Genomic DNA, 144,179 nt, shown 5'->3' with positions numbered 1-144,179 from the left:
CAGCCCCATCGTCAGAAATCTATCACTAATCATATACAACTCTCCTAGTGTTAACACAACATAAGACATTTTATTTGTTCAAGCAAGTAAATACCACCAAGTAAGTGACCACCAGAGAGAAATTCCTTGTTTTGAAGAATCACTAACACTCAGAAATACTTAATTTTTCTTGAAAAGGTGAATCAATAATACTTCTTGAACATCCTAAAATGGAAATTGACATGGACATGACAGAACAGACATCTATGATCCATGTGGAATTAAGACAATATTAATTAAGCCTATTTTAACTAATTAATGGCTTAATATATTTTTAAAAACTAGAAGTATAATTTATTATAGGGCAACCAGCTCTGAATCTGAAATTTCTGTTCAAAATTGTTTTGAAACTGTATGATCTATTTTTAAGAGGCAAGCTTTCCAGAAATCCAGTCTTTAGTTGGCAATCACAAACCCTCTATCTATGTTTCTTTGTTGAAAAATAACCCTTCCCAGAAGGCAAAGATACAAAGGTCAAGTTTAGCAGGTATAATGACTCACGTCACGTTCTAAATATCTCTTTTATTTTATTATATGCTATATAAATACTTAATACAAGAACATATTTTGTGTTCAAGATAATTGTGCAGGAAAAGCTCAGATAGCTTCTTGCATGGAGTGACTCATGGTTACAGGGCTGGTGGGGGGTTGGAGGGGTATGAGAAACCTCTGGAGCCACCTCTCGGATGTATCCGGCAGCTTACGCTCATAGGTTAGAGAGGTGTGCCTATGCATTAGTCCTCTATCTGGCAGCCTTTCAGGGGGCTCAGCTTTGTGTTCAGCTCATTCATGCAATGCCAGCCCCATGGCTTAGTAGGTACGTGACACTGAGAAATCACTTCTTTGAACTTCAGTAATAAGTATTAAATACGAAATGTATTAAATACACTTGGCTCATTGTCTGGTCCGTGGTAGGCAATCATTTTGTTAGTAGTAGTACTATTGGTATTATTTTTGTTAACCCCCATCTCAAGGGGAGGATTATTGCTTAATAGGGCCTTATCAGAGTGCACAGGCTCAAGTATAAGCATTGTCAACCAACAAACTCAGACATTTTCAGTCATGTTGAAAGTACAGAAGAAAGAAACACACTCCTACAAGCTAATTAAGATTAAGGGTCACATTTTCCCTTAAGAAACACAAAAATAAATTGGACGTTTCTGCCTATCCCAGTTTAAAGACTATTAGCCTTATTAAAAACACAGTAAATAATGGCTTTTCATTAATTTGATTTATTCAGATGTAAAGAAACTGGGGAAATGCACATCCTGAACATATTAAATATCCCAAACTCCTGAACTACAGAAAGAATGGAGTAAGTAAGTATATAGTCCATAGTTCAGAAGCAGAAATCAATGTTTTAAAGGTTGAAACTATTTCACTTAAACTAACACATGGGAAGGATTTTTTCCAGATACACTGCAAATACTTAAAAATAAAGACTAATAATAGAAATGCAATACAACCCTAAGGTGAACTTGGTAGGTAAGCCAAGATTCGAGGGCAGAGAGTAATTTCCTTATGAGCAGTTCCTCACCCACCTCAGTCCCTTCAGTATCTGCAGGGCTTGTGGTAGGCAGGTAGTGGCAGCTGGCTTGGTTAACAAAGACTCTAGCTGGATAAACATCCATTGAGTCTCTATTATATAGCCAGATGTTATGCCAGACTGTAGAGATACAAAGATGGCTAAGATGCTTCTGCTGCAGCCACCACTGAATTCTGCAGCTTTCAGTGGCCCTACAAACATACAAATGACGAGTTACTGTACCGCATGGGAACAAGATTTCTCAAAGAGCTATTGAAATGCAAGATGCCATGTATACCTACAGGAAGGGGCACTCCAGTCTACCCAAGGGACAGAAAATATTTCACTGAGGTTTTAGCACTCGAACCAGTGGATTTGGAATAACTGTCTATGAGAGTCTTAGGGGCAGCAATTTGGTCACAAGAGGCTGGCTTGGAGTTTTATTGCATAGCACTTTATAGACTGATAAAATGTTAGGTGTTCATAAGAGGGAAAATATGGAGGGGACATGACCAACACTGGGGAGTGTGCCAAAGTAACTCCATCGCTTTCTCCCCTCAACTAATTTCAGCTGAGTACTTACAGATGAACAGAGATTTCCAGGATTGAATGATAAGCAAGGGCATCCCTGGCAGAAAGGCAAGACAGAAAAAGAGAATTCAGGGAATTACAGTAGTTTAATTTGGCAAGAAGTGGGTCTCATTCTGGCAATACATTAGACTCCTTTGATGGGTTTTTTAAAAATACCAATGTCTAGGTTTCACTCAAACTCTTAGGCTCTGGGCATGGGGTCTCGGCATTGGTCTTTGTTAATAGCTCCCAAGGTGATTCTAATGTATAGTCAGACCCCAAAACTGTTGCTCTAGCATAGTGCACGTGGGGTGGAGAAAGGGGTGCAGAGGCAGCTGAGAGTGATGCTGGAGGTGGGCATTCCACGTTCAGATTTTCAGATGAAAATTAGGTCTCATCATATAAGCAAAGTAGAGAACACATCAGGAATTTTTAATGGGGGGTGTGATAGAATGCCCATCTTCTGTCATTTTGGAGGTAATGTGAAAGTTGAATTAAATGGGAATTGGATAGGAAAGGGTGACCAGGGTTTATTGATTCCAGCCAAGGGAGGATACATACTGCAGTGGGGGTGCAAAGAAGGAATAGATTTTAGAGATATTTGGGAGCTCAGAACCCATGTGCCTTGGAGTGTGAAGGAAAGAAAAATCAAGAAAAGAAACTCATTTCAGGTTTGGGCAATCTGATAGATGAGTGTTTTTGTTTTTGTTTTGTTTTTAATTGCCAGGTCACTGCGTAAAGAACAAAATCAGAGGAACTGGTCTGGAGATAAAGAGGGCGAGTGAGGCACTGGACAATTTGAGTTCCAGGTACATAAGGAATAACCAGATGGCATTTTTCAGGGCATGTGTGGATGTCTGGGTGGTGCTGAGAAGAAAAATCTGGGTTGGAGACCTAAACGTACGGAGATCTCAAAATCAGCAGGATAGCAGTGAAAAACGAGTCTCAGGTGAGGATGACAGCCCCTGGGGTGAAGGTGCGGTGAGGAGAAAAGAGGGCAGAGAATAAGCCATGCAGAAACATGGCTTTAAATTTCTTGTTCAATTAAAGAATGGCTCAGGGCCATATAATACTTCAATTTAAGAGCCTTATTATATAAAATATCATAGTACATAAAATGTTATCGGTTAAAGACTGGACATTGAAGCACTGCAAATTAGAATCAGCTCCCTTTTTAATCTATGTGACTAACCATCACCACCTCTCCTTTTAAATCTGAACTGCAAATATTTTTCTCTGATAGCACATCCTTATTTACAACTGATAGACTTGGTAAAACAATTCTAGACAGCATCTTAGAGGAATGAATCAAGAATCTAAAAATACAACATTATTTCTTTTTCTCTCTCTCTTAAGAGATGATTGACATACAGCACTGTATAAGTTTAAGGGGTAGAGCATAATGATTTGACTTGCATACGTCATAAAATGATTACCACAATAAATTTAGTGAACATCCATCACCTCATATAGATACAAAATAAAAGAAACAAATGTTTTTCCTTGTGGTGAGAACTCTCGGGATTTACTCTCTTAACTTTCATATGTAACATACAGCAGTGTTAATTATATTTATCACGTTGTACGTTATATCCCTAGTACTTATTTATTTTATAACTGGAAGTTTGTACATTTTGACTGCCTTCATCCAGTTCTCCCTCCTCACCCCCCACCTCTGGTGACCACAAATCTTATCTCTTTTTCTACGAATTGGTTGGTTGGTTGGTTGGTTGGTAGATTGATTTTTGAAGTAAATTGATTTACAACATTATGTTAGTTCCTGGTATACAACATAGAGATTTGATATTTCTATAAGTTTCAAAATGATCAGCATGAAAACACGACTCATTTATTTTGTAACTGGAAGTTTGCAGCTCTTAATCTCCCTCATGTATTTCTCTCATCCGCCATTCCCTCCCCTCATTACAGGTAATCTAGCCTGAGGAACAATTATGAAAACACACAAAGGCCTTTATTAAAAGGATATTTAATTCACAGTAACATTTACTGTATGCAAGATATTATTTATAATAGTGAAAAAATCAGAAACAGAAGTATCTGTCATTTGTGCATTAATTAAAGATGCTGAAAATGGCATACTTTATATTTTAGTAATCAAGAGAACAGGTTCTGAAATAAGTCTTGGCTGCCTGTTGGCTGTGTGACTGTGGGAAAGGTTTAACTTCCCTAATCCTTCTTTACATTATCTATAAAAAGAAGAAAAGTAATACCTATTGCATAGACTTGATGTGAAAATTAACTGGGGAAAAAATAAAAAGTAAAATTGCTGACATTTATTGAGTGTTTACAACAATCCAGGCATTCGTCCAAGTATTAATATTTTACACATATTTTAAAATTTATTCAGTCCTTTTGAAACCATAGTAAAATCCTTGTTTTTAAAGATGAGGAATCTTATGTGCAGAGGGTTGAACAAGCTCACACAGCTGATAAGTGTAGGCGTATGGATACTTACCAGGCAGATTCCAAAAGCCTTGTCTTTAACTGCTGGGCATCTGGCATCTGGAAGGACTCAATGAATACAGATGATTATTACTATTATTAATTTAAAAGATCATAAACACATGAGAATATAAAGAGTGCTTGCCTTTGGGTAGTGAGCCTATATTTGCTCTTCTACTATTCTGTATTTTTTTTTTTTGTTTCTAATTATTAACTCTTGACTTTGTAGTACAATAAAATAAACTTGAAATAAGATAAAACACAACAAGAATCTGAGTTCTATTTCTGCTTCCACCACTGTCAAAGAAATTTTACTGAGTTGTTCATTTGAGTGGTTCTTCAGTATTCTTAAACATAAAGTAGAAATGATATTTAACAATGACTTTCAGTATTTTTAAGAAAATCTGTTTTAGAAATCCAATCTGGTATACAAAGCAGCATATAGTTTCTCCAACTATAGTAAAAGAGATAGGAGGTTTAAAAAAGGGAAACATAGATTATGGAGGCCTGAGCTACCTACTCCCATGACACGCACACACACACACTCAGGGGGGCTTAGTTATGCTGTAGCAAGTGGTCTCAAATTCTCAGTCACTCTGGTCAGCAAGAGTTTTCTGCTCACACTGTGTGACTAAGACAAGTAACCGGGAGTGATGGGATGAGGAAAAATGGAAGCAGTGGATTAAGCTCCTCACAGTCACTCTGGGATCCAACTTTAAGGAGAATTCTCCATCTCATTACTTTGATTTCAGAAGCTCATGGACTTCTTGATTCAGAGGACAGGGAAAGAAAGAGACTGGATAATTTCATAGAGTCTTTATTCTATTCTCATTTACCAGGAAGTGAAATGTGTCACTTCTGCCCACACTTCACTGGCCACTACTCATCCCAGTGCCCAGCCAGCAAGTGAGAGGACCAAGAAATAGAATCTTCCACATGCCTGGCAGAACAGGAGAAGCGGTTATTGAAGAAACCCAGCCACGTCCACCACACACATCAAGGGGGTTGGAAAGGGTCCTCAGAGCACAGTTTCAACACATCACTCGATGAGGTATTTAATTGTGTCTCTTTCCTCAAGTAGTCTGTGAGTCTTTGAGACCTACAAAGACTTTCCATAACTGCCCTTTCTGAACCCTGATGTTAAACAAGGGACATGAATCTATACCATGTTGCCTCATTGACCTTTCCCATCCTTGGGTATAATCAGATGTCCATTTCCTTTCTTCATGTGAGCACAACCAGTAATGTGGTTCTGCACTCATTCAGTATCATCTTCCAAATGAAAAAATGATTTGATAAGGACAAAGAAAAGTCTAGGTTCAAATAAAATACTGGGTTTAAAATTAAATCAGTATATTTATTGCAAAATTCCTTGCTTTTAATATACTTAGTATAGTTGTAATTTTCCATGAGATGGTTATAATATGCAGAATTTCCTAGTATCAAAATACTTTTCTCATTGAACCATTATCCAAAAGTTTCAAAAGTTATGCTCCCTAGAACACATATATTGTAAAAAAAAAAAATGTTATCTACAGCACAAACAATATTATTATTCTCCTAGATGTGCTGTGAACCATATTTTGGCTCATCCTATCGGTTCTAATGCCTTCAACAGCCACAGGAATGAGGTACTGATAGCCAAGTCCCCAAATCTCAAATCCCACATAATAGTGGTTATGAAGTCACTTAGCAACAGTGCCCCTGACCTTACTGTAATGGTGTTACACCAAAAATCTGTGTGTGGTGCTATGTTACAGGGGATCTAGTTTTCAGCACCAACCCTAATAAAGAAATGAGAAATTCTTCCCATCTAAGGAGGAGAATGTAACCATCACCTGTGTCAATAGGGCATATCCAACAAAGAGTAGACAAAAGGAACAGAGTATTAGGGCCACAGAGAGCTACAGATCCAAGCAAACAGGCAAATACAACACCATGCCTGGGATTAACTGGCAGAATTCAACATTTTGAAAAACATTTTCAAGGTAGCAGTCTGAATAAACAAATTGATAAAAACTGAGGGACTTTTTCAAGTATAAAAATGAGGCCAGAAAATAAAGGGTTCCAAAGGGAGAAGTTACCGTGGTAACCTATATGGTGAAGTTTCATGAATTGAGAGCATCATTATGTTACTCAAAAAAGGTTTAGCAGAATTCAATAGATTAATACACTTTTGGCCAGAGCATCTTTCCTTAGATGGACTGACCAAGGGCTTCTGCTAATTTATTTGTGAGAAAAAGGCAGCAGTTTTATCAGAACCACCTCTGAGACAAAGAAGGAAACACAGCCAGGATGCAGAAGTGCCCCATCCTTGACCAGATGCCTTTTTCCAACACTGATCTTGGGAAGGATACAACTTGACACTCTGGGCAGAAATACACTTTGTTACTTGATAAGCATTAGGCCCAAGTCTCTCGTCTTCTATGCTACATACCAGGCTGGCTATTGTGAGAGACACATGGTTTCCTTTTGACACTCTTGCTTGAGGCTTGCATAAGCAGACTTGTTAGAACCTTTGTCTCAGATCCAAACTTGTTCTTTCTAGTCCCATTGCTGTAAATGGTAAAAGTCATGGAAAGATGAACCCAAAGGAAAATGAGCATATTTTCCTAAAGTCTGGGAGAGAGCTGTCCAAGTTTCTCTACATGCCTTCTTTCCTGTCATGGGTATTAAGAGGGTTAGAGAGAGGAGTAGGAGGCCCTTTCTATTAATGCGATAATGCCACCATTACTCCCCAGCCCTGTGGAGGATAGGACCCCTCGGGTATGAGTGTGTGACGTCAGACAGTGGATGTATCATATACTGGGCAGCCTCTACCTCCTATGAGATACAATGGAATAAATTACTTAGATAAGCCACATCTCCCACTCCTTCTCCTCAGTACTCCCACACATCTCTCAGCATGTCAGTAAGAGAACAGAGTATACGTCCATCTAAGTTCCAGTATGGCCTGACATGATGGTACCTGAGCTAGGAATGGTGGACTTCCCAACACTGGACCTCAGAATTAGTCAGGTTTACCCCCCGTTGTGGGAAGTGTTGAGCAACCTCATAACTCCCCCATAGCAGAGGCAGAACCTTCTCCTCTAAACTCATCCCATTGCTGAACACACACTCTCAATAGCCAGGATAGTCCCAGAGAGAAAAGGGAGCAAAAAGGACAATGTTACAGAGAGTCAGTCCTTCTCAAAAATTCTACAGTTAAGTCACCATACATGGTAAGAGGAAGAGTGAGTCAGGGAACAGGGGGAGGACTGGATGCTACCAAATGTAAAGAGAAAGCAGAGGGAAAGGAAGCTGCTCCATCCAATGCTACACACATTTAAGACTTAATGATGTCCTTTGTATTTAAGGGCTAATCAAGCACAAGTGGTCCTTCCCCTCCCCCCAGAGTTTGCTACTCACCCCTCCTATTGCCACTTCTAATTGCAATTACCTCTATATGGAATCTCATTTTATTGCTCTCTTACCTTGTCTGAACCTTTTTTCCTTCTTCTCGGCTCATTCACCTCTTGTTACTTCTCTCACAAGCCTCCCAATTAATGCATGAAAGAATGACATTTATTGACAACACCAACCAGCAGAAAATCCTTTCTGCATGGCAGCCTGAGTAAAGACAGGCCCTGAAGGTTTTCTTTGCCATTTAGGGCATCTTCTTCATAAGCATAGAAAGACTCATTTTAGGAGGCCGCTTAAAGGCTGTAACTTGTTAAAGAATCCTGAGCTTCCTGGAGAGACAATTCTTAGATAACAGAAGTTCCATGCTAGATTCAAGGTTAAAATTGATTCTAGTTTATAGTCAATTATGTATGTTATCAAGAATCTTCAGAGTGAGCACTACCAGGGTTCTCCAACAGGTGTAAGGGTCTGAAGGGTTTTACTACTATAGCTTACTTACAAAAACATATGGTCAACCACAGTACATAATTGACCTGTCTGTTCATTTGTGAATGAGAAGTGGACCTTTATAATTTTCTTCCCAAATCATGTATATCATAATTTTCATGTCAAATGATTATATTTTTGAAAATACAAATTCTACTTTAAATATTTTAGAAACTATAAATTTTTTATTATTCCTTACCATTCAAAACATTTGCTCTCAATGCCTATGATTTTCTTCAAATCACCTCTAATAATATATGTTTGAATGTTTCAAATATGATGAAATACAGCTACATTGAGAGATAGAGTGAGAATGATAAATATAGATACAGCTTCAAACAGGAGCACAGTTTTCATTTCACAAATGCTGATATAATAACATATATGCTGGCTCCATGTGGGCAGAGACCATGTTTTTCTTGCTCGTCTAAAACAGGCCCTATAGTAGATACTGAGTAAGTATTTGTGAATTGCTTAAGCAATTGCCTGTGAAAACAGAGACCTGGAATATACTTTTTTTCAGTTCGTCTCTACAGAATCTCTGCCATCAAAGATAAGCGTTATTAAGAGCTTGGAGTGACTCAAACTGCTTTGATTCAAATTCTAACTCCACTATTTAAATAGCTATGACCTCAAGCCTTAAACTTACATTCTTTCTACTTCAGTTTTCCTTGCCTTTACAGTGAGGGAAATGGTAACGCTAACTTAGAGGGTTAGAATGAGGATTAGGTGACTTCACATGTTTAAGTATTTCCTGAGTAAGCCTGGATAAATGTTTCCTACTACCACTCCTATGATGACAATGACGACTATTACTTCTTTTTTCTATAAATTGCAGTTTCCTCATTTATGAAACAGTGTGTATGGGTGATGAATAGCTTTCAGATAATTTTAATATACCTGCTGTGGTTCTGTTAGAGAGGCATACGTCTTGAAATGATATGGAATAAGGAACTTATTTTTGGTATTATACTATATACAGAGGTGTGATTTGTGAAGACCTGTGCAGAAGGTGGTTGCATCTATGTCTGGTAATGGGTCTGAAGTCAGCAGATTCAGCCTTTCTGGGGAGAAATCCTGAACATGAAACAGAGAGAGCATGCACAAACTGAAACTCTCAAGGACAACAGAAAGCTGTGGGGTCAAACTGGAATTTGCCTCTGCTTCTCACCACCTCCACCCATGACTATGTGGGTGACCTGCAGAAGAAACTGGTACCCTGCACCATAGGAGGGTTGTATTGTGACTGGCAGAGGACACGGAGAAGCTAAAGGAGCTGGTGGACCACGTGCATTCATGCAAATGAAAGAATCTGTCAGGTCAGTGATGATGTGCATGAGCTAGCCCTACACTGAACTTCAGGGCATAATTATACCTCTCTACGTGGCTACCAAATCTAATGAAGACCTCCCTTGTGGCCAACACTAATCTAGAATCATACAAGGAAGGGATTGCTGGAAAATGTAGTTCTGGTTAGCTCAAGTTGACATAGTATAAAACCACTGCATTTAGCAACAGTAGAATATTAAAAGTCCTCCAGAAGGACCTGCAATATGAGAAAACAAAACTGCTTAGCTGAAAGAGGCAAAGGCCAAGAGTCCTAAACCCTTTGGCTTTTTCCTTATATCTCTCCCACAAGCTATCCCCTCCCCAGAGCTCTAAACAATTTGAAAGCTATTTTCAGTTGAGCTGTCTTTCTTTGGAAAATACAGATCAGTGTGTAAATTGTTGGATATGTCTTATCATATCATAGAAGTATACGATTAGGCATCAGACTGTTAAATAGCATATAATTGGATTTCCAGTCAAGATAATACAAATTATTAAAATTAAGTTAAATCTAGATTCCATCATTTTTCAGTAACGATCCAACATACCACTCTAATAGTATCAACCATCTGACAACAAATGTCCTAATAATGACTATATGATGTTTTAGTCCAATGGCAGGGAATGAGGAAGGAGAATATAGATGTTCACATATCAGTAACGTTTGTGACCCAGGATTTAAGTATATTTAACCCATGAGATTTATATTTGCACAATAGGTTGTCTTTAGTTTTTCAGTTTTTTTTTTAAACTGTCATGATCTTGATGGTAAAGATGGAAAATTGTTTTCTTAATAATTTTTAAACTTGAAAAGATATATTCAAAATGTAAAGTGATAGTTCCCAGGAATCAAAGTATTTGGAATGAAAATATTTTCACAGGACACACACCCAGGGTGCATTGTGTGTGTGTGTGTGTGTGTGTGTGTGTGTGTGTGTGTATGCACTTTAGTAGCCATCTGGGATTTAGAGGTAACTAGGTAACTATCTCTGGAGCCAGCAAACTTTCTGTAAAGGGCCAGATAGAGAATACTTTAAGCTTTGTGGGACATATGATCTCTGTCCCAACTACTCAATATGCTGTTATAGTGCAAAAGCAGCCATGGGCTACACATAAATGAAAAGACATGCTATATTCCAATAAAATTTTATTTATAAACACTAAAATTTGAATTTCAGATAATTTCCATGTGTTGTAAAATATTGTTCTTTAAATTTTTTTTCAACTATTAAAATGTAAATATCATTCTTAAATCACAAGATGTACAAACACATCAACAGGCTTAATTTGGCCATAGTTTACTAATTCCTGACCTATGTCAATAGAAGTCATTAGCCAATTAAGAAAACTAAAAAGTTTTGATGAACAAACTGCAAATATTTATTGAAATTTTCTCACGTAGGAGTAGATTTAAGAAACTTGATTTTTTTTAAAAAATCTAATTTTGTGTCAGTAAAACATAGTGACTAAATACTAAAATCCATTTGGATACTCAAAATTGCAAGGTTTCCTTTCCAGCTGTACCAAAACAGTACATATACTTCACATGCATGTTGTTGTGCTGAAGAATCCATGATTTCATTAAAATAAGAAAAATAAATTTTTGTATTTGAGTTTGTTTTTAAATCAACGCAGGCCTTTAACAAAGTTAAGATTACTTCTTGGCTGCATAGAAGCATGTCAAGAATAATTAAATAATCTCTTGTCACATCATCACAGCTAGTCGTTGAGTATTTTGCTTTTTCTATCTTATGGAAAAATGAAAACCTAAGCATTCTGCCAATATGTTTCTTTCCCTAGTGCTTCAAAAATTTACAAAGCCATCAGTTGCCATAGAAACAAAAGAATATAAGTTATAACACATAAAATATGTCCAAACATGGTATGGATTATCAGATCAATCCAGTGTGTAAGAGAGACCTTCGCAACCCTGCCAGCTGATCATGGGTTTTGCGTCCCACGAGGGACAAGCTTGGTACTCCATGAGGAAATATCACATTACTCTGCTGATTCCATTGTGTTTATCTTCAGCAAGCGTTCTGGGCAATGTTATCAGAGACAACAATTTTTAAAAAGAGATTTCAATCTCTTCGCAAAAAGTCAGACTAAAAATAAATCAAGGTTTAGTTTTTTGTAAAGTGAACCCAGGATAAAATTTAATATATATTTCTAGGGAGAAATAAAACTCTCTTTTAAGTTCATGTTAAATTTCCTTTGTCCTTAGCCATGCATTCTAAAATTTTGTTGTTTATGTTAAATAAATAATAATAATATACAATGCAAATAACATAATTTTCCAAATAATTCAATTATTAGTATACAATTTCAGACACCAAAAATATTCACATTATTTTATTTTATTTTTCCCAAACTCAAGTAAATAAGTATTTACAATTATACATCTCTTGTTTTAATTGGAAACAAGCTGCAAAACATTAATTCTTATCAAATAATAGAGAAAGAAATGAAAATCCTTAGGATTTAAAAATAATACATCAAGTAGTCAGAATGTTCAGAGGGACTTAAAGTTAAAAGTGAATAAAAAGATATTGCAAAAATACAACATTTCAACTCATCCATTACAAATGAACTAAAAGTTGATCAATAAAATACGACTCTTTAATACTGTTCTAAATTCCTTATTGTTATCCAGTGAGTGCTTCTTGTATGGAGGAATATATGATAAATGAAAGTATATGCTTTCACTATTAAGTGTGATGTGCATTTATCAGAAATTCTATAAGGATAACAACATGAAAGAAGGAGAAAAATTCTTTTTGAAAAAATAATATAACAGAGATGAGAAGTTACATAATGACAAATGTAGTCCCCAGATAAGTATTGTTCATCTCCCCCAAGCATGAATATATCTGACACCTCGTTCCTAATATGAAATTACCTATCTGTTGCCATCTTTTTTTTTTTTTAAGTAGAAAAGTCAGCTTATTTCTTTGCTAGGCAAAGGAGGTCACAGTGGGCTAATGCCTCCAAGACTGTCAGCCTGCTGGGGAGAGAATGTAGGGGGCTTATAGAAAAGTTCGGGAGGGGGGCGCTGGTTTCCAGAGGGATCAACAAATTGTTGCAATGTTGTTCTTGTTTTTGCAGATGTAGCGGTCCCCTTCCTTCGGCTGGTATATAGTTTATGTCCAGGTTTGGGAATCTCCTAACATTTTTGTTGTTGCCATCTTTCTTTCTACAAAGTATTATTAAATGACTACTTATTTTCTCTCCATAGAAAATTTAGTCAGCCATATTGATGTTTTCATTCTAACATGTTTGGTGTATCATCTGAACTTCAGTCTCTTTATTTGCAAAAGGAAGATAAGCACATCTACATCATCATACTTGGGGAGAATCAAGTGGGAGTATGTACATGAAAATATTTTTCAAACTGGAACACACACAGAGTAAATCATCTATTACTTGTATGATTGCCTGTACATGTAACATTTCCAGTTTCCCTTACTACACCCACTCCCCATCACCACTCTTTTGGCATGGTTAAAGTAAGTGAATGATGGGGAAATCCAAGCCCCCTTAATGCATTGCATTGTTAGCATTCTTTTGTGTATGTTTTTATCCATTTTGATAAAACCAATCAGGGAATCTGGGACCACATCCAGAGGGTAGCAATGATGGAGAGGCACGGCAAGCAAGTAGAACTTTCTTAAGCACATACCATATGCCAGGCATTTTGTTAGAAATGTTCACATATTTTTTCATCTTTGGGGCAACACATAAATAGAAGTAGTATCTCCATTTTAAAGATAGTCAAAGTGCTGCGCAAGGTTCAGGGTTCGGGGTGCAAGGTACAGTGCTATCGCATTGGTTCTGCCTCTTCCACACATTGGATAAAGAATTATTTTTTAACTCTTAACCAACACCTACCAAAAAAGTCCCTCTGTTGATAACTGCCCACCTAAGTGGAGGAATCAGAATGCCAAGTGTGGTTGTGAACAAAATCTACCTCGTGACAATCAAAGGGGCTTTTTATGAGGATAACACTCAGTGAATGAGTCCACAGTGATTCAGTAACTAAAAGAAGGGGGTGAAATATCATTTCTAAATAGCACTCCCCCTCACCCAGAAGTTAATTCCTTTCCAAATCCTTTTCTTCAGGCAACTCTCACCTGACCTTAGCCTTGCTCATACATACAACAAAAGTTCCCCTTTTTCCTCCACATACTGCAGATACTTATCTTTCATCTCCAGTGGAATGCGTTATCTTTCAAAACAACATAGTTACTGTAATAAAATGGCCATGTGGTTAGGTTAACACAGAGCATTTTTGTGAAGAATAGACTTACTTTGTTCCTATCTATTATATAACCAACATTCATTACCAAAGCCTTAAGTTTACATTTTAGATACCTAAGCAAAAATTTCAGAAAGGGGTTCCTTTATCTGTTTTGTCCTTATTTTTAATTTCCCTATGCCTTTCTAATTGAAAAATGAGCAGGGCTCCATAGGAGAAGGCACTTTCAGTTTAGAAAAAGTTTGGTTTTTAACAGAGCACAGGCTTTGAACTCGGATCTGCAATGGCTAGTCAGTATCTGTATGATCTTGGGTATAAATCTTAAATTTTAAAGCCTCAATTTCCTTATGGGAGTAATAATGACAATCTTGACCAACATCATTGCCGGGACTGGCAAATGGGAAGCATATGTGAGAAAGTCCTCTTTAAATGGTGAAGCCCTTACTTTTGACTCTCTGCTATGACTTGTTCTCATTCAGCCATTTGCTCACGGAACAAGAAATATTTCTGGAGTGCCTACTATGTGTGGGATATTGTACTACCTGCAGCGAATGATAACGTCTATTAATACTTGGACAAAACTAGAAAAAGAGAATGTGACATAGGGAGAGGTAACTGTGAGCTGAAAACTTAGCAAAGGACACAAGAGGGATATTTATATTGAATAAATAAAGACTGTGAATATGTGTTATGATATGAAAGGAAATGAAAGCTTTCTTTTATTTATATATATTATTTAGATTATTTTCCATTATAGATCATTATAAGATATTGAATATAATTCCCTGTGCTGTACAGTAAATCCTTGTTGTTTATTTTTTGTATATTGTAATGTGTATCTGCTAATTCCATACTCGTAATTTATCCCTCCCCTCCCCCTCTTTCCCCTTTGGTAACCATAAGTTAGTTTTCTATGTCCGTGAGTCAGTTTCTGTTTTGTAAATAAGTTCACTTGTATGACTTTTAAATCCCACATATAAGTGATATCATATATTTGTCTTTCTCTGACTTACTCACTTAGTATAATAATCTAGGTCCATCCATGTTGCTGCAAATGGAAATATTTCCTTCATTTTTATGGCTGAGTAATATTCCATTGTGTGTGTGTGTGTGTCTGTGTGTGTGTGTGTGTGTATACCACATATTCTTTAAGGAAATGAGTTTATTTTTATATTTATTTATATTCAATATAATTGACTTACAATGTTGTATTGGTTTCCAGTGTACAACAAAGTGATTCAGATTTTTTTTCAGATTCTTTTCCATTATAGGTTATTATAAAATGTTGAATATAGTTGGACTTCGCTGTTTATCTATTTTATGTATAGTGGCAAATATCTGTTAATCCCAAACTCCTAATTTATCCCTCCCCCACTTTCCCCTTTGGCAAACATAAGTTTATTTTCTATGTCTGTGAGTCTGTTTCTGTTTTGTAAATAAGTTCATTTATATCACTTTTTTATATTCCACATATAAGTGATAGCATATGATATTTGTCTCTCTCTGTCTGACTTACTTCACTTCATATGATAATATCTAGGTCCATCCATGTCATTGCAAATGGCATTATTTCTATCCTTTTTATGGTTAAGTAGTATTCCATTGTACAAATATACACACACACACACATCTTCTTTATCCAATTATCTGTTGATGGATATTTAGGTTGCTTCCATGTCTTGGCTATTATAAATAGTGCTGCTATGAACATTGGGGTGCATGTATCTTTCTGAATTAGAGTTTTATCCAGATATATGCCCAAGAGTGGGATTGCTGGATCATATGGCAACTCTATTTTTAGTTTTTTAAGGAATCTCATTACTATTTTCGATAGTGACTGCACCAATTTACATTCCTACCCATAATGTAGGAGGGGTCCCTTTCTCCACACTCTCTCCAGCATTTATTATTTGTAGACTTTTTGATGATGGCCTTTCTGACCAGCATGAGGTGATACCTCATTATAGTTTTGATTTGCATTTCTCTAATAATTAGTGATTTTCAGCATCTTTTCATTTGTCCAATGGGCATCTGAAGAAATGAAAGTTTTGACAGAGTGAGCAGCATCAGATATGTTCAAGGACCACCAGACTTGTTGTATCATGATTATAGTGATTCCAAATGGAGTCAAATTATACAGAACACTGAAAATCAAGCTAAGGAATATAGGCTCTACTTTAGTAGGAAATAGCCAGTCTCTGACAATTTTGAATGTAATAATGACATGATCAGAAATAGGACTTCCAGGATGGTAGTGCAAGGAACTCAAGGGACTCTTTGCCCAGTAAAGGATACAGTTAACTGATGAAAATTACAAGTGATAATTTTTTAAAAATCACTTGTCTGTGGAAGTTTTAAATATGGAAATATTTATTCAAGAAACTCTACCAACTCTTAGTAAGAAAGTGAGAGCCTGTGGCATCTTAGTTACAATCTACTCCCACCCCTCTTCCTTGATCAATGTAACAGAAGCTCCACACCAGGCAGGGGTGGCCAAGAAGATGGGGCTCCCTCTCCCCCCAACTCCTAGTCTAGGACTACAATTTCACTTCAGGAAGGGTTGCCACCCTCTCTCATTCCTGCATCCTCTGTTGCAAAAACTCTTCCAGGCAGGCACAGCAAAGAGAACTGAAGCTTGCTTCCCTATCCAACCGCACTCACAGGGCAGGGTCCCTACCTGGAAGTGATTGGCTTGGAAGACGAGGCCTTGACTGCCTCTCACAGGGTGGAGGATCCACACCAGAAGGGTAACCTGAGAGAACACGGCTGCCTCCCCATCCAGTCCTCCCTACTGGAAGAGCAGAGCATCTTTAGGAAAGAAGCAGGCCTGCATCCCCAGGCCCTGCTCCATTGCTGCGGAATAGAAGTTCTGCCCCAGGACTATGAGTTAATCAGTCCATAAGCTCAGAGAGCTCCGAAGTTCTCCATCTCTCTAAGGAAGCAGATTTCATTTGGAACAGAGCATGGGGAAGTTTATGCCTGAAGGAGTTGCAAACATTAGTGACCTTCGTCCTGAGCAGTTGAGAAAAAACTGCTCCATGATATTAGTAGCAACAAGGAAAATGGTAGATCAGCTTAAAAATAAACAGAGAGAACCAGGGGAAGAGACAGCTAAGAGGAGCCCTGCTGGGGTAAAGCACGTCTCAAAGTCTGGCAATACCTTACCCCTACAGAGGGCAGGACATTAATTGGATTAAACTGTGAAGTAATTTATGCCCCACGGCATTGTCAAAAACAATAGAGCAATTGGGTTAGCAGTTAGTAGAAGTCAACAGTCAGAGGTTATGTTGGAGATCCTCAAGACCCCCTCAGCCCACAATTCACTTGGACAACCAGGGGACGCAGCAGACAGTTGTATTTGGGGCTATAATTTATTGCAGTGAAAGGTGGCACAGTAAAATCAACAAAGAGAAAAGGTGAATGAAGTGTGGCACTGAGGAAACTGGGTACCAGCTTCCAAGAGTCTTTTCCCAGTGGAGTTACACAAGATACATAATTCTCCATCCACAGGTTGTAGCAACACACATGAAAGTTGTCTAGCTGGGAAGCTCTTAAGAGACTGGTTTTTATTGGAGGCTGGTCACCCTGGCTTTCTGCCTCACTTGTACAAAAATTCCAGAATCCCCAAAGGAAAGCAGAGTTCAGCATAAACCACATCCTTTGTGCAAACAGTTTAGGCATAATGAACCATTCTTATCCATTCTGCTAACGATGGAAAGCATCCCTTAATTCCAGGTTCCCCAGGGAAAATCCCATTGCACTAAAGCTGTTTAAAATGATGTAATCAAAGATGAACTTCTGAAAGGTTAATGCAAACTAGTCATGTAGTGCAGGAGGGACTAGAATGCAGAAAAACTGAACAGAAGAGAGAGTTAGTGGGTTTCTGCATTAGTCCAATCAAGAAGTACTAAGGAGCCGAAGGGCAGAGGAAGATAACCATCACTTACTGAGCATACGTCATGCTTGCTATGGCCCAAACCTTTATTCACGATCTTCTTTTCCACCACGTCTCTTCACACATCCTATACTGCAGCTAAACTCAATACCTCCCTTACTAAGGTGGTGACAGTAGGGATGGTAGAGACAATCACAATGAAGAATGTGCACTCAGTTTTACTTTTTCCATTTTCTGATGAATGGGATGACTGAACCTGATACAGCTTCAGCTACTGAAATGGGCTCGGCAAAAGATGTGAATGAAGAGCATGGCCCTTCAGAAACGGCAATAAATGGCCCAAGTAGTGCTTCTGGCGATGACATTTCGAAGCTACAGCAGACTCCAGGAGAAGAAAAGATGATTGCCTCAGGAAGAGGAAAATACTCAAGAAGCAGCAGTCCTGAAGCGTGTTTCAGAAACTGTAGAAGTTCCTAGTTTACAATTCTTTCACATTACATTTGACAATAGTGTTGGTACACAATTGCCGAAGACAGAATGTGGACCTCCAGTCTTTACCTCTCAAATCTCAGTTCCTCTATTTGCAATTCAGAAAGGAGAGGGATCCTGAAGAAATTGCATGTTAAACACACTGGGACACCAACTGTGTTATAAACTATGTCATCAGATGTGCCTTGAAAATAGTATATGTAACATTAAAAACATTGCTGGCTATAGGAAATGTTATTTTGTTTTTAAAATATGAGAGAGATGGGGAGGTGGGTGGAGTATGAAGGCATGAGCCACTTTTGTTATATTTTTAATAACATGCAACCACTTCTTCACCTGAGGAAAACTAGAAGGAAATACAGTCTAAGATATTTTGCACTGAGTTGTGATTTCTTCATTAGTTTAGTCTGGAAGCTGGTCTGTTTGAATGTGTTTTTTAAATGTTGTATGTAGAGGAAAATCTGCAGACCACTGGAATACATTTGTTACACTCTCATCTGCAGGGATATTGGGTTTTACTGGCAGTGACTGTTCTGTGTTGAGGCTTTGTTTAGTTTATTTATTAAAGTGTGCAGTATTTAAAAAATCAAACATAGTTTTAGTTAAAACAGTAAGCTGACTAAGTCATGCCCATTCGGATACAACCTGAACTACTGAAAAGATCAATTTCTAGAAGGTTTATGCTGTATAAACTATAAGTTAGTCTTTAGTAGATTATCTTTTCTTTATTTCCCTTTTTTTCTTTATTTCTCTCTCTTTTTTTTCTTTTGATTCTTTGATGTGTAATATCTTTTTTATACAGGTAGTAAATAAAATTTGATCTTCTACTTGCTGAAAAAAAAACTATATTTAGTTATTCAATAAGTTTAAAAAGCCTATCACCAAGTATTAGATGGGCCAGATTATGCTCCTGCCATGGTGTTCAAACTTTAGCTTGCATAAGAATTTCCTGGAGGGATTTTTAATATATAGATTTCTGGTCCAAAACCTCAGAGATTCTGACTCAATACTCTGGGGTGGGGCCTGAGAATTTGCATTTCTAATAAGCTCCTTAATGAAGCTGATGCCCTTGGTTCAGGGACCACACTTTGAGAACACTTGTGCTGTTTTAACAAATATGGCCCCAAATCCCTGTGGTTTACCACAACAAAAGGTCATTTGTCACACATGCTATTGGTCCAACACAGGCCGTCTGGGGTGGGGTGAAGGTTGGGGGGGGGGGTCTCTGCTCCATAGCCACTCAGGGACACAGGCTGGGTCCATCCCTGTCGCTGCAGCATCAGAAACCCCCACAGCAGTGGCTGTTGAAGCAGAAGAGGGCCACAAAGGTCTCACAGCCAGTCTCTCATGTTTGGCCTTGAAGTGACAGGTGTCATGCCTATTAAGGGCCTTTTGGCCAGAACTAGTCATATGGTCCCTGAAGTCTTCAATCTGCCCAGAGTGACAAGAAAATTGGATATTGGTGAGGTCCAGTTCTCTAATATTGGAGTTATGTGTTTAGAGTAATTAGCTTTAGCTAAGTGAGCTCAGTGTTTATGGGACACAAATGATCTACTTATATAACAAAGCTGCTGACCCTCAATCTTATAGTGGCTGATTAGAACCTAGTTGTATAAATATTAACTTTCTACAGTAATAAAAAAAACTGTGATACTGGCATCACAATGGACATACAGACCAATGGAATATAATAAAGGGCCCAGAAGTAAACTCTTGCACATTTGGTCAAATCATTTTCCACAAATGTTGCCAAGACCATTCAGTGGGGGAAAGAATAGTCTCTTCAACAAATAGTGCTGGGAAAACTGGAAATCCACATGTAAAAAAATGAAGTTGGACCCTTACCTTACACCATATACAAAAATTACCTCAAAATGGATTAAAACCTAAGAGTTAAAACTATAAAACTATTAGAAGAAAACATAGGGCAAATCCTTACAACCTTTGATTTGGCAACTGTTCTTTAAAAATAATGCCAAAAGTTCTGGCAACAACAACAACCAAAAACCTTTTGTACATCAAAAGCTGCAATTAAGATAGTGAAAATACAGCCCACAAAGTGAGAAAAATATTGGAAAATCTTAAATCTGACAAAGATTTTATATATATAAAGAATTCCTACAACTCAACAACAGAAAGATCAACAGCCCAATTTGAAAAAACATGCTGAGGACTGATACAGACATTTCTTGAGAGACGGTATGTAAATGACCAATGTGCACTTCAAAAACCTCTTCATCAGTCATTAGAAAAGTGCATATTGAAATCACAGTGAGATACTACTTCACACCTACTAGGATAGTTATAGTCAAACAAAAACAAACCCAGAAAATAAGTGTTGCTCAAATACGGAGAAACTAGAACGTTTGTGCATTATTGGTAGGGGTGTAAAATACAGCTGCTATTGAGAACTACTGGAAGTTCTTCAAAAAGCTCAAAATAGAACTACTATATGACTTAGCAATTCCAAAATAATGAAAACCAGGGGCTCCAGCCAAAACATGTGTGTCAATGTTTATTCAGGCATTATTCACAACAGTCAAAAAGAGTAAACAACCCAAGGCTCTTCAACAGATGAACAGATAGACAAAATGTGGTATATACGTACAGTGGAATATTATTCAGCCATAAAAAGGGCTAAAGTTCTGATACCTACTATAATATGGATGAACTTTGAAAATATTATGCTAAGTAATATAAGCCAGTATAAAAGGACAAATACTATATAATTCCACTTACATGAAACATCTAGAATAGGTAAATTAATAGAAACAGAAAGTAGTTTAGTGGTTACAGAAAGAAGTAATAGGGAATTATTGCTAAATGGGTACAGAGCATCTTCTTGGGGTAATGGAAAATTTTAGAGATAGTGGTGATGGTTGCATATATTGTGAAAATAATGCCACCGAACTATATACTAAAAAAAGTTTAAAATGGCAAATTTTATGACATATATCACGGAAAAGAAATGCTAATATTATAGTACCTATGGATCATAGTAAAAATAATAATAGATGAAATTCTCATATACCTCATATATCTCTCTTATTGTTAATAAAATCACTTATCCTATTCTTTTATTATTAATGATATTTAATGGTACCATTAAATATCATTTATCTGTAATTTAAGTTTTTTTGAGAAGATGGAGTCAAGTAAAGAGCACAGGCCTTGTAGCTGGAATTCTCTGGATTGGAATACTCCCTCTGCCATTCCTTGCCTGAGTGATCTCTGAGAGGCCTGTGTCTCACTTTCCTCGTTTTGAAATAGAGCTAATAATAGTCCCTAACTCTTAGATTGTTTTGAAAATTAAACAAATTTAAAACTTACAAAGCACATAAAACAGTATCTATTTCATTGTAAATGTTATGTGTGTTTGTTAAATATGATAACGTTTCCCAGCACAGTAGGGTTGAAAGATTTAATCTGGGAGAGCCTCCAGGTTCCCAAAGTAACACTGATGTTGTGGCTGTAGTGGTACTCCACAACCCTTTACTTGAAAGAGAAATTTCTTGGAGGTTATTACAGTTTGACAAGTTTCTGTGTGGCAGTGGTACAATGTAATCACATTTGGTGAAAAGAATAAAACGATTAAATTATGTTAGGCCATCTCTGCATCTGAGATCCAAAGAAAATACAATTTGCTCTAGTCCTTCGCACTCAGATGGAAAACGATGCCCAAATCTCTCTCCTCTCAGGGGAAGGGGAAGAGGGATCGCAGTCCTTCCCGAGGGTTTTGCTGAAGACTGAAGAGACTGAAGAAGGAGCCTGGACACTGAAACCCCTCGTTCCACCAGCTGAAGCTGAGAGAGATGCTGAACAACAATTAGCTAAAATCTATGGGGTGGGAGTGGAGAGGGATCGCCACGGACTCCAGAGCCAAAAAAAGTGAACCTAAGAATAACAAGTCAACTGTTAACAGCAAAAGAAGTCTGAGTCAACGGCCTGTAATTTTCCTATTGCCTAAAACTTGCCTTATGTGCAAACCGCAGTCCTGAAACTAGGAGGCAGATTTGGTCATTTGTTCATTCAACAAGCACTTAGACGCGTACTGTACCCTGCTCTGAACACCGCACTATACATGAAATGGGATGTGGAGCCTTCAGACACACTGATGTATTGTGGTTAAAAAGGAACCACCTTTGAGACTTAGGAGGGACCTGGGGGAACACTAACATTATTGCTGTTGTTTTTAAAAGGAAGTGAAAAAGGATACCCAATATTTCTTGCATGATGTCCCAACAAGGAAATTCTTACACCTAGTTTAAAAAAAAAAAAAGAAAAGAAAGAAAGAAGCAAAAAAAGGAAGATTAAATCAACTTGGGAATAAAGCCCTTTTGACCTGGTGACTTATTGAAGCAGAAAGTCGCTTCCCTTGACGGTAGTTGAGATGCCTTGTTTGTACTCACTTGATCCCTGGTCTCTTTTACCCTGCCCTCAATTCCCATTTGCCTGAAAACAGTTAAAAGGCAGAGCAGTAAATCAGGAAGTCTCCAAACACAGCAGGGTTCAGTTTACAGTACTGCGGGGTTAGGGCTGAAAACTGGAGTCGTCTAATTCCATTTTCAAAGCTGAACATCTAATGGTGGATTATCATTAATGACAGACAGCGTGGTGTCAAAGGGTTGTGTCGGGTTCCAGACCTTTTCATGCTTTAAATTCCGATGTTTAATCAAAGGTTAACCAAATCATTGCTGGTAGCAAACTGCAGCTTCAAGGTACTGTGGGTGGCCGGTCCTTGCCACTGGCTGATAAGAAAAAGAATATTCAGATATACACATTCCTGGATGTTTACCACTTTTACAAAAACTGTAACAATCAGCTCATGAGAAATTGGGGCTGGAGAGGCCCTCCCATTTTATCTATGATTGAGAACTTATTTAACTATTTGAATATATGATTGTTAATTTGTTTAAGAATTTCTTTAATTTGTTTTGTCAAACAGAAATGTGTCCAACACATTTTGCAGGGGGAAATTTCTCACTTCCTTCCCAGACCTAATTTCAGCTGCTTCTCCAAGTTACTGATAACTTTAAGGAGCTTCCAGCTAAGCTCTTTGCTGGGCGTCTTTTTGAAAGTAGGAGAAAGTTCCTTAAATCAGTCTCAGCTGACAGCAGAGAGGAACCCTGGGCCGATTTACGCATTATGGTTTGCCTGGTAGGGCAGCAATTTAGGAGGTTGAATTATTTGAAGTGGCAAGAACAAAAGATGAAATTTTCCTAAATACATAGCAGGAGGTGTTTTAATTCTGTAAAGGTAAGGAAGCCATAAACTGCGGTTCTCAAACTTTGGAGCTTGTAAGAATCACCTGGCTGCTTTTTAGAAATGCAAAGTCCATGTGTTAACTCCTCGAGGATTATTTAATCCACCCCCTCATTTTAACAGGTGCAGAGGAGGAGACGGAGTCAAAGAGCCAAGGCACAGCCTGAGGGCACCCAGGGTCAGCAGAGCCAGGACAGCAGTCTGCGTCCCACTCTCCGATATGGGTAAGCATTCAGAGTTGAACGTGACAAGATTCCTGTCCCAAACCTAGGCCAACATATAAACAGAGCATTCAGTTCATTGCGACAGTTATTGTATCAGTTGGCTGAACAGAGGGCTTCGGGGCTGAGGAGAGAGTAACTGCCCGTCATGGTGAAGGTATGTTGAGGGTGGACTTGAAAGGAAAGGTACAGGTTTACCAGAGTGAGCGTAGTGCAATCTAGACAAGATCGTAGGGACACTAACACAAAAGCAAGGATGCGTTAAAGAGTTTGGCGTGGTCAGGAGACTCTGAAAATTGTGCGTTGTCTAAACTGTGTGCTCGGTGTCAGTTGGATTGTGGCCAAGGCAAGGGCTGAAGCTGGGGAAGTAAATTAGGACTAGACTGTAAAGAGCCTTGTATGACAGTCTAAGGAGCCATCACCGTGTCCAGTGAGTGCGTCCTTCTCCACTTCAGCGTGCATGAGAATCACCTGGATGGCATCTTTAAAACACAGCCCGCTGGGCCCCACCTGCTCTCTGGTTAAGCAGGCCTGGGGGGGAGGGGGGGCAGGAGAGTGTGCGCATTTCACAAGTTCTCAGGCGATGCTGATGCTGCTTGTCAGGGGATTACACTTGGCGATCTACTGTTGTGGGGATCACAGAGCCAGAAGCTGTTTAGAAAAATAAAGAATGTGATAGCATTTAAATTATAGAAAGAAAATTCAAGGAGGGAACAGAGAAATTAGGGTATATTGGTTGCAGGGACAGAAGAGGCCATGTTGTCCATTTATTGCCACTTACCATGTGCCGCATTCTGTGCTAAGAGCTAAGTTTCTAGCTTTCATTTAGCGTACGTGAGCTATGCAACTGCTAAGTCTAAAGCATAAGGCTTTGCTTGGTGTTGAGGCCTGGGATCAGCTGTTAGCTTCTGGGCAGTGGGATATTTCTACCGGAGTAAAGGGAGTGTGGGCACAGCTGGCCCTTCATGACGTGGGCAGGGACACTGCCCCGCCACCCCTTACCTCTTCTAGGCTCCCATGCTCCTCTAAGTCAGGGACCTTGGAGGCCTCCATCAGGCCTCACCTTCCAAACATTAGGGCAAGTCACCTGGAAACAGCTTAAAATCTGAACTCCTCATCCCAGGTCCCCAAGTTCTCCTTCATCGAAATTACATTAGCTCCCACAACCTTTAAACATACACCATTTATTCGTGAGAGCCTGGTTATCTTACTAGACCTCAAATATGTCATTTTTAATCTAATACTCATGTCATTTCTCATATTCATAATGCCTTTCTCCTTCCCTATCAAGTCCAATCCTACCCATCCTTCAAAGCCCAGCTTGGAGTCCTCTTCCTTAACCCCCACCCCCTGTACTCTTTTCTAGACTGCACTGATCCTGCGAATTATGAAATCCTGCAACCACAATAGACTTACAATTCCCAACTTAGTCATGAGCTATGCATACGTCTGGTCCCTTCTTAATATTTCTTCATCAGTCTTAGTTTCTCAGCCAGACTGCCAACTCCTCAAAGTCGTCTTCTCGCTACCCAGGACACTAGGGAGGTGGTCTGCACAGAATAGGAGAGTTCGATTCTCAAGTGCTGACCCACAATATCAATCCATAATGTTACTGTCATCAAGTACAGTTAAAACCTGAATCAAGCATACACTGTAAGTCGCACAGTAAGATATTGTAGCAAATTGCTCAAAATTAAAAAAAAAAAAAATTTTTTTAATAGTGTAGCCTGTTCAGTAGGCTCCAGCTAGACCAACCCTGTCTCTGTATTTCTTATGACCCAAGCTCCTTCTCCCCTCCAAGCCTCTGCGTGTAGTGTCCCCTCTGCCTGGTGTTTGTTCCTTTCCCACCCATACCCACTCCTGGGCAATGCTCCCCACAAACTAGATCTGTTCTGTGTTCTCACAGCATCGTCTGTCTTTCCCTTTTTGCATCCATCACAGTTTGAAATTACACATATGTTGGTGTGATTGTTCGATGACTTACTATTAACCGCACTAGGCTGGCCGCACCTTGAAGGCAAGAAAATGGTTTCAGTCCCTTTGCATCATCAGGTCATAGCACAAAGCCTAGGCACATAAGGTGTTAAGTATGTATTTCTTGAATTAAAAAATACGTGAACAAAAATTATTAAAGATTAAAGTGATGAAATCTATCTGATGGACATTCCATTCACCCTTTCTCACTGTGCGTGGTCTTCAGTAACAGCTCCATTTTCTGTTTGCATTTGCCTGTTCTTGTGATCATTTGTCTTCTATTCATTTTTGGTTTTGTTGTTGCTGTCATTGTTTACTTTTGCTAGTTTTCAGCTTCTGAAATGCAAAAGCCCTAGCCATAGGGAGAAGGCAGGATTAGTAGAATCTTGAAGCTCTAGCTCCAGAAGCGTGCCCTGTGCAGTCTCACCCCCGCCGCCCTCTCCCCGAGCCCGGGACCAGCTCTGCCTTGGCCTGGCTCCTGGAATGCATGACCCAGACCACCCGTCTCCCTGGCAGACTCCTGCGCTCTTTCGGCTACAAGGGCGTGATTTTGCAGATCATCCCCAGATCTACCTTTCTAGGCCAACCTTCCTACTCCTCCTGTCCAGACCTACACTTACAAGCTTTCAGATGCTTTTGCCCACACATTTCACAGCTTGCAAACCTATCATCATGTAGACAAACATAGTACTTGCTTTATCCCCCCAGGCTGTGTTTCTATCTTGCTTGTCTTCATTGGTAATAAGAGGGTCACACCCTTGCAGTTCTCATCGGCAGCCAAAGTGAGGGTCACTGAAAATACTTCTCTTGCTTCATTTTTGTCTTTCACATTTTGTCCGTAATATTTACGGCATATCCACACTTGCTATAAAAGAAGAAATCCATGCCTTGCTAATCACATGGAAGAATTATGGTAACACTGGACTTCCCTTTCTTTTGTTCATTTAATTGGGATTGATTTTTCTGTCCACATTAAATGTGGTTGTCAGAGATTCTAACATAATTAATGCACACACATACACACCGTTTCTCTACAGAATATTATAAACTCTTAAAAAATCGGTACCTTCAAAGGTGGCCTCATGTGCATCCTTATTTACACTCTTTGTCTTCTTTCTTCTGACTCCTGAAATCAAGATAGATATTGGCTTCCCTTCAGCCCTTTCATTCTGTAATTATCTCTATACTTTCTCTTATGACATCCTGAAATCTGATTAATTTTTCCCAGAGTTAGAAAGATTTTAGGACCCCTTGTCCAAAGATCAAGAATTGACCAGAGCAGCCTACTTGCAACACCAGTCTTAAAGGGATAGGGAGGCACATTGATTATTTCTAACCTGCCATTAATAATCAGCCTAGATGAACCATCCATACATTGAGCTGAATCTTTATTTAGATTCTGGCAGAAACTTCCTTTAGATTCTGTTGAGGGGGAAAAGAATCATGGGCCAGAGTCTGAAAACTTGGAAAGAGTTATCTTGAGATAATGGGAGAATGGATAATGACAAAAAATAATTTTCCTTTTCATTTCTTTTTGTGTTCTAGCATCTCTCATGGTCTTTGATACATAATAAGTACTAAATAGATATTTGTAGAATGAATAAATAAACATGAAAACAATACATGGAAAGTCATAGCATGTGTTCGTACTGGTTCCAAAGTGTGCAATGTTCTCAATTCAATATACTATAGTTTAATTTCTATGTTTTGAAAATAACACCAAGGATGCAGCCAAATACATCATATAAACTACATTTTGAAAATCTTATTAATTTATGTTTCATTCTAGAAGAATGGAATTTCTAATTTATTTCCCAGAGTCTTATTAAAGGGTGGTATTGATTATAATGTTTTATTTATACCTTGGAAATCTCTCTAAGGTTTAAACTCAGCTTGAAAGCAGGGTCATGAATCTGTTCTTAAGTAAGTATTAGACAAAGTTGTTATAATCAGATAAATTTAGTATTCACAGTAAAAAAATAAAAATAACATTGAAGTCATTTTAGGTAGACAGTTTGTGATGGTTCCCCTGAGTCCCCCGAAGTAATTTTACATTCTGAGATCTCCGTAACTTTGACTGATGCATTGATAAATGCTTTCTTCTGTTTTAGATAATAAAGCAACCAATGACTAAAACCATAGCCAAGTTTTGCCTTTAAAATATCCCCCAGAGAATGTCAAACTATATCAAAGCCTAATTCACACTGCAATGCCTATCATGAATATTGTACTGATCGTAAATTCCGACTTTAAGTCAAGATCTTATAAAGACAAGTCTGCTTTCAAAGAGTTATATTGTGGGTGAGATCTCTCTGAAGACTGACTGCAGGGATTACAGGGTCATCCTTGGTTCTAGTGAATTCCATAAATTTGTGAATAAGAGCACTTATTTTTCCAGGGTTTTAAGTGTCATGATAAGGAATGGAATATGTCAATAACCTGCTCTGTAGGTTTCCTGTCTTAGATGTCTGGATTTGATCACATCGCAGGTAATAGTTTTACCCCATAATTACTTAAGGTGGATCATTTGGAAACATGGATGACTAGAGTGACTCAAATAATATTTGAAGTTACTTGGAACTCATTAATCTCATCTACTGTGTTGATTAATCTCAACCCCAGGATAATCAACCAGAGTTAGTTGATTTAGAGCACTTCCTTGATTATTCATCTTATTATTAATGTTTGTTTGCCTCAAATTGTTCTTTCATAGGTGAGCTTTAACTGATACTGAACCTTGAGTCTTATCCAGATTGCAGTAACTAAATACACAAAAGCTTTCTCTGCATCAATTCTCTGGTTAGGAAACTTGAGTCTCTCTCTGTCTCACTACAAATGCCACTATTCCTAACCTAAGAATAACTGGTCCAGGGACACTTGAATGATGTCCTCCTTCTCAGCATGGGAAGCTGAGTCAGCCTTACCCTTTGGTGTATGTGCTTGACTCTCCTTGTTTCTGTGCCCCCTGCCTTCAGTGCCTTTCCTTTCCCTTCCTCAAAGCAGAAAAGCCTTTCCTGACAGTCTCAGCTCCAGGGTGCCGATCCCTTTATTTTGAGTTTCCTGACCCTTTTAGTTATTTGTATTACTCTTTATTTCATGTGTCACTGGCCTGTCTCTCATTCTCAAAAAGCCAGAAACAATGTGTTTCTTTCTTTGGTGTTTCACCCAGAGCCAAACTGCAATACTCCGTGTACAGTAGATACTTCAGATTCAGATTCAGAGAAGGGGCATCAGTGCAATTTGGGAAAACTGTTCAAGGGTATTGTCTCATTCCCTCAAAAACTCTTCTTTGGTTAACCCTTCAAACTAACTTTTAAACTATTTGAAAACAAATAGAAACATGAATTATTATTATTATATCCTCTCACTCTCCTTTCTGATCATTTACAATAGAAACTATCTGGAAGTATATTACCCATGTGCACGAACTTGGAGAAGAAAAGGAAGAAATTCAGGAAAATAGCTCATCTTCAGGCTAATGATTCAGGACTGGTCTTATTAATTAGCAATCATAATTTGTTATGGAGTTCTGATATTACAAGAGATCTTTTAGTTAAGACACATAGATTGAAATAAGTTATCCTATTTATAAAATTGTAAAAAGTAGGAGTTAGAAAATTGTGCCTGCCTGGTGTAGTTTGTTAGAATTTTCTAGCTAAGTCATTTCTGAAATAATCTAAATATGCAGAAGTCTAGTTACTCTTCTGTCTGATGTTATCATTTCTCAGACCTGGTAGCAGAGCAGAAGCAGGCTGCTGAATTAAGTGAAGCTGAAACCAAGGGCCTCCTACACCACACCTGTTAATCACTGAAATGAAAGGCCAGTTCAAACATTGCTGGTCATCAAAAACTGCCTGTGTTACCGCAAATTCACTTATGACTCTCTAGGGAGCATCACTGCTGTGAAATCTGTAGAATGAGAAACTGCCCCCAAATTCTGCTCAGCAAAGAATGCAAACATTTCACTCAAATGGCATTTGTTTGTCAAATGAGCGAGAGCAGGGAAATTGATGAAGGTACTAATTATTCTTGAAAGAGCCAGAGAGGAGTGGAGAACATGCAAAGGCTTCACAGTGAAGCGAGGAGCAAGGGAATGAATTTCCCCAAACTTTAAAAGGCTTCAGATCCACAGACAGCAGGGCTGTCTATGAATTAGAAACAGGTCTCCTCCTCTATTGCAATCCTAACATTTCCCTTGTGGATTAAGGCATCTGGAGGATAAATTTTTGAAAATTGTGAATATTTGTTTTCTTTCCAACACTGAATATCTATGCATAATAGGAGGATATAGACCATAACCACTTTGACTCATCTTTTGTCTTTGTGGGTTTTATGAAAATTAATGTGTGTTTTTTTTTCCCCTGAATACCAAAAAGGAACACCATGATAGTTCAAATGGTGAAGCCTTTCAGAGAAAGGCTCAACTACTCACTATCTAAGCAAACTATGCAAATGAGCAATCCTGGGCCTGAGTGAAATTACTCTGGACTTTAAAAAGGCCAAGTAGAATTTGGTTTTTAACCCACAGATGTGTCAAAGTTACAAGTCAAAAATTTCAAGAAGAGTAGAGCGACTTCTTTGACTTAATACACTAAAACAAATTGGCAACTATTTTAAGCTCCATGCAAGGGACAATGAAACATCCATGTTATCTTCTGCATCCCTTCTCCAGATAACAGATAAAGAAGATATTAGAAAGCAAGGACCTGAAAAAGAGAAATAACCTGGGAGAGCGGGCACACATTGCCAGAAGAGGAAACCTTGGGTTCACTCTGCCCAAGTTCACTCTGTATTTACATTTTTAATTAGACATGGTTAAAGACTGAGAAACTTTCAAGCCTAAAGAAATGCAGTTTTATTCCTGAGAAGTCCAAGTAGCATGACTGATATTTAAGATGGAAAAGATTTAAATGTACACCAGAGAAGGATGAGCTGCTTGAATCCCAAATTCATGCCAGTGAGTTAACAAAAAATTTTCAGTGGAAGTTTGCCATTTGCTGAGTGCTGTTATAGGTCCTTTGTCAACTTGAACTTGCCCTCAAATTTCTTATAATTCATTAGTGTCATAAGAGACACATGGCAGTCTTATGAGACAATGTTTAGTTTAAGATACAGCATAGAAGGAGATGTCACATGAAATTATGAAGTTCGGAGAAGCGATTCTCCATGCTGAGGTTGTGGAGAAAAATGCATGGTAATAAAACATGCAGTTACTTGCTTTGCCTAATTGTAGAAACATTCCTACTGGCTGAAATCTGATTTTCTGCTTTTGAATTGACCCTGTAGTCTTTCATTATTAATTTAATGGGGGCATAAGCAATCCTGAGAAATTCTCCCGTTTCTCACCTTCTGTGTCACCTCTTGACTATCGTGGTCCTCTCGCAAAGGGTGATTGATATCGTAAGAATCAGTTTAGCACGATGGCCATAACTTCTTTTCATCCACTATAAACTACCCCAGGAACTCAGATAGAACTGGGTATATCCAGATAAAAAGTAAGGCTTGGTTATCAAAAGATACTACCATGAGGAGTTATGGTTGGATGACCCCATTTGAGGCAAGGAAATATGTTGGAAATACGCTCAAGTAGGACAAAAAAAGACATGTTCTTCCCAGAGGCTTGCCAAAGCTTGTTCTAGGCCAATACATTTGATCTCAGCGATCTCCCACAACTAGGACTGTGGCTCAATAAAAAGGAGTGATGTTGTCCTTGGTTTCTGAAAGTAAATACAAAGAATGGGTACCATCTGAACATGCAGGTGCAGCTGAGAGTCTTGCTCGTCCTGTGCCCATCAAGCCAGGACAGCACATTCTGTCCAAGGAAGCCCTGATCTAGACGTCAAAGATGCGGCCAAAGTCAGGAAACTGTTTTCCAGGCAGGATGGTTTATTCAAGAGACCTGTAAATGTTCTGTGTTATTCAGTTTTACAACCACCAGGTCCGGATTACAGGAAATTATTCTAAACTGGGGCAGAAAATCAATAATAGAAGCAATCCAGCTAGATTCCAAGATAAGGATAGTGACTCAAATCTTTAAAAAGGTTTTAGTTTTTAAATTTGTTTTGTTTGTTTACTAGGGAGATGCTAGATTGGCCAAGCCTAAGTCCATGGAACAGCAGGCTGTACTCACTGTCTCAGGCAGATTATTGATTACTGACATTTAAAAAATTTCACATCATAAATCTTCATTCTGTTGATATGTATACTTGAGAGCTAATGATATGCATTGTGCTCCTTTTTTTCCCAGCTGTTGTCCTCTGACTGTTTCCTTGCATGTGAGAAAAGAATTCTCAAGCAACTAATTGGCTCAAAAAATTCCTGCCCAGTTTTGTGGGCCCAGGGGACATTAGATATAAGAAAGATTCAAGATAAGAGTGAAGAATGGATAGAAGAGCACTGTCCTTAGAAGCCTTCCTATGTGAATTTTTAGTTGTACATTATCTTTCTTCTACCATTTAAATCTTCTCTCAGGTGTCAAAAAAAGGGAACCCTCCTACAATTGATGGGAATGTAATTTGGTGCAGCCAATATGGAAAACAACATGGAGATTCTTTTAAAACTCAGAATAGAGTTGCCATATGATCCAGCAATCCCACTCCTGGGCATGTATCTGGAGAAAACTCCAAATTGAAAAGACACATGCACCCCAATGTTCATAACAACACTATTTACAATAGCCAAGACATGGAAGCAACTGAAATGCCATGAAATGGATAAGATGAAATGCATAAAGATATTGTGGTGTGTGTATATATACAGTGGAATACTACTTAGCCATAAAAAGGAATAAAATAATGTCATTTGCAGCAACATGGATGGACTTAGAGATTATCATAGGAAGTTAGACAGAGAAAGACAAATATCATATGCCATCACTTACATGTGGAATCTAAAAAAAAAAATAACAGGAATGCACTTATCTACAAAACAGAAACAGACTCAACAGACATAGAAAGCAAACTTACAGTTACCAAAGTGGGGAGTGGGGAGGGATAAATTAGGAGTTTGGGATTAGCAGGTACAAACTACTATATATAAAATAGATAAACAGCAAGGCCCTACTGTGTAGCACAGGGAACTACATTCAATAGCTTGAATAACCTATAATGAAAAAGAGTATGAAAAAAAGTATATTTACTTATAAGTGAATCACTATGCTCTATACCAGAAATTAACCCAATATTATAAATCAACTATATTTCAATTTAAAAAATCCTCCTGTCATGTGTTTTCTTTCCCTTTCTTTGAATTTTGGGCAGTAATCCAGCCTTCAGGCTATTTTGCCTCTTAGGGTTCCCTGAGATACTGGAGAAGCTGTAGGCTTAGACTGCCTACAAGCCACCTCACACATTTGCCATACAAACTGACTCTTCTCAAAACTGCCATGTTCTCAGGTCTTCTTTATAGAGGGATGGTTCCCTTTGTGGGAGGAGGTTTTTTCTCGGCAGAATTTTGGAATTTTAAAAAGAATTTCCTCATACAAATCACTTCCGAAGGGCCCAAATCATTCCCAACTTGAGTATGATTACAAATGAAGTCTCCTCTCAGCAGGCAGTGTCAGCTCCAAACCCACACAGATGAAGCAGTAACTGCACACACTCCATGTTTCCTCTTTTCTGAAAATAGCTTAGCACCTTCCCTTTCCTGAGATCCTCAAAATATTCTGATGAGCCAGGGAACGAGAAGAGTAGGAGGCTGGTCTCCATAAAACAATGGGCTTGATAACTGTACCTCTGTTGGTTTCCTCAAAAGGCTTGCACAGTTTCTCTCCCATATTAGATCAGAATAGAGCATAATTTCTGAGTAACCTGCCATTCCTTTCCCCCTTTTTCTCACAATGGGATTATTTTCATCATCATCTTTGTCTTCGGAGATCTCATTCTGAGCTCAAGAAAAGTTGTGAAATTATCGACTGACACTTCTCCAGTTTCTACTCTAACTTCCTTTATCAGTCTTGGATGTATAATGTTTGGCTTGATGCCCTGTTAATTGTAGCATCTAACGCTTGCAGAGTCCCAGCCAAAGCTGTTCACACAGTCTTACCCTCCACTTGATATCCAGAACAACTTAATCCCTACTTCAGGCAAATCTCACTTATGTGTCCACCACTGCTGGTTTGGATGGGAAAAGAATGATTGTTCTGCAATTTTTCCTACTTCCTTGGATTCCATTGCTCTTATTTCAAAATTATGCTTCTTTCTCCTCTTTTCTGGAAAACAGTGTTTGCTATCACTATTGTATGTAAAAGAAACCTGATAAACTAAAAGTTTGATGGAAAAAAATGCATCCATCAGCACACCAAACCACAAACTATCTTGAGGTCTAAAAATATTTATTGTCCTTGGAACTGTAGATTTGAGGAAATGCAAATTAAAACAATAATTTTGTATAAATTCGGGCTCATCAACTTGGCAAAATCAAAAAGGCTAAATTATTGATTAAAATATAATTGGTACACACTTTCTAAGAAAAAGCAGAACATGTGTATGAAACACATATTATATGCACATATGTTTTAAACAACTTTGCCTCAAAATTTTTATCTTGAGATTATTATTAAAATCATAGGCAAAGAGATTGATAAACAAAGATGCATTGCTGAACCATTACTTGTAATCAAATGTAATCTCCTACAATAGGAGATTGATTAAGCAAACTGGTTATACTTATGGAATAAAATACGTGGGCATTAAAAATAGGTTTTAATGTAAAATTCTAATACATTTACGTGAAAATTGAGCAGACTAAAAAATTTTATATGTAGAAGGAAGATCTATGTATCTAATCGTGCACATATCTATACTGAAATGAAAAATTTTGTATCTCTAAAGGGAAAGTTATTTTGTTTTCCAGGTGTTAAGTTTTTCGAGCTTTTCACACTTCTCTTTTACATCAGAGCGGAGTTATATTTTCTCTATTTAAAAATATACAGAACAGTTATTTAAATATTTTTAAACACAGATTACAAGTATAAAGAGCTAATCATCTGCAGTTATAACTTGTAAAAAAAAAAAAATCCGTCACCTCAGACTTCAAAAGCAAGGCTAAATGAGGTGTATAGCATATAATATATTATCATAATATGCTTTTTTCAAAACAGATTACTGATTTTTCTCTAAAAGTAGAAAACTAAAATAAATTATTTGAAGGAAACTGTTCTGTATTATTGAGTCATTGAGTATAAAGAATTTTTTACTTTTCAAGTACTGTGGCTGTAAAGTTTTACAGAGACTATATGTAGTAGTTGTCTTTCTACAACCAGTTCACAAAATTGTCAGCAAGGTCTCTAGGTGTTAAGGTGTCCTAAAGGTTGATAGAAATTGCCCTAGGTGAACAAGCATAGTTACAAGCATAGTAATAAATAAACAGTGGATCTTCAGTAAAAAATCAACTAATTTCAAAAATCAATTAATTTCAACAGTTATTCAATGAGCCTCTGTTACATTCCTAACTCTGTCCCTTTTTTTCAATTTTATTTTTTATTGATGTGTAGTTAGTTTGCAGTTAGTTTCAGGTGTACAGCAAAGCGATTCAGTTATACATATATCATACATATACATTTTTTTCAGATTCTTTTCCATTATATGTTATTACAAGAAACTGATTATAGTTTCCTGTGCTATACAGTAGGATCTTGTTGTCTATCTATTTTATATATAGCAACATGCATCTGTTAATCCCAAACTCCTAATTTATCCCTTCCTAACTCTGTCTTAATCCTTGTACAGGTAAGAAGGCATGTAAGAACTGTTGCATTCTAAACTCAATGATTAAAATTTAACAAAGAATAAGGAGCAGCACAAATGAGAACATTAGTAATAACACAAACATACTTGAAGAGACAGGAAAGTCATGAAAATATCAGAGAAATGGTCAAAAAGGGAATCAGAAAAAGGTTATTGGGAAAGCTGGGTATTGTTGGTTGGATTTAAGTAGACTGTAGGATGCAAACTCGAATACTTCCCGCAGGGAAGGTAAATGAACAAGACAAGGCGCTGTAAAGATGTCACAGACAGGGATGGAGACAGTGGCAAAACGGAGTGGGGGCAGTCACTACTCTGCCCCAGCAGGTTGTTGTCAGAAGGTCAGTGAAGACCTGGTGTAGTCAGATCTTGGGTTTTTCAGTTCCAGTTGCCTGCCTGCAGATAAAAAAGTCGTGGCCAAGATAATGATGTTAATTGATTCTATTACCCAGTCCTAACCCCTTGTAGGGGCCAGGGTTCCAATCAGAAAAATAGAGCTCTAGGGGACATAGATATGACTATAGATATAGATACAATTTATTATAATTTGGCCTTATGCAACTTGCCAGAGCTAATTACATAGTCTGTTTGAAGCTGTTGTTTGTTATTTCTGTCTCACGCTGAAACCTGAAGTTCAGAAGACCTCGTTAAGAAGGGAGAATGGATATGAGGGGAAAACTAGAATCTATAAGGCTGAACTGGAACCCAGGAAAAAGAATTGGAACCTGCAGTGGTCCCTCACTGTTCCTGAGCCTCCAGTTTTAATGATGAAGGAGTCCTGCAGGAGAAGCTGTGTGCTGAGGTGCTGCTCCCCAACCAGCTGAGCCAGGGCATAAGCAATAGCATGTTTGAGCTGCATCTGCATCTGGAGCTCTGCTCTGACCTCCAAGCATCAAACATGAGATGGCTGCTGCCTGGTTCTCATTCAGCATCTCTCCTCTTGGGACAAATGTAGGTTAGTTCCTTGGCCAAAGGTGCCAGTGTCTTCTGCAAGACATTCCCTCCATCAAAGCTGGAGGCTTGGGAGAGGGGAAAGAGCTTGGATGAGATGTTAAGCAATTTCAGTTCTGGATCTTGCTCTTTGCTGGATTAAATGACCATAAACTATTCACTTAACTTCTTTGTTGCTCAAGTTTTCTCGTCAATAAGATGAAAGGATTAGGGTCAACTCTAAACTTCAAGTCTAAGAAAGAAATGCCTATGAAAAGGAAAATTATATGCAAAAATTGTACCAGGAAAGACGTCTCACAGCTTTGTTGTATAGTGTGTAGAGGTGCTGAACAGGAGATCTGAAATTAAGACCACCAGCAGGCCAGTTTAGAGGCAATGGTATGAAATAAGGGGGGTAGGGATGAAAGACAGGGATGTAGGAGAAAGAATAGGATGGAGAGTTGGGAGACAGGACCCTTGTCCTGGCTTCCCCACAGCCTCCTTGATCTAAACTCACTCACTCAGCTTATGAGGGTCTCAATTTTCTCCTCTGCAGCCTGAAAGCAGGAGGCGAAATTCCTCCTAATGGCTCACAATGGAATTCCCTCAGGTGCTTTAAAAAATATTGATGTTCCATCCCCAGAGATCTCGATTTAATGGGTCTGCGACATGACCTAGACATAAAGAGTTTTTAAAGCTCCCCAGTTTCTAATATGCAGCTAAGCTTGAGAACTCCTTGTTAGAATTTGCTTTGGAAAGTGGCAGTATGATTTAAAGGTTGAGGGGAGTCTCTCCCTCCTAACACGCACATATATGTCCATCACAAACCTGTCAGATTGCATGACAGTTCATCCTTAGAGGTTCATCCCATTGGGCGCTGAAACCTCTTCGTTACTTATTAAAATTCATATCCTCCTGCTAAATGTGACACCTTGAACTTAAAATAAGTATATCTTACCTAGAATCATAAAAAGTAATTTGGAAAGAATCTCAGAGGTCAAAAGTTCAAACTGGCAAGTATTTTTACGGTGATTTTAATAGATAAGGAAACTGAAACTCAGGGATGTCTTTCTCCAGCGTTAGTGTTTTCCATAGCATTTATTTTGGTGTGTATATGGGGAGAGCTTCAGTCAATGCAAATTTTTTACATAATAGTTTTTAAAACAAAAAGTTGTAGACTGTCATTGTTTGACCATGTGTTGTTTTTTTTTAAAGATCCTGTGCTTTTATGTCAATCTATTTTAGATTTAAAATAAGTCGTTTTGGGGGTGGGGACCCCGTAAGTGATGTTTTAGCCTTTAATATGCCTCATTTATCTAAATCACCATTGCCTGTTCTGTTTCATCATTGCCCTGTGATTGCATCCTGTGATCTACCTTTTACTTTTTGTCCCTTTCATCTTAATCCACAATATCTCTACTCTGCTGGTCAAAGAAAATAAATTCAAAAGCAAAAAGATCTTCCCCTTCTATTAAAAGACACAAACAGCTATCATATAATGTGCATGTCTATTCTCAAAGGCATGTTGGACATTTTGCCTGTCTGGGAATTATCTGAGGTTCCACTGGGATGAATGAATTGAACTCCATAAATTTATAACACATTAACTAAATCAATTCTAAAGATAAAGTTCTAGTCTAAGCTTCGCCTGCTCTAATTGGAACACACCCCTTCTCTTCCCTCTAATCAGCATAGTCCTGTCTGAATCAACCTATCTGAATCAAACCGATGATCAAATCAATTTCTAGGACCAGATGCTGGTGAAATGATGTCTGCAAAGCATGATCTCATCAGGAATTGCATACTCTAAGAGGCTCACACAAGCAGGAGATTATGACCAGCATATTTGTTATTCTTTGTGACCTAAATTCTGATCGGAATCATACAAATCTTCCTGTCAAAATTCTGTTGCTGGTTTACTTCTCCATGGGGGGAAAACACATTTCTGTACAAAACTGACTGCAAACCTTTAGATAACTTTTAAAAAGCCTCATAAACCTGGTGTTTTCTTCCTTTAATAGCTAAAGTTATAAGATTGAGTGCAGTGTTCGAGTATATCATATATTGTTCAAGGCACTATTTACATAAGGGACATTACTGTAATATATTGAGCTGAGGAATAACCTGGTGTGATATATTTTCCTGTCAGAGAGACAAGCAATCTCCTAAGATTTTTCATAAACGAGACCAAGATTTCTCCATTGACTGGCCTTATGCAATCATTTTAAAATAATTGAATGAGAAATAAAAATCTTTAGTGATATCTATACAGAAAGAATAAAAAAAAACATTATTTTCACTTGGAAAATTTGCTAACGTGATCTGAAGTGCTACCTTTTTTAAGCTTTAATATTTAAGAAATCCCAGGAATTTTCCCTAGGAACTTTTGAATTCATCTACAAATTCATGAATTTGACCACAAATTTCAATTCCTTCCCCTTCTTTTAGAATCAAGTAATATGCAAAAGATGTTTTAATAACATTTGTTTGTGGCTCTCACACAGTCTTAAATTCCAATAATCAGCATACAATGATGTGGTAAGCGTTCCTGAATTTTAGTCTTTAACTCCACCATGTATTTGTTATGTGAAAATTGGCAAAGTTACCTTTTTAAAAAGCTCTAGTGTTCTCATTTGTAAAATCTATTGTGTGAGTAAAACACCTTGAACAGTGCCTGACAGGATAGCAACTACCTTAGAAAAAGAGCCTTTTAAAACAAAACATGTTTATTCATGAGTTATTTAACCAATTACCCCACCATTAAGGATTCTGTCACGTTTCATCTTCTCCAGGATAGTCCCCCAGATTTGGCAATACCTAGATCTCTGTACTTCTTCCTCATGCTTAAGGTCTCTTTATACTTTGCCACCTGATTATATTCCACTTATCATCATAAAAATCTTAATTTTTTTCCCTGCTTATGTAATATGCTTATAGAATCACAGCATTTAACTTTAGGAACATTATAAGATAATCTACTTCTATAGAGAAAGGTATATTGTGTGTTTGTGCACATTTTGTTATACATTTTATTTATTAGTTTATTTAATTTAATTATTTAACAGTTAAATTAATATATAATTCACAAACCATCTAGTTCACCCATTTAAAGTATGCAATCCAGTAGCTTTTATATTCAAAGAGTTATGAACTCATCATCACAGTAAATTTTAGGACACGTTCACTATCCTAACCCAATAGGCATTATCAGTCACTCTCCATTTTGCCCCAACTTTACCACCCCAGGTAATTATTAATCTAATTTCTCTCTCAGTAGATTTGCCTATTCTAGACATTTCATATAAATGGAATCATATTGTATTAGATATACATATACACATATCATTCATTAGATAGATGATGGTCATTTGGGCTGTTTCTACTTTGGGGCTCTTATGAATAATGCTGCTGTGAATATTTGTGTAGAAGTTTTTGTGAGGACATATGTTTTCATTGCTCGTACATGTTTTCCTAGGAGTGGAATTGCTGGGTGATATGGTAACACTATGTTTAACCTTTTGAAGAACTACCAAATGGTTTTCCATCGTTTTACATTTCTGGTAGCAAGGGATGAGTGTTCTAACTTCTTCACATCCTTGTCATCATATGTTACTTTCTGACTTTTTAATTAAATCCATCCCAGTGCTTATGAAGTGGTATCTCTTTGAGATTTTGAATGTATCCTACATTTTCCTGATGACTAATGATGTTGAGCATCTTTTCATGTGCTTATTGGCTATTTGCATATCTTCTTTGGAAAAATGTCTATCCAATTACTTAGTGCATTTTTGATTGGGTTGTCTTATTGTTTAGTTGAGAGAGTTCTTTATATATTCTAAATACAAGTTACCTCTCTAGCATTATTTTCTTATATCATGTGGGTTGCCTTTTCATATACTTGATGGTACTCAAAATACAAAAGGTTTCAATTTTGATGAAGCCCAAATTATTAATTTTTTTACTTTGTTGCCTATACTTTTTGTGTCATATCTAAGAAGGCTTTGCCAAAACCAAATACCAAAATTTTATTCCTATTTAATTCCTTTAATGATATCATCACTATTTTTTTAGTTATTTCTCAGTGATTGCTTTAAGATTTATCATATATACCTAAACTTATCAAAATCTACTTCAGATTTATACTAACTTGATAGTAATTTTCTTATTTAATATTTCTTGACCTCTTCATTTTTTTCTATGGATTCCAGTTGCCATCTGGTGTTATTTCCTTACTCTACTATTGCTTTATTCCCGCCCCATCTTTTTGTGCTGTTATTGTCAAACATAGTACATTTCCATATATTGTAGGCCAATAGCATAATTTCATATTTATATATATAGTCTTTATATAGATATATCTATATGTATATCTTTAGTCTTATATGATTGCTTTTTAGATTAGTTTAAAAAAGAAAGGAGAGAAAATATGTAATTTTTACTGTCTTTATAATTATCTACATAATTACCTTTACCGGAACTCTTCTTTTTTTCGGGTGGATTGAATGACTTGCTTTTAGCATGGAGAACTTCCTTTAGTATTTCTTGCAAGGCAGGTCTGTTAGCAATAATTTTTCTTGGTTTTGATGGTCTTGCACTGTCTTTACTTTGCCCTCACTTTTTAAACATAGTTTTGCTGGATATAAGAGTCTCACAGGCTTACCCCACCCCCTACCCCAGCAATTTTAATGTCATCCTACTTTGGGCCTCCATTGCTTTTAATGAGAAGTTTTCTGTTAATAGTATTGTTCTCTTGTTTGTGACATGAGTTGTTTTTATCTTAGCTTTCAAGATTGTCTATCTTTGGCTTTTATTATTTTCTCTATGATACGTCTGTGTGTAGATCTCTTTCTGTTTATCTTACTGGAAATTCTTTGAGTTTCTTAGATGTGTAATTTTTTCCGTCAAATTCGGGTCATTTCCTTTAACTCTTTTTTTCTAACCTTTCTCTCTTTCCTCTCCTTTGACCCATGCTACAGGCATGTTGGCGAGCTTAGTGATGTCCTACACTTCCCTGAGGCTCTGTTCATTTTTCCTTCATCATTGTTTTCCTTCTGCTCTTCAGATTATGACAATCTGATCATCTCTATCAGTTTATCCTCAAGTTTTCTGGTTCTTCCTTCTGCCAGTTCAGATCTACTGTGAGCCCCTCATGCGGATTTTTCCTTTCAGCTATTGTACTTTTCAACTCCAGAATTTCCATTGATCCTTTAAATAATTTCTATTTCTTTGTTGACATTTTCTATTCTTTGAGACATTGTCATCATATTTTTCTTTACTTCTTTAATTATGATTCTTTAGTTCTTGAACTTGTTTATAATATTTGTTTTGAAATTTGTGTCTGTTAAGTCTGGCATATGGGCTTTCTCACATTGCCTTCTATTTTTTTTTTTTCCGTGTATGAGAAACACTTTCCTGTTTATTTGCATGTTTCATCATTTGTGTTGAAAACTGGATGTTTTAGAGCATATATTTCACTGGTTCTGGATATGACAATGCCTACATGTCCACCTCTGCCCTGGGCTTGTTGTTGTCTGCTTATTTGTTTAGTGGGTTGGCCAGGCCAGTGCAGATTCCTTGCAGTACAAAGTCTCTGTTGTTGCTCATTGATGCCTTGGGCATATGCACAGTCCCCCGCTGCGACAATAGTGGTGGCAAGGTCTCTCTCTGCTTCTTTTCCCTGATCTGCGTTAAGCTAGCTGCCTCTTTCGGTGTCACATTCAGTTGTTAGCTTCCAGTCATTGCTATCTGATTTCTCTATTGTTTTCAACAGTTCCCTGGGTCATAAACCACTCCACAGTGTGGTCCATTTAAATTCAAATGTCTTTGATGGGGTATTTTTTGAGGCCAGGCTTTGAAGTTTGTTCTGGACCCCAGGAGCACTCTTCTTAGTCGGCTCCTTTTCTGGTTCTCTGTGGTGAACTAGCTGGCTTGGAACTTAGTTTGTTGCTTTCGTGGAGCTACCAGCCTCCTCTTTATTTCTTACCACTAAAATCTTCATGGTTTGTTGTAAGAGTACCATTAGGCTTGAACTTCCCCAGTGTCTGTGCTAAACAAAGTCAGTTCCATGGGAAAAGCTTTGGGACTCTTTGTCATTATGTCCTCTTCTCACCCATGGTCAAAATCTTTGAGACCCTCCTCCAGGCCTGGAGTTACAGTCCTGCTTTATGAGCCTGTCACTCAGCAGGGACAGTAGTGTCTAGTCTTCTCAATTTCTCAACTTCTCAACTAGGCAACTCTCTCAGAGTGGAAACTCTGCCAAGAAAATGAGCTGGATGAGGTGAATCAGGGCCCCAATTCCTGGCCTGCCACACCTAGAGTACAGCTTCCACCCTATGAGAGGGGACTGGATGGAGGGAACTTCCCACTCTCAGCTTCTCAGCCTTGCTCACCTAGAACATAGCCTCTGCCACAAGAAAGCTGAGGGGGATGAGAAGTGCTGGTGTCCTGCACAAATTTGGGAGATACTGAGAGCTCGGTGGTGAGAAGAGAGGGAGCAGGAATCTTGTGCTCTTGGTTATATTGACCCAGAGGAGAGCTTCCCTCATGTATTCTGGGGGCAAAGGTAGGATAGAGTAGGTCATGCTGAAGCACCAGATTGCCACAGTTCTTACTGAGACTTAATAGAGTTCCTTGAATAAATGTTGGTGGGTTTTGTTAGCTATATGACCCTAGGAAAATTTACAGAGGTTAAAAAATTTTTTAAATAATTTTTATCATTTATGGTTGTTCTGCTGGGGAGCAGGTCTACAGAGCTTCTCAACCTCCATTTTGGAAGCGGATCACCTATTCAATGCATTTTCAGCTATACAAGGGGAAGACACCCTCCCATAAACAACTATTGCTAACCTCTTGCTCCATTTCCTTCCAGGATATTTTTCTAGACTTAATTTCTTTCATTTGTCATTCCTTCCTTCCTTCCTTCCTTCTTTTCTGTTTCAATGTTGAAAATTCCTGCTCCCTCTCTCTCCAGCCCCCAGCTCTCAGTTGAGGGCTGTGGTCTCTCCCCAGGTCAGGCCGGACGCCAGCACTTCTCATCCCCCTCAGCTTTCCTGTGGCAGAGGCTATGTTCTAGGTGAGCGAGGCTGGGAAGTTGAGGGTGGGAGGCTTCCTCCACCCAGTCCCCTCTCAGAAGGTGGAAGCTTTACTCTAGGTATGGCCAGGAATTGGGGCCCTAATCTACCTCACCCCAGTTCACTTTTTTGGCAGTTTCCACTCTAAGAGAGTTGACTAGTCTCTTTGTACAGTTTTATATATTTTATTAATTTAAGATTCTAAGATAAGAATTTTATTTAGACATTATTTAATATTATTTGTTTATGTCAATATTAATGAGTGTATACTATTCTGTCATGTGATATATCAGATTTAATAGTCATCTCCCTATGTTTAGAGATGAATTAGTAATATATTTCTGTCACTTATTGAGTACATGCTGCTAAGCATTTCATATATAGCATCTCAACATTCATACTTGTATGAGATAGAGGTCCCGCTCACCTTCTTATCATGTTTTACAGATTATGAAACTGAGGTTCATTCAGAGAGAAATAATGTTCAAAGCCACAGAACTAGTTAGGGAAGGAGCCAGGGTGATCACAAATCTGTCAGGTTCTGATGAATATGGTTGTGCATAATTTTTCTGCTTTTATTTTTATTTCTTTTTAAAGATAAGATTTTTAGAATTTAAATTACTAGAGCAGAGGTGATTAATACTTAAATTTTTAATAAGAATTGACCCATTGATTTCTAGAAATTCACTTTTTAAATCATTTTTCTGTGCTACAATTAATGGGGTCAGAACATCCCTTTCATCTTTCACCAGAGATAGTATTACATGATCATTTTCAGTTATATTGTTATTTCTGATGTTAAAAATGTTTCTATTCTCTCTGTACATTTATTTCTACATTTTGTACATGTGTCTATTGAGAATCTTGAGGCTTTTCTTACTTTTTTTTAATGAGTCCTTTACTTAATATAATATAAATAAGAGCTATCAGTATTTGCTCTAAGTGCTTTTGCTTAGCTTGATTTTCACTGTTTTATTTTGTCTGAACACATTTTTGATTATCTAATCAATTTGCATGTTGTCATATTTATTAAGGAAATCATCTGTTTGATTTTTGAGATGAAAAAAAAGAGGCCCAGAAAGACTTATCCTAGAGGTCACAATTCTGAAAACTACTGCGAGCCACCTTTGGTTCTCAGGGCACTTCCTGGGGAGTGACTCACCGTGGCTGCAGGAGCACTGCCTCCTCTGTAAGACGCACCTCTCTCTAAGGGTCTGGCATAACAGACTGATGAGATTCTTACCAATTCATGTTTTTCTGGTAAACTCCCTCTCAAGGAGCTATACTCAAGATTCTAATTCCAGTGGCCTGGACAGTAGATCAACTCTCTCTGAATTTTTTTCTTTAACTCAAACACTTTAGGAGCTGTGATGCTCTGTATTACAGACATCAGTTTCCCTTTATTGGGGAGGCACATTTTTCAACTTAGTTGATGGGTCAGCTGGGAGATGCTGACCAGGCAACATGAGCAAAGGCACATTTCTCAATTCTAATTCTCTCTCTTTTACCTGGTTGAATGAGAATACCTCCGTTCATCTTGAGTAAGTTTATGGTAACTAATCTCCTGAATATTCCTTAATAATATGCCTTCTAAAACACATACTTGGATATCAATTAAGAATCTTAGTTCTAAAGTCTTTCTTAGACAGCACCCCCCCCCCATACATGTGCCTCCCATACATGTCCACATTTCTTCCCTTCAAGAGGGCAGCCATGTTTAGTTAGTCCATAGTGGTCATCTGTCTACATAGCAGAACCTAGGGTATTCTAATGACTGTATGCTCTGGGCAAGCTGTGTAGACAGATAACCACACATGATTTCCCCACCCTCAGATTCAAACTAACAGGCAAAAGAAAAAGCAGGCACATGCTCTGCAAGTTACCTGCTTCTTATTATTAAATTTGAGATAGGACTAGTGACAAACATGATTTGATTCTTTCCTTGAAATATTTGGCTGGTTGTAGTATTAATAAAAAATATTGATCAAAATAACTAACAGTCAAGTTCACTGGGGAGAAGAATCAGCTTCTACAAGAGAATAGTTTTACCCTGTTGGTATGAAATAATATATAATCATATTAATTTAGTCCAGAAATAAGTTGAAATTATGTGTTATCCCCCCAGTCTCCCTAAATACACATCATGGGCTATAATAACTTGCAGTTTTTCTCTGCCATGAAAACAAAACTTTCTAACTGAAAACTTTAGAATCATATAACCTATATTTTATTGGCAGGGGCAAGGGGTACCTTAAATATGAAAATTCCAATCTGGCATTTTCTCCAGAATGCAGAGAGGGCTCCTTTTTCAGATGTGACCGTATCCTGAACTTCTCTGAAATAGCACAGTGAACTGAATGTATTTGACTTGATCGGTTTATTGAAATTTGGAGACATATCCATTATCGGTATAGTTATAGAGAGAGGTGCATATCTATCTATCTATAGGTATACGTATCAGGCATTCCTGGGGAATTGATAGTCCAAAACTTTAGGTATTCAAAACCTCTTCACATGAAAATATGAATAATTGTTATTACTAACTGAAAATGTTCTACCTGTTATTTTCTGTTTCCGTGTAGGTCTTCCCTTCACAAGCAAAAACACTGAAAGATTAAAAATAAAAAACATAACAACTAATGTTAAAATTCCCAGACGTATACCGTTAGCCTTTATCCACTTTGAAGAGGGAGAAAAAGATCAATGACCAATTTTGTTTTAGGTAATTGCTATGACCACAGTTACCACAAAGAACAGAAATTCTTTGAAAGCAAACTCACAGTAAAGGCAGTGATTTTTCCCTCAGTGTGTTCCACAGAATAGGTGTTTGACAAAGTTCCCACCCAGCGGCACCGCAGCCTGCCATGCTCCACCAACACAGCCTCAGCAGAGCCATTCTCAGAGGCTCAGAGGAAAAGCAATAGAAATTCTTCTGAGCAAAAATATGAACCAACAGGTCCCAAACTAGTGAAGAATGTTTGAAAACCTTTAAAAGTTCAATATTCTTATGAAAGCGGTTTCATAAACTTTAATATACAGTTATCATACAATTTGCTAGTGATGTTTTAAAATAAATATTCCACAGATTTAGTTTATAAATCCAACTTTTGACAAGACTGAGAAGAAATAAAACCCTCTAAAGGGAAAACATGTCCATCTTTTGTTGTGAATACTCATATACCTAAAAGCAGTTCTACAGAGAATACCTTTTAGCGAGCACACTTGGCCCAAACATCTGTGTTCTATTGTGTTTTCCTGAACAAGTGAACCCATTCAGAGACTATAAAACAAGAATTCATATAAAAATGTGTGTCAGAAAGACACATTTCTCTCTTTAAAGTTCGTTCATCCATGAAGAAGCTATTAAAAGACGGTTCAAGTTAACAATAAAGAACAAGGGATAACTGTGTGAATGTCTGTGGTGCGAAGGTCCAGACAAATGGTGGTGGGGTTGAAGTGATGGAGACCTGGCGACCAGACAGACCACAGGGATGTCCTCTGGGGGCTTATTTGAGTAGAACTGAAGAGAAGGAGATCTATACACATGTTCCCAAAGTTCATGGTAAACAGCTGGCAGACATCCCAGTTAGTGAGGAAAGCTTGGTGCTGGGTGTGCTGGAGTTACGAGAGGAGAGGCCAGGCTGAGTGCAGGGGTGGTGGTGGACAGGAATGAGCAGCAGGCAATACCCAGAGGTTGAGGAAGAAAAGCAATCAGAATCTGGGAAGTACAGCGACAGCTCGTACCGGGGAGGTATGTTAAGGAATAAATCTCTGATACCCCAAAGGGCCCCTGTTCTAGAGATGCTGGGATAACGGAGAGACTCACAAAGCAAGGAGTAAAGCCCAAGTGACTCTCCTTCTGAAATCAAAAGGCCTTAAAAGGATTCTTGGAAACAGAAGGGAGCATTTTCTCCTAGGGGATCCATGCCAGAACCCGCTTCCCGCCTCCACCCTGTCGTCATACGCCACTGTTACCGATAGGAAATCTTATTGAACAGCTGTGTTGGGACAAATAAAAAAGGTAGAATGCTAAACATCGTTGAAATGGGGGTTTGGTCATTAAAAAAACAAGCAAAGGGCTCAGTACAGTTTCAGAGTGCAGTGTAAAAAATACAGTTGCATTTTGGTCAGTCTTGATGCGGAGCCATGAGCAACAAGCAACTGGATGACAGCAAGGTCGTGCACCTTGGATTCTGGTTGGCCAGGGTTCAGTTCCCAACCTGCCATGGACCATGGGCATGTTTTTAAGCTCACGACTCTCATTTTTCTGCTACTCCTCTAGATTCCCACAACCATGTATTTAGAGAGAGGTACACATCCCGTGGTCTGACATGCAATTCCAGAAGCCCATTTTCAATACTTGAGCTTTTCAGTGGTTTATAACATCCATCCCACCACCCCTCCATAATCGGTCCCTTCTCAACCAGCTGGAAATGTCCCTCCAATCTAATTCCCTGGGGGTGGGGCTCAGGCGGAGGATGCAGCAGAGAGAGGAAAAAAAAAATGATGAAGAATAATTTAGAAGTTGGGTGGGAAAGAAATGATCATGAAAGTGGGCTCTCAGCAAGTCAGGGGAGGAAGGTGCTGGAGGATCCGGGGCCCTTCTGGTGTAAACCCCAAAACGCAAGCAGTCTGAGATGGTCAGATGTCTTCCTTTGTGTTCTTCTCAGGTCCCTGGCACCACCTGCCATCTGTAACAAGGGTCTCTTTACCCCTCTCCTCGTTGGCTGTCTGCAGAATGAACTCGTATTTCAGACTTTTAAAAAAGAATAACACAAAAAGCATATGATTACAAATCAAGATAAGTGCTAAGTAAGCAAAGGAGAGGATGCAATGAGAGAGTATACTGGGGATCTGATTTAAGTATAGGGGTTGGAGCTGAGAAGGGGGAAGTAGAATCAGCAGAAGTTATGTGTAAAGAGTAGGAGGAAAGGGGCTGTGAAGCAGAGGGAACAGCAGGATTTCTGTTTCGCCACCACTGGGATCATAACTCTGAGAAGTAGTTTCTTGGTCTGTCTTGTCTCTGTTATCCAGAAACCAAATGGGCTGCTGAACCAATTCACCTATGAATGGCTTGATGCTTACAAATTTTAAAAAGTAATGATAAAATCACAGCATTTAAATTTTTAAAGAATGAGACTAAATCAGCAATATCAAATGAGATTAAAATACTCTAACTAGTAATTCTATGGGTACAGTCATTTCCATTGTGATCTAACATGTTTCTATCACTTTTCCTAGGTCCCAACAGAGGGAAAACAGAGAGAAAGGTAAGCTGTTTGAAGTTCTCCAACCTGTTACTGATGTTTAAGCAACTTGGACTCCCTGAACCTCCTTCCAGAACAGTGCCATAAATCCTGGGCAGATGGGCTTCCCTGTGCTCCATAGGCAAGGACTCTTAGCCTCTTCCATTTCTTTCTTCTTCATTTTCTTCTTCTGGCTAATGAGCCCGGAATCAGCAGCTCCCCTGTGTACGCACTTTCACTCCAGCTGGGGCTGGCCAAAGGCTGATGGGCACCAAAGAAGGCTTTGCCAGCCAGTGGTAGTTGTCTGGAGGCAATAAATTTCATAACTGTAGCTGAGAGTGGCTTCTGTCATTATAGAAGCTTCTGGAACTATTTCTCATCATTGAAAGGAGTTGTTGAAAGATACCGGTCTCACTGTTTCAAGGAGATTACATTGAAAAACAAAAGTTTTACTCACTCTCTTCTATAGAGCCCCTCCCATGAGGAATAAGTCACAAGTCCTTTGGCACTCGGCTGGTAAGACAAGCCCACCATATCTAGTGACAAGCATTAAATATTTTCTATATGCTCTTCCTTTTGCCTTTCTGAATATAAGTTCTTCACCTCTGTTGCCCCAAAGTATCTGTTTGCCTCGGGATGTTTGGATATTGTGAAGAAAAAGGGCAAGTTAATACTTGGCTTCTGAGATAAAGAATAGACAGTGTTGTTATGAGACTAGAATTTTCAGGTTCCACGAGACTTTGGTTATGAAAATACACCCCAGGGGCTCACTGTGATGTGGAGAGTGTGCTCCATCTGGGGTCAGGTGACTGTAAAGAGAAGATGTGATTTGACGGGAATGGAAGCCATGTCCAGCCTTTCCAGGCCTAGGGTGTTTGTAGGAAGAAGAGAAAAGGGAGAGCGTACAGCATCTTCTGCCGTCCTCTTTGTGGGGAACAGGAGAGAACATTCTGGAGAGGTGACAGAAACACTGGAGGCAGAGAAGGGCTGCCTTCTCCACACTGAGGCCTCTAGAAAGAGGGCACCTCTGAGACATCGCCAAGCTGGGAAGTGGCCACAGCAACTGGGCAATGTTAGGTGGCCAGGCAGAGGGAGGCCTCAAAGGTTAACTTGGTGGAGTCACCCTGGGTTTCAAAGCAGCTGAGACTCTGGCTGGGGGGCTTGCCACACAGGTTTGACAACGTGACTTTGTGTGAAGGGTTGCCAAGCAGCCTGCAAGGCTCAAGGCTGCCTGAGTTAGATCCAAGCAAGGTCTATACACCAGCAGAGGCCAATACTAGGCTTCTTTGCCAGGGAGGCCTGCTCAGCCCTGACCAGGCTGGCAGAGATCAGCTCATGAATGTGGCCAGCTGCACACTTCAGCTGCAAATGACAAGAGGACTAGCAGCACTGCTGGATGAGGGACATAGTCCTAGAGCCCCAGGTGGCAGACAGCTTTGAGCCTGAGGGCCCAGCCCTTTCCGTTGACTTAAGGTTTTGTGCTTGGCATCCCTTTCTCAATATGCTCAGACACTAACTTAGGGAGAGAAAGAGTGAAAAGAGATGGTGTTTGAATGACTATTTTATGATGTTTAAATGGACTATTTAAATCAGACTAATATTTATACGCTATGGTTTATTCTTATTATTTGGTTTCTTTGTGAATAGTATGAGCATCTTCATGTCAAGGATCAGGCTGTCTACCTCTTTGCATCTCTTTCAGTATCTGACCATGCCTCTGCATGCCCAGATGGAAGGAAGGAAGCCGGGGGGAGGAGGGGGATAATCCCCTATAAACGAGTAGTGAATAAATAGATATTTTTACATTTCAATGGTTCACAAATCCTAGAAAGTTGCTCACAGTATCTTAAAGTGTGTTCCCCTATTTCCACACTTCCCTAACTCAGCACTCCAGAGACATAAATCACCTTGAGTAAGAAGAAACCACGTCTATAAGACTGGATTTCCAAACTTTAAGAGCTTTCTGTTTCCCAGTTATTTTTGTGTTAGAGGGAGGCAGTCACATCTAGTTTGTGAAACTTTGGCTAGGGGAGATTTTCAGTCAACACACAAAGGTTCACAGAGGTTGTTCCTTCCAAGAATAATCTCCCAGGGCCCCATTCAACAATAAATATTGCCCAACTTCCCTGTTCAGAAGTCAGCGTAAGGCCACAAACACTAAGGAAATTGCCTCTGCGTCCAGCCGGCTGATTTGGCAGGCCCAGGGCCAACGCACAAAGGAGGCCTGTTTCTGTTTGTTTTCCTCATACTTTTCCTCCTCTCCCAGCAGTAAGCCACGGAGAGTTCTGGAAAAGCCTGGGAAGACTCCCTTTTTTCCGCAGACCCACTAATTATGAAGAACCAAAGGTTTTTGCTTAAACTTTCTGGGCAGTCATGATTCTGATCAGTGCACATCCCGCAAACATGGACTTCTGTAAACCTCACTCAAGAAAGAGTCTGGGGGGAGAAGCCTCCAAGTCATTACTCACTTTATTTCATTTCTCAGCTCTTCTCCCAGCAAAATTAAAATAAAGACAACAGCAATTTTCTGATGTGTTGCCCTTGTAACCCAGGAGAACCCTAAGGAACTTTCTCCTTCCAGTGTCATAAAAGGAGCACCAAAATAACAAGCAGTTTGTTATCTTAAAAGGACATAATTAGCTTGTGATTCCAGTGTGAGTAAAGCCACTGGATTCCTGCATGACCTGGGCCAAGTCCCTTTCCTTCTCTGGGTCAGAATTTCCATTCTGAAAAAAAAAGGATAGTGTAGTAGTGTTGGAAATTCTGTCATACAGGATATTTTTAAAATTAACAGGATATAAGTCTTGACATTTTGGTCTGAGTTATACTTTTTTTTTTTTCAAGAATATTTTAGGTGATTTTCTAAATTTCATTTCTTGAGTTGATTAGTTTGTGTTATTCTATAAACAAAAACTTTCCTTTACCAGCTATTTGGAGATCTTAAGATAAAATTCATACAAGAAATACAGGATAAATATTTCTTTCCCATTATTGTACTTTGTCTTATCACAGCCAAGAGGACTGTGATTTATACCTAGAGTTGTTCATTTGTGATTTTCTCTTTGGAGTTCTGAGAAGCTGTCTCTTCTAGGTGACTATGTTTTTATGCACAGGGAAGCAGGATGTACTTTGTTGGTGGTATCAGTTGAAATCAGGTATTTGCTGGAACCTACCTTGGTCCATTTACTAATTTCTGAATTTAAAAAAAGTGCTAATAGCTTTATTAATCAAAAGGCTCTCATGTTGTATAATCTTCATTCTTGGCCATAAAAAATATATTCAAGTAATCTAGGTAATTTTAATAAGAGAAATGACATATTTGTTAGTGAAGAAATAACAAATAAAAAAGATATTGAGGTCCCAGCTCAGAAATGATAACTTTGATGTTAAATGCCATGAAAAAGAGCTTTGCTGTACACACTCAGAAGTATATGTACAATGTGATTAAACAAAATTGTTCCACAGTTTGCACTCTGTGCAAAATGTATGTCAATTTGTTTTAAAATTGTGTAAGTAATAGGTATTTCAACAAAAGAATTCTATTTATATTTTTGGAAATATTAGCTCTATATATTCTAGACATGCTGCTGTATTCACGATAACCACTTGGTTTTATTAAGTTCTCAAGAATATCTGTTGGCAACATTCTATACCTACACTTGGGTTAAACAAGTGCAAATATCTAACAGATCAATGAAGAACATGACATGGAACCATTGCTTTTTCAGTTACAGGTGATTATGTTCAGAAAAGAATGCAATAATTTCTTTAATGTTAACTCTACTTAAATGTCCGTTTTCCACCTTTGTCTCTTGCCAGAGGCACAATAATTATTCTAGACCCGGGCTATGGAATAAACGTCTGGGAACAGTTTACTTGATTGAGCTGTTTCTCATACTAAAACATAGAACATGTGGTATCCCACCATCTGGGTCCTTTGTATGTGACTTTTCCTAGTTCTCCACCAGAGTTTGTCCCACGCTCTGAAATACAATAATGCAAATAATAAGATGTCATTTCACCTTTGGCTCAACTTATTATTCAAAGAGTCTAAGGAAGCCAATTAAACTGTTCATTTGATGTAGGATTGAAAAAAAAAAAGATATGTTGGAAAATAACGCAGAAAGTGCATTTGTACTTTAAGTTTCTAAAACTATTACCAAAGTATTAGGGTTTACAACTTGATGGTAATCCTCCGACAAAAACCAAGTAGAAGAGGAGGATTTAGGAATCAAACGATCACATTTTAACATGTAACCAGGAAGGGTGATGAAAGCATATTAAGAAAAAAAGAGCCAAATACAAACAGATGTGGAATATTGTACGAAGTATTAACCCAATAGGCATCCACATAGGAAAGAACTGTGGGAATGGGAAGCGCAAAGGAGTTATCTTTTACAGGTTGTTTCAGTCTGTTTTCAAGTAGGCTGGGCTCAGCCACATTTGCTGAGAAATTTGCATTGGCCTGCCTGAGTTAGACGCCTGGTAAATAAGTCTTGATGTGGAGTTAGGTGGTTGGCCCAATGGGTGGAATATATGGACTAGGAATAACATGGGGAGACATGCCAGGTGCTGGAATGTACATCACTGTATAGATTATGTCACACAGTGGACTCTGAAAATGAGAAAGCTGGTTCTTCTGGGCACTTCTCTGAGGACAGCAGTCCTGAGAATGGACTTCCTTGAGTTTCTCCCTCGATGCCCACTTTAGGTCTAGGATGAACATGTCTACACATAATCTACCAAGCAGGTGATTTCCTTGGACTTATCTCATGGTTTTACCTGTCAGTCACCAGAGCCATCACAAGTTTGTCCTCACAAAATGCTTACCACTATTCTTTAAGAGTTTGCTCTGACCTCCAGGGCTCACTTATCAAGCTCAATCACAAGCACTCTGTGTTATCCACCAGCTACCCTGGGTTTCTGCCAGTCTCTAAAACACGACAGGCTTTTCCCCTGCCTTTCCCTCTACCTGAAGTGCTTCTTCCCTGGGTTCTTTGCATGTTTCAATTGACCTTACTCTTCAGGTCTTAGCTTAAATAGAACTCTTCAGAGAAAGTTTTCCCAAACACGAGGTAGAGTGTTTCTTGAAGTAGAAAGAAACCAGTCTTGGTTAGTTTCTAAATAGCAACCCATCACTCCCTTGATTATGGCTTGGTTTACCTGTTTGCTGTTGGTTTTCCTCACTGAAATGCAAACTGGGCCGGGAAAGGCTCCGCCTTGTTCATGACTCCATCCCTAGCACCGAGTACAGCTTCTGAAACACAGCAGGCCTTGGTATAATGTTGTTAAATGAGTGAATGAAGAGAAGAATGAAAGGTTTTGTAGTGAAATGCAAAGATGAGAGGAGAGACACCCATGTACATGGTGGAGGAGAGGAGAGAGAATGAAGATGAGAGGTGATTTATTTCCTGCGGGTCATTTTAAAATCCTTTGTTTCCCCCCAAACCTAACTGGCAAGGTGAAGGTGTATGTTAGCATATCCTGGGGTTCTCTGGGGATATAACTATGGGATGTGACCTTAGGAAGGAAAGGAAAATCAGAGGGGAATATCCAAAATACCACAAAAACAAAAAGTCTTCAAATGTTCTGTAGGAACAAACTGACCCTCCTGACTCACTCATAGACTGGTTACTTAACCGTCTACCCTGTTTATAAACTAGGAAATTCAGCTCAAAGATTAAAGCTTAAACTTCTTAAGGGTGTTGACTCAAATGATTAATGAAAATGGCGACAAAAATTGAAACAAGCTTTGTTAGAAGAGAGAAAAAAGACAGAAGAGTACTTATTATATCCATATTATTAAAGCTGTGGAAATAGGGTTAAGATTAGAGGTGTACAGGGAAGAAGTGAGTAGGACTTAGAGCCAGGGCCAAGAGGGGACCGAGGGCAACCTGGTGAGGTGTATTCGGACCCCCTCAGTTACGGAACACCTACCATCCCCTGTTGGTTGGTTCAGGAGTTCAGTGACCTTCAGCTGAGCTGTGTTAATGCACCGTGCCAGTGAGAATGGATGTTTCTGCCGCCTCTGTGGATGGAGCAGCTTTTTTCTGATGATTCTTAAGTGGAACTTGAACTGAAAAGCAACAACCACAAGAAGAGAATAGACAACTTGAGCATTTTCCCATAAGTACAAGGCTCTCCTTTGTCCCAGCCAAGGGCTCCATGTCAGTCTGCATTGAGCACTAGCTGGCACCCGCCGGGCTGACGGCTGCTGCTGGCCGGGAGCCCACGGCAGACCTGCGGAGAATAATGCCCCCCACTTCATTTGGGGCTTAAAATGCAGCTGAATCACTACTGTGGAAATGCAGAATGTGTTAACCCCAGGGAGGGCCGAGGTCACTGCTTGCCGCCCTCTTGGGCTGGACAGTAACAGAGGCCTTCAGGAGATACGTGAACCAAGCCATGAACTCTGTTACTTCAGTCCTCCAATTTGAAGTATTTTCCTGTTTTCTATGCAGAAGATGGATAGATGGATTTTCCATAATTAGTTTTGCTTCTCCACTGATTTCGGAAAATTAAAGATAACTTTCCAGACCTTGAAAAAAATTCTGAAATGAAGCTTTGTGAAGAGATCCTGGAGGTTTGCAGGGTTCAAGGATAATCAGGAGGAATCCCTCCATTTCCTTCCCCCTGTGCCCCAAAGTGGTGGCAGAATTTCAAGAAATAGATTCAACACGTATTTTCACAAATGAACTTTGTCAACCAGAGAAAAGATGAGTATATCACTTTATCAGACACCCAAATAATGTAATAATAATGTAATTACAAAGCTTTTCTGGGATGTAGCTCCCAGGGATTCATCTTCCTTTTTGACAAAGGATTCTTAAACACATGTGATAATTCACTGTATATGAAGAGTGTGTGTCATCAGAAACAGTTTATGAAGCAGCAGGAGGTTGTATATGGCAGTATATTAAATGCTTTTCAAACAGCTGGATGGTTTTTTCACCTGCAAGTAATTTAAGTTTTCTATGAGTCATCTCATGAAATTTAGAGGAAAACGGATACCATGGAAGTGACATGGGGGCACTGGAAGATACGAAAACACCTCATGGATACATCTAAGAGACTAGAAAACATTTAAATGATGTATATTTTGTTAGACTGGTTCTTTGAAAATTAGCAAACTATTTTTGTCTTCAATAGAGGGATACAGATGGAATAGAATGTTCCAGTCTCTTTCTATTTTTTTTTATCATTCATTTATTAAATATTTTTTGATATCTACTATATGCCAAGAAGTGCACTGGGGACTAGGTGTATAAAATGCAAGAAAAGGCAGACAAAATCCATGCCCTCATGCAACTGGTTATCAGAGGAAGCAGACTAATGTAATTATGCCTGTGAAAGTGACCTCCCAAAAAAATGAGTGACACTAAGATAACTTGTAACCCAATATCCTGACTTCATCTAGAAGGGCAGATGAGCGTTCTCTGATGAAGCAGTATTAATCTGAGTTATGAAGGATGGATAGTATTAGATAAAGACAGAGAGGAAGAACATTTCAGGCAAAGCCACAGCATATGCCAAAGACCTGGGTTGAGAAGAAGCTTAGCAAATTTAATAACTGAAAGAGAGCCAAACGGGCTAGAACATCAAAAGCCAGAAAGAGAGTGATGGGAGATGAAGGTCTTAATGTAAGCAGGCTTTTGCTGATTTTTGTTACAATAAAATTTGGGATTTTATCTTAAAATTCAATGAGAAGCTTTTGAAGTATTTGATACACCAGAATGCTATGATTAGAAATGCATTTTAAAAAGTCCATTCCTTTGCTATTAAAAAAAAAAATGAAAGAAGCAAGAATGTATGTAGAGAGATGCATTCAGCAGCTATTGCCAAAGTTCAGAAGAGAGATAACAGGGGCATGAACTTGGGTGGTAGTAGCAGTGGAAATGGAAAAAAGTAAGTGACTCTTCACTAGAACGAAGAATATTTGATTTACTCGGCACATGGTGGGCTTCAGTAATATTTGTTGAAAAACTGATTAGCTTTGCCCTTAAAAAAAGAATCAAAGATACTGCTTACACTGGTTTAATTAAGAACTTACTATACATAAAGCTGTTCTCTATTCAAAGTGTTGTCCACAGAACCAGCAGCATCAGCAACACTGGAAAGTTTGTTAGAACTAGCCCACCCAGACCTTCTAAGAACGGGGCTACCAACGAAACCTCCAGGTGACTTGTATGCTCCTCGAAGTTATCCGAAGTTGGGCAACACTGGGCCTGAGACATACACGATCTTAAGAGAACAGATTAGAATCAAAGCCAAAAGAAGGCGATGCAGAGACAAATTTCAATGATGCGTGGTTCAGTAGTAAGAGCCTATTCAGGATGGGTTTGAGTACATAATTAGGTGAGACTTCTTAGGGGAATTCATCACCAAAATAAGTAAATTAAATTTTCACATTCCCGAATGTGCTAAGAAGGTGCTGGTGATGACTGTTTCTCTGCCTAATAACATCAATAAACATAATAACTACAATAGTAATAGTAGTTATGATGACTTAGACTGTGTTTTATAGTTACTCAGTGCTTGCTTTTGTATACTTTTTCTGTTAGAGAAATTCAAGTTAAAAGAAAAACCCTTAAAAGTATTGGTTGAGGTGGCATTGTATTTTATAGTGTGTGCAAGAAAATATAGAAATTCTTCTTACTCCGTGTATTTTGACAGAGATTAATTTTTTAAAAAAACCCTGAGATCACTACTAAAGCTCTCTATAATATCATAAAATCTGTATGCCGTGTGTATAAGAAAAGTTGTATTGAGTGATTTCTATAGTGTGAGCACAGAAATATTGGAACATAGAAAAGAACCAGGATTACTGTGTCATTATGAGTCTTAATGGGAAGAAAATGACAAAAGTCCATACTATGCAAAGCAATCTACAGATTCAGTGCAATCCCTATCAAGTTACCCATGACATTTTTCACAGAACTAGAACAAATAATCCTAAAATTTAGATGGAATCACAAAAGACCCAGAATTGCCAAAGAAATACTAAAGGAAAGGAATGAAGCTGGAGGAATAACCCTCCCAGACTTCAGACAACACTACAGAGCTATTGGCACAAAAACAGACATATGGATCCAAGGAACAGAATAGAGAACCCAGAAATAAATCCACAGGGTTATGGTCAATTAATCTTTGACAAAGGAGGCAAGAATATACAATGGAGAAAAGACAGTCTCTTCAGCAAATGGTGTTGGGAAAACTGGACAGCAGCATATAGATCAGTGAAGTTAGAACACTCCCTCACACCATACACAAAAATGAACTCAAAATGGCTTAAAGACTTAAATATAAGATAAGGCACTATAAATCTCCTAAAAGAAAACATAGGCAAAATATTTTCAGACATAAATCTTAGCAATGTTCTCCTAGGATAGTCTACCCAGGCAATAGAAATAAAAGCAAAAATAAACAAATAGGACCTAATTAAACTTATAAGCTTTTGCACAGCAAAGGAAACCATAAGCAAAACAAAAAGGCAACCTATGGAATGGGAGAAAATATTTGCAAGTGATGCAACTGACAAAGGCTTAATTTCCAGAATATATAAACAGCTCATACAACTTAATAACACAAGAACAGCCCAATCCAAAAATAATCAGAAGACCTAAACAAGCAATTCTCCAATGAAGACATACAAATGACCAATAGACACATGGAAAAAAATGCTCAATATCGCTTATTATCAGAGAAATGCAATCAAAACTACAATGAGGTATCACCTCACACCAGTCAGAATGGCCATCATTCAAAAGTCCATAAACGATAAATACTGGAGAGGATGTGGAGAAAATGGAGCCCTCCTACACTGTTGGTGGGAAATGTAGTTTGGTGCAGCCATTTGGGAAAATCGTATGGAGATTCCTTAAAAAATTAAAAATAGACTTTCCATATGATCCAGCAATCCCACTCTTGGGCATATATCCACAGGGAACCTTAATTCAAAAAGATACATGCACCCCAATGTTTATAGCAGCATTATATACAATAGCCATGACATGAAAACAACCTAAATGTCTATCAACAGATGACTGGATAAAGAAGATGTGGTATATTTATACAATGGAATACTACTTAGTCATAAAAAGCAATAAAATAATGCCATTTGCAGCAACATGGATGGACCTGGAGATCATCATTCTAAGTGAAGTAAGCCAGAAAGAGAAAGAAAAATACCATCTGATATCACTTATATGTGGACTCTTAAAAAAAAGAAAAGAGAAGACACTAATGAACTTATCTACAAGACAGAAACAGACTCACAGACATAGTAAACAAACTTACGGTTACCGGTGGGAAGGGATAAATTGGGAGTTCGAGATTCGCAGATACTACTATATATAAAATAGATGAACAGCAAGTTTCTACTGTTTAGCACAGGAAACTATATTCAATATCTTGTAGTAACCTATAATAAAAAAGAATAGAACAAATACATGTATTTATATGTATGACTGAAACATTATGCAGTACACCAGAAATTGACACATTGTAAACTGACTATACGTCAAAAAAAAAGAAAAAGAAAATGCCAAAAGTTGTTCTGAGCCACACTCTAACTCGAAGTACCATGCAATCAGGTTTCCTAGGCTGCTTGCCATTATACGTAGATCAGTTCTATATGCCCCCAAAGCATAGCGGGCAGGGAAGGGAAGCCACAGTATTTCATGTGTCCTTAGTATATTGCCAAAAACAGACAAGGTTCAGTTGTGCTCAGTGGCTCTTGAAGTTACAGAACATCATCCTGTTCTAAAGTTCCAGCTGGCAGTGACTTCCCTGTCCTCTCATCTGCTCCCTTGTGTTTATTTAATATTCACGCACATGACAGCAGAGTTAGCAAATTGGCCTGTGCAATCTTGCAATTATTGTTTTCAGAAAAATGCATATGACAATTACTAGATCAACAATTGAATGATTCAGAGCAGTCACTTAATATTAATGGTATGTGTGCATAACTTGAAGAGAGCACAAAGAGGAGTGGTAATAATGTTGCAAGGCCTGAAAATTTGACCTCCAGGAAAGAGTGATAAAGGTGGTTTGTTTGACCTTAGAGACAGGAGGCTGGGGGAGAAATCAGAAGCTTAAGAATTTATGAGTCAGGCTGTAAAGGGAGAGGTTCTATGAGCTGTCAAGAGGGCGACAGAGGGACACAGTGGAAATGGGTTGTAATGACTACAACAGAAGCTGAGGGCAGACCTTCATGGGCTTAACAGGCTCTAGCAGAGTGGTTGCTAACACAGCTTCGGACTTCAGTATTCCTGGACTTAAATTGTGGCTCTGCAGGTTAGAGTAAATCTGATCAGAAAACTGTGGATGGAGGGAAAACGCGGACTGCTGTTTTTGTAATGGTTCAGCAAGGGTTAGAGCTTGAAAGATGAGGGTTAGATTATTTGACTACTTTTGTAGTGGAAGGTTGGAACCACATAATTTTAACCTCTGTTCTTTTTTTGGTATTGATTCTGTTAATTTGTGGGAAAATTCTTTTTTTTTTTCTGATTTAATATCCCTTTTTTTTTTTTTTTCCCAAAACAGCCCCATCTCTGAAATCACACTGTCTGGGTTTGAGTCTTGTGTTTGAATATTTATTAGTTATTCATTCTCTTTAAGTCTCTGATCTCCCACTTATGAAAATAGATATAATAATAGCACTTCCCTTGCATGGTTTCTGAAGTATTAAATGACACCCCTCAGACTGATTGGCACATAGTAAACTCTCATTAAATGTAAGCTCTCTTCATGATTATTCCTGGCTGGTGTACAGCACAACTTCAGCCCTATGAAGAATTCAAAGATGAGTCAGATAATGAACCTGAAAAGTAAGAACTTTTGGAATCAAGTAGGGGAAGTAAGACAGGGATTCAAATGATCATAATAAAGAGGAGTAAATCTGCTTCAAGAAAGATACAGGTAATAATCTGGGCATTTGAAGAAGAGAACTGACTTTAAAGGAGCAAGGAGAATATGGGGGGAGTTTGTGGAGAAGGTGGTATTTGAGCTGAATTTAGAACTATAAGAAGAGTGTGCCCAGTGGGAGATGGGGTGGTGGAAGAATAGTGAGGTTGTGCATTCCTAGCTAAGAGAACAGAGCAAGCCTTCATTGTGCAAGGTTTTCTGATTCTAACGCTGACTCTAAAGATTTTTTTTGACCAATTTTCCGTCTTAAGATGTCCTAACAGTCTGCTAAATTTTCAGCAGTCCATCAGCCTCCCACACTCCAGACTCAAAAGCAGTGATACGTCATTTGTCAAGAAGCAACAACCATTTCAATGAAATACCTCGCCCAGCATCAATACAACCCTCATGTGTCTTCAGTGTTATTCCATGATTGAATTCACTTCCAAGCTTTGTCATTTAATCATCCAGATTGTGCAAGAACAGTAGTTTATTCGTGATTGCTAAAAGAGGAAGAAAAACCTCAAATATTCAAAACAACCTATTTAGACTCTTACCGAGTACAAAATTCGAAGTGCATCTTTTTGGAACTAATGTTCCATTTCACACTTTGATTCAAAATAAAATGCCGACAATCATGAACACCAACAAATTAAAGATGTTAGAAAAGAATGGATTCATTTTCTGAGACACCCAGAATTAACTGAGATTAAAATACTAGAGGGAAACATTCTTGGCAAAATATATCCTTGAGTTTCCTTCAGGCAGTTGGTTTGGAAACTTTTATGTAACTGTAAGGGACTGACTCCCAGGCATAAATTTTTTTTCTCTCTTCCTTCTTCTACATGTAGTTTTTAAAAAGTATACATTTACATAAGTATAAATCTGTGACATTTGTGCATTCCAGCAAAAACCCTATTTGTGTAACATGGGGATTTATATTCTTAACCCAACTAGGATTTATTTTCTGAAACTTCACTAATTTTTAGCCGGTCAGAATTAGGTACAGGGAAGGAAAGATGGAGTCACTTTACTAACTTGACTCAATCAGTTCAGACAGGCTGAGAAACAGAAGCAGGTACAGATTAAAGCAGCCCTCCCTGATTATTATATATAAAATAGTTAGCCAAAAAGGGCCTATAGTATAGCACAGGGAACTATATTCAACATCTTGTAATAACCTATAGTGAAAAAGAATATGAAAAAGAATAGATTAATATATATTTGTGTGTGTTTATATATATATATCTGACTGAATCACTTTATTATATACCTGAAACTAACACAACATTGTAAATCAACTAGACTTCAATTAAAATAATTAACTAATTAATTAATTACAAAATAAAGTAATCCACCCTGGGGAAAATTCACACCCTCAGCTGAGGTGTCCAAATGAATCAGATATGCTTCCCTGACCCACATAGAATCAGCAAACAATTGAACTAAGGTTCTCAGTGAAACTTTGGCCATAAGCAAGGGTGTTCCCCCTTCTTGGGAATGAATTGAAGTTTCTTCAAATTATGGTATCATAAATTACCCAAAATTAAATTTGATGCATCATCACATTTCCTATGACAAAAATCAAATTTACAATTTCATCAGAATGGATTTGAACTGAATCTAATATAATGCAGAATCACCTGATTGGATTATATTTCAACTGAGAATATTATAACACCCTCTCTCCTTCCTACTTTTGAAACACAATTTCACTTTTTGTTTTGTTTTGTTTTTTTTTAGTATAAGAAGAGGTTCAGAGAATTTCTTCAGTAAGATAACGTGCAGATTTTTGAAGCATATAATGTCTTGGGAAACACACTTTGTTGTAAACATGAAGAAATTACTTCTGTGAGGCTGGACTGTGTACTGTGGGAAATGGAGGGTCTAGCTCATCTGTCTGCCATATGAGCTGATAGTGAACAACTGTAGTATACACACGCCTTCATCCACACATTAAAAGTGATAGCTACATCTGAACTCACGGTTTCTAAAGAAAACCACATTGGGAATCATGAGATTGTAGCAGCATTCAGAGGTTTATCTAACTTGGGTGAGGACAAAAGTCTTTCACTGGGGACTTCATTTTATGAAAATATCAATGAATTCTAATTCCTAGGTCATGAGAAATGCCAAGCACTGAGAAAGGAATGCCTCACCTGTGTGTGTCAAACAGGAGACACAACAGTATTCTTCCCCCATCATTCTGGGAAGACAGCATGCACAGTGAAGAGAATATGAACTTCAGAGTCAGAAATAGCTGGGTTTGAACCTCGGGTGTGCTACAAACAAGAATCCTTGTCTTGAGTAAGTTATTTATCTGAGTTCCTTTTTTTTTAGACTTCTAACACAGAAATAACAGTGCATACCTTGAAAGCTAATTGTGGATAATAGATACGATCATCTGGGCATCCAAAATGGTTCTAGACTTCACAAAGCAGTAAGCACTATGGAATCTCACTAATCATAATAATACAGATTTCAGTGTCTCCTGCCCACTCCCTCATAACAGAGGACCGTTTATCCAAGTCTCATCTGGTTACCTCTTGACATTTCCAGAGAGCTCTCCCCAGCAACAGTTAACACCCCAAAGCTTTCCTCATCAGCACACTCTGAGCCTGAAGCCTTTCCTGTGTCAGTGCTGCTTCTGCCCCTCATGATGGCCAACAGATGTGCTAAGAATGGTGGCTTTCAGAGCTGCCCAAGCGGAACCCTCTAAGGTATTTAAGCCACTGGCTTCCCCTGAATCCTCACTGCACTGAAGCCAGAATGAGATCCACTCCGAAGTGAGAAGGGTGTCTGTCTCTCTTACTCTGTGTCACACTATCACCTGAGCCCCCAAAGCTGCCTGTGCCACCCTGGTTTTCAGAGTCACTCACAAAACCAGTGTGTTCACCTTTTGCCTGCAGCATCTCTCTCCATAAGCCTTAGAGTGATGCACCCAGGCCGTAGAGGCCAGCTGTGTGATCTTAAGCAAGTTATTTAATCCTTCTGAACCTCAGTATCCTGCTGTATTAAGTAGGTATTATAATATCTACTTACAGGGTTGTTGTCATAACCAAATGCATTAATGTACTTTTAATGTATACAAAATGCACATAGTAAGCACCACACAAGTGCCAACAAGCTATTAGAACTTTTATTATTCTCTAAATTATTCTACAATGTAGACCCTGGGAACATGAGGACGTTACTGAAAGAGGTTGGATGATGACCAAAGCTATTTAATTGAAATAGTAAAAGGAAATGTGCTTTATACTGCACCCCAAACTGGTACAGTTATCTCTAATCAGAAGATACAGTTCCGAACAATGAAGTATTATGGGAGCATAGAGGGGAAATTAATTTGTTCTGGAGGTGCTTAAAGGAAAAGGGAAAAGATTCATGTTGGAGTTGGTGTTTCCAAAAGACAGGAGAATTAGAGTGACTTTGAAAGGAGGGAAGATGTGAAGGTAAAGGCTGACTGACAGCAAGTCATAACCACAGAAACAGGCATGACTACCAGGCACACTTGAGAACGGTTGAGTCATCCATGGGGAAAAAAGAAGTGGGAGAAAGTGAGAGCCCAGCTCGAGAAGTAAGCTGGGATTGCAGATGGCATTAAATGATGTGCTCCAAAGTTTAGGTTTGTTTCTAAGGGAATGAGGAAGCATCAAAAGCTTTTGTAAATAGAGCCCTTGACCATTTTGATATCTTCAAACAATACTCACTTTCAGACATTATGTTTGAAAAATCTAAAATTACCTTTTATGTTCTAAATTTACATGATTATACCCCATTCAATAAATTACCTTTGTTGTGGTGGTGGTGCTTGCTTTATAATTTATAAGAATGTCAGCATCTTAGCACAGAAATTTTTTTAATTGTATATTTAATTGCATTTTACTCTTATTATTATACAAAGAGAAATATTACCCCAAAAAAGTGCTGACACCAGTAATAACAAGCAAAGATCTCATGAACTTAATAAACTTGAGACAAAGATGGGAATCATTAGTCTAAACACAGAGACTCATTGAACCTAAACCTGTTGACTACATGAGTAATTAGGAAAGAAGGGAACAAAGTAAAAGAACACATATGATATATTAGTTATAAATTTTTAAAGTCTGTGTCTAAAGGGTAAACTGCAATTAGGAATTTGGGATCAATTTTTAGTCCTCCAGGAAGAGAGTTTTTCTTATAATACATAATTCTATTAGTGGCTTGCACATATTTGCCTTTGATAAGTTTTCAAGAGTATTATGTAAGAAAACAGGGGACTGTCTGAAGCTGGTAACTTGGATAGCTACAATATGGGTAAAGGAGGAAGCCTTTGTTAGAGCCCAAATTAAAGATGGTGGGGATCTAAGGCAAAGGCAAAGAGAATGAAGAGATTCTATAGTAGCTGCTCAAACAAAAAGACAAGAAGGCCAGAAGGAAAAGGAACTGGGATGATAGATGTGGTCTAACTCTTTCCAAGATGTTTCATAAGGTTTGCATAAGCTCAAAACTAATACCAGATAAGGACAAACAAGAAGAGAATTATAATTTAAATTTACATGTATTGTACATATACACAATAACGCTAAGAAAATATTGGCAAACCAAAGATAACAGTGCATAAAAAATCTCAACCGTGTCCCAGGAGTAAAAGGATGGTTTCATATTTTTCAAAATTAACATATAGCATTACATTATCAAATTTAAAACAAGAGAGACATCATTATTTCAATTTGTGCAGAAAAGGCCTTTGATTAAATTCAGTGCCTGTTCATACTGTTTACAATAAAAATTTTAGCAAAATTGGTATAGAAGAAAATTTACTTAACCTGGCAAATCAGTCAGGGTCCAATTAGGAGACAGAAACAACACAGCAATTTGAACAGGGAAAGCTTAAAGAATTTTTAACTATAACAAGCTGTTGGAATCAGTGAGGGACTGGTTAGCTAGAGGTAAAGAGAACGCCAGAGAACATGGCAACTATGAGAGGCAGCACCACCCCTATGGCAGAGACCCAGTGCCCAAGGAAGACCCCGTCTCTTCTCTCCCCAGCTCAGATCCAGATTTCCTTAGAGGAAGGAGGGCACAGAAGTTAGTGTAGTGTCATACCAGTGGAACTTGCTGGAAATAGGCCCTCTAGAAACGGCTGAATACGTACTCTAGGATTTTGGGGAAAGCATTCATGGGAAGATGTCTTGTTGGAAGAACTATGCAATGAAATGATACAAAGGGATGTCAGTGGAAGCTGTTAGGCACTGGCTGCTCCTGACCTCCATGCACAGCAGGAGCATCATGCTGCAGAAGTAGCTTGTGCTGCAGGAGCTGGACATTGGGGAGCTGCATGTGCCATAGGAGCCTGGTGTTGGAGAAGCTGCCTGTTCTGTAGAATCCAGACCTTGGAAAAGCTGCTGTGCTTCAAGGGCCAGATACTGGGAGAGCCACCTGTACGGTAGGAGACAGGCACTGGAGAATCTCTGCGAGCTGCAGGAACATGCCCAGTGAGCACACTGCAACCAGGAAAGATAACCCTTTCCTTCTGCAATGTCTCCCTACTGCTCTCTACTGCCAAAGTTTAACGTCATGCCAGCTGTCAAAGGAAAAACATTTAAAGGGCCCATCTCCATTTTCAAAGAGCAGGCAAGAAAGTATATATTTGGAGCCAAGAGGAAATAAGTTGACAACTGGCACAATTACCGATGGAAATCTAACAAGAATATACAACTTTTGTAATTTATTTTAATTAAAGCATTTGTTTTACAATCAAGAACAGAACAAGGATTCTAGCTATTACTGCTTCTATTCAACATTCAAATGGAAGCTCTAGCCAGTGAAATACTCATAGAAAATGGAACGAAAAATATCAACGTTGTAATCAAGGGAAAGAAGATGCTAATATAGCATGAGAAACGTAAAGAGAATATAGTAACTAATTAGGAAATTAGAATTTATAGGGATTTTAACCTAGGCTGCCAGACTAACAGCTCATATTTTTAATTGTTTTCATATGTTGTCCTTTAAATAATTTTCAAAGGCAACTGGTGCTTTAAATATTTGTCTTTGGCACATTTTCAGACTCCATGCTACTAAGATTGGAGAAAATACTTGAATGTTCCCCTACAGACATGGAAGTTAAACCTCTGTTAGTACACAAACACATATATACAAATGCCCACACACATGCAGATGGATGCAGAAAGGAAAGAACTGGGAAAACAGATTAATTACATTACCCATGGGACCACAGCCTGATTCTCATTTCATCTGGGTATCTGGCACAGAGCTTATTTTTACGGCTGAAATTCAATATGAAACTTTAACATTCAGTGAATATTCATTCAGAATGTGCCATGGGTCAGTCAGTCTTTTAAGATGCCCTGAAAACAACAGTGAAAAGACAGGCAAAGTCCTTGCTCTCTTCAGCTCACATTCACTTTGGAGAAGCACTGTGAGGAAAGTAAAGCAGAATGATCCTCTCAGAGTGTCTTGGTGAGCTTTGCAGAAGTCCTTCTTCCAACTCATCAGTCTCCTAAGTTTAAGTATTGGTTACAAAGCTAAATTTGATAAAGCAGCCCTTGCCCAAATGCTCTAGCCCATCACTTTCAGGACTATGTAATGCCTCATGAGCTCTTGAATATGCATACCTTTGAAGCTCAGCTCACTGCTTACTGCTGTTCATCAGACCTGTAAAATGGAGATGTTAGGAACAAAGACAGTACATGCCTCAATACATAACAGTGTATAATCTCATAGAGTGGTTGTCAGGATTGAATGAAACACTATGTTTAAAGCACTGAGCACAGTTCCTGAAAGATAGTGTTCAATAATTATTAAAGATAATGACGGCGATGGTTTTTTCCTTTTATTAAAAGCCGTATAACTTGAATCACAAGAAGCCATATAACTTGAACGCTATCAAAAACACGCAGCCAATCCAATGACGCACCTATCCAACAGTTACATCCAACTGGGTGAATGAATTTGTTGATCTGGGTGAAAGAATTTGTTGGTCTACATCCAACTAAGACCTAAAGGGCCCTTCTGTTGAAGAAATCATTAAAGCTAGGGAAATGGAGTTCTATATGTTTCTCACCACTGGGTGTATGCTGGCCAGATTTAGTGGAAACACATTTGTGGGCAAGCTTACATGGAACTGTAGTTTAGATTTACACAAAACTATATATTTTCAAAGCATGTTATGACTATTTACCTCATTACCATGACAAAAAACTCAAAGCTCTTAAGTTAGCTTCGTATGGGAAATAGTTACAGATTGGCTCCAATGAACATATTAAAGGTGATTCTAGAAGTTTTAAGGGAAGGAGAAAAAATTCCCAGAAATCTCTGAATAGTATTTCAACTTTTTGTTACATTGTCGTTTTGTGGTGATCATTTGGGTGAGAAGCATAGTTAAGATTGCAGGAAGTTACTTCACACGTCTTCTGCCCGATAGCAGATACTAGGGAATGGATATTGGTGACAAAATGAAGTTGAAGAGAAAGGAGAGAGAGAGACAGAGAAGGGGAGTGAGGGAGGAATGAAAGAAGGATGAGAGGTAGAGGGAGGGAGATTCTTTCAGTTCATGATAATGATTCGTTTGTTGTCTTCCATTGGAAGCTGTTTCTGAGGCATCATTGTAAATGGAAATCTTTTTCTTTTTTTTCTTTCCATCTCACACTTCTGACTTCCTCTCATTCCCCTTCTTTTACCTGTTTTTTCTGTATCTCTTGATTCTTCTCCAAACTGGGTTTCTTATGTTGGCTGTAACATTTCACTCATTTTCTATTTGCTGATAGAAACGAATGATCTGTGCAAGTGGGCAGAGGAACTGAATGTCGATGTGCTCTCTTCTCCCATGCATTTAATGTAGCCCAACTAAAGCACAGAAGGAGGAATTAAGTACATTGTCTTAAAAGTTCTTTCTTGATGGAAGGATTTGGATGGAAGTGATTTTTCCATTTTTAATCTTCAGAAAGAGGTTATGGTCATATATTCCCCAATAGCACCTTAATGATATCTCTAGCCCTAGGCAATATTATATATAAAATATAGAATCAGAATTGTGGCAGTGGGCCTAATCATTTTGCCTGTCCATGAGTTCTTTGACTACCTAATCCCACCTTGATTTCTGTTCAAGGAGTAATCTCTCCCCCATTGTGTGCAGTCTTGGTGGGAAGTAGCTTCTGTTTCCTGTTGCAGAGTCATGGGAATCAGATAACCCCTCTCTTTGGCCCACTGCATGCAGTGGCTGGAATGTCATCTTGGCCAAGCCAATGGGATGCTCTCCCTGGACCTAAGTAAATGATGCAGGGATGTGAGTCATGGTCAGAGGTTATTCTTTACCACTGTAGTGGTAACAGGCTTCCCAAATTCCTGATTTATGCCATTCCATCTGTGAGCCCCAGATGTCATCCAAGTAAACCCTTTGTGCTTAAAATTGCCAGGGTAGATTTTGATGCTTACAGTCAAAGACTGAATTTTACAATTGCACGTTGGAGGAGCTCTTGAAAATTCTGTCTTAGGAAAAGATGTAAACAAGGTGAGAGTGGTCACCTGGAAAACAGGATTCAGAAAAACTAACCTGTTGAGGTACAGCCTTCACTATTCCGGAAAGACTGACAGTCGGCCTGGAGCACAGAGCAGCAGAGGGCAGTTCAGACATCAGCTGTGCGGACTGGGCTCGCTGCTTTGGAGAAAGGAAATCACACTGCACAGGGAAGAATCAATTCTCAAAAAAAAGGGGGGGGGGCTTTAAAATGTGAAGCAAAGGATGTAGGATATAATAAAGGATTTTTGAGTTCCCTAAGCCTGGCTTTTGAGGACCAAAATTCAAATCATGGTATGTAACCAATAGAGTTGAAAAAAATGCATGTAACATAAGAGCCAGTTTTTCTACCCTAAAACCATGAAAAAAAAAAAAAAGTTCGGGCTAAAGCAGCAGAAGAGCCTGAGAAGAGGGCAGTGGGGACTCGGATTGGGTATGTTCTGAAGGAGCGCCTCATCCCATTTTCTCTGTACTGTCCCCCTTCCAAAAGAGGTGTAGAGGATCAGAAAGCAGGTTTTATGTGTGTAGCCTCTGAGTGAGCCTAAGGAGGCAGGAAACCTTCTTGTGATCCTCACCCCCAGGGTGGTTCGCAGGGGAAGAGTAGACACAGGGCCACACTGTCCAGGTAGAGGGGCTGGATGTACCCTACCACCACCACCAAGTTTTGATGGTACTGGAGAGAATCAGAAAGTTTCACTGGTCCACAGAAAGGTCCCGAAGAGTCCCAGAGAGGGTGAATTCCTCTGAGGATCCAAGAGGATGCTGTGTGCATGGACCAGTGCCTGCACACCAGATGGGAACTTGCCTTCTCCATAGATACAGTGGAGACAGATGCCAAAACATAAAAAAAGAATGGAGATGAAATATATTCTGGTGCATGTCAGAGCAGACACATGAGGATCTTGGACCATAATCCTGGTCCCCCAAACCCAACCTCACAAAGACACGGTGCTACATAGGCCCACTGGCATCCAAATCATTTCAGCTGGAAAGAGGAATGAAGTAAAGGGGGAAATTGCTCATTTGATTGAGTTTACTGGTATTGATAAGATTATATTTTCTGCCATCAGGGAGAATGGCAGCTCAAGAGAGGATATATTTTAAATTATAGAAAAGTTTTTAAAAATATATATTTTTGGATGGACAAATTATGGATCAAAATTATTATGCCTAATAAATATAACCAAGAGCATATAATTTACCCTTCAAATATCCGATAGAGATCTTTTGCACTTACCTGCCAGAATTCACTTCTTTATTCTGCTAGGAGCACTTAACATTTTTCTTTGGGAAATTTCCATTCTGTGCATGTTGCGCCTGTGAGACTGACCCCACCCTGTGACTCTAGGGTTGGCAAGTCACCCAGGCACGGCAGATTGGTGGCAAAGCGACTGCTTCCAAAATGAGTTGTTGTCATGAGACAATCCAAAACTAGGAGTTATCTTGAGGTATTTTCACTATAACTGTTGGAAAACAAATGCTGGTGTGGAAATTCTGGTGGCTGTCCTTGCCATGGGAAGGTAAAAGCCTGTCTGGGAGTGGAACCAAAATAGAGAAAGTAAAGAGATGGTGAAACAAAAGCTGTCCCGAAGTCCTTACTGAAGGTCTAGGTCTAGTTCTGCCTGGATCAGAACTAGAATATGTCTTGAGTAGGTGCAGCGAGATTTTTTTCTTTTTTGTTTTTTCCTATTCTTTAAGTAAAATGTATTGACTTGTAACCAAAGGAGTCATAATAGAAATGTATTCTCTTTAAAATTAAAAACAAAACCTCTACTCCTTAGCAAGCCCTACCAGCTCCTAATCATCAGCTCCTCGTCTGACTCTGCAACCTCATACCGTCCCCTTCCCCTCCAGCAAAGCTCCACTCTCACTAGACTGTTCTCCCTCAGCTTTCTAGCTCTCCTCTCTGGGCTTCAAATGCAAATATTAACTATTTAAGAGAGCTTTTCTGACCAATACCTGCTCCCTATCTCTCTACCTCAGATCTTCTCATTTCATCACTTACTTTGAACTTTATTGTCTTCACAGAAGTTTTCAGTATCTGCAATAATCTTGTCTATTTAATTGTTTACTTTTTCATTGTCTGCCTTCTCCAACCAGAACGTAAGCCCTGTGAGGGCAGGTACCTTCTCAGTCTTGAGCAACTCATGGTGCCAGACATCCAGTAGGCACCTAGTAAGTACTGCCAGAACAAATCAATGAATTTCGCTTTTATATTCAGCAATGATCTAGTGTTTACTATACAATGTCAGGCACCATCCTAAACGTTTTCTAATTAATACCATTTCTAATTCTCATAGCAATCCTGTGAGGTTAGAATTGGTATTACCTCACTTTAACTGATTGCGAAGCTGAGTCACAGTGGTTAAGCCATATGCCCAACGGGGAGCACCAAGGAAGAGTCACATCCAGCAGCTGGCTCCTGATCTCCTTTCTCTCGTCCTCTGTGCCGTGCCTCTGGAATGATTTACTGAATGATTTGATGAGCAAGTTGGCTACTAAGAAACTGATCATCTCCAGGTGGGCTGAGAATGCCCAGTTCTGATGCTAAGCAGCAAGCATTGACCACGGAATCCATAGCTCAGCCCAGATACTAGTGCTAAGAGGTCCAGCCAGTGGCTGCAGGAGCTCCTCTCTCATTTACTGCTGCTGCACAACGCAAGCTTGGAAGAGTTGTTAATTGGCAGTGGTGGGTTATGAGTGCTCGTAAAGTATTTAACATCTATTTAATATGGTTGTGTAACTTTGGTCAGTTGAAAATATACCAATTAGTTCACTCATGGGGAAAGACTTCTAGGGCTGTCAATGAAAGGAGACCTCAAAGGCATGTTTTTACCATTCTTTATAAAGCAGCCATGCCATTTTACAAAGTTTGATCAACCGCTTTACTCCTGTTGAATTTTTGCAGTGTACGCCAAACCCTACTCCTGCATTTCCTTTAGTAAATTTACAATCTATGGTCCAACACTACTAATCACCTGGAAATAAGATGAATCATAGTAAAAAGGATATTCCTCGTTTAATCTTCAAAGCCATTTTTATGTTATCCAACATTTTAAAAAGCTGTAGGTATATTCATTTCTCTCCATTGACAACATTAGTCTTCCCTTAGTACAGACAACTTTTTTTCTTTTGTCCTTCTTTGGGTAAAACTTAGCCCTACAGAAACAAGTTGCAGCTGTTCATATTTTTTATGCTGATAGGAAGCCATCAGACATTTCAACTATTCCATTTTGTTTAAAAGTAAGTTAACAGTTCAGTTCACTCTTAAGAAGGCACCGATGAAGAAATTGTACAGGAATGTGTTTGTGGCCAACTGAATGTTTGTGATTAAAACTACTTGTGAAAGCAACACTGCTAGACTTGAAAAGAGTTATACAGTCCTGCCTGGGAGAAGTTCATTGAGGGAGAACCCACTAATGCTTGAAGTGGTAGCTTTTGACCTCTGGCACTGGTGAATACCAACCAAGTGATGCTCAGACTTCACTTCGTAATGACTAGCCCTTATATAACGTCCTTTCCTTCATAACTCCACGAAGTCTCCGATGTTTAAAATTACAGAGAGCTGACATAACGGGATACGTTTTGGTAACCAGCCCCCTAAATACCGACCACTCTCTCCTCCTATCTCCATTCCTAACCCCAAATTACACTGATTTCCTTTTCTGGAAAATTGAAAAGTGTTAGGAAAATCAGTATTTTGTAGACTTTCTCTATCTCAGAGTTCCCACTAGCAAATCATCTTACCTAATCTTACGAATTAGGGGCTAAACGGATTAGAGTCAGCACCCAGCTGAGGGAAGTCTATTAGACAGTAACCTCACCACTTAATAGCTGTCTAATTTAAGGTGAGTAACAAAAGTTTTCTAAATATCAGCTTATTCATCCGGGGATAACATTGCCCACTTCATAAAATGTAGGGGCATTCAAGAAAATAATCTGTGTCTAATACCAAGTCTCTATTAATTCATCAACAAAAAACCCTAATAGTTACAGGAAATATTAAAAGCTTAGCTTACAATCAAACATATTTGGCTCCAGTTACCACCAGCTGGTAAGGGTTAGAACAAATTCAAATTAACTTAAGGAAAGAAATAATTAACTAATAATAATTCAAAATAATACTGGGGAGTTTCTTAGAACCCCGGGACAGGAGTGCCGCTGGGTCTCAGGAAGAATTAGAAGAGGAATTCCACAACCAGCAGGAATCTCTCTGTCTTTTCACATTCCTGAATATCCACTTGAGCCTTCTCCCTTCCTTTTTATTTTCTCCCCTTTTCTTGATCACAGAGTGGAAGTCATGACCATAAACATATTCCAAGGGTTGCAAGGTCAGCCATTCAAGAGGGAGAAATTGCTAATGCCGTATCCAAATTTCTGAGGAAATGGTTACTAGTCTACTTTGGCTCATGAACCCACTCCTGGTCTAGTAACTGAAGCCAGGTGGCTCCTTGCTATAATCATGTCGCTGGATGGGGTTAATGGTAGGAAGGAACACCTTAGTTTCTAGGAAAGGGCTTTCACAGGTAGCCATGTAAATCGCCAGCTTTCTCCAACTGTCCAGCTTTCTTCTTATGTTAGACAGCATACACTTGAGAGGAAGAGCTACCTTCTCCCTGAGTCATTTTTTCCTTCCAGTTTTATTGAGATATAACTGATACACAGCACTGTTTGTCAGTGCTATACGTTTAAGGTGTACAGCATAATGATTTGACATACATACATCATGAAATGATTATTGCAATAAATTTAGTGAGCAGCCATCGTGTTACATAGATATAAAATTAAGGAAATAGAAAAAAATATTTTTTCCTTTTGATGATAACTCAGGATTTACTCTTAACAACTTTCATTCATAACATACAGCAGTGGTAATTATATTTGTCATGTTGTGCATTGCATCCTTAGTAAGTTATTTATAACTGGAAGTTTGTACCTTTAGAACATCTTCATCGAATCCCCACCCCACTTTGGTAACCACAGATGTAGTCTCTTTTTTTAATTGTCTTTTGAAGTTTAATTGACCTACAACACTGTCTTAATTTCTGGTACACAACATAGTGATTCTCTATTTCTATATATTTCAAAATGATCACCATGATAAGTCTAGTTAAGATCTGACACCATACTTAGATACCCATAGTAATTGACTATATTCCTCACACTGTACATTTCATACTTGTGACTCATTTATTTCACAATTGGAAGTTTGTACCACTTAATCTCCCCCGCTTCTTTTCTCTCCTCATCCCATTCTGGCAACCACCTGTTTGCTCTCTGTATCTAAAACTCTTTTTGTTTTGTTGTGTATTGTTATGTTTGCTCATTTGTTTTGTTTTGTTTTGTTTTGTTTTCAGATTCCACATATAAGTGGAGTCATACAGTATTTGTCTTTCTCGGTATGAATTATTTCACTTAGCTTGATACCCTGTAGGTCCATCCATGTTGTTGCAATTGCAAGATTCCATGCTTTTGATGGCTGAGTAATATGCCATTGTATGTATATACCACATCTTCTTTATTCATGCATCTGCTAATGGGCACTTAGGTTCGTTTCATATCTTGGCTATTGTAAATAATAGTGCAGTGAACACAAGGGTGCATTATCTTTTCTTATTAGTGTTTTAATTTTCTTCAGATAATACACAGAGTGGAATTGCTGGATTATATGGTAATTCTGTTTTTAATTTTTTGAGGAAACTCCATACTGTTTTATGTAGCAGTGGCACCAATTTACATTTCCAGTAACAGTGTGCTCAGGTTCCCTTTTCTCCACATCCTCTCCAACATTTGTTATTTCTTCTCCTTTCAGTATGGTGGTTTGTGATATGTGTAAAGTGATATCTCATTGTGGTTTTGATTTGCAATTCCCTGATGATTAGTGATGTTGAGCAACTTTTCATGTTTCTGTTGACCATCCATGTGTCTTCTTCAGAAGAATGTCTGTTCGGGTCCTCTGCTCATTTTTCAATCAGGTTGTTTGGGGTTTTTTTTTTTTTCCTATTTTTAAAATTGAATTATAGTCAGTTTACAATGTTGTTTCAATTTCAGGTGTACAGCATAATGTTTCAGTCATATTTTAAAATACTGAGTTGTATGTGTTCTTTGTATATTTTGGATATTAACCCCTTATGAGATATATCATTTGCAAATAACTTCTCTCCATCAATAGGTAGCCTTTTCATTTTGTTGATAGTTTCATTCATTAGGCAAAAGCTTTTTAGTTTGATGCAGTCTAGTTAGTTTATTTTTGCTTTTGTTTCCCTTGCCTGAGGAGACCAATCCAAAAAAATATTACTAAGAGCTTACTGCCTATTTTTAATTCTAGAAGTTTTATGGATTTAAGTCTTACATTTAAGCCTTTAATCCATTTTGAATTTATTTTTATGTATGGTGTGAAAGTAGTCCAGTTTGATTCTTTTGCATGTAGTAGTCCAGTTTTCTAACACCATTTCATTGAAAAGACTGTCTTTTCCCAATTGTCTATTCTTGCCTGCTTTGTCATAGATTAATTTCCCATGTATGTGTGGGTTCATTTCTGGGCTCTTTGTTCTGTTCCTTTGATCTGTGTATTTTTTTTTTTGTTGTTGTTCCAGTATTGAACTGTTTTGATTACTATAACTTTATAGTATAGTTTGAAGTCAGGAAATGTGATTGCTCCAAGCTCTGTTCTTCTTTCTCAAGACTGTTTTGGCTATTTGGGATCTTTTGTGTTTCCACACAAATTTTAAAATTACTTGTCCTAGTTCTATGAAAAATGCCCTTCACGTTTTTATAGCGATTGCACTGACTTTGTAGATTGCCCTGGGTAGTATGGGCATTTTAACAATATTTATTCTTTCAATCCATGAACACAGTATACTTTCCATCTCCGTATTTCTGTGATGTTGGTTGTAACTTCTTTTTCATTTCTGATTTTATTGATTTGGGCTCTCTCCCTTTTTTCTTGATGAGTTTGGCTAAACATTTATAAATTTTGGTTATCTTTTCAAAGAACCAGCTTCTAGTTTCATTGATCTTTTCTTTCTTTCTTTCTTTTGTTCTCGATTTCATTTATTTCTCCTCTGATATTTATGATTTCTTTCCTTCTGCTAACTGTGGGATTTGTTTGTTCTTCTTTTTCTAGTTTCTTTATGTAAGGTCAGGTTGTCTATTTGAGACTTTTTTGTTTCTTGAGATAAGCTTCTATTGCTATAAACTTCCCTCTCAGAACTGGCTTTGCTGAGTCCCATAGGTTTTGGATCATTGTGTTTTTGTTTTCCTTTGTCTTTAGGTGTTTTTTGATTTCCTCTTTGATTTCTTCAGGGATCCCTTCATTGTTTAGTACACATTGTTTAGCTTCAGGTGTTTGTGTTTTTTGCAGTTTTTTTTTCCTTATACCTGATATCTAGTCTCATAGTATTGTGGTCAGAACAGATGTTTCATGTGATTTCAGTTTTCTTAAATTTACTGAGGCTTGTTTTGTGTGTTAGCACATGATCTATCCTGGATAACATTCCATGTGCACTTGAAAAGAATGTGTATTCTGCTGTTTTCTGATGGAATGTTCTATATTTATCAATTATATCTATTTGGTCTAATGTGTCATTTAAGGCCAGTGTTTCCTTATTGATTTTCTGTCTACATGATCTGTCCATTGATGTAAATCGGATGTTGAAGTAGTCCCCTACTATTATTCTGTTACTGTTTTCTCCTTTTATGTCCATTAATATTTGCCTTATATATTTAAGTGCTCCTTTGTTGAGTGCATATATATTTACAATTGCTATATCATCTTCTTGGATTGATATCCTTTGATTATTATGAAGTGAACTTTGTCTCTTGTAACAGTCTTTATTTTAAAGTCTATTTTGTGTGATACAGGTATTCGTACTCCAGCTTTCTTTGGATTTCCATTTGTATGAAATACCTTTGTCCATTTCCTCACTTTCAGTGTGTTTGAGTCTTTAGATCTAAAGTGAGTCTTTTGTTGGCAGTACGTATATGGGTGTTGTTGTTGTTGTTGTTGCTGTTGTTGTTGTTGTTTTAATCCATTCAGCCACCCTATGTCTTTTGATTGAAGCATTTAATCCATTTTCATTTAAAGTAATTATTCTTAGATGTGTACTTTATTGCCATTTTGTTGATTGTTTTGAAGTTGTTTTTTTAGTTCTTTTTTGTTCATTTCTTCTTTTGCTCCCTTTCCTTGTGATTTGATGACTATCTTCAGTGTTATGTTTGAATTCCTTTCTCTTTTTTGTATATAGTGTATTATTGTAGCTTTTTGGTTTGTGATTACCATGAGGTTTATATATAGCAATCTCTATATATACATGATTATTTTAATTGGATGTTCTCTTAAGTTTAAACATGTTTTAACAACCCTGCATTTTTTACTACTCCCTCACCATGTTTACTGTTTTTAACATCATATTTAAAATTTTTTCTTGTGTATCCCTTAACTGCTTATTTTGGATATAGATGATATTACTGTTCTTGTCTTTCAACCTTCCTGCTAGATTTGTACATGGTTGATTTACTGCCTTTACTATATATTTGCCTGTAGCAGTGAGATTTTTTTCTTTTGTAATTTTTCTATTTTTAGTTGTGGCTTTTTCTTTTTAACTTAGAGAGATCTCTTTAATATTTCCTATAAAGCTGGTTTGGTGGTGCTGAAGTTTGTGTTTGTCTGTAAAATATTTGACCTCCCCATCAAATCTGAATTAAAGCCTTCCTAGGTAAGTATTCTTGGTTGTAGGTTTTTTTCTCTTCCTCACTTGAAATATGTCATAACACCTCCTTTGGGCTGCAGAGTTTCTAATCAAAAGTCTGTTTTTACCCTTATGGAGTTCCCTTTTATGTAAATTGTTGCTTTTTCCTTGCTGCTTTTAATCTTCAGTTTTTGGTATTTTCATTACAATATGTCTTTGTGTAATGCTCTTTGGGTTGATCCTGTTTGGGACTTTCTGTGCTTCCTAGACCTGGATGAATATTTCCTTTCCTCAGTTAGGGAAGTTTTCAGCTATAATGTCTTCAAATATATTCTCTGCTCTTTTCTCTTTCTTCTCCGTCTGGGATCCCTATAATGTAAATGTTAGTATGTTTGATGGTATCCCAGATGTCTCTTAAACTATTCTCATTTCTTTTCATTCGTTTTCCTTCTTCCAGCTCACAGATCCTTTCCTCTGTATCATCTAATCTACTGTTGATTCCATCTAATGTATTTTTCATGTCAGTTATTGTATTATTCATCTCTATTTGGTTCTTTCTTATACTTTTAACTGTTAAAAAAAACCTCTAACGTCTCATTCTATTCATCCAGTCTTCTCCTGAGTTCTTTCAACAACTTTAAAATAATTACTTTGAACTCCTTGGTAGGTTGCCTGTCTATACTTAGTTCTTCTTTCTATATTTTTCCTTTATTTTAAACATATTACTTTGTTACCTCATTTTGCCTAATAAGCTATTTTTATCTTTATATATCTGGTAGGTTAGTTATCTTTCCCAACCTAGGAAAAGTGGCCTTTTGTGGGAGCCCTCCTATGCATCCCATCAGTGTACTCCCCTCTGGTCAGCAGAGCTACATGCTCCAGAGGTGCCCACTCTTTGGGTACTGTGGGTCCTTCTATTGTAGAAGGCAGTGGCTGACTACTGTGGGTGGTCTGACAGGCATGGCTTGTCCCAGTCTGGTTGATTGTCTGGCCCCACCTTGGGCAGAGGCTGCTGGCTACTGATGGGCAGCACCTAGTCATAAGGCTGCTGCTTCTGGGGTCCCAAGGGGTCACTGGGCTGTTTCTTGCCCACTGGTGGGTGAAGCCAGATTCTGGAGTGAGTGGTTGCAGGGCTGGTGGTCCAGGATCCAGTGTCAGCCTGCTGGTGGACAAGACCAATTCCTGACACAGCTGGCTGTGAGGTTCTGGGTGTCCTAAACTAGTGTCTGCCCACTGGTGAGTAAGACTGAATCCTGGAGCAGCTGGCTGAAGGAAATAAGGGGTCTCAGAGTTAGTGTTGGCCTGCTGGTGGGTGGTGCCAGCACCAGGAGGTCCCAGGGCTAGTACCATCCCACTGGTGTGTGGATCCAGGTCCCAGGGTCTCTGGCTGAAGGACTATTATTTCCTGAAGCTGGTGTCAGATTACTAGTGGATGGGGCCAGATCCCAGGACAGCTGGCTGAGGGACCCAAGGTGTCCCAGAACTGATGTTGGTCTTCTGGTGGGTGGGCTGGGTCCTGACATGGCAGATGCAGGGCTGCAGTGGACCTGGGGCCAGTATCTGCCTGCTGGTGGGTAGGGCTAGGGCCCAGGGGATCCCAGGGCTGGTGCCTGCTCACGAATGAGTGAGTCTGGGTCTTGCTATAGTGCCAGGGGTACTAGAACTGGTGTCAGCCTGCTCATGGGAGGGACCATGACCAAGAGGATCCCAGGACTAGTGCTGGCTCATTGGTGGGTTGAACTGGGTCTCTGTCTGCATGGCCCTGGGGGTCCTGGAGTTGGGGCCTGCTGGTGGGCAGGCCAAAGTCCTGACAGCTGACTATGGGGCCTCCCATGGTTCTGGTGCTAGTGGTTGATGCACTGATGTGTGGGGTCAGGTCCTGGTTCCTTCTTTTTATATTTAATTGTAGAAGGTTTTTTCTGCTAGTTTTCTGGTCTTTATCATCAATAGTTGCTCTGTAAGCAGTTGTAATTTTGATGTGTCTATGGGGGGAGTTGAGCTCTGGGTCTTCCTACTTCACCATCTTTGTCACCCTCCCTTCCCTGAGTCATTTCTTGGGGATCTTGGCTGCCAGTGCTGTTGGTGCCATTCTACTCCCAGGCATGGACCCCTTCTGCTGTATTCATTTTAGTAGCAAAGCAACTGCCCTGATGCAATTGTACAGGTTCTACAACCTACTTATCTGATCCATGTGACTTTATCTCTCTTCTGTATTATAGAACTATATTATAGAATCTCAGTACTTAGAAGTGAACTTAGAAAACAGAAAACACACACACACACACACACACACACACACACACACACAAGTTTTCAATATGAAAAAACTAAAGCCCAGAAAGGTGAAGTCCTTAGTTTTAGCTAATAACATACAGCAAGTTAATAAACCAGGACCAGAAGCCAGGTCTCTGTATTTGAAGGCTAGTCTTCCTAAACTAGATTGGTTATTTCTCAGTCATCAGTCAACACTCGTGATCCAATTATTTCTCCATAAGATGCAGTTGTTTCTGGGTCTAAAGCACTGTTCAGTAAGTGTATCTGCCTTTCTCAACCTACTCTAATTACAATTTTGCTGATTATAGCCAGCTTCAGAAAAAGCAGCTGCTGTACACAGTTGTGAACTTTACTTACCTCTGCCTTAGGGGCAGCAAAGTACACCTGAAAGGGACTGAAGTTGTAGATTGTAATAATCATCTTTGTTATTCATTTTTTCTTTCATACTTTCCTTGCTACTAGTGCACATATTAAGAAGTTAAGTATCCCATTAGTGACACTTTTGAAAGATATATACAGGTGAGAACAGGAAAAATGTGTAATAGTGAAGAGTTTGGATGATTTTCTGAGATTTATATGAATGTACCTGTGCCTTGGAGGTAATCTGCCTTTATTTGCCCATGTCAAGAGCGAAAGGGATCACTGGTTCCTGAAAAAAACAATTGAAAACTTGTTAGAGAGGGCTTGATGGAAAAGTCTTTCATCTACTTTTTTGTGATTCTCTAAATAAACCCAAATATTATGTATTTGGAAAAGTAAGGATTACTCTATGATTACTGCCTGATGTCACATATTCCCAAGACTATGTCATGATGTACTGGGCTTCATGACTATTTGTTTATATTTTATATACACTCCCTTATTGTGATAATATCTATATACATTTCTTCCTTTCACATAGTGTTCACATCTGTTGGTTTGGGATTCTCTGAATAGTACTCTAATCTTTTACAAGCCATTCTTTCTCTACTCCGGTCCATATGGTTCTATAGAAGATGTTTCCACCCTTAGATCCAAGAGATGGCATATAACCAAGATATGGCCAGTTAGATCACTGAAGTCACTTGGCCATGGTGATGGGCTCAAGAATAAGCATGTGTCCCAATCAGAGCCTGTGAGATTCTATTTTAAGTCATTTATTGGAACCATTGGGCAGAATGCTGAGAAGATAAATGGTAAGTTGAAGATGGTGATAACCACCAGGAAAAGGAAGTCTTTCTGAGATGTGAGCCAACACAGAAGGAAGCAAAACTGAAAGTTAGAGTAAAATGGAGTTCAATTGATATTGAGTCCCTGGATAACCACACATAAAGTTTTATTTTATTTTTAAGCTTGAGACAGTTTCAGTTATTTCTGTCTGTCACTTGCATTGGGAAGAATCCTGACCGATGCCATGTAAAAACTTCTTTTACAAGTCTGCATCTCATATAACACTCTTGATGTATCCATCCTGCTTTTAGAGAAGTGGAACTCATTGAAAAGTATAATTGGAAACAGTGCAAGATCCCAAAGTGGAGGATGTCATGTTTTCCAAAATGAAGAGAAAACACTGCTAATTAATAATAATGGGTTGGTATCAGAATTTAATTTTTTTAAAAGTAAACGTTAGTAATCAAGATGAGATCTAAGCACACCTTAACTAATGAAGGTGGAGAGGGAGAAATGCACAGTGTAGATGCTTAAGAGGAAAAACATCAGCCCTTAGTGATAATAATATTTACACTTGGGTTTTGTGATTTTGGGTGATAGGTACATGATTCGGTGCATTTGGAAACTGAGGAGTTGGGGGGCAATTTTGAAAGGAAAATTCACTGTTCTATCGTTGCTGAGTTTCCTTAATTTGGCACCAAGACAGTTTAAGAACTCTGGGAACTGGATCATAGGTGGATAAGCCCCTGTGTATATCATGTATGCAACGAAGACAGTTTAATGAGAGTAGGAGGAACTCATAACATCACGGCCTATAGACAGAACACAAAGCTCAGGCCGGATGGTAGGAGCCCCCAGAAATTGTGAAGAGAACAGGATAGAGCTTGCCATGTAAAATCTTAATAGGTGGGGAGGTAAGCTGGAGAAGGATTTACTTTTCTGTTTTACCCACATAATGAGGCTAAGGAAGATCAGCCAAAAGTAATGGTCTAGCCCACAGCCTTTGTTTTTAAGAGGCTTCTCACATTATGACATAAATTAAGAGAAAGAAAATCAGAATTCTTGAGTTTTATTTTAATGTGAATTTAGCCATCATATCAGTCAACTTTTTTTTTTTATAATCCCATTTTTGTTTGTTTGTTTTAAAAAATAATGTGGCACTTGCGACAACATGGATGGACTGGGAGGGCATTGTGCTACATGAAATAAGTCAGACAGAGAAAGATAAATATTGTATGATCTCACTTGTATGTGGAATCTAAAAGAAAACAAACAAAAAATATAATGTGGCAGATTAAAATCCTCAGATAGGCACTCAATGCAAAATATGATACCAAACAAAACATGACGATTGTTTTCTTCTTGTACAATACCACATGGTGAGTGTAGTTAACAATACTGTATTGTAGACTTGACATCTTCTGAGAGGGTGAATCTTACATGTTCTTAGGAGAAAGAAAGAGACAGAAAGGAAAGGAATGAAGGAAAGAAGGAAATGATAACTGTGTGAGGTGCTAGATATGTTAATTAGTTTGAATGTGGTGATAATTTCATAAAACATACATATATCAAAACATCGAGTTGCATACCTTAAATAAGTACAATTCCTGCTTGTCCATTATGCCTCAATAAAACTTAAAAATGCCATGTTTCTGAACAACTAGATTCATGGTGGAAAAACCCTTCTTAAAGTTTTTAAAATTAATGTTAGTTTAATAATATCTTATGATTTATACTATACGGCATTGCCAAAGTTTCATGATACTGGTATCTGTTAAAAAATATGTTTACACTAATATATCACCTTAGCATAATTTAATTAACTAAACATATATAAACATTAATACTATAGAGTGCAAGAATCTATCATTTAAAGCAAGGAATAAACATGGTGTAATACTTAATTTTCCAGGAATTATTCAGAAAATAGAACATTATTCCTGTATGTGTATGGTTTGAATTAATATAACTTGATAATTTTTTTAAACATTTCATTATATGACCAGGACTTTATGCATGGGATTTTGTATGATTCAGAAATAATCTCAGTAGTTATGTTAATAAAATAATTCTAGTAGAATTTTCAGCAATGCCCTCTTTACTTCAGAGCCATATGACAATTAGTTGTTTGCTAGCTTCTTTTCTTGCAAAGTCTAAAGATACAGATATTTAGGAATAATCATCTGTATTTTTAGATTTTAGGAATAAACTCGTAAATTTGGCCTTTTACAAGAGTACATAAACCAATTAAATGTCAGGATAACTGTGGATATGTTATACACTAAGTGTTTTAATATTCAGTCACTGCTAAGGAAAAAGTACACTTATACAATATTTATGCTTAAATTCATTGACTTTCAAACTTCTATATGTATATACCTAATTTAGAAGGAAAAAAAAGAAAGAAACAAAGAAACAAAGGGTACATACTTGACTTTCTCTTAGCTTCTAAAGGCAAATCCAGTTTTGTGCTTTCACTATGAAGAGAGAGGAATTCAGAGGGACACAAATATCCAGAATGAAATCAGAAAATATAATCTAGCTGTGGTTGTCTGCCAGTCTAGATATCCTTAAGAAATTTGCTACAGGGCCATTCTTGGGATTTGAGGCAAATAGGACCTGTTTTTGAGGTGTGAACCTTAAAATTCCAGTTGCCAAACTACTTTCCCTCACTGTTCGACATCCTACTAGGATTCTCTACCATGCACTCCTAACAGCCCCCTTTAGAAAAATTCCCCGAAGTCTCATTTCATCCACAAATTCCTCCCTAGCAGTTCTTGCCCTGCTATGGCCTCAGCTATATTTAGATGACAGTCATAAAATGAGGAACAAAGTATAAATGACCAGAGTGTTAACCCACTCTCTCTAAGACTAAAAATATGTTGCTAGTTGATGTTGTAAGGGTCATAGCTTTTCCTTGACCTGTAGTTTTTATGCAGGCTCGACCATTTATCTAAGTCTATTTTGATCACTTAGACCATATTATCTTCTCATAGAAGAACATTTTTTCCCTTTTATACTTCTAAACTTTATATGCGCAGGACTTTGACTCACTGCCTCTTATAAATTCCAATATTTATTGCTATCTTAAAAGTACTCTAGAGGACATTTTGATTAAAGAATCTAATCATAAAATCATTTTTTATAATCCTGAAGATTTATATTTCTGTAAAGGCATATATATTATATATTCACACAAATATGCATACATATTATATATGTATGTGTATGGCAGGGCTGTTGACAATAATTTCAATGAAGCACACGACATCATTTATTTAGTAACTCACTAGTCTAGGTAGGATAATTTCCATGCAGATGGAAAGGACCAAAAAAAAAAAAAAAAAGAAAAAAAAAAGAAAAAGTCATGAATGGAGGTGAATTGTTAGTAGTAGTAATAACAGAAGTATCCTATTTCATTGTTCCATAATTTTTCTACTTTCTGTAACCACCCAGAAGCAACAAAAAGCACATTGTTTTGTGCTATTTTAAAACCTTTATTGCATTTCCCTTTTATACTTTTAACCAGAAATGCAACATAGTTACTTCAAAAATATCCACGTAATTTAAAACACTAAAATTAAAACAAAAAAAAAATCTGTTCTGTAGTTTTGCCCTCTGCCTCTCCAGCATTGTTCCTGCTTGTAGTGGTCATCCTAGATTTCTGTTTGAGAATCCAAATAGTCAAGGCTGCAGGTTACCTAGGCCTCAGTCCATCAATATATCCTATTACTTTGGTTACTCTGGTGACTGGTTCCCAGATGGGCACGTCAATGAGGGGTACCAAGAGGCAATGGAATTTTTCTGGAAATGTTGTGAAAGAGACCTCTTTCCCACCGACGTGCAGTCTGGGAGCATGTGAGGAGATGATTCATTCGCCTTGCTCCCACAATGGAAAATGCTGGAACTTCTGGGATCACATTAATGAGCCTCAGAATAAAACTAAACAGGGCTAGTCGATGAGTCCTAGTGATGTTTGAACTCCAAATCTGTCCGTGTTGGCAGACCTCCTTCTGAATGTTTCTGATACTGATTCACGAGTCTGAACCGGTCAAGTCTCTTTTCCTGTTTTCTGTCACTTACCATCTGTGGACACAATCCTTGGTTAGAGTAGGATTTCTTAAAATATTGTCAGTGTGGTTTCCAAAGATACTGCTCCTAGGACATTTATCAGCCGAATGGTTCCAAGGGCAAATATAGTTGGGGGTGATAAATGTAATACCTTATTTTTCTTCAGGAAAATGGTATTTTAACAGGAGTTCCCTCATTAAAACCCTTTGCACTTAAAATAAAAATCGCCTTTCACACAGCCTATAAGATTCTGCATGGATTTGCCCTTCGTTATTTCTTCTGCTTTTTCCATGAGCCTCTTTGCACTTTTGCGACATTGGTCTTTTCTGCCTCCAGTGTAGCAATCTCTCTCCTGCCTCAGGGCTTTGGATTTGCTGATCGCCCTGCCTGGAATGCCCCTCTTTAATTCCTACTTCTTTAAGCTTTAGCTTAAATCTCATGTCTTACCAGAGTCCTTGCCTAAATCCATCCTCCAATTAAATTGGTACCTCTTGTTCATTCTTATGGCATCTTATTCTTTCTCTTCATAGCACCATACCATTTAAATATTTATGCAATCTAAATATTTATGCCATTATTTGTTTAATCTCTCTCTCTTCCTATTACTTTGAAAACCCTGGGAGGACAGAAACCATATCTGATTTGTTGACATTTGTTTGAGCAAAATACAGTGCTGTTCCTGGCACATAGTAGGGACTGGATAAATATTTATTGCCTGAATGCTATCTAGAGCCATGAGGCATTCTAACATATGATACAGCCCTCAGTAAAGAATCCTGTTTAAATTTGTTTAATCCAGAATTTCCCCAAACTGAACTCGTGTGAGTGATTCACATGTATGAATATTCCTGGATACAATTATTCTATAGCTCATATTTCAAGAAACACTGTTTACATTGTTTAGGTCATTTGTCATTTAAAGACTGAAAGCCTAAACTTACACTTTTGTAAGCATTTGGATGTTTCTAAGCTTCAGAGGTTCAAATGAGACACAGCAACAAGGACATTTGAGGACAATAACCCCAGTCATTTTAGGGAAACTTCTGTAGCATGCATATGTCATTTTTCCTATGCTGTTTTTCAAGGGGGGAGGATTTTATCATGTTTATCTCAAAAATCATCAGCATGAGATTTGTATGATATTAGACTGTAAAGAATTAATGTGTATTCTAGATAAAGAAACTACTTAATCATGGTACATTGATTTGTATTGTTCTCATTTTTTAGTTTTTAGGCATCCCTTAAATTAGATAATGACAGTCAAGTACATTGTTAAGAGGATTAAATACTACCCCAGGGCATGTTCTAAAGTTCATATGAAAATAGATTCAAATCCCAATAAACAATGACGACTTTAGCAATGTCCCCATTTACATTTGAAATGTATATTTTACCAGTACAGAAAATTCCATATAAATGTCTTTTAAAAAAATCTCCAAAGAACATTGAAAGCTGGCACTCACTTTGCTTTCCCTACAGAATTTTGAGCTTAACTTTATAACTTCACTCTGCCAAAAACAGAAGAGACAAGTCCAGGAATATTTTAAATGACCACATACATCAGCAATCAAATCTTCAAGCCCAGGTTCCTAACTGCAGAACACCCTGGGTGCAGAAAGCATTGAAAATGTCCATTACATTGAGCAGGTGTAGACTGAACTAGTATTTGCTCAAACAGCTGGAATTCTGCCCTCAAAGCAGATTTCTTTCAAAAGCCACAAGCTCCTCACTAACCACACACAGGCATGACTTGCTCAGGGAAGGGCTGGGAAAATGTCTCGGGCTGAACCCGATACTCCTCTTCTCATCTGCCCATATAGATCTACTTTCCCAACTCCGTGTTAACCTAATGGATTTCAAACCAAGACCTACCAAGAAATGTTACAGTTTTCTACTTGTTTGTCCAACGCCATCTGTGATGGCTTTGTCCATGTGCTCAAATTCATTTTCAACAGCTGTGGAATATAAGAGGTCTTCCTCTTTCATGCCCCCACACTGGAACACAAAACACACCCATTGCCCTTCTGGGACTTGCACTTAGAAAGCCTAGACAATGGAAGAGTTTCACTGCACCTAAGAAAGACAGGAGGCAGAGGGTCTCTTTGATAAAATAGTGCACAGGAATCCTGCAAAAGACATACCTTAGCTCTGCCAAGATCTGTTGGTCTTGTAGAGATATGGCACTGAGATCAGACCAGGAAGAGTTTTTCTAATTGGCTCCTTTCAATTTCCCCAAACTTTCTTGGATTTGAAGCCTTTCTTGTTTCATCCAGAAGAAAAGAAAAACAATTGGAACTGCATGACAGGTATCCCCAGTGAAGGGAAAAGAAAAAGAAGGAATAGGACTGTGGGAAGAGGGAGGAGGTGGGGTGTGAAAGTGGCCAGTGGTGAAGGGGTGGTGAGAGCAGAAGCCTCAGAAGTAACAGGCTCCATGGGGAGCACAGAGGGAAAGACTGCAGAGAGCGTGGTTGGCAGAAATGGGTAGAAAAACTCCTCCATGTTGGCTGCCAGGGAAGACACTGCTGAGAACAGTTTGGTGAAAAGGCTTGTTCAGCACATTCCTATAGATGACTTGTGTCTGACTGACGAGCAATCACTAATACATTTTCTGTGACGGTTGTACAGTCCCTAGTGTCCAATGTTAAGATCAGAGTAAGGAGGTTTTTACAAAGGTTGCAAACAAACACCTCATGCAACCTGGCAATTTAGGAATAAATGTATTGAACTCTTGTCTGTAAAATATATGCATATATTTAAGACAAAATTCTAAATCACTTTACGCAACATTGAACATACATTTACCGAAGTATATATAGAATTCCAGGTACAAGAAGTATAAGAAGCTCAATACCTGGCAGAATTAAAAAGTGGCTGAGATTCTACACACACACACACACACACACACACACACACACACACACAGATACACAACATTATTGCCTTTAAGAGTGCTGATTCCATGGATAAAGCTTATTCGTGTTTCATGTGTTCTGATGGTGCTTTGCGTTCCTAAGATAAATGTGATTATTTAAAACAGGGAGTTATACTTTTGGACTCTGATATTAAAGTGAGAACAAAGGATAAAACATTTATATTTCTTCAAGTTCAAGCCAAGTTTTTAATATATATTACAGATTCCACTTCTTTTGTTTTCTCAAAAGTCAGCGATGGTCTCACCGGTGGTGGCCAACGTTTCTTGAGCTATGAGTTGAATATCATTTTACGAGGCTTTAGCTGCAATACAATGAACGTGGTCCTTATGTTCATTTGAGAATGCAAAACAGATTAAATAATATTTATAAAGCTTCACATTAAGTTTAAGTAAAAGTTGAAATAAAAATATGTCTAAAATAGGACAGACCAAATTTCTTCTGCAAAATCTTTATTCAATTAATTTTTAAGTATGTCAAAAGGACCAGGGAGTAAATCACCTAAGAAAGTCTTAACAACATCGGAAGAAGGATAAGAAATACAAATAAGCACAAAAAATTCTCGAATGGAAAAACAAAAGATAAAAGAAGAAACAGACATCAAGAAATTCAGCTTTCAAGATGTGAAAACGCAATCAGCTAAAAAATATACAAGTAGAAAACAGGAAATTAAAAAATAAAAAAAAATCATTTTTTAATGTAGAAGAAACCATCAACAAGTGGAAGAAAGAGGGGCTTAATTATATTTAAAGGACAGGAATGGAGGTCAAAGTCAGCTAAATAAACAGCATATGCTTCGATGCAGAAATTTTAGAAGAATAATACAAGTCTTTGTATCTAAGTGTAAAGCATATTAAGAGAGATGCAGTAAAGAATGAGATAGAGTGCTATGCTAAAATAAGGGTATAAATGTACGTATAAAACATCCAATTTATGCTGTTCAGGAGACTCCAGCTTTAATTTATCCCCAAATCTTCAGCCTGGGATTCAGGTATGCTTGGGTTTGTAGGGAAGGTTTGTAGGGTCTGCCAGGAGGCTATTTGCCTGATGGAAGAAAGAGGTATCTGGGAAAGATCTTATTCTAAAGAAGGAAAGGACAGGCATTTGAGATTATTGAGTTAACAATACACCAGTCATCTGAGGTGCAGGCCTCTTAAAGGAGCATGGTGTCTCTTCTCCAGCACCTGCCATATCTTGAGCTTGCCCACAAACCCCCGCAGCTGAAGTGTATTCACCATTCACCTGCCTGCCGTCTGCCCCTTCCTCTCCACACTTACATATGAAGCTTAGGAAAGGAGCTTGATCATACTAAGAACAATTAACAAATACAACAAGAGTCCAAAAATGTTTCATCGCAATCCTTGTGAGATCTTGTTCCTTTTCTGCCAGTGTAACATAAGAGAAAGAGAGAGAGATGTTTCTCCCTTTCATGGATCTCTGGAGAATACAGCCTGTCACAGACACAAGAAGAGCACCATCAGGGGCCTGGAGATGAGGGACCCTGACATGGCAGGAATCTTAGACCTGTGTGGTGGGCACACCCAGCAGAGGTGCATCCTCCCATGAGGGTTTATAGGCCATGAGACCTGGAGGAGGCAGAGAACCTGGCAAAGAAAGTAGCTCCCACTACAAGAGGCCAGTAGGGAACTCCCAGGAATAAAGACTCAGAAGGAGAAGCTGGGTTTCCATTAACTTTGCTGGTGGGACTCGAGTCAAGGAAAAAATGTATGTCACCACACTGTAACCCAGCCTTGGTTTAAGACTGAAATGGCCTATAGAACTGGGGCCATGATTCAAATGATAAAAAGCATAGAATGGGCAATAACACAGTGAAAGTGCAGAGAAGAAGAAGTAATGGCATTTAGAATATACGCCAGTTGCTATAGCAAATAAAACCATCTTTTAAGAAAAAGGTCAAAATAAAGACAACTTCGAGTAAAGAAAAATTGAGAGATTTATTACACAAATATCCTTGTGAAAGTAACTAATAAAGGGTTTCCTTACAGACAGAGATCTAAGATATGAGATGAATGGTGAGCAAAGAAAATTTTCAGTGGATGCAAAAATATGATTTAATAGAAATGTATCAAATTTTAACAATAATGAATCATTACGGGATTAAAAATTCAAGACTGAACTGAATGAAGCGTGTATCTCTACCTTAAGTGGATGATTGAAGTTAAGTCACTTTAAAATGGTTGTATTAGTCAAAATAAAGGCATTTATTATCTTTAAATTTTAACAGGTTACTTTAGTATTTTTAAATGTGTAGTGTTGAAACTATAAAAATAGTTTACATTGAAACTATAGACTGTAGAAAACTATAGAAAAATAATTTATATCTCCCAAGCTATCAGAGAAAATATAAAATGTTGGAAGAAGAAAACATCAATCCAACAAAAAGAAGAATAAAATTAGAGAAGTGAGCAAATAGAAAGTAGGATATAAGATGGTAGGAGTTAATCCAAATATATCAATAATTATAATATATGTAAATAAAATGACTTCTTAAAAATCAAAGTTTGCTAGACTGAATAATAAAATCTAATTTTGTATTTTTTATAAGAAACAAACAAAAGTTTAAATTTAAAAATGAAACATGCTACATAAATGTAAATCAAAACAAGTCTAGCTTACCTATATTAATAACATATAAAATGTATTTTAAGGCAAAGACCATTATGTATCACATAATGATAAATCTTTAATTCATAAGGATAATATAACAATTCTAAACTTTAATGCATTTATAAGAAAACTTTCAAAATATAAAGAGAAAGGATTGATATGTCTACATAAGAGGTTGACATATTGACTGTGAATATTAAACATTTTAATACTTCTCTCAGTATTGATATATAAACAGGTAAAATATATGAATAAGACCATACAAATTAACACAGTTAATATGGTTGAATATGATTAACAAAATTGATTTTACAGACATATTCAGAATACCGGACCCATCACTGCAAATACATAGTCTTTGCCAACATAAATTGTGTGTGTGTGTGTGTGTGTGTGTGTATACATATATATATATAATTATATATATGTAAGCTCATATAGTATTTCAAAACAAATTTCAAACATCTTTATGTACAGACATATGTATCTATCCAATTCAGTTTTAGAAGTTAGAAAATAAGCCTTTAAAAATGTTAGCATTTATGTATCAAAGAAGAGATAGTACTGAAAATTTTTAAATACTCAAAACTGGTTATTATTTAATAATAATAAAGGTGGCAGGATTAGAGAGGAAACAAAGACACAAAAGATAAAATAATATTATAAACAACTTTTAAGAAAAATATTGAAAATTTAGCTGAAATTAATTCTTAGATTTAAAAAGTACACAAATGGTCATAAATAATAAATAAAACCAGAGCAATCCTACAGCAGTTTAACAGTTCTTTTCAGTCATTTAAATTTTTCCCCCAAATACATTTCTTGGCCTTGATATTTTGGTTCATATTACTACCAAATACACCTTCAAAGAATGTCCTTTTTATTAACAAAGAAAGATCATCTCTTAGACTACACAAAAATATTAAAAATAAATATATAATAATTAGAAAGGAATAAATAATTCTTTTTTTGGCAGATTCTGTGATTGTATACGCAATAAAAACCCCAAAATTTTAAGTGGACGAATTATTATTAGACTTTACTGGAGATTTTAGCAACATTGATGCCTAATTAATACACAAGAGTCCGTTATATTTCTGTATACCAGAGAGAACATTTTAAACAAGAAATTTTTTAAAATTTTGCAGTAGCAACTGAAAATATAAAGCACTTCAGAGTAAATCTAGTAAATGATGTACAAGACTATTTTAGAGAAATTTATCAAACTATTAAAAATACTTTAAGGAAGACCTACATAATGGAAAAGTATAGCAAAGTTATGGGATAGGAAGTAGCAGCTTTAAACTCATCACTTTCCATTCTATTCAAATTGATCTATAAATTTATATAAAGTCCAATTAAAATTCAATAGGATTTGTAAACTGACTATAACACAATAAAAAAATTCAATAGGATTTTTTTTGATGAATGTTAAATTTATATGAAAGATCAAAGGACCAAGAAGACCTAAAACGTTCCTGAAGAATTAGCTGGTGGGCAATGACGTCCTAGATATCAAAACGTTTTAAAGCTACAGTGAACAAGACTGTGACAGTGGAAGAACATGGACAGGTTTTCTCATGAAATCAAATCTCGGGCTTGGAAATAATACAAAATCCATGGAGACAGAAGCAGGGCAGAGATGTACTGCAGATAGGTGCGGAAAGGAAAGACTACTACTCAGTAAATGGCACTGAGAACAAAATATCTGTGTATCTGTGTGTGTGAAAACGGAAATGGATCTCTGCCTCACAATACACACAAAAAATAATTCCAAATGGATTACGGACGTAAATCTCAAAGACAAAACTTTCAGAAAAATATGTAGGAGAAACTTTACAAGCCTACAGTTAGGGAAAAATTTCTCAAATAAGACCTTAAATATGTAAATTGTAAACTAGTTCTTCAAGTCTATAAGGAAAAGATAATTCAAGGGAAAAATAAGTGAGGAAATATACAAACATTTCACTGGAAACCTAAGTGACCAATAAAAATGTGAAAAATACTCAACTTTGCTAATAATGAAATAACATTTCACACTAAACTGAGTAGCAAAAATGTATGTTGAATGTCAGATCACATGTTGATAAGATTATAAATCAAAAGGAATTCTCATTCATTATAAGTGAATATATAAATAGGGTTAGCTTCTTTGGAAGATAGCTGAGCCTCACCTAGTAATGTTAAACTAAAATTTTATTAACTCTACAACAGTTATTTTACTTCTAAGGCATATACCCTAGAGAAACACTTGTACATACTTACACAGAATTCCACAGGATATGAATGTTCACAAGAGAATCATTCAGATTATTAAAAACACTGCTGAGAACCCACAAGTCCAACAAGAGATGAAGCAATTTTTAAAGTGACAATCCATATAATAAAATATTATACAGACAAGGAAAATGAATAAACCTCAGCTATACACATCAATGGGAATGAATCACACAGATGAATGTTGAACACCTATTAGAATGGCCAACATCCAAGAACATGGGCAACACCAAATGCTAGCAAGGATGCAGAATTTTCATTCATTGCTGGTGGGAATGCACAATGTTTCAGCCACATTGGAAGACAGTTTGACAGTTTCTTACAAAACTAAACGTATTCCTATCATACGATCCAGTGATCACAGTCCTTAGTATTCACCCAAAGGAGCTGAAAACTTATTTTCTCACACACACACACACACACAAGCCCACACACAGTTGTTTATAGCAGCTTTATTCACAATTTCCAAAACTTGGAAGCAAACAAGATGTCCTTCAGGAGGTCAATGGACAAGTAAACTGTGGTGTAACCTGAGAATAGAATATTATTCAGCACTAAAAAGAAATGAACAATCAAGTCATGAAAACATACAGAAGAACCTTAAACCCATACGACGAAGTGAAAGAAGCCAATCTGAAGTCTCTATCCTGTATGATACCAACTATGTGACATTCTGGCAAAGGCGACAGTTTGGAGACAGTAAAACATCAGTAGTTGCCAGAGGCTGGAGACAGGGGCAGGGAACCTAATCAGTAAACATTTAGAACAAACAAGGATACAAGGATGATTATCACAAAGCAGAAAAAGATGAATCCCTTAGCTTCTCCTGCATGCCCGGGAGAAACCAAACACTACTTAAACTGGAATAAATGTTTTAAAACACACAGGTTTCGTTGATACTGCTGGAAAGGGGCTATCGTCAAAAGCTATTATTTTGTTTATGATCTTCAGTGCACGACAGGCTGCAGTGGCCTAAAGAAAAGTAAGGTAAATAAGTAAACATAATTAAATGAAGAGTAAATATTTTCCACATTCAGTTACTTAACTATTTCAAGTTTTCTTAATCACTAGGTCCTTCACCTTTTAAAGCAAAACCCACAAGGCAACCTGTATTTGGAAAAATAAAAGTCTATATTGGTCACATCGAATTCTGCTGTCCGTATACACAGTTAAAACAAGAATGATATGAAATTATTAACATTCTCCAAGAAGCTAATCTTCTTCCAGGAAGGCTCTTAACTCAGAAGAGTAAACCCTTCCTGTGTCTGCTTCCACAGCTGTAAAATGTGGCTAACATTTCCCGCCTTCCTCAAGAAATGGTAGTAATTAACTACTGAGATACTTTAAAAAAGTAACTCTATGGTCCTGTGGATGAAAGGACCAGCAAAGTATTGTCATATTTGGGCAGTTTTTCCTCTAATGAACTCTTCAGATTTTTTTTTCTTTTTGTTGGTATCATTCCAAAAATTATAAATTAGGAAGAAATGTGTGTTCTCTCCCAAAGGGCAGTTGAACTTTGTTCAGAATGCTTAAGAAAACATCCGGTGGGATGTTTGCTGATGGAGCTATGTCAGCTCGTCCTAGAGATTCCCTTTCTAGAATAGTGCGGCCGTTGTGAGTCCAGATGCCGTGAATATTTTAGCAGCACTGAAATCTCATCTCCCAGTGGCCACTGTGCAGTTCTAAACAGCTACTGCTGGAGGCTGGGCATGGTGTTTATTCAAGAGGAAACTGAAGGTTAGAGGATAATGTAAAATTGTAAGAGTTACGCTTAGGCACAGAAACTAAACACAAGAGACATCTTCAGCAAATGAGAAATGCGTGTGTGTGTGTGTGTGTGTTTAATTCTCTTCCATTAAGAATCATTTAAACTTTGAACAGTTAATAAATAAAAATGTCTAAGAAGATCTTTCCAGACAAGAGCTGAGCCATAGAATATTCTGGTGTTTGCTGGAAGAGATGAGGTTACTATTTGGCCCAGAGGTTCTGTTCCATCTTCCTGGTGCCTCATCCCCCTCCAGGGTTGAAGCAGCAGGCATTTTTCTGACAGAGGGATTCAGAGACAGGAACAAAGGTCATGAATGTGTGACTCCACAAAGAATGGAATTCAAAAGGAGATTACTTGGATATTTCTTCTGTGCTTTTGATCTCTTAATCAAATTATATGTAAAAAGTTACATGGCTCAGGCATTCTAAAAACAGTCTTGATATATTATTCTTCATTTAATTCCTTTCAACAAATACAGTTGAGAGCCCATTATGAGCAAGTCTTCAAGTGGAGGCCAACCACAATCATGAAAATCACCAGATCTAAATATAAATCAGAAAAGTTTAGGGTTATTTATACAGAAGTAGTTACTGATCACCTGCTATGTGCTCAGCACTGGGGAATGTAGTCATTATACACTTAGAACTTATAGTCCAGTGTGATGAGTTGTTATCACAACCTCATCTAGCATCACACAAACGTGTAATTAGTAACTTAGTGCTCTGTGAGAGAAATGGGGTAAAGCATGTGTAGCAGATGGATCTTGATCCAGACTGGACAACAGGGGAGGCTTTCAAAGGAAGTGATGGCTGAGCTTATATCCAAGAATGAATACATGTTATCTTGGCAAAGGATTAAAGATGAAGGGATGCATAAAGACAGTTCATTTTCAAATTTTTCAAAATTCAAAAGCGGGACGGACTTTACATTTCAGAGGAGTTTTAGAATAGCGTCACTCACCCTTACAAACAGAACTGAATGTGCTCTAAGCTGAGAACGACTGCGGCGGAAGCCCTCAGCAGTGACTGTTCCCGGTCTTTCCATATCCCGGTCAAGGTCTGCTGCCAGCTACGTGGAGTGATTGGTGAGACTCTGCAAGATCCAAGTGCCCTGAACTCTTCTGACATATTGCTGTCTTCCCATGCCACGTTTCTAGTGGCCAGAAATTCCTACCATTAATTTCATTCCTTTGGATTTCACAACCTCAAGACAAGTAGGGCACTGTCTTTCTAAAGCCACAAAGACTTGCCATGACTTTTCAAGACCCTGAGAGATCTGGCCCCTGGTCTCCCCACATCCACCCCCCAACCCCAGCAGTTTTCTTCTCTCTTCTGTGCTCAGTACAGCCCAGTCATACCAGTCCCTTAGTTCATGCAAATCACCACGTTCCTGCTCACCTCAGTCTTCACAGACACTTCCCTCTCCCTGGTGTGCTCTCCATTTTCTTCTTTTTCTAGTTAATTACTGTTTTTCATTTGAATCTCAGTAAGTATCTCGATCACATTTTTCTCCAGAAAGCCTTCCGTGCCTTTCAAGTTCAGGTTACTACCTCTCTACACACTGTGTTAACATCCTATACTTCTGCTTCTTAATATTTATCACAATTGAAGTTAAATAAACTGAATAATGACCTAGTCATTTGATGTCTCTCTCCCCTAATAGTTGACTAAGCTTCAAGGAAGCAAGTTTATCTATGTTTTCTTCTGGACTCTATTTGTAATAACTAGCACGTAACAGACATACAGTAACTATTAGAGGAAGGGAAGAAGGCAGGGTTGGAGAGAGGGAGACAGATAATACAAATGGGGCCCAGGAGGCTCCTCTGCCCATCACCCTTCCTTTACCATTCCTTAAGAGGGCATGGTTCCACCCTGGACCTGTGGTCCAAGCCTCTCCAAACCCCTGGTCACCATGATTCATTCAGAAATGGGCATGTGGCTCAAAGAGAAGGGTCAATTAATGTTATTTCCAAGATTTCTTCTCCAAGAGCATTTAGAGGGGATGCTCTTGTTTTTTTTTTCCCTAAATCACAAGATGAAAGGAAATGCAAATGAGGAGATTTGCAGTCACTCATTTGCCAAATGGAAGAAGTCAGAAGCAGGAAAAAATCAGGCCAGAACTCACAATGTGGCAAACTGAGACCTGGAGACAGAAAATGTGTAGAAACAGGTTGCAAGAGCAAGAGAGGTAAACTTGATAACATCCTCCAGGCTTCAGACTGAGCCACAAATGAAGGCTTGGCTTCCTACCTGTAGAGTTTTCATTTACACAGATAAATCCATTTGCTTTAAATTTAATTGAATTGAAGTTGAATTTCTGTTTCTTGGGGGAATCATCCTGACAAAGACACAAGTGACGGGTCTGTTTAAAAACAATCTAACCCTTCTCTCAGTAGCAATGAATACTTTGTACTCACGATACCTTAAATGCCAAAAGCAGAGCCCAGCATTTGACAGCAACCCAGTAGATACTTTGTGACTGGCTGATGAAATAATGACTGACCCAATAGGAACTGTGAGGATTTTCAAAGGCACGGACAGAAGAAGTCGAGGGAATATAATTTCAGTATGAGGTACAGAACTGTGCATGGCAGGTTCGAAGTTCAACGTGAGGAACCACAACAGGTGGACTAGGCACCAGTTCTGAGCAGCGCACAGCACTGCACTGGGACGCAGGGGACCGGGGCTCTGTCTCCGCTCTACCATTTACCCAGTTATCGGCCCCAGGGCAAGTTAATTAATTCTCAGCGTCTCAGCTTCCTTATGTGCAAACTGCTGATAATGATTTACCATTAAGAGGACTAGAGAGTTGTTGCTAAAAGGAAAACATGAAAAGAGTACAGAAATCTATGAGAAGGTAAAAAAAAAAAAAAAAAGCATGTAAATCCAGCCAAGCATTCCTTAGACACACACACACACACACACACACACACACACACACACCAGAAGAAGTAGGTTATAATTTCAGAAGTAGGTTGCAATTTCCGTGGAACACAGTGCCCCACGGGCAGTACTAAAATAAATGACCTGACATTGCAACTGTGATTCTAGGAGGGTTGTCTGGAGTCTTTTTGCTCCCAGGCCCCATGTTCTCGGTTTTGATTTTTGATTGAGAAGTAACTGTACTGTGGTCCTGAGTTTGTGGATTGATAACATCAGTGTATCTGAGATGATAATTCTCCTTTATTTGGGCGTGTTAAATTCTGGGAACACTTAGAAATAAAAATCAAACTCCATCTTTAGTATTAAAAGATTATGCTAAATTCCAAATAATCTGTGTTTGTTGTTTAAGGTATTGTTTGAGAGACTCTGACATACCAGTTTTGTCATTTTTAAGTGAAGGTTAATAGCAAGTTTAAGTTAGTCAAAAGTATTGGCATGACTGAGAGATTTATTTTACTGCTAAATTCATTGTTTTAAACTAATAAGAACCTTGCCACTTATTATCTGTGTGACTTCCAGCAAGTTACTCAACACTTCAATATCTCAGTTTCCTCAACTGTAAAATGGAAATCAGAATAGTTAGCTACCTCATAGGATTGATGAGGGGATTAAATAAATTAATATATGTAAATGCTTAGAACATTATCTGGCATAGAGTAATCACTATATAAATATTGGCTGCAAGGGTTTAGAAAGTTTTTGCAAGTTAAGCTCATAATTGTACCCTGACATATATTTGAGTCACTTAAGAAAATCAAATAACTAAATGCAGATAAAACATTTAGAGGAATTTAACTAAACTTTAAATGTAACTAATGGTTTGAGGTGATTTAGCCTGTTCGAATTGAGTTAATTTGTACTTTGATACCAATGACAGTGAGTTTATTCTCATAGTATTAATAGTAGATGTATAGAGAGAAGATCAAGAGACCTATAGGTTGAATCGAAAAGCTAAAAGAAAGCTACGTGTTTAAAATTTGTCAAGTTCAATAAATTCAATATTCATTTAGATCCCAAGTAACCACAAAGACTTATTTTTGCTCACCAGGAGATATTCCTGCCACTAACCTCAGAAGAAAATTTACATGAGCAAATATCAGTTTCTATTAGTCAGTTGCAGGTAAAACAGAAAGTCACATTTTAGCATTTCTCAACCTCTCTCTCATTAGGAAACTATTCCTCTTGAAGAATCAAGTGCTTGTTAGCATGTTGGTAAACCTGTTTAAATTTATTCATCCTGGATTTCTCAACATGACTTTCCATGAGATGGAGCACTTTATTTGTGTACATCTACCATCCATTTAGGACAGGACTTTGTGACTCGTAAGCCTTAGACCAATGGAAAGTTTATAAATCAGCCATGTCAGTGTGTTTGAGACTGTAACTCTTCTCTCATCTAGAGGTGAAGGGGGCAAGTGCCTGAGGAATGAAGGGGAACCCTAGGGGGCAGTAGAGAGATCCACAGATGGAGGGGAAAACCAGAGAGAGGGGAGACCTCTGAGGAGCATTTTGCTTAGGACCCCGTCTCTGGCCATGCTTACGTGAATTTCTTCCTGTAAACGTTCTCATGGATGACAAGATGACATAGCCCCAACCCTCCTCAACTCTTCATCCCAATTTCTACTGCTCCTGGAGAAAATATCTAAAATATTTTATTCCTAGTTTTATAAATTAATGGTTTTAATAATGTGTCATTTCTGTGATTGGTGTATGAAACTAGCAAAAGCTTTTGCCTGAGCCATAAAATTCTGGTGCATGTGGTCAGACTATGATGGTGGAAGCTGGGGAAGTCTTTGTTGCGCGTCTCCATGCTTTTCTGATGTTCATGCTGTAGTCCCCCGGACATTCAGTGTTTGGAGTTGGGGGCTCCCTCTGCATTTTGTTGAGGCCCCTCATGTACATACTGGTTATCCTGGGAAAGGAGCGAAAGCCCTTTGCTCCTCAGATCCTATATATGTCCAGGGAAGAGGGGATATCTTCCCATTCACTTGAAGTCCCCAGCCCATCTCCTTTCCAAATGTCTTCCACTGTAACCTTTCCAAACTTGGAAGCTGCCCCTTTTATCTTCCTGTAGAGGCCTCCCCCAACCCCAGTCAGTCTCCACTTTCCCTCACAAGGAGCATCCATGATGCATAGTTGTGGGTTTGCTATTTTTTGAGGCATTATACTTTACATAACAAGTTTGGCCACAGTCTGTGTTTGCCAAATAAAATTATGCATCTTTTTTAGTTTGTGAGTATGTGTGTGTTCTTTGAAATTGCTCTAACTGCTTGTTGCTGCGATTTTGTGTAGTTGAGGTTAGCCAGGGGAAATTATGGCCAAAAAAAGGGAGGACTGTCCATTTGAAGAATTTTTGATCTGTCTGTTTTTTTAATTATTCCTCACAATATTGTGAAAACAGAAATGAGATATTGTTAGAAAATCTGAGAAGTAAGAAACAGTTAAAATCTTCTTTGGAGAACTACTCTTCAGAAGTTGAGAATAATTTTGTAAAGAATCTGAACAAGATTTCCTGCTTTGAATAGCTGTTTGGGGTCACAGTGAAGGGTTGGATAGCAGTCAGTGTGTGACTTTTGATTTATATATTTGAGGCATGTAAACAACAAAACAAACTATACACTCTTAAAATAATGTTGGCTGCAAGCAATCTAGTGGACAAATTTTTGTGCTGACATCTTGATCTAAATCATACATAAGCAAGAGGGGGCAATGTGAACCCCAATGGGGCAAAAAAAATGGTTTTTGCAAGGTGAAAGAATCTTAGATGTTACAGTGGTTTGCAGTTGTATCTAAACAAATAAAATATGTATGTGGTATTGAAATTTCATGGAGGAGCAGAGGCAACTAGGACAAAAAACGTCTAAAAAGGCTCTTTGGCAGGGGAGTGATAATGAAAATCAGGTTGAGAAACACTAATCTAAACTGAGCCTTATGATGAATTGGTGAAATGATTGAAAGTTCATTTCTCCAACATTTATCCGTTCTTGTTCTGAAGGGTGTGCTTCACAAACAGAATCCGCTGCCTGTGTGGGTCTTGTTTCTTTGATGTTGAAGACTTGTGTCATTTCTCACTGCTGTGAAATTTCTGGTGTTTCTTAGATGGTATGTGGGGAGAAGGCTATATATGTGAAATTCAAAATGGCATATTCCAGTGGTTCCCTTGACTGAACCAAATTTGACCTTTGCATTGGTCTAAGAAAACCCTAAATGATGGGGCTACTTTGCCACATGTCACCACTTGTAATTTGTAATACTCATAATTTGTAAGAACTCATAATTTTCATGCCTACTCAATCTTCAAGATCCAAATCAGGCATCACCCTATTTTTGAAACCTAAATAGAGTTTCAAGGTCCAGAGAGTAATTATTCCTTCTTGAGAGCTGGCAGTATAGCGTATATACATCAATTATTATGCTAACTATACTGAGTTATGATATTTGTTTCTCCCTTTCTACACTGAGAGCTCCCGTGGGTGGACAGTGGTGCCTTATCCACCTCCACATTCCTACACCTTGCATGCTAACCCGTAGATGCCTCAGTGATGGGACATGGTGTTGCAGCTCAGTAATACTTGGAGTGTAACATACAAAGACACCTGCAGTCCAGTGGGAGTGGCAAGAAGCCATGATCAAGGATCTCTTTTGGTTTTTTTGCAGAACTTTTACAAGAAAGGCTTCTCCATTAAACTGTTTCCGTGTCAAACTGCACCACAACCTTGCAGCATTTATTGGCAAGTGTCATTGCTATTTTTTTATGCTATAAATGTTCAGAATCCAATTTGTTTTCTTCCTTATCCATCCCTGCTCCTCTTCCTTCCCCCTTTTTTTGGATAATGGCACCACAATTCCCCAATTGCTCAAACCAGAAACCTGGAAGTCAAACTCTCCTCCTCCCAATCTCCACACCCCATCAATCTCTTTTCTATTTAATATTTCTTCAGTCCTTCCTCAAATTCCAGTGTGACAGAAACAGCTTCATAAAAGCATACCCCCTCACTGGTTGGAGTATTAAGTCTGCTGTGCATTTAGTGATATTGTTTATTTCAAGCTCTGCAGCAGGAAAGGGGTGATGGCCACTGCCATGCAGCAGGTCAGTAACGTTTGGAAAGACATGGACATCAATTGCAGAATCAAACTTCGGCCATTTTTATTGCACACAGGAAGGGAGAAGGCAGGAGAAGAGTGCATGTTAGCTAGACGACTTTAAAGGATTTTTTAAAAATTGAAGTCCCACTTATTTCTCCTCTATTCCTAAGACTTCTCTGCTGCCCTGGGAAATTCTATATGAGAGGGGGGAAATAGAACAACTGATTATAATACTATTAATGCACAGTCATTATTTGTTTTGCTTTTTTTGAAAATACCAAAAAGTACAAAGAAGAAAATAAAAAACATCCAGAGTTAGTGCACACACGTTACGTAATGTGACAATGCTCATCATTTCATAGTTACTTCCATTTTTACAAAAAGGAGTTCAAAGTGATCATATTTTCCAAAATGACTTTTTCTGTATTTAAACAAGTATAGACATTTCCTGATATCCATATCCCACATCACATGATTTTTTAATGACTACATAGTATCCTAATCTGTGAATTTATTTTATTTTTACTTATTTATTTTTTATTGAGGTATAGTCGATTTACAATACTATGGAATTTGTAGGAACAGCCTTTCATTATGTGGCATAATATTTTTCAATTTTTTATTTATACCTAACACTTTGAAGAACTATATGTATAAATCCTAACACACTTTTTTTTCCTTCTGATAAATGCCAGGAAGCCAAACTGCTGAGTCATGGAGTGTAGGCATTTTTAAGACTCTGAATGGATACAGCTGAATTTCCCTTCAGAAGAGTTCCCTCAATTCACAGGCAAAATATATTAAAGACAGTGTTTTATTTAAAACCACAGTGTGACCTACCTTCACAGCATGGCACAGATGTGGGCTTCCAGGCCAAACCACAGCAGATTGAAAGGCTTGGTTTGTGGCAATGAGGAAGGTTCTCTTCATGGAAATGTCTGAGGCAAAGTTACAGAGTAGCTAGCAGCAACAACCCGGATCTGGAGTGCAAACCACAGACAAGTATCCACACCTCCCTTGCATGCCGGTCACACAGTCACATGCTTTTTTTTTTTTTTTTTTTTTTTAATTTTCCCAGCAAGGTTAAAACTGTCATTTTCAGGATCACATATTAATCCTGTAGGATGACACCAGCAGAGCAAAGAAGGAAATAAATAAAAACAGGCACAGAAGACTCCAGTGAGCCTCCAAACTAAGATTCTAAAAGCTACATTTGCAGGACATGCCTGTCTGTGTAGATGGTCTCTGTGTCTACAGGTCAGATATGTTTTAATCCTGCACTGTGGAAAGACCTGGGCCCTAATCTTAGTCTCAGCAGCCATTTTCTCCCTAGAAATGATGTACAGAGAATGGACCTTGTAGACCCATATCTTCTCAATGCTCAGAGCGTTCCATGTAGGTAACAAATAGAATCATTTGTTAATGGTAAATACTGCCTTCATCTCCATATGACAGTTTTATCCTGATGGAAACATACTTTCCAATTCCCTCCCTGCTCCCATTGTTGATAATGAGAGAGTCTCCAAATCAGGAAAATGTCCATAGCAGAGACCTGACTTACTGGAGAGTTAATGTCACCGTCTACTTATGGTCCATAGTTCTTGGGCCAGAGACAGTATTCTGGCAGACAATGGGTAATGTGACACTCCTAGGCCTCAGTCAGTAGAATCCATCAGCCTCGTCGTCCTGCACAACTCAATTTATAGACAAAACCCATAAAGTTTTGCAGTCAGGAAAGAAACCTTCAAAGAGTTTCATGACTTCAAAGGATCAGTTTTCACAATTAAGCCCCCAATTTAAGGCAGCAGAGTATACTTAGTGGAAATGCAGCCTGGTAATTATCTGTACAAAATAAGCAGCTTTCAACACAAAAAGGAATTTGCACGTGCACACTTCTGTTTGTATAAGCAATCTTCTATTTTGCACTTGAGGCCATATACTGTGCAGACGCAGCTCCTTAAAACATCCTGGAGCCACTGTGATTTAGCTGGTTGGTATTTACCTAATGTCAGCAATTAGAGTGCAACTGCTGACCCAGGGGCAACTTCAAGTTCTTTATTGTCTTAGAGCTAAATATGTGTATCTTAAAAAACAGAGTGATTTAAAAATGGATAGGTTTACAGTTAAAGTGTTTGGGGAGAAATACTCAAGAAATCCTGTGTCTGGAATAATAAATTCTCCTGGCTTGATTCTTTTCAAGACCCCCCAACTTATAAGCATCCAATTCTCAAATTACCCAAATCTATAAACAGTTCCTCCTTTAATGTTCTGCTTCTGAAATACTAATCCAAGGGTCCTGCTGTGAACACCTAGATGATACTTATAGAAAATTTGTTGGTTCAAAACTGGCATAAAAGAATAAACTACAAAGAGCAGAAATCACCAAGACTGGCTGATTTCAAAAGGCAACCACTAGGCAGAAGTGCCCTACCCCCACTTTGCATGTGTTGAACAGAGCCTTCCTAAGTCTACCCAGGCCACTGGACTGGTTTTCTCCCTTCATTTGGTCCCATCCCTTTGCATTTCGAAGGTCAGGAATCTACTCTGGAAAACGTCTTCCTGCAGTTTTCCTGCAGATAGCACTGAGAGTTTTCTTTCTTTAAAAACTTCCACTTTTTTTTTTAAGAACCCCATAAGATAAAATCCACAAAAGTGCTTTTTGACCTTTGATGCCCTTTATAAATGTACTCTGCTATTACCAAGCAAACCTGAGTTATTCATTAGCTTCCTTCTCATCATGTGAGAAGTTTGTGGTTTACACACATTTTTTTTTTAAGTTTTCCAAATTTAAACAACTTCCCTGCCGGAAACTTGGCAACATAGATGTCAAATGTGCATATATAGGGTGTACTCTTTAAAAAAGAAATCAGCAGATTTAATGCTGATTAAAAGAATTAATATATCCACTTAAGCTTAGCTTAACAACACTGAAGCGATGGTGAATTAGGGACAGGAGGATGGTGCAGGAATATTGTAAATCTTTTTTAAACAAAATAACTCTACGGAGACAGTATATTTTCTTAGAAAACAGTTTTATTTAATAGTTTCTTGAAATTCTAGTGACAGATCTGACTGTTCACCAAGTAGATTAAAAAGTGATAAATGAGAAAAAGCAAAGATAATAGCTAACAGAACAGGGCAGTAAAATTTATCATCAGTAATAAGTGCAGCTCATGGATCAAGACATTAATGCTCTGTATCAGAGAGAAAACAAATAGTGCGACTTGTCTGTTCATTCTGACACAAAGCAAGAGAATTCCAGGCATCTCCCCAAGATATTTCTAGTATACTTTTCTCCTAAGTAGCTAGAACAAATCATATAATGAGCAGTTGAAGCAACGGGGACATTTTTTCCCTGGAGTAAAGTCAGGGTCCAAGGGGCAATATGAGAGTACCAAGAAAGGGAAGGAACTTGTTCTTTATTAATTCAGAAGACAGAAAAGGGCAGGAAGACAGCCTTCAGATCAACAAATGCTAAGAAAGAATATTAAACAACTAGAGCTGGCCACACAGTGAGATTGACTCCTTCTGAAGCTGTGTGTTTTCTGTCCCAGGTGATAGTCTCTGGCATTCTAGCAGAGCCCAGATGTCCATTTGTCAAGGAAGCTGTGTGACGGCATCTTGTATTTCATTTTCTGCATATTTATTGATTGTCTATTAAATACCAAGCATGCTGAATTATTAGTACCAGGTGTTACTAAACAGGCAAATCCATTTTGCATCACCATTCATCACTGGTAAATGCCACATCCTAGAGTACGGGGGAGAATGAGGCTTGACCTCCACTGATCCTAAAACCCTTACCAGTTGCAGGAGTGTTGAGCTACCAGTACAGTACAGAGCAGGCCAAGACCTGCCTTGGGGGCCACAACATGATAAATGTCAAGCAGTTGGCAACTGAATAGGCCAGCACGCTAAGTAATCATCTCAAGGCCATGCCCTGTGTCTGGACAGAGTTCTTGGCACCCATGGTGTTGTCTACCACTTCTTTTCCATTCACCTTTGGTTTCATCTGGTTAGAAACCTAAGATCACAATGACCATATTTTTTGCCTAGAACAGTTCTTAGTTATACAACTGTTGTCCCAATGTGATAATTAACAGAGCCCACTTTCACTTTCAAACCCATCCCAGTGTGAATAACAAATTATATTGTCCCCTACCTGCGACCCACCATGTCCTGGAGGAATTACCGGTAGTTGCCACTTTGCGTGGTATTATGTTAATGGGAACTCATGCATGTCAGACCCATTTCCTGTCTTTGCACAGTGGGACCATACAAAGCAATCAAACTGTTTTGGAATACACAAGTGTCATTAGCACAGTGCCATGCGAAGTGAGGAATGCCTGTATTTACTGTGCTTCCTGACAGAATACTTGTGAAGCAGTCATTTCTGGCCAATTGAGATTGCAGGTCTAGTCTATCCTTTACTCTAGATGTTGCCTAAATATATGAGATACCAAGGAGTCTTTTCCAATTAGGAAGCTAAATATTAGGCCTTACAGCACAACTGTTATTTTGCAATTGACCTAACGTCAAACAAACAAACAAACAAACACCAGGAGCCTCTGGCCCAGTGGGTCCTCCTTGGATTCAGTGTAGTTACCAATGCAGTTTGGTTTGTTTACCTGTATTAGAGAATCCTATGTCTACAAAAAAGCTGGCCTTCTAGGGTACCTGCAAACTCCTCTGGGTTCTGCACCTAAGCCAATTCAAACTTCTTCATGCCTATAAACCATTGTAATATTGTATCCCATTAGTTAATGAGTGGTTTACTCCATGAAATTCTGCCCCAGGAAAGACTAGAGTTAAGATGTAATATATTTGGATGGTTTTCTAATATACTATTCAAACTTTCTTGCAGAAATCCTCAATCTACATAAAGCCCAGTCATCATAATTTTTAAGCTAACCCCAGGTAATGTTTGCATCCAAGCAGTGGAGCTTCAGGGCATAACTTGTCCCATTTATTCATCGACATCTGTATCTGCCTTCTTGGTACATCAGACTGCTTAGACTAATGTATTTGAAGTTTCTATATTTTCAGCAAAACTCCATATAGTCCAAGTTCTGTTTATCTACCTTTCATGTTTCGTTAATGAGCTCATTTAAAAGGGACCCCCCCCCAAGAGAAACAGTAGACCTTCTTTTAAGAAGACCCAAGGACCAACTACGCTTATGATAATGCTAGTTCTTGGAGGATCATTAAGTCTACTTAATCCTGCTATATTCGCAATTCAGGCATCCAATGATTCAAGTTTGGAGCAGTGTTTTGCCATCTTCTTAGACATCTTAATTCCTTTTATCATTTTCACACAGACTTTTCAAGATTTTTAAAACTAGTTTGTTTATATTTACATCCAACTTAATTTTTTCATAAATATTTATATTATTTACAGAATTTCAAAAATGAAAACATTGTTTTGTCTTTGTATTCATCCTTTCCTTTTCTTAACCTTTGGGAACTTAATAATATATTATCTAAATTAAGAAAGAGGATTTTGCCCACATTTTAATTATTTTCCTTTACTTATTTTCAATTGCTTTAGTAAGTATTTAACACTCACAAGGTACTTCAGATTTAAGCTACGTAATCATTAGAGGATTAAATCAGCAAACTGTTTTTAGGTGAAATAAGTTTTAATTTGAGCTTTTTTTGTTTTTTCTCTTCCTTCCTCCCTCCTTCCCTCCTTCCTTTCTTCCTTCCTTCTTTCCAGTATCACTAGGCAGACTCATATTTAAAACTGTAGTACCAGATGGAAAGCAGAGGTTTCTTCATCCATAGAAATCCACCCAGTGAAATGTCCCCACAACAGACTAATTGAACTTGGAATCACATAGGCAGGACAAATTCTCTCTTGGTACATAGTAGTATATCTATTCCAATTATGTATAATGGGTACATTTTCCAAATTGAGCCAGTATCTAGTCCGATTAGTTGATACTTGTGTGATATTAAACTTCACTACGCTTTTCCACTGAGAATATATCATTCTTAAAAATTTTCTACAGCCACTAATTCAACCATAACACTATACACCATCACAAAACTGGATGTGAACTGGAATGCTGGCATGCTACGTAGGAAGATGAGGACACACCATCCAACGCACCAACAGGTAACACAATCAGCATAAACCGCAGGTAGATGGACAGCCATGGAACATCAGGAGAGACACCAGTTTCTGAAAACTTCATGTTGTAGAGCTAACAGTAAGAATTCAGTTTATATGATCCAGACACACTTTTCATTTGTTACATGAATATCTTTTAAAATAATGTAATAATCCTTTGAGGTAGATACTTTTATTATCCCAATTTTACTAATGAAGAAACTCAGATTCAGAGAAGTTAAGGCATTTGCCTATGAATCTGTTCACTGATGTTACTTTTCTCAGCTTCGCTCAACCCCCATGACTTCTCCTAGTCTTCTGCCATCCACTGCTTCTGTACCCAGCACACATTACTGGAGCAGCTGCTTCCTTTTGTTTTTTAAAATGCTTTCTCTAACATCTTTGACTTAGCGCCGGTGAGGCTTGGCTCTGATCACATGCTGATCCTTGCTTCCGGACAGCAGGAGAAGCTCTAGTGCATCTTACATCTTTCACTCAGCTCTTAGGAATTGCTCTAACTCTTCACTGAAGTCTTTGGCTTCTTCAATCTTGACTCCTGGCTTTTCTGGAAAGTTTAAAGATCCAGGAACAAGAGGGTTGAATAATTAAGGCTTTACTTTAACAAAATGGACAAAATGTATTTGAATATCTTAAGGGTACAAATAGAAAATGATCTCATTTTCTCTAATGGAGTGTATTGGTATATGTATGTGTGTGTATATATGTATACACACACACGTACTTGTATGTCTATATAAATATACACATATCTATTTTTAGGATAAGAAAAATATTTTCAGAAAACTAAAGTTTAAGAACCCACTGCTTTCCCATGTGTGGCTGTGTCTCTGGGGAGATTTGTCATCTCTTTCATTGCTATCCTGGCTTATAGACCTTCTTAGTTATAGACATTTCTTTATTTTGGAATTTATTAATTCATGTGTGTAATCAAATGTCTCAGGGCACATTGCAGAGTACTATTTTTTCCTGAGATAAAATGAGAAGCAACTAAAGTAGCACGGTGATGACAATAAACCTCAACCTAGAGTGGTTCCCCAATCAATTTAAATAAAACTTCCTGTCCAACAAACTTTCTTTAGGCAAAGGCTTGTCTAAACAGAAGCTTTGGCCTTTCTTTCTTCCTGTCCACTTTCCATTTCTATCATAGAGTTTAAGACAATTGGATGGACATTATAAATTATGTCCTCTGTAAGTTGTGGTTACAGATAAAGCAAAAAAAAAAAAAAAAAAACCCAAAAAGCTAAATATACGCACCCATAAGAGTTCTTTCTGAAGAGAATTAATGAGACATCTGTCTACTCCAATCCAGTGATAACAGTAGGTAGGGCCAGATTAAAGAGTCTACAGATTGTGCAAATGTAATTGCCTAGATTTGATGGGTCAACATGGTTGAGCCTCAGCCATCCCCTTGTGATACCACTGCAGTGGCAGATGGTGAAGAGCCTAGGCTCCCAGGGCCATCTCTATGCCTGCATCTTGGGTGAGGTCTAGACAGCCAGTTGAAAATAGAAACCACTCAGTTTTCAATCAGTTGTGTTTTCAACACTACAGAAAACTGATATAACTGATTCCTGCTCAGAGAATTAGCCAAGCCATTTAGCTGACTTACCATGGGCTTTTGATTCTCAAGTGAAGTCTGAAAATCATTATTTAAACTTAATAGGGAAAAGGAGAAACAAACGTTTATATCGTTTGTATCGTTGCTTGAGTAGTGGAGTAGGAATCGCTGGCTGATCACGTGCACACTGCAGAATGTTCTTAGGTACCAGAGAAGAAAAGTGGGTTTTAAAAAATGACAAAAATTTACCCAGAATGTTGAACACTAAGCATTTCATCTCATCAAAATCTTTGAAAGCAAAAAGATATTCTTGCTTTCTTAATCCTTTAAAAGAATTATAGGTTTAAATAAATTAGGTACATTATTTACCAAAAGTAATGTAATGACATGTATCGAAGTAGTGATTAACACCTTTTGAAGCATTTCCCAAGCATTCTAAAGAGTCATCATCCCTGGTATATAAATATTTTGAAAACATGTTAGGAACCTTTCAGTATTTTTTAAAGGAAAGAGAAATGGTACTTTGACATAGGCAGCCTGACAATTCATATCCTTTGCCTTCTTTTTTTTTTAAATAGTGGATTGTATTCTTTGACATGAAATCTCTGTGGCCAAACTAGATTTCTGAATATTATTTGTAAATATATCCATACTGAATTCTCATATCCTTTTAATCATTTGCTGGACAATTAATATATTGAGTACACATTTATTTATATGAGTTATTATTATGTAATAACTTAAATGTTCTTTAGGTGTTACACACCCTTACCACAGATATTTTCCTAAATACATTTGTACTAGTACTTTCACATATGAATGTGATTTTAAAGATCAATGCAATTCCTCCAATTTTCCATATAACTTTCTATATTAATAATTATTACTATCATGTTCATGCAGCTTTTGTTGTTGTTATTATTAACAGTCTGATGTGATTTGGGCTCCTCCTCATTGCTTAGGACTGGGGACAGGTCTAAATAGCTGAACACGACTTCTTCCATCTTCACTGCTCTTATTTTCCAAATCTCTCGCCTATGGTGCTCTGTTTAAAGTTTTTTTCCCTGGATGTTAATATGACACTTCTGTGTCACACAGCCCACCTTATGTAGAAATATAGGAGCTCTTGGGTTGGATTCATGCTGTCCTCTGTCTCCTGCATGTGACTATCCCAATAGAACCAGCTTTGAGGCAGCTTTGTCAGCATTCCGATGACTGGCTTCTTCCAGAATTTTGTTTTTGGTAACCTCATCCTATTTATATGAAATTAAGCCAGAATATAGCTGATGCTAGTAAAATGCTTCAGGGATACCATCCGCAAAGAATTTTCCACGGAGAGCCATACAGCTCTCAAATCTTTTGGACTTGGATTTTGATACATCTTTAAGTTACTAATTAAAGGAAAAGTCGAACAAACAAATGTGAATGCCTCTTCCATGCATTTGATAAATAACTACTGAGCAACTACGCTGTGCATGGTACAAGGAGAGAAAAACATTTATTGAGCACTCAGTGCTTTACACAAGTACCACTCTCATCACTACAACCCTAAAATAAATTAGTAAGTTAGTTTGTCTCACCCATTCTGTGGGCAAACTGAGGCTGAAAGAGGTGATAAAATGGCCCCGGCACAGCTAATAATGGAGGTGTCAAGATTCAGATCTTAAGATTGTCTGTTCTCAAATCGATGCATTGTTCTATGCACAGTATTCCAGAGGTTAAAATATACAGTGTCTGCCCTAAAGGACTCTGAAAACGAACAGTTAAATGACAGCCCAAGAGCTAAACTGTAGCACATTACAAAGGCATAAGATATGTCAAAATGTATTATGGGATTAAGTTTAAGATATTGATATAACATGGTAAATGCTTGGGAGGAGAGGTTAGTGCAGTTTGAAACCATCAAAAAGGAGGTGGGAGTTGAATGGGACCTGGAAATAAAGGTGATTGGAATGATTACTGAAATGAAAGGTGATCCAAATTGAGAAGAGGGACAAAAATTCTAATCAAGTATAATTGAGAAAAATGCTACAAAAGCAACAGTGTTTCTCCTTTAAGAGACAGTGAACAAGTTACACTGGCTGAAGAAAAATGTAAGAAAGAATAATGTTATATTCAGTGTCAAAGGTCATGTTGTGCTTGGATATGTAAAGCTTTTAAGAGCTAATAATAGTTTGGACACTCGATACAAAACAAAGATCTGTGAGTGATAAAATGACATGATGAGAACAAATTGAAATTAGTCTGGATATAATAGGAAAGAACATAGGAAGCAGTGAGAGAAGTTAGCAAGCTGGGTGATACTAGGTACGGTTGTTGCGGGCTTGGATATGATGGTAGTAGCAGGCATTTTAAAAAAGGCTTGGGGGACCCATGAACTGTTTTAGACAAGCATTCACTTCGGTAAAGATACATGGTCCATTCTTAAGTGTGTGAAGTTAACATAAGCATTTTTATTAGTCTATGTTTTATTTTTTTTAATTCACTGTTTCACATATATTAATTGCATATTTCATAAAACACAATACCATAATCCGTTATGCTAACCATGAACTAATTACAAACTGAAACCTATTTTTAAGGCTTTATTACAATTTCTTACAAGTTTTCAGCTGTCCTTGAGAAGGGTAAATTTTTTTTTTACTGATTCTTTTTGGAGGGAGGACACTAGAATTAAATGTCATGTATCAGTATTAAATTTGATGAAAAATACATAGTATCATGAGACTTTGAAATAAAACAAAATGTACATATTATCCTTATTTTTCCATTGTTATAGATATTTAATTTTTAAAAATATGACCCTATTTTTAAACTTGGAAAATGCCACCTGAATAATGGCATAACAGAATTTTTGGACGGAATAATAAAAGGGTTCTTTGATTTGCAATGTTAAATTGTGGGTTACTATTTACTTTACTACCACAAGGAAATAGTATTGATTTTTGAATGTATTAATAATTCTTATTATCAAGAGAAGCTTCCCATATGTAACTCACTCTATAAAGATAGGTTCCTGAATCTATTTCATAAGGCTTATAATCTTTAAATGTGTTTCATGTTCTTATTTATGAGCTTCTTATCATAGTGGCATTCACATTTTAAGTAAGATTTGTCATTTAAACTTCTCTAATCTAAATGTGACTATGCAGAGTGGAGTCTACGTGATCAGAAACAGGCAAATGTCTGCTTCCTTAAAATTTCATCTACGAGTAATAAGATGTGTGTCAGTTATGAAACTTAGCCAAATTTCTGGGTAATGTTAAATCTCAATTTATGTAGAGCTACTTCATTAGATAACCAGACTTCTTAGAAGCCAGACCTCCCAAGCCAGAATTTGTAATAAAGAAAAGAGGGCTGTTAACAGTAATTCCCTCACTGTTGTCAGTGGTAGAATTTTCTGTTTATATTTGGTTTGGTTTTTCTGTTTTGAGGGGAATTTTTTAATGACCATCAGGACCAGGAGATCTTTTTTATATTGAAATGGAGGGAAAAAGGATTTAAAAAGTTAAGAAATAAGGAACATCTTCTAATTTCCAAACCCTAACCAAAAGAGCTATCATCCAATGTATAAGCCTGAGAACTAAAAAATTGTCCTGCCATTTATTTTTTTGCCCATTATTATTATTTTGGACAATAGTAGCCAGTAAATAACATGGTTATGATGATGGTGAGGGAAGTCTAACAATTAAACTCGAAGGACTTATATAAATATGTATGTGTGTGTATTCACATATATATGAATAAAAAAGTAGTATTGTCGGGGAGATGTACAGATGAGAAATAGTGAAGTAATCCAGCAGTAACAACACTGGGAGTATTACATATTGACTGAGGTGTGTGAGGGAGATTAAATCTATATGTAAAGCAAGAGAAAAACCACTCACCTATAAGAAAAAAAAAAAAAAAACAAGATATAACTGTACATGAGTGATTTCTGGTCCCTCCTTTCCAACAAGGACTTCTAGAAAGCAGTTTCCTCCGATCATTTTTCCCCTAATCTTACCTACAGTTTCTCTAATTCTGATGCTTATCTTTATGGTGCTCTGTCCTAAAATACTATCATTGTTGGCCCAGGCATTACAGTTGATAAAATTAAATTTATTATACTATATTACATTACACTCTAATATATACTATTAGATGTGGGGGATATACATTCTCAAAGGCCCTGGTAGGGAAACTCCCATACATCATTCCTTCTTCTCCACAAGCTGGATTCCATCAAACATAGACCTTGATGTAGAGACAGCTGCCTGACTCCTTGTTTTTAAAAGCCAGTTCTACTGGAGTGCCTGCATCCAGCAGACATCCCACTCTCACATTAAAGAAGGACTGTAATCCTCCACTCAAGATCAAGTGCTCCTGAAAATACAGAACCCTGACCACTAGATTTCAAAATACCAAAATAGAAAGACCAAAGAAGCCTGGTGATCTGATAGCAAAATTATACTCGGCATTGATAAAATATTCTTTTTTCCAAATATTGCCTTGAAGGAACATTACATATTTGGTATTCTCAAATTTAAATTCCCCACTTTGAGTATTCCTGAGTGACCTCACAGATGCATGGTGTCTATGTCTGTGTATCCTGGCTGACCCCGAACCTGTTATAAAGGATGTCTGCTCGCTGTGCCGAGTGAGCGAGTGAGTTAATGAGTAAGCCTAGCATCTGTGAGCACACACATCTTCATGAGACTTTGTGTTTGCACACTGAAGTGAGCTAATCCTGAATCTGGACACCAGAGAAAATCCCTATAGATTAATGATCATTCATTCCACATGCTGTGGTGGATATGACCAAGTTAGAGTGAGGAAATCCACTGCAGAATCTCAACGGTTCTCCTTTGACACACTTTGATCTTGACTCAGTATTTAACAACAATATTCTTAAATCAAGAAGTCTTTCAGAGGTCCCTTACATGCAGCATACTATATTAGAATATATCGAAGCTAGAAATCTAACTCACAGTAATTTTAAGTTAGGATGCCAGGTAACAGGAAAAAAAATTATGACATTTAACATATTGTCTGCCTTCTATAATCAACAAATTAATCAGTCCTGAACTGTATCTCATAACCATTGCAGTTCTCAGTGTACCACAGTTGAAACTCCTAAAGCTTAATCACAAAAACAACAAAAAGCAATTAGGAGCATCTCTAATTAGGAGCATCCCTTACTATCTATTCCATGAAATGTAAAGTTACCTATATATATATATATATTATATATAATATTGTACTCTGAAATAACTGCTTTATATTTTTTCATCTTATCTCACTGGCAAACATTACAATTCTTCAGTGCAGGAATTATGTTTTTATTTGTTCAACAAGCATGTGTATTTCTATTTTTCTCCATGCCAAAATGGACTGTAGAGTATTATACAGATAAAGCTCATTAAGTAATGATTAGCTATATTTTCCTACATGACATTTTGCTAGGCTCAGACAAAGCTTTCAAAGATTAACAAGTGTCTTGCAGGCTGGCATCTCACTTAAAGCGATGCATGATTATTCCTAACAATGCATTCGCAAACCAAAGCTAATGTCCCGGTGAGGGCTATTACTTCTATTCACCAAAAGGCAGTTGATTTGTGTAAATGTATGTGTGAATAATTCTCAGAGTGAGTGAGGACAATTTCTTTCCTTCAGTTTTCTTTCTAAAGCTCACACATCTCATACAGAGTTGCCTCTCTTCTCCCAGAAGGAAACGCCACTGTGCCCTACAGAGAAAAATAAAAACAGTGCTGACCCTCGGTTGCAAACAGTAGAGCATTTAACCAAAAATGAATTGGCCCAAATCTCAAACAATTTGAACAGCAAAATAATTAACAATAGGATTGTTTTATAACCCAAAGAATAAAAATGCATATTCATAAGCCCATACCGATACAAATAAATGATGAGAACAAACAAACTGGGGTGCAGGGACAGCTCTTCCTCACAGAAGAGTTCTAAGTAAGAAATCTTGAATGAATGAAGGAAATAGAAGATCACCTACTAGAATTCCACAGTGACAACTTCTGCAAGCAAGATTCAGGGATGAAGACTCAAAAGAGAAACAGGCAATCTTCATGGCCTCAAAGTTCCTCCCTTAAGATAATTATTCATTACGGTGATGGTTTTAACATATACCCACAAACTCTTTGATACTCCTCTCTAGGAGGTGAAACTAATTCCCTCTTCCCTTGAGTGTGAGTTGGAATTTGTGACTGGAGTCTAAAGAACACAGTAGCGAGTCCTGGCAGGCACCACCTTAACCAAACGATCAAGGTTAGTATCACTTACAATAAAACACTGATATCATGAACCTTCTCAGATGATGATGAGAACACATCTCTGTGTTTTCTTCCCTGAAATCCATAACCACAATCTAATCATGAGAAAACAGACAAACCCAAACTGAGAGATATACTACAAAACCTCTGAAAGAGAAGGCAAGACAGTGGGACGGTCACAGATGGGAGGAGACTAAGGAGACGTGACAAGTAGCTGCAGTGTGATATCCAGGCTTAGACGTGGAACAGCTACAAGACATTAGGGGGAATAGGGAAATACAAATAAAATCTGTAATTTGGTAAATAGTACTGTACAAACGTTAACACCCTAATTTTGGTCATCTCACTACGCAAGATGTAGAATGATAGCCTTAAGGGAATGAGGAACCCTCTGTACCATCTTTGCAACTCATCATAAGACTGAAATTATTTTAAAACAAAAAAAGTTTTAAAAACCTGAGAGGCATCTTCAGTGAAAAATTCGTCCAACTGCCTGCCATTCAATCAATCATTTATTCCTAGAATGCAAGGAATTTATCTATGTGTTCGTCACTATAGCCCTAACATCCAGGTGTAATGTATAAGAGGATTTTTTTTAAATTGAACTAAAAAAAATTGGTATCTTAAAAGTAAATAATGACCATGGCAACAACAGCAACACACCCTGGGTATCAAAAAGTGTTGTCATACTGTATTTTTTTAAGCTATCGAATTCTCATGAGACATTTCTTATTTTCCTGGTTTGTGGGAGGTGAAGTGAGTTTGCTGACAAGGAATCACACTGAGCCTTGTTCCAAGATTCTTTAATCATGAAGCTAGATACCTCCTTCCCAAGATGTAAGGCATAGCTACAGTGGCCTGGGCGATAGACAGGCGGTCGTATGGAAAGCGATCTGGAACTCATTCCCGATCACCAGGAACTTGTTACATGATGCACTCGGTGACCGCTGGAGGCTTTTGAGTTAACACTCTGCAGGAAGTTGACAGGGCACAGGTGACACTCTGCTTTATCTTCAAACAGGTTTGGGGAGGAAGGGAAAATTGCAGAGAGATTACAAACACCTCTGGTGAGAATTCTTTAAATGTGAGAGTTTCACCCTGCTGTCAGAAAGCTTCATTCCTGACACTTGCCTCTATCTAAACAGAATCATCTCTGGAGCGTAAAAAGGACAGGATATGGCTTTACAGTCACAGAAAGGGTAACTATTGGGGAAGCAATTCAACCCCTGTAATCTGACACATCGAGAAAAAATAAATATTCTGATCCACATTCAAAATGTGCTACTTTCAACCCAGGGCATAAATAATGAGTTGGCTTAGCAAGTGAATTGGCCAAAATAAATAATATTTTCTCTTCTGCTTCTTACCTCTCCCTAATATATATAATTCTTGCTGAAAACCAAAGAGAACATACCATATGGATTTTTTGTGTGTAGTTTAATCTCATAAAATTACAAATAAAATATTCACAGGATCGTAACATCTGCTTCAGCTTCCCCTGGAGAAAAGTCATCTTTGCAGCATCACATGAGGATATATAGTTTAATGTCCAAATTGCCTTCCACATTTGGCATTCCAGTTGCCTTTGAGAGGGCTTGGAGAGCACAGCGATAAATGCCAGACTAGGGAAATAAATCTCTGGAGAGAAAAAGGCATTTTTTGCCTTTTGTTACTGCTAGTATGATCAAAACTGAAGTACAGTGTTATTCATTTGTTCAGAAGAACCTACGGTAAGATTTTTTAAATACACATTTTCTTAAGAAACAAATGGCATGACTGAACGTGAAACAGAATGCCCGAAGAGTTTGAACTTTGCTTTCAAACTGGAGCTACTTAAAGGGTGTCAAGTTAGAAGTGCATGGCAGGCTGGAATCTAGTGTATATGGTGACTTTATGCTATTGTTTTATCTCTGTGTCTGCTTCCACAGAGACAGGTCATACCTAAGTATTTCTCAAAGGTAACCACTTATTTTCATTCCTGTCACTACCACCCTGGTCCCAGCTATCATGTTTCCCATTGTCTCCAGTCTTGCTTACATCTATCCAGAGAAGTGCTGGTAAACTAGCCTTCCAATACCAAAACCCCTACTTGTGTTTGCCAGTTTCCAACATGTAAATTTTCCCACCATGTTCTTCTGTCTCAAGCTACCCACAGCTTAACAACCAGTTAACGAAGTTCCTGAATACTTAACAATTGGCGTTCCTGTGCCCGTGTGAGCTGGTTCAAGCCCATCACTGCCTCCATGTGCTGTTTCATGCAGCTGGTCATCTGTGATCTCCTTGCTTAAAACCTTCAGTAGCTACCATTTCCCTGAGCACTAAGTGGCAAATCCCTCACTGAACTTACAAGACCCTCCGCTTTCTGGCTCATGTCCATCTCTCCAATCTCATTTGATGCTCCTCTTTAATCATTCACCAGCCATATTGATTTTTTTTTTTTTTAGTTCCTTTAACTTATCTATCATGATATCTTTGGTCGTTGGACCATCAAATACAGGTTCCCGGCTCTCTTCATCTTGATAATTTCTCCTTCTTCAGGTATCAGCTTAAACATTTATTATCCAGGAAAACTAACCAGGTAGGCATTTTTAATAGCTACTCCACCAATTTCCCTCACATCAGAAAATACTTGCAAGTCCATTAGGATTACTTGTTTAATTACCTTTCTACCCTCAAAACTACAAGCTTTCTGAAGGCAGGAGCCATAGCTTTGAGACTGTCACTTTATTTCCAGGGCCTAGAAAAAGTGTCTAGTACCTAGAAGGTCCTCAAATACTTGTTGAATAATAAGGAAGTGGAGATTTTCATTTCACATACCCTGGCCTTAGGTATAGGTGCATATTTATAAATAAAAGAAAGTCATAGTTATATTCAGAGTTGTGACTATTACCATTTCCAGTCAAGTAATTGCAAAAAAAAAAGTTCTCCAAATTCCTAAAAGAAAAATATGGTTTAAAAAGCAATATATTCTGAAAGCTGAGGTCTTATGAAATCAAAAGGCTGGTAGCTTATGATGATGACTGAGAAATAACACCCTTGAAGAAGCTTTCTGAGTATAAAACAGAAACACATTCTTTCCTTCTCCAGAGCACACACTTGAATCTTGATTCAGAGCCTGGAACTCGAAGGTGAACTTTTATAAACTTGTCAAAGGTGATATACACTAGATTCCTGCATTAAGAAAAAAGTCAGACTAAGATGATCCTCAACTCTGCTCCCAGTTCAAGAGTTCTAAAATTCCGTAAAATAAATATAATGGAGTGGATGATGGTAGAATTATATAGTCCTATTCTGCGTCAGCTTAGTTTTTTTGTCCCGGTGCCCTGGCAGTGACCCTGGAAGTTAGGAGAAAATATTGCTGCAAATGGGGACACACTTCCACTGAGCAGGGCCCAGAAAAAGGAACAGGGTAGCAGTTTTTCTATGCAAGTCATAGTTTCCATGTCTAATGGTAATGTTGGAAAAATTATCTTCAGAGATCCAAGGGATTAAAGGTGTATGTAAAAAACAAAAAATGAGATGCTTAAGATACTTATGTGTATTCTTAAACCATAGATTCCTAGATGTGGTTTTCTACATAAATCAACCAAAAATATTAGAGCAGCTTATGAAGAATAGCTTGTAAATATTAAAATGTGTTTTTGAAAGCTCAGTGAAAGTTGTAACCCCAGGAGTAAGAAACAACCCTTCATTCTTTCAGGATGTAAGTGCTGAATACTTTCTATTAGGAGCCTAAATTTAGCTCTGCAGGTGGTGATGGGGGTGTATGTCTGCATATGACACAGTCTGTTCCCTCAGAATATTCACAGTATATTAGGAAAAAACAGATACAGTGTAAATACTTGTAATTCTGAGTAGTGAATATTGTCATAAAGGTATTGATTTAACTACTCTTTGGGAGCACGGGATAGATGCCACGTGGTCTCTTTTAATCAGCAGGATGGAGCCTTTCAAAGTTTAATTCAGATCATGTGGCTCCTTTGCTCAAACCCTTAAATGGCTTCCCTTCTGTGTGGAATAAAAATCCATTCTTTGGAGTGGCTCCAAGATTCTACAAGATGTGGCCCCTGAGACTTTTCTGACCTCATCCCCTGTGCCCTTTCCTACCCTCAGTCTTCACTGGCCATGTTGACTTCCTTGCTGTTTTTCGGCACAGCAGCCATGCTCCTCTCTGGGGACGTTCACACTGGCTCTCCCTGCCTCTTCCCACCTCCTTGAGCGCTCCTCCCCAGGTGCCTCAGTGACTTGCTCCCTCATCTCTTTTTTGTGAGACCTTTCAACATTCACCCTTCTTAAAAATACAATTCCAACTCCACACCTGCCTCCACCACCACCAAAGAGTTCCCTCTTCCATGCAGTGTTATTGCCCCCCATAGCACTTAGCAGCATTCAGCACATTAATATTTTACTTACTTTTATTATAAATTGTCTCCTCCACCCAGAATATAATCTATATGAAGGAAGGGACTTCCTTCTGTTTTGCACAATGCCGTATCGCCAGGATTTAGACCAGTAACTAGCATTTAATGGGCACTATCTGTTGAATCTGTTGAGGAATCAGTGGTACCGGATGATTTAGTAGCATGCTACAGGCGCTGATGAGTCTCTAAGAAGACTGAGTTCCTGTGTTTTCTGACTTTGGGGAAACACATTTTTAGTCTTCTATATTATTATAATCAGTCATTTTTCTCTATTCTTTTTGTTGTTGTTAATTTTTACTTTTTCTCCCCACCTTAATTGTACTAAATCCCTTGTCACTGGAGAGTGGTGAGGTGTAGAGTACCACACTGCAGATACTTCAGAGATTCTAGAGGAGCTGTCAGGGGCTTGTATCCAGCAGCTTAGTCAAGCACTTGTCCTGATTAACACCTTTAGATATTCTCAGCATGCCTAAGGTTTTGTGTTTGGTGCTAGTGCTGACTTTCCTTAGGATTCTTAATCCAAGTGGATTCTAAATCCACTGAGGTGCTTCTGAGGTGCATTTTAATATAAGAATTAGCCACCCAGATTCAATATTAACACGGTTCTCTCAACACAAGAAAGTGTGACCCTACTCTACAAACCTTAGACTAGCTATTAATACTAAGGACCTAAAAAAATTGGAAAACATCAAATATTTTTGTATATATCCTTTCCAACATAAAATCGTCTTTAGAAAATTAAAAATTGTAAAGGGCTGATTGATTTTTTAAATCTATTTAGTCAAAGTAACTTCTTCCAGAAGCCAAACTGTGTATTCTCAGAATTCTTTTTATTGCAAATAACAGAAACCCAAACAGTGTGAGAATACAGTGAAGAAATCTAGAGGTAAAGATGGCTTCTGGAATATCTGTATCCAGGGATTCAACTGCTACTATAAGATTCTGTCTCTTTCTTTTTTCCTTCCTCAGGCACTTCTTCTTGGGGTGCGCGAGATAGCTGAAGACAACCCCTGACTCATACCCTGTCAATTTATCAAACCCAATGGAAAGAAATAGTTTCAGTGGTATTTATGGTGACAAACTTGGGAAGAACTATCCTGACTGCGATCACGTGCCACAGGCCCACTTCTTAACCAAGCTCTCTGGCTGAAGGAAGAAATACTTTGATTGGGGTTTATGACCACCAGACCACCCCTGTGATAGATGAATGGGGTAAATAGAGTTATCTCAACCACAGAACCATGGGAAAGAGGGCTTCTTATACTGGAAAGGTCTGCCATACCACTCAATGTAAGCAACCATAAAGAATTCATTGGACTATTATTTTCAGGGACTATTTTTAGGCAAGCTTTATGGTTCAGGTCTCTAGAAAGAGAGTGGATTCCAAAAGCCAGGAGGCGTAATTTGGGAGCGGGAAGGTTGCCCGGGGGGCATTGGAAGACTTCTGTTTGTAACAGACAGTGCTTACTGCGCTGCATGTGACCGTGCCTGTCTTCTTCATCGTCAGAACAACCCTGCGAGCAGCGTGCTATTATTCCTCATTTATGATTGAAAATGTAAATTGACCTAGGTCACAGTCTTGGTCACACAAGAATCAAAGCCCAGTTTTGATTCCAGATCTACTTCTGAAAAGCGTGTGCTTTTCCACAGAAGGTAATGGTCTTACTTGGAAAATGTTGGTGCCCTGACAAAGTAAGCAAGGTTTGCATTTTGTTTTGCTTTCCCTCTTCCTTTCCTCTAAGAAAAAAGACATGTTACCTGTTAGAGGTCAACTTTGAGAAAGTGATCCATTCCTAGGATCTAGGAACTGGGAGGTCATTAGCACTGAAAGCAGCGGAAAGGATGGGGAAGGCCTTTGGGGGTGAGGTTAAGTTGGAAGATTTTCTTTCCCACTATTACTATAGCATTAAAGGGATGGAGATTTGGTGGGATTTTCCACTCCTGTTTGCAATCAGCAGATCTATTATTTGTCACAGATTTTATATTAATTTGTTGGTATGGAAAGTCAGACTGTATTATTTATTTAGATAACAACAATTTATCAAATTTTTACTGTAAGGCAAGCATTAAAAAAAGAAACTTAAAGGCATGAAATACCTAATAAAACAGTAAAGATGGAAACCAGTTTTAAAGATAAATAAAGGAAAGTACAAAAGGAAAAACCAAAATTCAGCTAAATCAACAAAATCTCACAGGCTGCCTCGTGTATGTTGGTGGTTCTCATCCCGCTAAATCTAGAGAAGGAATGTGTTACAGCCAAGTTTAGCTCCTGTTCGTCCTCCTACAAAATTACAGTAGACTATGAACTTGTGGTTCCTGTCCAAGTAAAAACTTCCCACAATTATGTTCCTGATGTTTTGCTACATAGAAAAGAAAAATCTAATTTCTCTACAGAAAAACAGGATTTCAAAATTAAACCTGGGAGAGTGAATAGTTCAAAATACACAATTTCTCAGTTATTTGTAGCGACCTTTAATGACAGCTAATTGGAGCCACTGAAGAGCAAAGTTCTTCATTTTTAGTTTTTCATTTTAAAAAAGTATCTATGTATAAAGATCCAAAAAAGCCTCAAAGGGAACTTGACAGAGTTGTTCAATCCGGAATAGAAATCATCAGGATCCGCAAATACTTATGCGGAGAAACCAGCACAGTTACTCAGTTCCTACAGGAGTAAGTCCTAAATCTTAGGGTGGCACTCCGAGCTCCCATGTGCGAGTTCCTGTTCACCTTTACATCTTACACAGCTAAGAATTTCTCACTCTTTCAGAATCTAAAAGTCTTGCTATTTCTGAATGTCATGCTGCTTTTTGCCTCTGTGCCCTTACTTACACTTATCCTTTTGGACAAAATTCTTTTTCACACTTTTTAGAACCAGCAAAATCAAATGCATTCCTCAAAATTTAGCTCAAACAAAATTCGGGGTACTGTTACCAATGGAAAAAATGTAACCCAAGGGCCTATTCTCCCAAAGTGTTTTTAAAAATTTGTTTGCATACCTCTATTATCACTCTTTTATTACATTAATTTATACTAAATTAAATTACATTAAATTAATTATATTTAACTCTGTTATATTTTACTTAACTTAGGGTCATTAGATTGCAAGGTTCTCAAGAGCCCTGAATTACTCATATTTATGCTCTCAAACCCCAAGAATGCCTTTGCATCACGGCATGTGCCCAATTAATCAATTACTTCCCTGAATATCTACAACATACAAAACATTATTCTAGTCACAAGATAAAAAGAGACATAAATAATGTCTCTGACTTCAGGAAGTTTACAGTCTGCTTGCAAATGCAAGGTACAGAAAATAATGTTAATAATGACAAAAATAACAGAAAATATTTATACATCATATACTGTGTGCCAGAGTGCATTTGAAGAGTTTTATATGTGTTAATTCATTTAATCCTCATTATAGTATCTATGACATAGATACAATTTTACCAGTGAGGAAACTGAGACACAGAAAGAAGGAATTTATATAAGGTACATGGTGAAATTAGAACAAAATCCCAGGCAGTCTGAATTTAGAGGTACTCTCAACCTATGTATTATGCCATAAATGACCTAATGATAACAAAAATTAAATTTAATTAATTCAGTTCAATTAAAAAGACTAAATCTCAAAATAACTATACATTAATAGCACAAATAAAATATGTACAAAAATATTCTATAATTTGAATTCACTCTAAATCAAGAATTTTTCTTTAATCTCATCCCTCGTCTCAAACCATTAAGCCTGTAGAAACTGCAAAGATTTCTTCTTAGGGGCCCCTTGAGAGAAGAGGAAGGCATTGGCCCCAATACCACCCCATTCCAACCACTATGGCTCTGCTTTTATCTCTTTTCTGTCTCGGGGTTTCATGTAGAATTCTGCCCACTAGTAAAGTAAAAATACTTTGTAAAACACTGTTATATATATAAGTAGAGAAGCTAAAACCAAAAAATAAAGTAGAGATGCTTTCTGAGATCTCATACCTCCCTTCTTTCTCCTGTTCCCCATGTTAACATGATCACTGTCCGCTGCCACTATCAAGCTTTCGTGTAGTGAAGCTAAGCCTTTCCTGGACTAGGTGGGAGATGCTCCCCAGACCATACCTTTATTAACTGCATCCTGGGCTTCTCATCCCATCTGCCTGCCGTGGTCAACAGTATGTTCAGATCTGTACTTGATCACCTCTTGTCTACTAACCCTCATTTAACCTTGGATTTGATACTAAGCATGTGCTTCCTCCAGGACTCACTCCTCTGGTCTTGCTTCCTAAATCATTTCAGGTAAAACTCCTGCTCTGGGATTGGACAGCACACGGGGGCCAGTCCAGATCACCAGTGTTCAACCAAAACTCAGACATCTGCAGGGGCTTTGATTGAATCTATCTCGTTAGCTTATTGTACAGGTCCCAGCTTCTCTTTTATAGAGATTCTTGTCAATTTTTAAAAATGAGCTCCTGGTAGAGTCCTATTGGCCAGCGCCATTGGAACTGATTTTTCTGATATATCATCTCTTCCAGACTCATGTAGAACACAAATACACTGTCACCCACCTCTTCTATTTCGCCATTCTTTTCCATTACAGTATCTTAAATATAAGGCTCTATTTATACATAGTACTGTTCTCAACTCCAGAAACCATGAATCATGGGCTTTAGAATAGGGTCACATAAGTTAAAATACAACCAGGAAGTAGAAAATCTAAACAAGATCTTGAAACCCTTATATAAGATTGAAAGACAAAGTGTCATAATAACAGCAGTTATCATAAGTAGCATCATTTGTAGTTTTTTAATAACCCTGAACAACATTATATGCCTAAGGTAGACAGGATTGCCAAGAATGCAGCTATTCCAATATGACTGAAATCAGTCTTATGTCTTGTGGAAATGCCTTTCCGTGAGGCTTGCTAACTGAGGAAGAGACACAAGTAGATGGTAGATGAGATGGCCGTTACACAAAATGTGTAGAAAGGGGGAAAGCTGGGAAAGAGACACAAAGATAGAAGCGAAAATAGCATAAGCATCAAATTCTGAGGAGTCGAATCCAGTGGGCAGTGTGTTGTCATACTCTAGGGAGGGTTAGCATCTGGAGACGAGAGGGGACAAGAATCATGTGGTCCCTAAGGCCACCGGTGAGGTGTGAAGACCTCTGCAAGTAATCCCAACATAGGATACCTCTGATGCGCACTGGAGGGAGAACTGTCAAGCACATGTATGGTTCTAAAAAATGGTGGATTAGAGGAAATAATCTCAGAAAGAGTCTATCTTCCTATACAGAGAACACAAAGAACATGCTTGATACCCATTCAATTCTTTTAAGGAAAAATTTGGGAGATTCTTGACAGGGCTTGGGACTGACTTACCTAACCATCCCCATTTTCCTTTACTTTGTCATTTCCTTCCTTTATCCCTTCATCCTTCTCTTTCTCCCTCCCTCCTTTTCTACCTCCTTCACCAAATACTACATTCACGTTGTAGGTCAAGAACTTTGATAACCAGTTTATGTTATTATGCACTGTTTCCCAAAGTAACAGCCCAGCCCACACTCCTTGGTGTATATGCTTATATGCAATAGGTCTTGAAGGCATACAGCCTAGAATTGAATCTGACTGGGTAGCCTTTAGGAAGTCACTTAATCATCCATCTGCTTTTTCCTCATCTGTACCTGAGAATGACAGTTACATCTCTATCTCCTAGGGTATAGAGTAAATATTAAATGAGAGAATCCATGTAAATAATTTAATATGATACTTGACATATAGTAACTGCTCAATAAATCTTAGCTATTATTACCAGTATTGTTTTTCAGATTTATCATGGCCTCATTTTAAACCTCTATGAACTACCTCCCAAGACTGAGCTAAACTTCTTCCAGGCTCCCATGGCATCCCATGTGTGGTCAACAGAGATGTGCACCACCAAGAGCTCCCTAAAAGAAAGGACTTGCTTCCCAGCTTACAAGGAGGGTGGCCATCAGACAGCCTTTCCACTGACAGCTTTGGAGTCTGCCTCAGCTGCAGAGAGCGACCTTCCCCAAGGTCATGCCCTTTCTAGGGCACCCCACATCCAGCCACTGAGCAAAGTTAAAAATTTAAAGACCCAGCATGACATGGGACAGGTCTGATGAGCTATTAATACTTGCTCCAGAATGTCCCACCATGTTAGCCAACAGTTTGGCAGACTGGCTTCAGTTTGACTTTCCCTCTGCCCAATCCTGTTTCCTGCCCCATCTTTTCATGAGGATTCATCTCTGATAGTAAACATCTTGCCTCCCAAACTCCATCTCAACAGCTGCTCTTAGAGAGCCTAGCCTGAGATCTCACAGGATCTGGGTTCTATCAGTCTACTTCTCTGACTGGGCTGTATGATCCTTGAGGACAGGGAAAATCCTATTTAGTTCCATATCCACAGCACCTAGCTATTGGTGATTATATAGGAGACACTCAGTTAGGAGTTGTACATTAAATGAACGAAAAATAAGCAAGGAGTTAACTTGAAAGGAAAAAAAATGTGTTGAGTAAAATTGAATCATCATGAAATAATTATTATGTTTCATGTTAACTTAAAATGCTTCCCATGAATGAGGCAGAAGTTCTTTTATAAACTACACTTACAAAGGTAGAGGAAGCAAATTTTATCAGTGAATGCAACACTGCTCTGGATACAGTCCTTTTAACCTTTTAACAGCTGCAAAAACTTCTTTTCTTCTTTCCAGCGCTTACTACACATACTTGGAAAAATCAAATAATGAACAATGTATGTACGACATCTGGTGGCTCCCAGATAATGTTACATCGACCTTGCCTGGAGTCTGAGCCACAGAGCTTGGAGATCACATTAGCCTGGACCTTTCCTTATGCTGAAATCCTCCCCAAGATTAACATGGTCTGCCAGTGCTGGGAGGATGGGAATTATTCAATTCACCAAAGATGCCAGTCGTGATGAACATTAACAGTCCCATCCTTTAAATCCTTTGATTTATATTGTCTTAGAATTAATGATCATTCATCCAATTAAATGTTCTTGGTCTGGGCCCCTGGCCAATTCTATGTCATAGGAGTGATAAGACCCATTAGCTATAAGCCTTAAATTAACCAGCATCAGACCCGAGGGAAGTATGTTGCCCGAATGAGCCACCTCCCTGCTAATTCCAAACCTTCATGACTGATGCTAGAAATTATCTTCATTACATTGCTGCTTTTCTGGTCAGCAGAACAGATTGCAATGTTACAGTTAATCCAGACTTAAGATGTCATGATATTTTTTCAACTTTTGTAAATTAATGTTACATTTAAAAAATGTACTTTTTAAAAATAAATGTCATATGACCTAATAGAAACTAATACAAGCAGAAAACATCTAGAGGTAGGAAGAGCAGAATGAAAATCATAGAATAATTTTTATGCTACTGATGATAAGGTTACAGTAACTCTGGTGACCAACATCTTGACTTGATTCAAAAATACTCTAAGAAAAGGAAGAGCAAACTTTTATGATTTATTAGCTAGTAGCAGGACTAAAGGTGAGATTGTATTTATTTGCATTATTTGGATAATTGACTTCATTTCTACCCTTGATTTTGCATATATTATAGCTTTTGTTGAAAAGAATTTTAAATAGCTTATAGATATGCAGACTGTACTTCAGGGAAACTAGAAGAAGAATCAAATCAAATCAAAATTTAGGAAACATTTGCTAAGTAGCTGCAGTGTCTTTAGGAAGCAAAAGAAATCCAGTAAATCTAGGTTAATGTTTGGTGCAGTTCATGTGGATTTGAGCATATGCTACTTTGTAATGGGCTAAACTGTGGACTTTTCTTTGAACTACAAATCCTCAAAAATAAGAACTGATGAAAAGGGTCAGCAAAGTTAAATCACCATGGAAATCCAGGCAGTTTTACACTCTTCACTTTCAAAGTTGACAAGTGTCATTGGGTCGAGGTCAACATTGGTATTCAAATAAGAATGTAATCTACATTCCTTATAACTAAAGCCTAACAAACATTTTTAGAATATTTTATTAATGAAAATTTCAACAATAACCTCAATCTTTTGAATTTTCTTCTACTGTCAATAAACATGAAGACTTTTTCTCCAAAAATGATACTGGAAAAGATATCTTTATTGGCTTTAATTCTTGGCACATGAATTGGCTAAATTAAAATTACCAGAATTTATTGAACATGGATTTAGAGAAAAGCCAGGAGATTTTCTGGATCAGATTACCTCAAAGCCTATTTTATTCTACTTGATTTACAATGACTTGTGTATAATCTCATGACTACAGAGTTGACTATTAAGAGTTTGATTAGTCAAGAAGGAGATGAGACAACGTTTGTGCTTATTGCCTACTTGAACCCATGCTGGAAGTTCATGGATTAGTAAACTCATCCAGATATGGGCATACACATGTTGGTTTTTAATTCCTTTTTTATTTATCATGCTTATTTATTTATTATGCTTATCATTATTAATATTGAACTTTGAATTTTAAATCTTTCTTAAAAGTTACCCTCTGTTCTTCCCATTGTAGAAAAACATTTATAGAACAGAAGTAGGCTGAATTTTTGCTTGATTTTACATGCCAAAATTTTATCTTATGTAGCAAAATTTTACTAAATGAATAAAAGTGCAGAGTTTTAAATGTAGCTAATTGACAACCTTGAAAATCAAACCCTAATTCTAATTTTACCATCAAAATTCTGCAAATTCAGAATTGAAAAAGAAAATCTATGGACACAATGTTTTAAGTCATTTAAAAAATTGAAGTAGAGTTAATTTACAATGTGTTAGTTTCAGGTGTACAGCAATGTGATTCAGTTATACACATTTTTTTCGTATTCTTTTTCATTATAGGTTATTACAAGACATTGAATACAGTTCCCTGTGCTATAGAGTAGGTCCTTGTTTATCTGTTTTATATATAATAGTGTGTATGTGTTAATCGCAATCTCCTAATTTATCCCTCCCACACACGATTATTTTTAAATAATACATGCAAAAAATCCCCACCTCATTTCTATTTTCATTTAATACATTATCATTTTTGTAAAATAGGTAAAAGAGATGTAACACAGAAAATTAGCTACAGACAGGAGCCATGCTATAAGGAGGAGGAACATGCCAGGCAGAGCAGTGGGCACATGGGAGAGCCGAGCAAGGAGTGAGAGGTACACCGTCGTCTGGGAAACTGTGACACCATCGACGGCGGCTGGAGTCCATCTGTCCGCTGGGTCTCCGTTAGCGGTCCTTCTCTTCCACTTGTGAAACCATGTGATCTTAGGCAAGTTCTTAATTATTTCTGTGCCTCTATTTTCTGCTCTGTAAAGTGGAGGTAAGAAGCACCAATGCCTCCGAGTATTATATACTACAGTTCTTAGTTTTGGCCCATAATTGGCATGGTAGCTGTTATCAGTATGAAAAGGGCTTTGGATAGATCAAATATTGAACCAAGTAAAAAAATAAATAATCAGAAAAGACCTTGAGATAATAATTATGAGGTTGAACAAAGTGAAATTTGATACATTAAAGGAAGAGAGAGCTTTTTCTTGGAAATTAAGGGAAAAAGAATTTGTTCTTTTGTGGGTTAAATGAACATATATAAATCCTTAACCTAATGCTTGGCAAACTTATAAACAAATGCTCTCTTGCTTTAGTAGCGTTGTTATTAGTAATAGTAATAATAGTATTACATTCTGTGTGGCCAAAGCTTAGAACAAAAGGACTTAGGCTTGAAAAAACAAGCAGAATTTTTGTTAAAAAAAAAAGTGCCAGTTTCCCCTTCCAGCTTTTTTATGTGAACTGAGGAAAATGTTTATTGTCCACTAGAGAGATTCACTGAGAAATGTCCATATTTAAGTTTTTTTAATCAAAATAGAAAATTATTAGAAGGGAGTAATGAGTATGAGGGTGAGGGTAATTGTTCACAATGGAATTTGAATTCCAAAAGATGTGTTGAAAATGGCAAAATATTGCCACAGCCAGGGGAAGAGTAAAAAAAAAGAAAGTTAATAGTAAGGAAAAACGCTAATAAAGGTAAGTGGAAAATGGGGTGAAGGGGAAAAATTAGGGAGAGAAAAATAAGTACAGAATTAAATCATCTCACATGACTTCAGTTTGGTGCAAATTATATTGGTTTTGGAAATGGCTGAGTTTTCCAGACACTCTCTGGGTTGGTCTCAGGGAACTAGAAAAGGCCCAGGAAGGCAATTACCAATTGTACCAAATGCATAACTGGTTAGCAGCAGACCCAACGCCATGTGTTCCCTAAACCCCATTTTTCTTTCCTCCTGACCACACAGCTAGATCCGATTTCCACCGTGTCTAGCAGTTAGGTGGGGCGAGGAGGCTGAATTATGCCGAATGGGGTGTGCAAGTTTTATTGCACATCATGTACATTGTTCCAGCCCTAGCTCCTTTGAAAAAAAGTAAACTGTGTACCCTTTTTCTCTCTTTTCTCCTCCCTCATCTGCCAGCTGTATGCAGAGGATTCAGGGGCGGACTCTAGGGCTCTAGGGGATGATGGAACACCTGATGGGAACAATGAGCTATCCCTGGGTTTGGCAGGGTGTAGGGAATTGAGAAGCTTGAAATAAGTTTCTAGTGGAATGGGGAGAGTGAAAGCATGACTGCAACACATTCAAGAGACATTATCAAGAGCGAATTTAGAGACAATTGCTTGGGGAGTGTTGCTGTGAAAGTAGAAAAATTATATATATATATATATATATACACACATATAAACATACATATATGTACAAAAATCGGTAGCCAATTGATATGTATATGAGGGATGCAGGAGTTACCATAATAGTCCCCTAAGAAGCCTGCATCCCAACTCCCAAAACCTGCGAATGTGTTACGTGGCAACGGGGAATTAAGGTTGCAGGTGGAATAAGGTTGCTAATCAACTGACCTTAAAGTAAGCAGGTTGTCCAGGTGGGCCCAATGTAAAGACAAGAATCTTTAAATAGGGAAGAAGGAGGCAGAAGGAGCAGAAGCAGAGAGACGGCGTTGTGAGAAAGACGCAACTGGCGTTGCTGGTTTTAAAGATGGAAGGGCGCCAGTAGCTGACGAAGAGGTCAGCCTGCGGGAGCTGGAAAGGCAAGGAGACATATTCTACCCTCGAGCCTCCAGAAGGAACATGTCCCTGCTGACCGTCTTGGTTTTGGCCCATCGAGACGCCTTTTGGACTTCTGACCTCCGGAACGGTAAGATAATAAATGTGTTGTTTTAAGTGACTAAGTTTGTAGTAATTAGTTACAGCTTAAATAGAAATCTGATACAGGGGCAATGCTCTTCATAACAAAAGCGACCCAAAATGACATGTCTAAATATGAGTATACTTTATAAGGAATATGTTGCTCCAATATGAAGAAAATTGAAACATTTTACTGAAAATTAGAAAAGAAACTCAAAATAATTGGAGAAACATAATATGCTTCCAAATAGGAGGGCTAAATACTATAAAGATATTCAGTGTTCTCAGACTTAAGTATAGATTTAATACAGTCACACTCATACCCTTCAAGGCCCTATAGATTACTCAGGACTAATAAATCCAGCTTGAACTAGATTTTTAAAAAAGCGATTTCGTTCTGGAAGAGTAAGTAAACTAGAAAACATTGAAAATGTGGACGCTCTCTGCCTCTCTGCTTTACTTTTCAAATTAACTTGATGGCTTCCTACAGCTGACTGGTTTCTTTCGGGCGGGGGAGGGGCAGACGTCCCTGCAGTATGCAGTCATTACGCTGATTGGTCCAGCCTGAGTCGCATAACTATCTGAATAGTCTCTGTGGTCAGAGGAATGGGCATTATAATTGGCCTTGTTGAGTATACTTGCCAGTCCTGGAGCCAGAGAAGGTGGGTTTGTTACCAGAAGGAGAGACATAGCCAAGCAGAATAGGTACTCGGAATAGTAATTATACTTCTAGGAATCTACTACAGGAAAATAGAGATGCAGAAAAAAAAATAGGTCACGTAAAATGTTTTCCATCATATACTTATAGAAGTTATTGAAACACTCTAAATCTCCAGACATAATGAGTGGTAAATTAAATTATGGTCTGTCCACAGGACGAAACACTTTGCAGTCATTAAAAATATTTTCCATGAGTTTTTAGGACTGATTGATAGAATTCAAAATCCATGGGAAAATACTCATAAAATATTAAGTTAACAAAAAAGGAATACAAAAGAAATGTACGTTATGGCCCAATGTTGCAAAAAATAAAAAGAGGTATATTTATATAATTCACCAAATACTAACAATATGTATATCTAGATAGGGAGATTACATTTTTCTTTCACCTTTTCTGTACTTTCTAATAAATAGCCTAAAGTAAGTAATTTATACAGTTTATAAATCAACCTGTAAAACAGCTCTTGTAAACTGTATAAATATGCAACTAGTATAAACATACACATCTCTTGGTACTAGTACCCAAGTCTCTAGTCCAGTGGTTCTCAAATTTGACCAGGCATTGCAATCCCCTTGGTGGCTTATTAGAGCACAGGCTGCTAGGCTGCATCCCCAGAATCTGATTCAGTAGGTCCACAGTGTGAGCTGAGAATTTGCATCCCTGACAAGTTCCCAGGTGATGCTAATGTTAGTGGTCTCGGGGTCATGGTTTGAGAACTCCTGCTCTAATCATATCTGACTACATGAAATTTCTTGAACATCCTACTTAGATGCACTTCTGAGCCTTCCTCTAGCTTCTCCTTCTTCAAACAACCCCCCCACCACACCCTCTTGCCCACTTAAATCTTCCCTGTTCAGGAATTGATGAGGCATCACCTCTCTTGAGAGGTTATTGTCTTACTAATCGGGATCAAGTACTTTCCCAACTGCTCTCAAACTGGCTTCTGTTAGCCTCCCCAGGGCTCTGCAACCCCCCAGTGTCACCCTAGCATAGCTTTGAGTGAAAGAATGGACCTATTTTTTGACCTACAGATATGTAAGATTCTTGTTGTTATTCAGTCAATTGTACAAATCAAGAAGACTGAGGTTCACAAAGAATAGTTGACCATTTCAAGGTCAACCGGAGAGTTAACGGCAGGGCCATGTCCCAACTTCAGCTTTCCTTGTTGCGAGTCCTGGATTTTCTGTATTTTTCCTTGCTGTTCCCCAATCAAAGATGATGTCAGCTATGCATCTAGAACTTTTATGTTTCCACTACCCACTGCTGTGAGATCAACTTGGTTCAAAAATAAGGGGTCTGAGGCCTGCATCCTCACAAAGAGCCACCAGTGGCAGGAAAGTAGGAGACAAAAGGGAAAATGACTCTTGCTTTATAAATTAAAAAAAAAAAAATTTTTGCCTCTGTTAGCTACATTAGGTGTAGGTTTTTTGTAACAGTTTTATGAGAAATAAATCCCGTATCACACAATTTACCCACATAAGGTGTACAACTCAACGCTTTTTCAGTAATCCGGAGTTGTGCAACCTTCATCACAATTAATTCTAGAACATTTCCATTATCCACCAAAGAAACGTATTCTCTTTAGCTGTTACCTTTCAATGCCCATCTCTCCAGCTCTGGGCAACCACTGATATCTCTCTATAGATTTGCCTGTTCTGTACATTTCACATAAATGGAATCATGAAATACGTGGTGTTTTGTGACATGCTTCTTTTACTTAGCATACTGTGTTCAACATCCATGTGGTAGCATGTAGCAATAATTCATTCTTTTGTATTTCGTTGTATGGTATACCATATTTTATCTGTTCATCTGGTGATGAACATTTGGGTTGTTTCCACATTTGGGCTATTGTGAAAAATACTGCTGTGAACGTCTATGTGCAAATTTCTGTGTGGGCATGTGTTTTTACTTCTCTTGGGTATATAACTAAAAGTACAATTGCTGGGTCATGTGGTGATGCTGTTTCATCTTTTGAGGAGCTGCCAGGCTGTTTTCCAAGGTGGTTGCATCATTTAAGTTCGTTTTTTAAAGTGAAATTGTTCAAGTGTTTGGTAAGTTTTATTGGGACTGTGCCGAAAACAAATTTAACCAAAATATCCACTTTTTTGTAAGTTAGGTATTGTCAAATTAATACAACTGGTAGCCTCCTGGATCTCTCTAAGGTAACTTCTAACTCATTCTCCCCTCATTTCTTCTCCATCCTATTTCCTCTGGTCCATCTGTCACCCATGGCTGATTTGTTACTTCCCTCAGTGCCTATCACTAGCTTGACCATTTCTGAAAGCCTGGAATAAGGCTTAACTGAGCAGGTAGAGTAGTTCATATAGGAAATTGAAACTACTTTGACATGAGAAGTTTCATATAAGAAACTGAAAAAGCATTAGTGGAAACATGTGAGTTTATTCAACCAGCAGACAATGTTTGACCCTGATTTTTCACTGGTAATCACTTGTAACCTCTTGTAATTTCTGCTGAATTTATGGAAAGTATCATGCTTTTAGAAGACTAATCGAGATATCTGTTTTCCATTGAAAATATATTTATCCACGATCACATAAAGGTGGTTCTTTTCTTCATGTTTCAGTTAGGCTTTTCCATAAGCAGAAGTAGGTCTCTTCTAAAAGAACAGAAGTCTGGCATCTTGTATCCTACAAGAGTGACTCATCATTTCTTACCAGAACTGCTGGCCTTGGGCAGCATCTGCTAGGTTTTTTATTTGGGTTGGCCAAGAATCTTGCCAAAGTTTTAATCTCGGCCTCTTGTTCTATGTGACTTCTTGGGAATACTTACGTTCAGTGGGAAGAGTGAATTCTCAAGTGTTGTTTTTTCAGACATGGTATGATCCTTTCACAACAAAGGCTTTACTTCAGAGATGTTTCTTTAAAAGAAGCCCTTATAAATAAGAGTGGGGCTGAGGAGGAAGCCAACTGGACTTGGAAAGTGGTGTTCTGGAGTAAGAAGGGGAAGGAGAGACAGGGAGGTTTTCTACACTACACCACTGTGTGCCCTTTCTTAGAATCTTTACATTGCTCTCATCCCTCCTCCCCCAGGACTTGGCAACGATGTGCCTTATCAGTTGTGAGTATGTAGGCAAAGCAATTTCCCAAGTAAATGGATATGAATGAGTGAATGAATAGACAATCTAATTTGCAAAATGCTTCATGTTAGGGGGAAAAAATGGGGGCAGGGCAGCTTATAAACCTATTACACTGAGATTTAAGTTTATAGTAATTCTAAAGTAAGCCACTGAAATTATAATACTCAATTAGTGAGAAGTTGGTAATACTGCTTAGGGTTCTAACATTTCTCAAACAAAATAAATGTTCTGTGTTTCAGGGCACAGGCTTTACACTCAGATAGCTTTGGTTTGAGTCCTGACTTTAAGGTCTCCAAGCTCTACAACCTTAGACATGTAATTACATCTCCCTTACAAGTTCCCGTGTAAAATTGGCAAAATTGAAATTTCAATAAAATTTATTCTCCAAATGGAATCTTTGCAAGAATTAAACCTGGCTATGTAGCCAAAGCTCTTTGCCCAGTATTTAGATGACAGTAAATAATCAAAAGATGCTTATTATTATTTTTATATTATTATTATCACCATTAAGAAGTTGAAAATACCTTCTCTGGAAGAAATGGCTTTTTCTGAAAGAGTTGTATCAAATACTAACTAATGAACTCTGAAATGGCCTCAAATAATTGAAATAAAAAATCATCAAGGAAAAATTTCAAAGGATTTTAGTCTTCAACAAACCCATCAAAACCAAAACCAGTCTTTGTAAAGTCCTCCTTCAAAATATTCATCTGCCTTTAAGTACTAGTTGAATCTTCTCCTGGGCTTGGTAGCTCAAATTTTATAGCTGGTCTCCTTTCCAAGTCTCCCACATCAGTCTTCAAATAGTTTCCTGAAAATGGTCCCTTCCGTTTAAACGGTTTCTCTCCTTTCTTTCAGACATAGATGTCCTTCCAAGAGCATCAGTGGTGGCTGACTCCATTACCAACACTCCCATCCAGTGCTTGTCTATCTTGCTTTTCACTCCAGTTTTTTTAATCTTTTTTTTACCAGTTTATTATTTTGTACATCTACCTGTTTTTCCCTTTTTATTTTTAAAATGTTTAAAGGTCTGCAGAAAAGCTGCAGGAATAGTATAGTGAATACTCAGATACCTTCATTTAGCTTCACTAATTATTAATAATTTGCCACATTTTCCTAATTTCACTCTCCACACTGTCTTCATACACATACACATTTGTGTTATATATATATATATTTTTTTTTTTCAGAATTATTTGAAAGTTAAATGTAAATATCTTGACATTTCACTCTAAATACTTTGGCATGCATTTCCTGAGAATAGTTATTACACTTAGGAAACTTAGCTTCATGTAATTTTATTATCTAATACATAATCTATATTTAAATTTGCCCAACTTCTTAATAATGTCCTTTGATGTTCCCACCCACCAGCCTAGGATCTATCAAGGATCGCACGTTGCATTTAGCTGTCATGTCCCTTTGTCTCTTAAGTGTATGTGTTCCTGAAGATTTCCCTCTTTCTTATACTGTACTGTCTCAATAACCTACTGATATATCCAACCCTAATCTCCAGGAGTGGGTTATTGAAGTTTTCAATTGAATGCTCCTTTTATTCCCTAAGTGAATAGAATATCTTTCTATCTAAAGTAGGATATCTATCTATCTATCTATGTATAGATTAGAAATATGTGGGATAATTTCATTCATCCACTCTCCCTTAATCTCTGTATCCAAGTAGAGGAATATTCTTAAATCTAGAATCCATCCACTTCAATGACTCAACAGCAACATGTTGCAAACTTTGCAAAAGATGTCTTAAAATTTTTCCCTCCATGAACCCCATGGTTTGAAATGTTTTGATTTCCAACATGCACTAATCATTAGTGCCTTGTAAATAAAATCTCAGTACAAGGCTAAATTTTTTTTATCTTGGACAAATATCTACCTTTATAGGCTTTTTGAAATATTGACAATAGTGTTTAGACGCCTTCCCAGGCCACTAGAAGGAATGGATGAACCCCTAAATTGAGAACTATTATCTTACTAAATTACTTAACCTGTCATGTAAATCCCTCTACACTGTGTCTCTTCCCACTTCTGGCCTAATTGTCCACTGCACCCCCCTTATACTATACTCTGGCTGATTTTGCCGTTCCTCAAATTTTTCACACCTCTACTCTTTAACCCTTTTCCTATCTTGTTCCCAAAGCTCAGAATCCTCTTCTCTTCATTCTTACCAATCAAGATATAGGTCAACGTCATGTTCTCTGTGAGACCTCCACTCATTCAAACTATCAAATCTGGTCTTGAACAGTTTCTCAGTTCTTTGAAGATAGTCTGTAATAGGTTTTACAGTGTTCTGTAATAATTACTGTTCTGTCTCCTTTAAGAGTCTGTGAACTACTAGAGTAGAGTCCATATTTAATCATTATTTTCTCCTGTGGTCTGGCATGTTGTAGATGTTCAATAAATATAGAATTTATCAGTCAGTCAACCAACCCTTGGGCAAATTCTGGAGATACACACGTAGTTGAATAGATAAAGTGGTAGTGTCTCTTCTCAAGCATCGTTTGGTCTCAAGCTCTTTTGAGGGTTATATAAAAGCTCAGAACTCAGTCCCTACAAAGTTGTTCACATGCACAGCCAAATGGAATTCTTTACAGTATTTGGTCAACAGACAGGGTCTCAGATAATAACGTCTGCTGTGACCTATGATTTTTTTTTGTCAGTAAAGCTTAGGTTATGCTGATGTGAGTAGCAAAGTGATCACCCACCTGTTTGCAGGATCTACTATTTGGCTAGAAAATAATTTTCAATATAGCAAAGTGGTATCTAATTGACCACAAAAAAGGGGTGAGTAATTAAATGATTAGTATAGAATTTTACCATTAAAACACCACTGAGGCCAACTAAATCTGCTAGTTCCATTCCTAATTTGCATGATCAAACTAAGTATAGTAGATTATTCCTTTTGTGTATCTGTTGTCAGGCTTTTAAAGCAGTTATTGCCTGCTTCTTTGTCTTCAGAAAAGCCTTGAAGTAGAAGGAAGGAAGAAGGAAGTAAGCCTTTACAACATGGAGATAATCAGCCACTGAAAAATCAGTTTCTCCAAATTACATTACTCCATATCTATAATCAAAATCGATCACCAGTTTCCAGCTTGTATGTTCAGAGTGCATCCTAAGTATGTAGTCAAGAATACTTTATAAAGTCAGTAGTGTGATATATTATTTATTAAACTTTGTAGGACAAAAAAAAATGAGAAAATAGATTGTTTAAATTTATAGACTTTCCAGACATCCATGATGCAGAGGATTTTAAAATAGGAATTAAAAGCAGATGAGCACACCACCAGTTTAGATGTGGTGAACATGTGTTTTAAATATTAATAAAAACGTTTCTACTAGATTTTATCCTTAGTGATTTTTCAAAATTTAAATTAGACTTGCCATGTAAAAGCATTCTTGATCATTTAAATGTTAGCAGTTAAACAATGAGTACGTACATGGCTAAAATATATAGATATTTTAAAACTATAATCATGCAGTTATGTTACTTTAAAGATTTAAAATGTAAGACAGATTTATGACACTCAACCTCGTAACTTAACCACAAATTGGATAAACAATGGAGCTTTGCTTTACATTTTTGGAGGAAAATAATAAAAAAGAAAGTGAAGGAACACATTCAGACTAATATTTGTGGTCTTAATCCCACTAAAATTGATATATTTTTCTTTTCAATTAAATGATGCAAATGTGATAAGAAGTACTATGTGGAATGAGCCAAGCTGATGGATGGGGAGAGAGCTGGGGAGAAGAAGACATAGCTTTACCAACATTGTTGTTTTGATGATTTTCTGAAAAATAGTGACAATAAGCCCCTAGAATGGATTCTAACTTTCCTTCCATTGGTATGAATTTCCAATGAATGCAAGTTATAAGATGAAATGAGTCTGAGCATTGCCTTTAATAACTAGTAACTGAGTGTGTCATTGCAACAAACGAAGGTGATACTCTGGTTGATTGGACTTCAATTGGGATAAACTATGTAAAAGATAAGACACCTGAGGAATTTTTAACTGGATCAAATTATATCTGGCATAGTGAATGGATGAGGAAGCAGAAACGTGATTGATTACAGCAGTGTTTGAGTATACTAGCAAAAATAATTCTTGTAGTGTTTTTGAGTTGCTTCCATCCAATTATGGACATTTCCAGTTTGGAGTGAATTTAATTATTGCAATCCTTTTAAAAACAAATTTGAGAAGACTTCTATTACATTTGAATCTATTTGAATCTGTTCTTCAAAATGTTATTGCATGACTAAAATCGTTTGAAACAGCAGCTGCCCACAGATGGTTCAAACATGCGGAGGAGATGTGATCAAGAAACTAAGTATTTTTTTACTCAATTTTGATAGTAAATGCCTCTACTAGATTGTAAAATCGCCTCTCCATACACTTTCTCTGAAGTGACTTTTTCCTTTATATTTATGTTAACTCTCATAAAGGTTAAATATATTTAAAGATACGCTCTTTTCTATTAAATAACATTCTGAAACTTTGCACTATTCTGTTTCAATTCTATAAAAAGGAAAAATAAAGAAATTAAAATAAAAATACGAAAAGTCTATTCTAACTGAATATAATACTTCCTTCACTTATTTGTAGTGAAAAATACTGGCAAGATAGGGGAACATAGATGTAGAAGACAGAGATACATAGGAAGGGAGAATTTGTTCATTCTGCTACCACTGTTAATAGGGAAAATGTGTAATCGACTACCCAAGCTGAGATACTTTAGAGAGTGAAATGGAAATGCTATTAATAATTATGTTGGGACGATAGATATAAGTCAGGCTTTTCCAAAGCCTGACTGAGTCATGTGCTTACCCTAATTGTGAAATATCTGATAACATGCCAAGCATAGGGATATTTTTAAAGTAAAAGTATAATAATGATTGCTGCCTTGGAGAATCTCAGAGTCTAGCAAGGGAAAGAAATAAATCAGTCCTGCAAAACTGATGCCGAGAATGCAGGAAGGCACTGCCTTTCCAGCCAGCTGCCTTCAATGATACCTTTTCAACCCTTGTTCACTCAGACATTAGCTTGGGGTCTAGGCATCCACTGCCTCCATTTGGACATTTTTATGGTTTGACTCAGGTCACAGTTATGGCTCTCAGCTTTGCTATTTTTGGTGCCCTGTCTCCACTTGTGGTGGCCCCGCTTCCGTACATTCATGTAGGAGTACGTGAATGCCCTCATTATCAGAAGTGCACATACCCCAGAAATGCTTGATCCAGTTTTGAGTGTTTGTTACTCCCTGAGGATTTATGACAGAAGCAGCATTGGTTTTGACTCTCTACATTGGCACCTCCAAGTAGTTAGTAATTTAATTGTAATATGTTGGGCACTGTTTTTGTATATTGGTTTCCTTATATATATGGACCCATGAAATCTTCAAAACAATCCTATGACATTGATTCTATCATTATTCCCAGTCTATAGAGGAGGAAGCTAAGTTTCAGAGAGGTTAATTAACTTGTCCCAGGTACCCAGCTGACAAGCATGGGACAAGGATTCAAATCCAGAAATCTGGCTCTAAACTTCATGCTCATAGGCTCTGCACTTTACTGGATTTGGCAGGCGACCAGGCTCAACTTGTAATTGGCATCCATGATTTAATCCTTATCATCAGCTCAACTGAAATATAAGAAGGTTAAGTATTGTTAATCTCTTATACAGCTAAATGTGCTTCTTTTATATTTGTTTATCTTCTCAAAAATGTGTATGTTTAAAGATGAAGGAATCTGAAACTGCTTAGAGGGTACATTGTCCTTTCACAAGATAAATATATACTAATGTTATTGGAAGAAGGCAGGAGTCTATATTTTAAGGGTCGGAGAAAAGTTCACTGTTTAAGCTCCAAAACCCACAGGAAATCTACAGTCCTTTATCCAACAGTGCAATCAGTTGAGTCGTCCAAGTATCCATCATTCCAAATATACCTCCCCAAAGAGCAAATGCAGATGATTGGTTCAATCAAAATCTTCAATCAGGAATATTCTTTAACATGCTGGTCATGTAAACATGCCTGGCTTGTTTCTATATTTTAAGTAAGTTAAACTGTCCTTCAATTCCTCAACTCTAAATAGATGCAATTACTAGAATAGTATTAAATATCACAGAGACATGAAGAGGGTTCTCATAGCCTACTATCTATATGAAGTAGGATTGGATTCCATCAGAATATGCCCACCCAGTACTCTGCATAACTGTTGGTGGTTGTTACATGTTTGCTAACAATTAATCAGAGTCCTTTTTGCTTTTGACCTGAAATATTGAAGAGCATTCTAAATTCTTTGTTTATTCCTGTTACTATAAATATAGACAAGAGATTTTAAGGTGACTCCACTAGTTTCTTGAGGAGGGAGTATAAGGCAGTAAACTTAGAATAAGAACCTAGTTCAGTAGGTGTCTGTCCCTGTAACTTAATAGCCATTAAGCAAAATCCTTAATCATTTACCTGGTTTTCTAACCTGTAAAATGGGTGATGATTTCTTACCCATTTAATTTAAAATATTAGTTCAAAACTAAAATGGCACAGTGTATATAAATATACTTCATAACTTACAAAGCTGTGTATGAGTATGTGTCCATATTAATATGCAATATGTGTAACTGGACAGTGTGAACATATCCTCAGGTAAGATATGAAAGTTGCTGAGAATTTTCTGTTTCTGATTTTTTTTTTCTTACTATATTTGACTTCCTATAACTGAACCTATTTGAATTCTGAGGTCATGCTACACATTACTCTGAACTAACTTGCAGTTCATTAGTCTCTATGAGAAGGTGGTTGCTGTCCATATTTATGAGCTGTTAAATAACAAGAATATTATACCCCTTAGCTTGTGCTATTGCTGTGCATTCTTTGGATACTGGAATTCTGTGTTATAAAGGGCTATACCAGTAACTTGGTTGTATATTCAGTTGATGCTCCTTGGTTTAGATTATGTCAAATTCTTAGAATCACAGCAAGAGTACATGAAATTACATGCATTTTACTGGGACTGTGTAGGAAATGTGATTTTTGTCATGATCACATGACCCATGAGAAAATTAGTATTCTCAAAGTTGTCGCAAGTTAAATGCATCTTAGTCACAGATGGCAGAAAGAGAGAAATTGTTAAAATATCTATTTGAAAGATTAAGAGCAAAGAGTGTAAAACTGTTTATTGAGACATTACTCCTTTATAGCTTTAAATTTTGAAATAATTTAAAAATTAAAATTTGGAAGAAGAATGAAAAGAACCCCTATACTCAGACTTAACATTTTCTAACATTGGTTACTGTTAAATTCCTGCCACTTGATTATTCTCTCTCTGTATCACACACACACACACACTATTATTTATATTTCTGAACCATTTGAAAGCCTGCTACATATATTAAAACATTTTAACCCTTGATACTTCAGTGTGAATTTTCTAAAAACAAGGATATTCTCCTATATACATTTTCTGAGTTTGATTATGGTGGATAATATTGATACAGTACTCTTACCTAATCTATAATCTGCATTCCAATTTTGTGACTAGTCTTAATTATGTCTTTTATAATATTTTCCCCTCCTTTCAATACGGGTTCTAGTCCAGAATCAACTATTGCACTTAGTCACTGTAGCTCTATGTCTCTTTTTATCTGAAAAATTCCTTTAGCTTTTAGCTTTCATACAGGGCATTTTATGTACATGATACCGTGTTTGAATTTGTCTGATACTTCCTTGTGATTATAGTCAGGTATATCTCTTCAGCCTGAATAGTACAAGTATGATGTTGTTACCTTCTTTTGCCATCACACCAGGGATACATGATGTCCAGTAGTCCCTAATTCCTAATACTTAGCCTGAGATAATATATTTTTTTGTCATTATAATAGTACTACCTCCCTTTTGCCCCTAATCTAGCTCTTGTCTTGGGAGGAGACGCTTTAAGAACAATATAAACATCTTGTTCCTCATCAGATAGCCCATTACCCACCTACTCCCCTAAGCTTTATCATCTATTCATTATTATTAATAGTTATTGCCTGAAGCACACTACTATGGCGTTTGACAAATGGTGATTTTCAACATCCATTAATTATGTATTCATATATGTACATAAGTATGTATGTATGTATCTTTTGGACTTTCAAATACTTTGAAAGTATTTTAATAGAAAAGTTCATCCAATTTACATTTCTTGACTGCACTTGCTCTCAATTCTATCATAATTTTACATGATAATTACTGTATTCCATTTTATTTGCTGTTCTTTCTCTACTGGAGATGCCTTCTTCACTTCTATAAAATTTTCCGTTGGAATTTAGGAAGATTTGCATTTTTGTTGTAGTGGTTACCTTTGTATTTATAGTGTTATACAGCTCCTAATCTTTTTCCTTCTTACCTTCTTATGTAGTCTTTTTAAATTACATTCTTTGACTCTCACCTATTACATTTTCAACAACAGTAGCTTCATTCCACTTTTCCCTTCCCCTTATTTTCGGTTGTAGGCTTATCTTATAAGAACACATAAAACTTACAAATATTCTTCCTCCCATCTTCCCACTTGTGTTTTTGTCTTGGCTTTACAATTAGTATATTGTTTGCTCACCATAATATAAATATTTTAGCTCA

General features: G+C 37.7%; 1 long non-coding RNA gene across 5 annotated transcripts; it reads right to left on the bottom strand.

The window, feature by feature from the left end:
* Window positions 1-46,666: 46,666 nt before the first annotated feature.
* Window positions 46,667-103,506, bottom strand: LOC105069652 (uncharacterized). Of its 5 annotated transcripts, none has more exons than XR_012502156.1 (9): window positions 102,983-103,505; window positions 80,878-80,940; window positions 70,565-70,859; window positions 69,364-69,465; window positions 67,427-67,466; window positions 59,196-59,319; window positions 54,837-54,975; window positions 54,063-54,156; window positions 46,667-49,313 (listed from the first exon to the last, which is right to left on the bottom strand). It is a non-coding gene; the product is annotated as an uncharacterized LOC105069652 (long non-coding RNA). The 5 variants fall into 5 exon arrangements; XR_012502153.1 differs by having other exon boundaries at window positions 46,667-52,882; window positions 102,983-103,504; XR_012502155.1 differs by having other exon boundaries at window positions 46,667-48,409; window positions 48,948-54,156; window positions 102,983-103,502.
* Between the last annotated feature and the right edge of the window lie 40,673 nt (window positions 103,507-144,179).

This window comes from Camelus bactrianus, chromosome 25 (assembly GCF_048773025.1).
Source record: "Camelus bactrianus isolate YW-2024 breed Bactrian camel chromosome 25, ASM4877302v1, whole genome shotgun sequence".
NCBI lineage: Eukaryota > Metazoa > Chordata > Mammalia > Artiodactyla > Camelidae > Camelus > Camelus bactrianus.
The sequence above is the reverse complement of the archived record's forward strand: the minus strand, read 5'-3'. Positions and strand labels throughout refer to the sequence as shown.